The sequence below is a fragment of the Hypanus sabinus genome, chromosome 16, assembly GCF_030144855.1.
Source record: "Hypanus sabinus isolate sHypSab1 chromosome 16, sHypSab1.hap1, whole genome shotgun sequence".
Classification (NCBI taxonomy): Eukaryota; Metazoa; Chordata; class Chondrichthyes; order Myliobatiformes; family Dasyatidae; genus Hypanus; species Hypanus sabinus.
In genome coordinates, this window is record NC_082721.1 from 45418883 (window position 1) to 45557544 (window position 138662).

Sequence of the window (138662 nt, forward strand, 5' to 3'; positions counted from 1 at the left end):
ATAAAACCATTCGAAAATGGTGCCATCAGACTCCAACGGACCTCTCTATCTTTGCTGGTAAGTTATCCAGTTACGGGATACGTAACAACTCAAAATGATGCAGGAACTCAGCAGCCAAGGCAGCATCATTGGAAAAAAGTACAGTCGGCATTTTGAGCAGAGACCCTTCAGCAGGACTTCTTTAACAGTTGTTTGCTCTTTACAATTACCATCCATTTTATCCCCATTCTCAGTATCAGTCCCACCAAGACCTCACTCGATATTTCCGGTGCATTGGTGACCGTAACATCACTACCTCACACTCTTGTCCACAATGAGAACATTTCATCCCCTTTGCTTCCATTTCCCACACTGCTCTCACCATCACTTGCTCTTATTTTTCCTCCATTTCTCCATCTCCAATTCACTCTGTGAAAACTTCATTCCGTTTTCCCATCTTCTCTGTGTTACGTCCGTACCCCCCTCCTTTGTGAGAATCGCAAGATCACTGTTGGGTTGGGTAAAGGGGCCCAGGAAAGGGGAAAAGAGATGTGCAGGCTGGCTCGTTTCCCCGGCAATGTAAAGCTACGGGACATGGCCATTGTCTCTTGGAGACCAATTTGTGGATTGAGCTACAATACTACGTGAACGCCCTCAGGCAAACTGGGCTGGTTGAGGGAGAGAGTGCACACCCCCAACCTGATTGACATCTGAGACCCTGTGAGGGTCTGGGGAACAACCCCTTCAGACGCACCAGAAGAAACGTTAAGAGACCACATAACAGCAGGAAGTCACCTGAAGGAAGCCACGTGCGTTTGATTCCGTGGCTGGAATTGGTGGCTGGAACCACAGGAAAACAGCTTTTAGCTAACAATGGGGAAGCCCCCTCCCCTGACTCAATGGATCGGCATCTTAAAAGACCTGGGGCAAGTTTAAACCACATCATTTTTAAACCCAACAATGCTGGAGCTTGAACAACCTGATAGTGACTGTTATCTTTCCATCGGACTATTGTCCATTAACCCCTAGACAACAATAGAGCTATTTCTTATTGGTTATTATCATACCCGCGTTTTGATTTAGTATTGACGACGTATATTATCTGTATGTTTGCATTAATCTTATTTTTGTGCCCTTTATCAATAAATACTTTTAAAAATAGTACAATCAGACTTCAATGGACCTCTCTATCTTTGCTGGTAAGTGATCCAGTTACGGGAATTCGTAACATCTGTCATATTTCTTCACAATACACCTAGTACACCTCTTAATTTTTTTCAACCATAGTCCCTTTCTATGTCTTAGCTCTTTTTCCCAATCTCAGTAACGGGATATTTTCTCAGGTTCTCAGTCCCCTATCCACAAGGCTTCATATTCAACAGATTCCCCCTGAAACATCTCACACCATGCCTCCACGAGACAAATCTTACCCTGTCCTCCCCTTTCAGTATTACAAACATATTGCTCAGTTCAGAACCCTAGTTCCTCTCCAGAAATAACGATCTCTCTTCCCATGGCAGTTTATTGTGCAACCACAGGTCATGCAATACCTGCCCTTTCATCACTTCCTTCCTCAATATCCAGAATAACATGTATGATTTTTTTCCTAAAGTAGCTAATTCAAAATTGGTACATTGTACTCACTGCTCAGACTGTGACAATGAAGGCGTAATGAGGGACTCCTCTTTGTAGGACACCTCCATCACTCTATGGGAGAGGTCCTAAGCTGCCAGTCTGTTGTCACTTTCCAGTTTCTCTAGGATCAGCTTCCTACAGTCATCCCAACCTAACTCTGACCTTTGGAACATTATCTCATTTCCAATAGGCCACCAGGACACAAAATGTAACACTTTGCAGAGAATCAACATTTCAGATGCCTGGCATGCAACCACGTTCCTCTTGGAAGTTCCAGCTGGCATTGGAAATGGTCCAGAGGAGGTTCCCAAAAATAATCCCAGGAATGAAAGGGTTAATATATGGTGAGCATTTGATGTCTCTAGGCCTGTAATGGTGGAGCAGACTCAAAGGCCTGAACTGCTCCTGTGTCTTATGGCCATATCATTGGAGTTTAGAAGAATGAGGGGAAATTTCATTGAAACTTATCGAATATTGAAAGCCATGGATAGAGTGGACATGGAGAGGATGTTTCCAAAGGAATAGAGTCTAGGAGCAAAGTGCACCACCTCTGAATAGAAAGAGGTCTCTTTAAAACGGAAGTGAGGAAGAATTGCTTACACCAGATGGTGCTGAATCTGTTGAATTCATTGCCACATTCAGGTATGGAGGCCAAATCACTGGGTATAGTTAAAGTGGAAATTGCTGAGGCCCTCCATTGGCCAGGGTTCACTATGTATTGCGTTCCAGCGGTCTACATGATACGCAAGCCAGGGCTGAACAATATGGAGAGCAAGCTGTTACCCATGCGACAGCCTCCCCCTATCCACACAGCTGATGAATACTAGGAAATGGCAGAGACTGATAATGTTTGGTACCAAGAGGATCACAAGAGTTGCCAATTAGCATTGAACTCAACATGGGACTTTATTGTGGCTCCAGCCCTGGATTTTTCCTTGGGATTTATGCCCGAAATCTTCACCATGAGTGGGAATAGCCAGAAGGCAACCGAGGTTTGAGATCAGGGTGTTCCTGCTCCTAGATGAACTTCCAGTCATTCCTGACGAGCCCCATCTGCTCAAAATGTCTGGTCTTAAGGCACCAGTAACCCAAATTTACCCTTCTCCCGTCAGCAGAAACAGTTCTGCTGGGCTTAGCAGCTAACCCACATGTGAAGGCCAGGAGCCAGACTTGTTCGTCAGAAGCTATTTGAGACACACCACTTGGAGCATTTAACAGGTAGTGGGAGTTTATCCCCACTACCTCCCACAGCTAGGTAACCTTATGGAACCTTAAGGAGGTCGATTAGATTCTTGATTAGTAAGGGCTTCAAAGACTATGGGCAGAAGGCAGGAACATGGGATTGAAATGGATAAAAAATCAGCCATGGTTGAATGGCAGAGAAGACTCAATAAGCGATTGCCCTAATTCTACTGCTATGCCTTATGGTCCTATGTTATATTTCGCAGTTACTCTGTCCCATTCTGATCTTCATTTCAGGATAAACTGAAAACAACAAAATTGTTAACAGAAATGAAAGATGGGTAAAAGAGCAGATCACAGCAGGACATTAGTTCAAAATTAGCTTTTTGAAAACCATGAACCCTTGATCCAACAACCTCAGTCTGACTCAATTGAGGAGTTTGTCATGACTGTCTACCCTCACCTATTACACACCTTTGCTCTTAACAATTACCGTCCATTTCATCCCCATTCTTAATATCAGTAGCACCAAGTCCTCACTCGATATTTCCAGTTCATTGATGATCGTAACTGTGGTGAACTACATGTACCTGCCTGGACAAGCCCCCCCCCCCACCCCGCTGACTGCTCCTGTGGCTCCTCCCACAGAACCCTGTATAAAGGCGATTGGAGGTACTGCTCCTCCCTCAGTCTCCAGGACGTTGTGTGGGGATCTCTTGCTGCTGATAGTGCTCTCTTCCAGCGAATAAAAGTCTATATCTCGCCGCACATCTCCGAGAATTATCAATGGTGCATCAGTAACATCACTACCTCACGCTCTTGTCCACAATGAGAATATTTCATCCCCTTTGCTTCCATTTCCCACACTGCTCTCACCATCACTTGCTCTTATTTTTCCTCCATTTCTCCATCTCCAATTCACTCTGTGAAAACTCCATTCGACTTTCCCAGCTTCTCAGTTATATTTCTTCATGATACATCTAGTACACTCCCTTTTTTTTTCAAACATATTCTCCTTTCTACATCTTAGCCCTTTACCCCAATCTTAGTGACAGGGGATATTTTCCAAGATTCTCAATCCCCTATCCACTTGCCTTCATAGTCAACAGATTACCACTGAAACATCCAACAAGATGCCTCCACCAGACAAATCTTACCCTGTCCTCCCCTTTCAGTATTACAAACATATTGTTCAATTCAGAACCCTAGTTCCTCTCCACCAATAACGATTTCTTTTCCCACATTTTATTGTGCAACCACAGGCCATGCAATACCTATCCTTTCATCACTCCTTCCTCGATATCCAAAATACCACATATGATATTTTCTTCAACCAGTAACGTTCAAATTGGTCCATTGTACTCACTACTCAGACTGTGACAATGATGAGGGACTCCTCTTTGTAGGACACCTCCATCACTCTATGGGAGAGGTCCTAAGCTGCCAGTCTGGTGTCACTTTCCAGTTTCTCTAGGATCAGCTTCCTGCAGTCATCCCAACCTAACTCTGACCTTTGGAACCATACCTCATTTCCAATAGGCCACCAGGACACAAAATGTAACACTTTGCAGAGAATCAACCCTTCAGATGTCCAGCATGCAGCCACATTCTTCTATCAAGTTCCAGCTGGCATTGGAGACGGTCCAGAGGAGGTTCACAAGAATTATCACAGCAATGAAGGAGTTAATAAATGATGAGGGTTTGATAGATCTGGGCCTGTACTCACTGGAGTTTAGAAGAATGAGGGAGCATCTCATTGAAACCTATCGAATATTGAAAGACATACATAGAGTGGGCATGGAGAGGATGTTCCCTATAGTAGTGGACTCTAGGACCAGAAGGCACAGCCTCAGAATAGAAGGAAATTCCTTTAGAACAGAGAAAAGAAGGAATTACTTTAGTCAGGTGGTGGTGAAACTGAGGAACTCATTAACACATGCAGCTATGGAGCCAGGTCACTGGGGATAGTTACAGCGGAGGCTTATGAGGCTCAACATCGGTCTGGGTCAACCATGAACATTGTGTCTCAGTTGTCTACGTGATTCACAAGCCTGGGCACTACAATATACAGAGTGAACTGTTGCCCATACAGCAACCTCCCGCTCTCCACGCAGCTGATGAATCTAAAGCAACAACAGAGACTGATACAGTTTGCCACCAAGAGCATCACAGGAGATGCCAGTTAGTGTTGAACTCAATATAGGACTTCCTTAAGAGGTCCAGCTCTGGATTTTCCCTCAGGGTTCATTCCCAAAGACTTGCTCAGCAGTGGGTAGAGCTGCAAGGCAGCAGAGGTTTGAGATCAGAGTTTTCCTTGTCCTGGATGAGCTGCAAAACATTACTGAGAAACCCCAATCGGCCCAAAATGGTGGTTTTACTGCATCAGTAACTCACCTTTGCCCCTTCTCCTGTCATTACAAATGGTTCCACCGGGCTTAATAGCTACCCAAAGTAAAAAGCTAACAGCTAGTGCAAAGTCAATTCCAATATCAAAGTATTTACCCCCATGGAAGTTGACATGTTTCATTGTTTTATGACATTGAATCACAGCAGATTTATTTGGCTTTTTTGACACTGATCGACAGAAAAAGATTCTTTCATGTCAAGAGTAAACAGATCTCTACAGAATGATCTAAATTAATTACAAACATAAAACCCAAAATAATTCAGTGCGTAAGTATATATGATACACCAAATCATCACTGGTGCAGCCACTGGGTTTTAGAAGTCACCTCATTAGTTATATGGTGGCCTTTGTTTCTGGAGATATGTATGCAGTCAAAGTGTTTCAGTTGATTGAGGTAAAGATACACCTCTATCTGGAAGATCTAACTGTCATGATCCCTACTGTTGATTCCTCATATTCTCCTAATTCCCTTTTCCCCAGTTCTCCCGTACTCCTTGATTGCGGCACCTGATTCACATTTAAACATGCAGCATAAATACCTCGGCTTTGCTTCCACTCACTGCCAGATCGTTGTTTCAGCCAGTGTGGTAGTTCACGTTCCCGGCCACTTAGGATTGTGTATTCTAAGTTTTGTTTCAGCAAAAGTGCTTGCCTGTGTCAACACTGTCCCTCCGTGTCAAGAGAAGCATGGCCTGCCGCCTGCCCTTCCGTTCATCCTCCTGTTTGCCGTTCAGCTCCGGCCATGCTCACGCCCTTGTCTGCATCCCAACTCTACTTCAGTGCCAGTGTCCTGTTTTGGGTTCACCCGTTCTTTGCAACACCCACTGCTGGAGAGTCAGTATCCTGGCAAAACCTACACCATGAAGTCAAAACAACACTCCAAGCAACTCCACAAAAAGGCTGCTGAAAAGCACGAGTCAGGAGATGGATACAAGAACATACCAAGTCACTGAATATCCCTCAGTCAATCATCAAGAAATGAAAAGAATGTGCTACAGCTGTAAATCTGTCTAGAGCAGACCATCCTCAAAAACATTTTTTGATATTTTTTATTTGATTTTTTAAGATAATTACATAGAATAGAGTAGTAGAAAAATTATATATATATATATATATATATACATCAGCCCACCCCCTCCCCTTAACCCTTCCCCCCCTTGACATCCCTATCTAAAAAGTTTGCCTGGATTTCGTAAGATCCCCACATGCTCCATGGAATTCAAAATAACTTTAATATATATATTTGTTTCTTTCCCCAGATGACTAATAACTTTATCTTTGGAACACCTATATATTTAACCCTATCTTTTGTTAGTAAGGGCGCCAAATTTTCAGAAATATGTAATATTTATTTCTAAAATTATAAGTATTTTTTTAAAGTGGAATGCAGCTAAAAATTTCATTATTCCAACTATCAATACTTAAGTATGAATACGATTTCCAAATAACTGCAAGTCTTTTTGGCTACTGCCAATGCAATTTTTACAAATTCTTTCTGATATTTGTTCAATTTAGGTTTCAGTTTTAACTCTTCAATATCACCTAATAAAAATAATATTGGATTATGTGGATGTTGTGTTCTGATAATTTGTTCCATCATCCTCAAAAACTGAGTGACCATGCAAGAAGGGGACTAGTGAGGGAGGCTACTATGACAACTCTGGAGGATTTACAAGCTTCAGTGGCTGAGATGGCTAAGACTACTCGTACAACAACTGTTGCCTGGGTGCTTCACCAGTCATAGCTCTAAAGGAGAGTAGCAAAGAGAAAGCCACTGTTGAAAAAACTCAGATAAAATCTCAGCTAGAGTCAGCCAGAAGGCATGTGGGAGACTCTAAAGTCAGCTGGAAGAAGGTTCTATGGTCTGATGAAATTGAAATTGAACTTTTGGGCCATCAGACTAAATGAAATGTTTGGTGTAAGCCAAACACCAAATATCATCAAAACCACACCATCCCTACCGTGAAACATGGTGGTGGCTGCATCATGCTGTGAGGATGTTTCACCGCAACAGGCCCTGGAAAACTTGTGAAGGTGGAGGGTAAAACAAATGCAGCAAAATACTGGGAAATCCTGGCGGAAAACCTGTTGCAGTCGGCAAGAGAATTGCAACTTGGGAGAAGATCTGCTTTCCAGCAAGACAATGACACCTAGCATAAAGCCAAAGCTACACAGGAATGGCTTCAAAACAAAAAATTAATATCTTAGAATGGCCAAGTCAGAGTCCAGACCTCAACCCAACTGAGAGTTTATGGCTGGACTTGAAAAGGGCTGTTCACTCACCATCCCCATGTAATCTGACAGAGCTTAAGCAGTTTTGTAAAGAAGAATGGAGAAAAATTGGAGTGTCCAGATGTGCAAAGCTGATAGAGACCTATTCACACAGACTGAAGGCTGTAATTGCTGCCAAGTGTGCTTCTACTGAATACTGACCTGAAAGGGGTGAATACATATGCAATCAATTATGTTGTGTTGTATATTTGTAATTAATTTAGATCACTTGTAGAGATTTCTTTTCACTTTGACCCAAAAGAGTATTTTTCTGTTGATCGGTGTCCATAAAAAGTCAAATTAAATCCACTGTATTTCAATTTTGCAAAACAATAAAACAGGAAAACTTCAAGGCGGTTGGGGTAAATACTTTTTGTAGAACTGTATGTCACCAGATACAAACCTGATATTCAATAAGACAAATGAAATACAACTTGAATTTCTATCGACTGTTTTGTCAAAAGTCCTAAAATATATAGCATTCAATTAATTGTGTAACTAGAACTCCCCTTGTGCAAAACTAACTCATATATAACCACATCGCACAGTCAACAGGTAATCAGCTGTTGGGCTACTCTGCATGTTTGATCACAATACTAAATTTCCCATAAAGGACCTATTCACAGGTTTTTAAACGTTTTTATAGAGCTCTACTGGACAACTGATGATCTCCTCTACATTTCTCACTAGATTTTGTAGCCCCGTAATGTGTTAGTGAATTTAAAAATAAAATTAAACCAGTAAAGGATATTGGGGGAATCTTATGAAACACCAATATTTTAATGTATTTAAATGCATTACCTTATCCCAAGCTAAGCACTTTGGTTCAAAAGTATTTGACAAATAACTCATTTTATTCTCTGTACATACACAGTTCATTGAAAGTAACTACACAGGAGAAGAAGTAAATTCCATCAAGGAATACGGACCAATTAGTGATAAGCCACAGAGTTGAAGATAGGGGAAATCATTTGAATGGGTTCACAGAAAGCAGGTAATTCCACAGTAACCTCAGACAATTTACACTGAGAACTTGGTCTAGTGAAAGATTAGAGAAAACAGAAGTAAAAGCAAAAACAATTTGCAATGATTTCAAGAAAATCAGGATAACTTCTCCACAAGCTTCACAAGTGGAGGATAGCTCCAGACAACTATGCAGATAAAATTATCTCAGTTACTGACGACAGTGAGTCCAGTGGACTTTGTGGATGGTTGGATAACCCGACATCTCCAATGTGTCTGGGAATAGTGTTGTCAATGTAAAGCCCAAAGTCAAAGTTACAATCAAAATGGCACTTGATACACTTTTTCCATCACAGAATAGGTAGAATGATGTCCAAGGTAGAATTATTATATAAGAGTATTTAATTGTCATTTGGTTCTCGGCCTATCGATGATTAATATCATAATTCCTTATGGGCTCAAAATGAGTGACAGCAAAACTGAAACAAATAATTCAGATGCAATGACAAAGTATAATTCAAAGACAATGTGCTGGAAACTAGAATTTACTCATGATTCACAGCAATAAAAGAACACCCAAACAACATTATGTAGAAGCATTTAATGTTGCAGAAAGTCTTATATCTTTTGTTTTGCAAAGATGATAATCCCTCTGTCCTAAACCAGAGGATAAATTGCATAGTTGGCAATTGCACAGTTGTTGTTCCTGTCCTTGGCCATCTTGATGTACCCACGGTCTCCCCACCAGATTCCAAAGCTGAAGATAAAATAAATTAAAATTTGAGTCAAATCTAGTCAGATTACATTTGTTATTTACAGAACAATCGATACAAAGCTTCCTGAAATGTCCAAATCTGAGGAGTAATCACTGGGGAAGGACTTGTTCAAGTCACTCTGTCTCAGTTTGTGCCCTTCACAATGGAACTGGCTCCCATGCCACTGAACGGGTCTGTTTCAGGATCAAGGCCGCTCTCCCCTGTAGGATGGACATGGAAATACTGAGGATGAAAGGATTCACTTGGTGGAACTCCACAAGGCCGATAAGATGATAATGTTTCTTTGGTAATTACAGACACGGGGACTTTGATTCCAATTTACTTGTTATTTCACAGAATGGACATTGAACTTCACAATCCCAATTCGGGCTGAGTTCTCCAATTTAACCATGATACAAGAGTCAATGGTGTTGCTCATAGGAAATGTGAACATCAGAACGGCCAAACCCAGAGGTTCTTTGAGTATCCGGAACAAGAACAGTTTCAGAAAGGAACCTTGAAAGGGAGTTGTCCGAGAGAGAAAATACATCACAGATCACAATTAAGAACAATGTTGGGCCCTTGAAGAATGAATTGGGTGAAATTGTTATGGGAAACAGAGAAATGGCAGAAGAATTTAATGAGTACTTTAGATCTGTTTTCACTAAGGAAGGCTCAAGCAATCTCCCAGATGTATGGATGGGCCAAGGACATAGGGTAACAGAGGAAATGAAACAGATTGACATTAGGAAGGAAACGGTGATGAGAAGACTGATGGGACTGAGGGCTGACAAATCCCCAGGTCCAGATGATCTGCATCCTAGGGTACTAAAGGAGGTGGCCCTGGAAATTGCGGATGCATTGGTAATCATTTTCCAATGTTCCTTAGATTCAGGATCAGTTCCTGAGGATTGGAGAATGGTTAATGTTATCCCACTTTTTAAGAAAGGAGAGAGGGAGAAAACAGAGAACTATCGACTTGTCAGCCTGACATCGGTGGTGGGGAAGATGCCAGTGTCCATTATTAAGGATGAAATAGTGGCATATCTAGGTAGCAGTGATAGGCTTGGGCCGAGCCAGCATGGATTTACCAAGGGTAAATCATGCTTGACTAAGCTGTTGGAGTTTTTCGAGGATGTAACCAGGAAGTTAGACGGGGGAGATCCAGTGGATGTAGTGTACCTCAATTTTCAGAAGGCATTTGATAAGGTCCCACATAGGAGGTTGGTGGGTAAAATCAAAGCTCAGGGCATCGGGGGGAAGACATAGACATGGATAGAAAACTGGTTGGCAGATAGAAAGCAAAGGGTAGCGGTGAATGGGTGTTTCTCGGAATGGCAGGTGGTGATTAGTGGGGCGCCACAGGGCTCGGTATTGGGACCACAGCTGTTTACAATTTATGTCAACAATTTGGATGAAGGCATTGAAAATAACATCAGCAAATTTACAGATGATACTAAGCTGGGTGGCACTGTGACATGTGATGAGGATGTTAGGAGAATTCAGGGTGACTTGGATAGGCTGGGTGAGTGGGCAGATGACGTTTAATGTGAATAAGTGTGAGGTTATCCACTTTGGGAGTAAGAACAGGAAGGCTGATTATTATCTGAACGGTGTAGAGTTAGGTAAGGGAGAAATACAAAGAGAGCTCGGAGTCCTTGTTCATCAGTCACTGAAGGTGAATGAGCAAGTGCAGCAGGCAGTGAAGAATGCTAATGGAATGTTGGCCTTTATTACAAAGGGAATTGAGTACAAGAGCAAGGAAATCCTCTTGCATTTGTACAGAGCCCTGGTGAGACCACACCTGGAGTATTGTGTACAGTTTTGGTCTCCAGGGTTAAGGAAGGACATCCTGACCGTAGAGGAAGTGCAGCGTAGGTTCACCAAGTTAATTCCTGGGATGTCTGGACTGTCTTACGCAGAGAGGTTAGAGAGACTGGGTTTGTACACGCTGGAATTAAGGAGATTGAGAGGGGATCTGATTGAAACATATAAGATTATTAAGGGATTAGACAAGATAGAGGCAGGAAATATGTTCCAGATGCTGGGGGAGTCCAGTACCAGAGGGCATGGTTTCAGAATAAGGGGTAGGTCATTTAGGACAGAGTTAAGGAAAAACTTCTTCTCCCAGAGAGTTGTGGGGGTCTAGAACGCACTGCCTCGGAAGGTAGTGGAGGCCAATTCTCTGGATGCTTTCAAGAAGGAGCTAGATAGGTATCTTATGGATACGGGAATCAAGGGATATGGGGACAAGGCAGGGACCGGGTATTGATTGTAGTTGATCAGCCATGATCTCAAAATGGCGGTGCAGCCTCTAAGGGACGAATGGTCTACTTCTGCACCTATTATCTATTGTCTATTGTCTATTTTCTACTTCAATCTGGCAGACCGAAAGCAAACTATGGCAAAAATCAATGGCAGTGTGGATAGACTTTAACTGAATCCATTGCCACAGACGGCTATGGAGGCCCATCATTGGGTGTACTTAAGACAGAGATTTATAAGTTTTCAATTGGTAAGAGGGGGGTTAAGGAAACAACCTCTCCCTCAATGTCGCAAAAAGAAAGGAGCTGGTTGTGGATTATAGGAGAAATGGAGACGGGTTAATTCCTATTGACATCGATGGATCTGGGGTTGAGGGGGCAAAAAGCTTCAAGTTCTTTGGCATCCACATCACCGAGGACCTCACATGGTCTGTACACACCAGCTGTGTGTGCTTCTGTCACCTCAGATGGTTGAGGAAGTTTGGTATGGGCCCCCAGATGCTAAGAACTTTCTACAGGGGCACAATTGAGAGCATTCTGACTGGCTGTATCACTGCCTGGTATGGGAACTGTACCTCCCTTAATCACAGGATTCTGCAGAGAGTGGTGCGGACAGTCCAGCGCATCTGTAGTTGTGAACTTCCCATGATTCAGGACATTTACGAGGACAGGTGTGTAAAAAGGGCCCGTAGGATCATTGGGGACCCAAGTCATCCCAACCACAATCTATTCCAACTGCTACCATCCGGGAAGTGGTATCGCAGCATAAACACCAGGACCAACAGACTCCAGGACAGCTTCCTCCACCAGGCCATCAGACTGATGAACCCACGCTGATTTGACTGTACTCCATATTACATTGACTGTTCTATTTAAGAAATGTTTGAATAGTTCATCCTCTCTATGCAGTGGCTGCAAATGTTCACGTTTAGGATTTGACGTGTGCTGTTCAGATATATATATATACCTGTTTTAACAATCCAATAGTTCCGTCCATTTTCCCTTCCATATCCCACTACTAGGACTCCGTGGTTATATGCAAAATTATTGCAATTCAGCTCATAGTAAACACCTGTAGTGATAAAGAGTTTAAATCACAAGCTAATTATTCAACATCACAATCTCAGCATGTATTATGTTAGTCCTCAGTGTGTACACTGCCTTAAGAGAAAACCAATTGATCAGCAGTCAAATGCATCCCAAGGAGCAAATATTTCTTTGCTACTTTACTGGGCAGGTATTAGCATCATAGAGCATTGGCTGATTGGCAGGAGTCAAAGACTGAAAATGAAGAGATATTTTTCAGATTGGCTGCTGGTGACTAGTGCCGTTCCACAGGGGTCTGTGTTGTGACTGCTTCTTTTGCATTGTATGTCAATAATTTAGATGATGAAATCGATGGCTTTGTGGCCAAGTTTGTGGACAATTCTTAGATTGGTTGAGGGGTAGACAGTGTTGAGGAAGCACAGAGGTAGCAGAAGGACTTAGACAGATTAGAAGAATGGGCAAAGACGTGGCAGATGAAATACAGTGCCTGGAAGTATATCTTCATGCACTTTGATAGAAGGAATAAAAGCATAGTCTATTTCTCAAAGGGGAAGAATATTTTAAGAATCCAAGCTGCAAAGGGACTTGGGAGTCATCATGGAGGATTCCCTAAAGGTTCAGAGAAGGTTTACGAGATTGATACCGGAAACCAAAAAGGTTATCAAATCAGCAGCAATTGAAGGCTCTGCCTCTGTAATCATTGGAATTTAGAAGAATAATGGTGGTCTCTTTGAAACCTATTGAATGTTCAAATAAATGAGAGAGGAGCTAAAGTTGATTGGAAGGGGATACTGGCAGGGAGGGCAGCAGAGCAGCAATGGCTGGAGTTTCTGGGAGAAAAGATACATCCCAAAGTAGAGGAAGCATTCTAAAAACAGGGTTATGTATCCTGCCTGACAAGGAATGTCAAAGACAACAGAAAAGCAAACAATGGAGCATATAAAAGGTCATGTTTTGGAAGGTCAGGTTTGACAAATCTTATTGAATTTTTTGAAGAGGTTACGAGGAAAGTTGACGAGGGTAAAGCAGTGGATGTTGTCTATATGGACTTCAGTAAGGCAAGGTTCCGCACAGAAGGTTAGTTAGGAAAGTTCAATCATTAGGTATTAATATTGAAGTAGTAAAATCGATTCAACAGTGGCTGGATGGGAGATGCCAGAGAGTAGCGGTGGATAATTGTTTGTCAGGTTGGAGGCCGGTGACTAGTGGTGTGCCTCAGGGATCTATACTGGGTCCAGAGTTGTTTGTCATATACATTAATGATCTGGATGATGGGGTGGTAAATTGGATTAGTAAGTATGCGGATGATACTAAGGTAGGGGCCGTTGTAGATAATGAAGTAGGTTTTCAAAGCTTGCAGAGAGATTTAGGCCAGTTAGAAGAGTGGGCTGAATGATGGAAGATGGAGCTTAATGCTGATAAGTGTGACGTGCTACATCTTGGTAGTAATAATCCAAATTAGGACATACATGGTAAATGGTAGGGCATTGAAGAATGCAGTAGAACAGAGTGATCTAGGAATAATGGTGCATAGTTCCCTGAAAGTGGAATCTCATGTGGATAGGGTGGTGAAGAAAGCTTTTGGTATGTTGGTCTTTATAAGTCAGAGCATTGAGTATAGGAGTTGGGATGTAATGTTAAAATTGTACAAGGCATTGGTAAGGCCAAATTTGGAGTATTGTGTACAGTTCTGGTCACCGAATTATAGGAAGGATATCAACAAAATAGAGAGAGTACAAGGAAGATTTATTAGAATGTTACCTGGGTTTCAGCATCTAAGTTACAGGGAAAGGCTGAACAAGTTAGGTCTTTATTCTTTGGAGTGTAGAAGGTTGAGGGTGTCTTGGTAGAGGTATTTAAAATTATGAGGGGGATAAATCCAGTTGATCTGGATAGGCTTTTTCCATTGAGAGTAGGAGAGATTCAAACAAGGGAATATGAGTTGAGAGTTAGGGGGCAATAGTTTAAGGGTAACACGGGGGGAATTTCTTTACTCAGAGAGTGGTAGCTGTGTGGAACGAGCTTCCAGTAGAAGTGATAGAGCAGGTTCAGTATTGTCATTTAAAGTAAAATTGGATAGGTATATGGACAGGAAAGGAATGGAGGGTTATGGGCTGAGTGCAGGCCAGTGGGACTAGGTGAGTGTAAGCGTCAGTACGGACTAGAAGGGCCGCGATGGCCTGTTTCCGTGCTGTAATTGTTATATGGTTATAAAAGAGTAAAAATTGGAAAGAAGTTGAACAACTGGGGAGAGGAAATGAAATATGTAGTTAAGCTGGTGTATGATGTCAGAAGTATGCCAGAAGTTAATTCAGATTTAAAAGAATATAGAAGAGGTGAGAATAGATATCGGACTGGAGGAAAATGATGCTGGAGGGACAGTAACAGGGGCAAGAAAATGGCAGATGAACTGAATTAAGTATTTTGCTTTAGTTTTCACAGAGCAAGGCAGTGAAATTCAAGAGTATCTGGGAGCAGAAGTGAAAGCAATTGCTATTTCTAGGGAGATGGTGCTTGGGAAACTGTAAGGTCTGTAAGTCACATGGACCAGATGAATTACACCCCAGGGTTCTAAAAGAGGTAGCTGAAGAGTCTGTGGAGGTATTAGTAATTATCTTTCAAGCATCAGAAGGATTCTGGTTCCGGAAGACTGAAAATTTCCAAATGTCACTCGACTCTTCAAGGAATTGGGGAGGCAGGTCAAAAGGAAATTATAGGCCAGTTAATTTTAACTCAGTAGTTAGGAAGATGTGGAGCCAAATGTTAAGGATGTGGTTTCATGGTATTTGAAGGCACATGACAAAATAGGCCTAAGTCAGCATTGTTTCCTTAAGGTGAAGTCTTGCCTTGCAAATCTGTTGGAATTCTTTGAGGAAATAATAAACAGTATAGTCAGTGGATGCTGTGTACTTGGATTTTCAGAAGGCATTTGACAAGGTGCTGCACATGAGGCTGCAAAACAAGAGCCCAGGGTATTAAAGAACAGATACTAGCATGGATAAAAAATTGGCTTATTAGCAAGGATCCTTTTCATATTGGCTGCCAGTGACTAGTGCTGTTCCACACTGATCTGTGTTGGGTCCGCTTCTTTTTACATTCTATCTCAATGATTTGGATGATGAAATTGATGAGTTTGAGGCCAAGTTAGTGGACAATATAAAGATAGGTGGAGCAAGAGGTAGTGTGAGGGATTAGAGGCTGAAGAAGTACTTAGACAGATGAGGAGAATCGGCAAAGAGATGGCAAATGGAATACAGAGTCACAGACTTAAGGTCGTGCACTTGGGTAGACAATAAAAGCATAGACGCTTTTCTAAACTGGGAGAAACACAAAAATCTGAGGTGCAAAGGGATTTGGGAGTCCTTGTGCAGGATTCCCTAAAGATTAATTTGCAGGTGGATTTGGGGGTAAGGAAGGGAAATGCAATGTTAGCATTCATTTCAAGAGGTCTAGAATATAAAAGCAAAAATGTAGTGCTAAGACTGCATAAGGCACAAGTGAGGCCTCACTGTGAGCATTATGGATGAAAGGATGTGCTGACATTGGAGAGGGTTCAGAGGAGGCTCAGGACAGTGTTATCATATCAGCAGTGATTGAAGGTGTTGGGCCTGTACTCACTGGAATCTAGGAGAATGTGGGGAGATCTCACTGAAACTTATTAAACTTTCAAAGTTCTAGAAAAGTTTTGGAATCTTTAGTTTTGGAAGATCTATTGTTCAGGAATTTGTTTAAAAAATACAAAGTAGGGAAATGTATTAGGAAATGTATTTTCTAATGTTTTTTTAAATTTCAGATGGAACTGAAAACAACAAAATTGTTAACAGCGATGAAAGTTGGTTAATAGATCCGATCAGAGCATGAAGTTGGTTTGAAACTGGGGTTTTTTGAAAACCATGAATCTTTGATCCAATGACCTCAGTTTGACCCCATTGAGGAGTTGACCTATTAGTCATTTACACTTTACACTTACCGTCCATTTGATCCCCATTTGAGGCTCTGGGCCTGTACTCACTGGAATCTTGAAGAATGTGGGGAGATCTCACTGAAACTTATTAAATGTTCGAGGACCTAGACAAGTGGATGTTAAGAGGGTATTTTCTTTAGATGAGAGTCTGGGACCAGAGGGCACAGCCTCAAAATAGAGGCACGTCCATTTGCAACAGAGATGAGGAGAGATCTCTTTGGTGGTGGTGGGGGGGGGGGGGGTGGTGAATCTGTGAAATTCATTGCAGCTGTGCGGATCAACTCATTATGTGCAATTAAGGCAGAGGTTGATAGGTTCTTGATTACTCAGGGTATGAGATTTAATGGGGAGCAGGATGGAGAATGGGGTGGAGAGGGAAGAAGACCAACCATGACGGAACGGTGGAACAGACTCGATGCACCAAAGAGCCTAATTCTGCTCCTGTGACTTATTGTCTTATACCAGAATAACAACAGCTCTGACTACATACTTTAAATCAGTGAGGGAGTCTCATGACCGAATGCAGAAAAATAACTCAAAGAAGAGGAGAAGATAATCTTCAGTTTTGGAAGATCTTTTGTTCAGGATTTTATTTTAAGAATACAAAGTAGGGAAATTTATATTTCTTAACATTTTTTTCATTTCAGGTTACACTGAAAACAACAAAATTGTTAACAGAAATGAAAGTTGGGTAAAGGAGCAGACCAGAGCAGGACATTAGTTCAAAATTGGCTTTTTGAAAACCATGAACCCTTGATCCAACAACCTCAATTTGACTCAATTCAGGAGTTTGTCACGACTGTGTACCCTCACCTATTACACACCTTTGCTCTTTACAAATACCGTCCATTTCATCACCATTCTCAGTATCAGTCCCACCAAGACCTCTCTCGATATTTCCGGTGCATTGATGACCATAACATCATTACCTCACGCTTTTGTCCTCAATGAGAACATTTCATCCCCTTTGCTTCCATTTCCCACACTGCTCTCATCATCACTTGCTCTTATTTTTCCTCCATTTCTCAATCTCCAATTCACTCTGTGACAACTCCATTCCACTTTCCCAGCCTCTCTGTTATATTTCTTCATGATTCATCTAGTACACTCCTTATTTCTTTTTCAAACATATTCTCCTTTCTACATCTTAGCCCTTTACCCCAATCTTAGTGACAGGGGATATTTTCCAAGATTCTCAATCCCCTATCCACTTGCCTTCATAGTCAACAGATTACCACTGAAACATCCAACAAGATGCCTCTACCAGACAAACCTTACCCTGTCCTCCCCTTTCAGTATTACAAAGATATTGCTCAGTTCAGAACCCTAGTTCCTCTCCACCAATAACGATTTCTTTTCCCACATTTTATTGTGCAACCACAGGCCATGCAATTCCTATCCTTTCATCACTCCTTCCTCGATATCCAAAATACCACATATGATATTTTCTTCAACCAGTAACGTTCAAATTGGTCCATTGTACTCACTACTCAGACTGTGACAATGATGAGGGACTCCTCTTTGTAGGACACCTCCATCACTCTATGGGAGAGGTCCTAAGCTGCCAGTCTGGTGTCACTTTCCAGTTTCTCTAGGATCAGCTTCCTGCAGTCATCCCAACCTAACTCTGACCTTTGGAACCGTACCTCATTTCCAATAGGCCACCAGGACACAAAATGTAACACTTTGCAAAGAATCAACCCTTCAGATGTCCAGCATGCAGCCACATTCTTCTAACAAGTTCCAGCTGGCATTGGGGACGGTCCAGAGGAGGTTCACAAGAATTATCCCAGCAATGAAGGAGTTAATAAATGATGAGGGTTTGATAGATCTGGGCCTGTACTCACTGGAGTTTAGAAGAATGAGGGAGCATCTCATTGAAACCTATCGAATATTGAAAGACATACATAGAGTGGGCATGGAGAGGATGTTCCCTATAGTAGTGGACTCTAGGACCAGAAGGCACAGCCTCAGAATAGGAAATTCCTTTAGAACAGAGAAAAGAAGGAATTACTTTAGTCAGGTGGTGGTGAAACTGAGGAACTCATTAACACATGCAGCTATGGAGCCAGGTCACTGGGGATAGTTACAGCGGAGGCTTATGAGGCTCAACATCGGTCTGGGTCAACCATGAACATTGTGTCTCAGTTGTCTACGTGATTCACAAGCCTGGGCACTACGATATAGAGAGTGAACTGTTGCCCATACAGCAACCTCCGGCTCTCCACGCAGCTGATGAATCTAAAGCAACAACAGAGACTGATACAGTTTGCCACCAAGAGCATCACAGGAGATGCCAGTTAGTGTTGAACTCAATATAGGACTTCCTTAAGAGGTCCAGCTCTGGATTTTCCCTCAGGGTTCATTCCCAAAGACTTGCTCAGCAGTGGGTAGAGCTGCAAGGCAGCAGAGGTTTGAGATCAGAGTTTTCCTTGTCCTGGATGAGCTGCAAAACATTACTGAGAAACCCCAATCGGCCCAAAATGGTGGTTTTACTGCATCAGTAACTCACCTTTGCCCCTTCTCCTGTCATTACAAATGCTTCCACTGGGCTTAATAGCTAACCGATGTCAAGTCAAGAGAAGCATGGCCTGCCGCCTGCCCTTCCGTTCATCCTCCTGTTTGCCGTTCAGCTCCGGCCATGCTCACGCCCTCGTCTGCATCCCAACTCTACTTCAGTGCCAGTGTCCTGTTTTGGGTTCACCCGTTCTTCGCAACACCCACTGCTGGTGAGTCAGTATCCTGGCAAAACCTACACCATGAAGTCAAAACAACACTCCAAGCAACTCCACAAAAAGGCTGCTGAAAAGCACGAGTCAGGAGATGGATACAAGAACATACCAAGTCACTGAATATCCCTCAGTCAATCATCAAGAAATGAAAAGAATGTGCTACAGCTGTAAATCTGTCTAGAGCAGACCATCCTCAAAAACATTTTTTGATATTTTTTATTTGATTTTTTAAGATAATTACATAGAATAGAATAGTAGAAAAATTATATATATATATATATATATATATATATATATATATATACATCAGCCCACCCCCTCCCCTTAACCCTTCCCCCCCTTGACATCCCTATTTAAAAAGTTTGCCTGGATTTCGTAAGATCCCCACATGCTCCATGGAATTCAAAATAACTTTAATATATATATTTGTTTCTTTCCCCAGATGACTAATAACTTTATCTTTGGAACACCTATATATTTAACCCTATCTTTTGTTAGTAAGGGCGCCAAATTTTCAGAAATATGTAATATTTATTTCTAAAATTATAAGTATTTTTTTAAAGTGGAATGCAGCTAAAAATTTCATTATTCCAACTATCAATACTTAAGTATGAATACGATTTCCAAATAACTGCAAGTCTTTTTGGCTACTGCCAATGCAATTTTTACAAATTCTTTCTGATATTTGTTCAATTTAGGTTTCAGTTTTAACTCTTCAATATCACCTAATAAAAATAATATTGGATTATGTGGATGTTGTGTTCTGATAATTTGTTCCATCATCCTCAAAAACTGAGTGACCATGCAAGAAGGGGACTAGTGAGGGAGGCCACTAAGACAACTCTGGAGGATTTACAAGCTTCAGTGGCTGAGATGGCTAAGACTACTCGTACAACAACTGTTGCCTGGGTGCTTCACCAGTCATAGCTCTAAAGGAGAGTAGCAAAGAGAAAGCCACTGTTGAAAAACTCAGATAAAATCTCAGCTAGAGTCAGCCAGAAGGCATGTGGGAGACTCTAAAGTCAGCTGGAAGAAGGTTCTATGGTCTGATGAAACTGAAATTGAGCTTTTGGGCCATCAGACTAAATGCAATGTTTGGTGTAAGCCAAACACCAAATATCATCAAAAGCACACCATCCCTACCGTGAAACATGGTGGTGGCTGCATCATGCTGTGAGGATGTTTCACCGCAACAGGCCCTGGAAAACTTGTGAAGGTGGAGGGTAAAACAAATGCAGCAAAATACTGGGAAATCCTGGCGGAAAACCTGTTGCAGTCGGCAAGAGAATTGCAACTTGGGAGAAGATCTGCTTTCCAGCAAGACAATGACACCTAGCATAAAGCCAAAGCTACACAGGAATGGCTTCAAAACAAAAAATTAATATCTTAGAATGGCCAAGTCAGAGTCCAGACCTCAACCCAACTGAGAGTTTGTGGCTGGACTTGAAAAGGGCTGTTCACACACCATCCCCATGTAATCTGACAGAGCTTAAGCAGTTTTGTAAAGAAGAATGGAGAAAAATTGGAGTGTCCAGATGTGCAAAGCTGATAGAGACCTATTCACACAGACTGAAGGCTGTAATTGCTGCCAAGTGTGCTTCTACTGAATACTGACTTGAAAGGGGTGAATACATATGCAATCAATTATGTTGTGTTGTATATTTGTAAAGAATTTAGATCACTTGTAGAGATTTCTTTTCACTTTGACCCAAAAGAGTATTTTTCTGTTGATTGGTCCATAAAAAGTCAAATTAAATCCACTGTATTTCAATTTTGCAAAACAATAAAACAGGAAAACTTCAAGGCGGTTGGGGTAAATACTTTTTGTAGAACTGTATGTCACCAGATACAAACCTGATATTCAATAAGACAAATGGAATACAACTTGAATTTCTATCGACTGTTTTGTCAAAAGTCCTAAAATATATAGCATTCAATTAATTGTGTAACTAGAACTCCCCTTGTGCAAAACTAACTCATATATAACCACATCGCACAGTCAACAGGTAATCAGCTGTTGGGCTACTCTGCATGTTTGATCACAATACTAAATTTCCCATAAAGGACCTATTCACAGGTTTTTAAACGTTTTTATAGAGCTCTACTGGACAACTGATGATCTCCTCTACATTTCTCACTAGATTTTGTAGCCCCGTAATGTGTTAGTGAATTTAAAAATAAAATTAAACCAGTAAAGGATATTGGGGGAATCTTATGAAACACCAATATTTTAATGTATTTAAATGCATTACCTTATCCCAAGCTAAGCACTTTGGTTCAAAAGTATTTGACAAATAACTCATTTTATTCTCTGTACATACACAGTTCATTGAAAGTAACTACACAGGAGAAGAAGTAAATTCCATCAAGGAATACGGACCAATTAGTGATAAGCCACAGAGTTGAAGATAGGGGAAATCATTTGAATGGGTTCACAGAAAGCAGGTAATTGCACAGTAACCTCAGACAATTTACACTGAGAACTTGGTCTAGTGAAAGATTAGAGAAAACAGAAGTAAAAGCAAAAACAATTTGCAATGATTTCAAGAAAATCAGGATAACTTCTCCACAAGCTTCACAAGTGGAGGATAGCTCCAGACAACTATGCAGATAAAATTATCTCAGTTACTGATGACAGTGAGTCCAGTGGACTTTGTGGATGGTTGGATAACCCGACATCTCCAATGTGTCTGGGAATAGTGTTGTCAATGTAAAGCCCAAAGTCAAAGTTACAATCAAAATGGCACTTGATACACTTTTTCCATCACAGAATAGGTAGAATGATGTCCAAGGTAGAATTATTATATAAGAGTATTTAATTGTCATTTGGTTCTCGGCCTATCGATGATTAATATCATAATTCCTTATGGGCTCAAAATGAGTGACAGCAAAACTGAAACAAATAATTCAGATGCAATGACAAAGTATAATTCAAAGACAATGTGCTGGAAACAAGAATTTACTCATGATTCACAGCAATAAAAGAACACCCAAACAACATTATGTAGAAGCATTTAATGTTGCAGAAAGTCTTATATCTTTTGTTTTGCAAAGATGATAATCCCTCTGTCCTAAACCAGAGGATAAATTCCATAGTTGGCAATTGCACAGTTGTTGTTCCTGTCCTTGGCCATCTTGATGTACCCACGGTCTCCCCACCAGATTCCAAAGCTGAAGATAAAATAAATTAAAATTTGAGTCAAATCTAGTCAGATTACATTTGTTATTTACAGAACAATCGATACAAAGCTTCCTGAAATGTCCAAATCTGAGGAGTAATCACTGGGGAAGGACTTGTTCAAGTCACTCTGTCTCAGTTTGTGCCCTTCACAATGGAACTGGCTCCCATGCCACTGAACGGGTCTGTTTCAGGATCAAGGCCGCTCTCCCCTGTAGGATGGACATGGAAATACTGAGGATGAAAGGATTCACTTGGTGGAACTCCACAAGGCCGATAAGATGATAATGTTTCTTTGGTAATTACAGACATGGGGACTTAGATTCCAATTTACTTGTTATTTCACAGAATGGACATTGAACTTCACAATCCCAATTCGGGCTGAGTTCTCCAATTTAACCATGATACAAGAGTCAATGGTGTTGCTCATAGGAAATGTGAACATCAGAACGGCCAAACCCAGAGGTTCTTTGAGTAACCGGAACAAGAACAGTTTCAGAAAGGAACCTTGAAAGGGAGTTGTCCGAGAGAGAAAATACATCACAGATCACAATTAAGAACAATGTTGGGCCCTTGAAGAATGAATTGGGTGAAATTGTTATGGGAAACAGAGAAATGGCAGAAGAATTTAATGAGTACTTTAGATTTGTTTTCAGTAAGGAAGACACAAGCAATCTCCCAGATGTATGGATGGGCCAAGGACATAGGGTAACAGAGGAAATGAAACAGATTGACATTAGGAAGGAAACGGTGATGAGAAGACTGATGGGACTGAAGGCTGACAAATCCCCAGGTCCAGATGATCTGCATCCTAGGGTACTAAAGGAGGTGGCCCTGGAAATTGCGGATGCATTGGTAATCATTTTCCAATGTTCCTTAGATTCAGGATCAGTTCCTGAGGATTGGAGAATGGCTAATGTTATCCCACTTTTTAAGAAAGGAGAGAGGGAGAAAACAGAGAACTATCGACTTGTCAGCCTGACATCGGTGGTGGGGAAGATGCTAGAGTCCATTATTAAGGATGAAATAGTGGCATATCTAGGTAGCAGTGATAGGATTGGGCTGAGCCAGCATGGATTTACCAAGGGTAAATCATGCTTGACTAAGCTGTTGGAGTTTTTCGAGGATGTAACCAGGAAGTTAGACGGGGGAGATCCAGTGGATGTAGTGTACCTCAATTTTCAGAAGGCATTTGATAAGGTCCCACATAGGAGGTTGGTGGGTAAAATCAAAGCTCAGGGCATCGTGGGGAAGACATAGACATGGATAGAAAACTGGTTGGCAGATAGAAAGCAAAGGGTAGCGGTGAATGGGTGTTTCTCGGAATGGCAGGTGGTGATTAGTGGGGCGCCACAGGGCTCGGTATTGGGACCACAGCTGTTTACAATTTACGTCAACAATTTGGATGAAGGCATTGAAAATAACATCAGCAAATTTACAGATGATACTAAGCTGGGTAGCAGTGTGACATGTGATGAGGATGTTAGGAGAATTCAGGGTGACTTGGATAGGCTGGGTGAGTGGGCAGATGACGTTTAATGTGAATAAGTGTGAGGTTATCCACTTTGGGAGTAAGAACAGGAAGGCTGATTATTATCTGAACGGTGTAGAGTTAGGTAAGGGAGAAATACAAAGAGAGCTCGGAGTCCTTGTTCATCAGTCACTGAAGGTGAATGAGCAAGTGCAGCAGGCAGTGAAGAATGCTAATGGAATGTTGGCCTTTATTACAAAGGGAATTGAGTACAAGAGCAAGGAAATCCTCTTGCATTTGTACAGAGCCCTGGTGAGACCACACCTGGAGTATTGTGTACAGTTTTGGTCTCCAGGGTTAAGGAAGGACATCCTGACCGTAGAGGAAGTGCAGCGTAGGTTCACCAAGTTAATTCCTGGGATGTCTGGACTGTCTTACGCAGAGAGGTTAGAGAGACTGGGTTTGTACACGCTGGAATTAAGGAGATTGAGAGGGGATCTGATTGAAACATATAAGATTATTAAGGGATTAGACAAGATAGAGGCAGGAAATATGTTCCAGATGCTGGGGGAGTCCAGTACCAGAGGGCATGGTTTCAGAATAAGGGGTAGGTCATTTAGGACAGAGTTAAGGAAAAACTTCTTCTCCCATAGAGTTGTGGGGGTCTGGAATGCACTGCCTCGGAAGGTAGTGGAGGCCAATACTCTGGATGCTTTCAAGAAGGAGCTAGATAGGTATCTTATGGATAGGGGAATCAAGGGATATGGGGACAAGGCAGGGACCGGGTATTGATTGTAGTTGATCAGCCATGATCTCAAAATGGCGGTGCAGCCTCTAAGGGACAAATGGTCTACTTCTGCACCTATTATCTATTGTCTATTGTCTATTTTCTACTTCAATCTGGCAGACCGAAAGCAAACTATGGCAAAAATCAAAGGCAGTGTGGATAGACTTTAACTGAATCCATTGCCACAGACGGCTATGGAGGCCCATCATTGGGTGTACTTAAGACAGAGATTTATAAGTTTTCAATTGGTAAGAGGGGGGTTAAGGAAACAACCTCTCCCTCAATGTCGCAAAAAGAAAGGAGCTGGTTGTGGATTATAGGAGAAATGGAGACGGGTTAATTCCTATTGACATCGATGGATCTGGGGTTGAGGGGGCAAAAAGCTTCAAGTTCTTTGGCATCCACATCACCGAGGACCTCACATGGTCTGTACACACCAGCTGTGTGTGCCTCTGTCACCTCAGATGGTTGAGGACGTTTGGTATGGGCCCCCAGATGCTAAGAACTTTCTACAGGGGCACAATTGAGAGCATCCTGACTGGCTGTATCACTGCCTGGTATGGGAACTGTACCTCCCTTAATCACAGGATTCTGCAGAGAGTGGTGCGGACAGTCCAGCGCATCTGTAGTTGTGAACTTCCCATGATTCAGGACATTTACGAGGACAGGTGTGTAAAAAGGGCCCGTAGGATCATTGGGGACCCAAGTCCTCCCAACCACAATCTATTCCAACTGCTACCATCCGGGAAGCGGTATCGCAGCATAAACACCAGGACCAACAGACTCCAGGACAGCTTCCTCCACCAGGCCATCAGACTGATGAACCCACGCTGATTTGACTGTACTCCATATTACATTGACTGTTCTATTTAAGAAATGTTTGAATAGTTCATCGTCTCTATGCAGTGGCTGCAAATGTTCACGTTTAGGATTTGACGTGTGCTGTTCAGATATATATATATACCTGTTTTAACAATCCAATAGTTCCGTCCATTTTCCCTTCCATATCCCACTACTAGGACTCCGTGGTTATATGCAAAATTATTGCAATTCAGCTCATAGTAAACACCTGTAGTGATAAAGAGTTTAAATCACAAGCTAATTATTCAACATCACAATCTCAGCATGTATTATGTTAGTCCTCAGTGTGTACACTGCCTTAAGAGAAAACCAATTGATCAGCAGTCAAATGCATCCCAAGGAGCAAATATTTCTTTGCTACTTTACTGGGCAGGTATTAGCATCATAGAGCATTGGCTGATTGGCAGGAGTCAAAGACTGAAAATGAAGAGATATTTTTCAGATTGGCTGCTGGTGACTAGTGCCGTTCCACAGGGGTCTGTGTTGTGACTGCTTCTTTTGCATTGTATGTCAATAATTTAGATGATGAAATCGATGGCTTTGTGGCCAAGTTTGTGGACAATTCTTAGATTGGTTGAGGGGTAGACAGTGTTGAGGAAGCACAGAGGTAGCAGAAGGACTTAGACAGATTAGAAGAATGGGCAAAGACGTGGCAGATGAAATACAGTGCCTGGAAGTATATCTTCATGCACTTTGATAGAAGGAATAAAAGCATAGTCTATTTTTCAAAGGGGAAGAATATTTTAAGAATCCAAGCTGCAAAGGGACTTGGGAGTCATCATGGAGGATTCCCTAAAGGTTCAGAGAAAGTTTACGAGATTGATACCGGAAACCAAAAAGGTTATCAAATCAGCAGCAATTGAAGGCTCTGCCTCTGTAATCATTGGAATTTAGAAGAATAATGGTGGTCTCTTTGAAACCTATTGAATGTTCAAATAAATGAGAGAGGAGCTAAAGTTGATTGGAAGGGGATACTGGCAGGGAGGGCAGCAGAGCAGCAATGGCTGGAGTTTCTGGGAGAAAAGATACATCCCAAAGTAGAGGAAGCATTCTAAAAACAGGGTTATGTATCCTGCCTGACAAGGAATGTCAAAGACAACAGAAAAGCAAACAATGGAGCATATAAAAGGTCATGTTTTGGAAGGTCATGTTTGATAAAACTTATTGAATTTTTTGAAGAGGTTACGAGGAAAGTTGACGAGGGTAAAGCAGTGGATGTTGTCTATATGGACTTCAGTAAGGCAAGGTTCCGCACAGAAGGTTAGTTAGGAAAGTTCAATCATTAGGTATTAATATTGAAGTAGTAAAATCGATTCAACAGTGGCTGGATGGGAGATGCCAGAGAGTAGCGGTGGATAATTGTTTGTCAGGTTGGAGGCCGGTGACTAGTGGTGTGCCTCAGGGATCTATACTGGGTCCAGAGTTGTTTGTCATATACATTAATGATCTGGATGATGGGGTGGTAAATTGGATTAGTAAGTATGCGGATGATACTAAGGTAGGGGCCGTTGTAGATAATGAAGTAGGTTTTCAAAGCTTGCAGAGAGATTTAGGCCAGTTAGAAGAGTGGGCTGAATGATGGCAGATGGAGTTTAATGCTGATAAGTGTGAGGTGCTACATCTTGGTAGTAATAATCCAAATTAGGACATACATGGTAAATGGTAGGGCATTGAAGAATGCAGTAGAACAGAGTGATCTAGGAATAATGGTGCATAGTTCCCTGAAAGTGGAATCTCATGTGGATAGGGTGGTGAAGAAAGCTTTTGGTATGTTGGTCTTTATAAGTCAGAGCATTGAGTATAGAAGTTGGGATGTAATGTTAAAATTGTACAAGGCATTGGTAAGGCCAAATTTGGAGTATTGTGTACAGTTCTGGTCACCGAATTATAGGAAGGATATCAACAAAATAGAGAGAGTACAAGGAAGATTTATTAGAATGTTACCTGGATTTCAGCATCTAAGTTACAGGGAAAGGCTGAACAAGTTAGGTCTTTATTCTTTGGAGCGTAGAAGGTTGAGGGTGTCTTGGTAGAGGTATTTAAAATTATGAGGGGGATAGATCCAGTTGATCTGGATAGGCTTTTTCCATTGCGAGTAGGAGAGATTCAAACAAGGGAATATGAGTTGAGAGTTAGGGGGCAATAGTTTAAGGGTAACACGGGGGGAATTTCTTTACTCAGAGAGTGGTAGCTGTGTGGAACGAGCTTCCAGTAGAAGTGATAGAGCAGGTTCAGTATTGTCATTTAAAGTAAAATTGGATAGGTATATGGACAGGAAAGGAATGGAGGGTTATGGGCTGAGTGCAGGCCAGTGGGACTAGGTGAGTGTAAGCGTCAGTACGGACTAGAAGGGCCGCGATGGCCTGTTTCCGTGCTGTAATTGTTATATGGTTATAAAAGAGTAAAAATTGGAAAGAAGTTGAACAACTGGGGAGAGGAAATGAAATATGTAGCTAAGCTGGTGTATGATGTCAGAATTATGCCAGAAGTTAATTCAGATTTAAAAGAATATAGAAGAGGTGAGAATAGATATTGGACTGAAGGAAAATGATGCTGGAGGGACAGTAACAGGGGCAAGAAAATGGCAGATGAACTGAATTAAGTATTTTGCTTTAGTTTTCACAGAGCAAGGCAGTGAAATTCAAGAGTATCTGGGAGCAGAAGTGAAAGCAATTGCTATTTCTAGGGAGATGGTGCTTGGGAAACTGTAAGGTCTGTAAGTCACCTGGACCAGATGAATTACACCCCAGGGTTCTAAAAGAGGTAGCTGAAGAGTCTGTGGAGGTATTAGTAATTATCTTTCAAGCGTCAGTAGGATTCTGGTTCCGGAAGACTGAAAATTTCCAAATGTCACTCGACTCTTCAAGGAATTGGGGAGGCAGGTCAAAAGGAAATTATAGGCCAGTTAATTTTAACTCAGTAGTTAGGAAGATGTGGAGCCAAATGTTAAGGATGTGGTTTCATGGTATTTGAAGGCACATGACAAAATAGGCCTAAGTCAGCATTGTTTCCTTAAGGGGAAGTCTTGCCTGGCAAATCTGTTGGAATTCTTTGAGGAAATAATAAACAGTATAGACAGTGGATGCTGTGTACTTGGATTTTCAGAAGGCATTTGACAAGGTGCTGCACATGAGGCTGCAAAACAAGAGCCCAGGGTATTACAGAACAGATACTAGCATGGATAAAAAATTGGCTTATTAGCAAGGATCCTTTTCATATTGGCTGCCAGTGACTAGTGCTGTTCCACACTGATCTGTGTTGGGACCGCTTCTTTTTACATTCTATCTCAATGATTTGGATGATGAAATTGATGAGTTTGAGGCCAAGTTAGTGGACAATATAAAGATAGGTGGAGCAAGAGGTAGTGTGAGGGATTAGAGGCTGAAGAAGTACTTAGACAGATGAGGAGAATCGGCAAAGAGATGGCAAATGGAATACAGAGTCACAGACTTAAGGTCGTGCACTTGGGTAGACAATAAAAGCATAGACGCTTTTCTAAACTGGGAGAAACACAAAAATCTGAGGTGCAAAGGGATTTGGGAGTCCTTGTGCAGGATTCCCTAAAGATTAATTTGCAGGTGGATTTGGGGGTAAGGAAGGGAAATGCAATGTTAGCATTCATTTCAAGAGGTCTAGAATATAAAAGCAAAAATGTAGTGCTAAGGCTGCATAAGGCACAAGTGAGGCCTCACTGTGAGCATTATGGATGAAAGGATGTGCTGACATTGGAGAGGGTTCAGAGGAGGCTCAGGACAGTGTTATCATATCAGCAGTGATTGAAGGTGTTGGGCCTGTATTCACTGGAGTTTAGAAGAATGAGGGAGCATCTCATTGAAACCTATCGAATATTGAAAGACATACACAGAGTGGGCATGGAGAGGATGTTCCCTATAGTAGTGGACTCTAGGACCAGAGGGCACAGCCTCAGAATAGAAGGAAATTCCTTTAGAACAGAGAAAAGAAGGAATTACTTTAGTCAGGTGGTGGTGAAACTGAGGAACTCATTAACACATGCAGCTATGGAGCCAGGTCACTGGGGATAGTTACAGCGGAGGCTTATGAGGCTCAACATCGGTCTGGGTCAACCATGAACATTGTGTCTCAGTTGTCTACGTGATTCACAAGCCTGGGCACTACAATATAGAGAGTGAACTGTTGCCCATACAGCAACCTCCCGCTCTCCACGCAGCTGATGAATCTAAAGCAACAACAGAGACTGATACAGTTTGCCACCAAGAGCATCACAGGAGATGCCAGTTAGTGTTGAACTCAATATAGGACTTCCTTAAGAGGTCCAGCTCTGGATTTTCCCTCAGGGTTCATTCCCAAAGACTTGCTCAGCAGTGGGTAGAGCTGCAAGGCAGCAGAGGTTTGAGATCAGAGTTTTCCTTGTCCTGGATGAGCTGCAAAACATTACTGAGAAGCCCCAATCTGCCCAAAATGGTGGTTTTACTGCATCAGTAACTCACCTTTGCCCCTTCTCCTGTCATTACAAATGCTTCCACTGGGCTTAATAGCTAACCGATGTCAAGTCAAGAGAAGCATGGCCTGCCGCCTGCCCTTCCGTTCATCCTCCTGTTTGTCATTCAGCTCCGGCCATGCTCACGCCCTTGTCTGCATCCCAACTCTACTTCAGTGCCAGTGTCCTGTTTTGGGTTCACCCGTTCTTTGCAACACCCACTGCTGGAGAGTCAGTATCCTGGCAAAACCTACACCATGAAGTCAAAACAACACTCCAAGCAACTCCACAAAAAGGCTGCTGAAAAGCACGAGTCAGGAGATGGATACAAGAACATACCAAGTCACTGAATATCCCTCAGTCAATCATCAAGAAATGAAAAGAATGTGCTACAGCTGTAAATCTGTCTAGAGCAGACCATCCTCAAAAACTTTTTTTTATATTTTTTTTATTCGATGTTTTAGGATAGAATAGAATAGAAGAAAAATTGACTAATAGCAAATTTTTCTCCCACTGCTCAGTGGGTATAAGACAATGAAGTTCTTTTTCCCATTCCTTCTTAATTTTTTCTGATACTTCTGGCTGTATTTTCATGATCATATTATAAATGACAGCTACTAAACCCTTCTGACAAGGATTCAGAGCTAAAATTCTTCCCGTAATGTCCGATGGACATAGTTTCGGAAAAGATTGTAAGTCATTATTCAAAAAATTTCAAACTTGCAAATATCTAAAAACATTAGTTTTAGGTAAATTATATTTATTAGAAAGTTGTTCAAAGGACATATAGCTAACATCTAAAAATAGATCACGAAAACATGTTATACCTTTTGTTTTCCATAAAAACAAAGGCTTTATCCATAAAAGAGGGCCGAAAACAAAGTTAGATATTATAGGGCTTGCTAAGATGAACTTACTCAAGCCAAAAAATTTATGAAATTGAAACCAAACTCACGATGTATGTTTGTCTATAGGATTAGTTATTTGTTTATTTAATTTAGATAAAGAAAAAGGAAGTGAAAATCCTAAAATTGAGAACAATGAAAAGTCTTCTATTTGTGATAAACATGCCCTAATACAATTTAAGGTTGTACACAGAGCTCATATATCTAAGGATAAACTTACTCGATTTTATTCTTATGTTAATCCAATCTGTGACAGATGTCATTCTGATGTTGCTTCATTGACCCATATGTTTTGGTCTTGCCCTTGTTTGCAAAATTACTGGAAAGATATTTTCAGTATTATTTCAACAGTTCTGAATATCAATTTCCAACCGCATCCTATTACTGCAATTTTCGGTGTACCAATGGTGGATAATAGTCGTTTAACCCCCTCATCTCGACGAATGACTGCATTTGTTACATTAATGGCTAGAAGATGTATTTCATTGAATCGGAAAGAAATTAATCCTCCAACTATATTTCAGTGGTTTTCTCAAACTATCTCTTGTTTGAGCTTAGAAAAAATTAGAAGTGTTGTCTTTGATCCTTCAGTTAAATTTGAAGAAACTTGGAGACCATTTATTCAACATTTTCATATGAGTTAAATTGTCTTTTCCTAAAACTCACTTTTATTATCCTTAATTATTTGGATGGAGGTTCGGAGTTATTGGCACTACTGTAAATATTTGACATTATGCAATGGCCCATGTTGGTGTCTTTTTTCTCTTTTTTTTGGGGGGGGTGTTTATACCTTTTGTTCATAAATACTATGAGTTTGGGAGGTTATTATATATTGATTATCATATATTTGAATGTCTACTTAAACTATTAACTATGTACTTTCAAACTCTCTGTATTCATGTTTCATTTATGTTTGCTTAAAAATTAATAAAAAGATTCAACAAGAAAAAAAGAATAGTAGAAAAATTATATATATATATATCAGCCCACTCCCCTCCCCTTAACCCTTCCCCCCTTGACATCCTTATCTAAAAAGAAAGAAAGAAGGCCTGGATTTCGAAAGATCCCCACATGCTCCATGGAATTCAAAAATACAAAGTTAGGAAATGTATATTTCCTAATGTTTTTTTTAAATTTCAGATGGAACTGAAAACAACAAGATTGTTAACAGCGATGAAAGTTGGTTAATAGATCCGATCAGAGCATGAAGTTGGTTTGAAACTGGTTTTTTGAAAACCACGAATCTTTGATCCAATGACCTCAGTTTGACCCCATTGAGCAGTTCAGCACGACTGTGTACCCTGACCTGTTAGTCATTTACACTTTACACTTACCGTCCATTTGATCCCCATTTGAGGCTCTGGGCCTGTACTCACTGGAATCTAGAAGAATGTGGGGAGATCTCACTGAAACTTATTAAATGTTCGAGGATCTAGACAAGTGGATGTTAAGAGGGTATTTTCTTTAGATGAGGAGTCTGGGACCAGAGGGCACAGCCTCAAAATAGAGGCACGTCCATTTGCAACAGAGATGAGGAGAGATCTCTTTGGTGGTGGTGGGGGGGGGGGGTGGTGAATCTGTGAAATTCATTGCAGCTGTGCGGATCAACTCATTATGTGCAATTAAGGCAGAGGTTGATAGGTTCTTGATTACTCAGGGTATGAGATTTAATGGGGAGCAGGTTGGAGAATGGGGTGGAGAGGGAAGAAGACCAACCATGACGGAACGGTGGAACAGACTCGATGCACCAAAGAGCCTAATTCTGCTCCTGTGACTTATTGTCTTATACCAGAATAACAACAGCTCTGACTACATACTTTAAATCAGTGAGGGAGTCTCATGACCGAATGCAGAAAAATAACTCAAAGGAGAGGAGAAGATAATCTTCAGAATTGGAAGATCTTTTGTTCAGGATTTTATTTTAAGAATACAAAGTAGGGAAATTTATATTTCTTAACATTTTTTTCATTTCAGGTTACACTGAAAACAACAAAATTGTTAACAGAAATGAAAGTTGGGTAAAGGAGCAGACCAGAGCAGGACATTAGTTCAAAATTGGCTTTTTGAAAACCATGAACTCTTGATCCAACAACCTCAATTTGACTCAATTGAGGAGTTTGTCACGACTGTGTACCCTCACCTATTACACACCTTTGCTCTTTACAAATACCGTCCATTTCATCACCATTCTCAGTATCAGTCCCACCAAGACCTCTCTCGATATTTCCGGTGCATTGATGACCATAACATCACTACCTCACGCTTTTGTCCTCAATGAGAATATTTCATCCCCTTTGCTTCCATTTCCCACACTGCTCTCATCATCACTTACTCTTATTTTTCCTCCATTTCTCAATCTCCAATTCACTCTGTGACAACTCCATTCCACTTTCCCAGCCTCTCTGTTATATTTCTTCATGATTCATCTAGTACACTCCTTATTTCTTTTTCAAACGTATTCTCCTTTCTACATCTTAGCCCTTTACCCCAATCTTAGTGACAGGGGATATTTTCCAAGATTCTCAATCCCCTATCCACTTGCCTTCATAGTCAACAGATTACCACTGAAACATCCAACAAGATGCCTCCACCAGACAAATCTTACCCTGTCCTCCCCTTTCAGTATTACAAACATATTGTTCAATTCAGAACCCTAGTTCCTCTCCACCAATAACGATTTCTTTTCCCACATTTTATTGTGCAACCACAGGCCGTGCAATACCTATCCTTTCATCACTCCTTCCTCGATATCCAAAATACCACATATGATATTTTCTTCAACCAGTAACGTTCAAATTGGTCCTTTGTACTCACTACTCAGACTGTGACAATGATGAGGGACTCCTCATTGTAGGACACCTCCATCACTCTATGGGAGAGGTCCTAATCTGCCAGTCTGGTGTCACTTTCCAGTTTCTCTAGGATCAGCTTCCTACAATCATCCCAACCTAACTCTGACTTTTGGAACCATACCTCATTTCCAATAGGCCACCAGGACACAAAATGTAACACTTTGCAGAGAATCAACCCTTCAGATGTCCAGCATGCAGCCACATTCTTCTATCAAGTTCCAGTTGGCATTGGAGACGGTCCAGAGGAGGTTCACAAGAATTATCCCAGCAATGAAGGAGTTAATAAATGATGAGGGTTTGATAGATCTGGGCCTGTACTCACTGGAGTTTAGAAGAATGAGGGAGCATCTCATTGAAACCTATCGAATATTGAAAGACATACATAGAGTGGGCATGGAGAGGATGTTCCCTATAGTAGTGGACTCTAGGACCAGAAGGCACAGCCTCAGAATAGAAGGAAATTCCTTTAGAACAGAGAAAAGAAGGAATTACTTTAGTCAGGTGGTGGTGAAACTGAGGAACTCATTAACACATGCAGCTATGGAGCCAGGTCACTGGGGATAGTTACAGCGGAGGCTTATGAGGCTCAACATCGGTCTGGGTCAACCATGAACATTGTGTCTCAGTTGTCTACGTGATTCACAAGCCTGGGCACTACGATATAGAGAGTGAACTGTTGCCCATACAGCAACCTCCCGCTCTCCACGCAGCTGATGAATCTAAAGCAACAACAGAGACTGATACAGTTTGCCACCAAGAGCATCACAGGAGATGCCAGTTAGTGTTGAACTCAATATAGGACTTCCTTAAGAGGTCCAGCTCTGGATTTTCCCTCAGGGTTCATTCCCAAAGACTTGCTCAGCAGTGGGTAGAGCTGCAAGGCAGCAGAGGTTTGAGATCAGAGTTTTCCTTGTCCTGGATGAGCTGCAAAACATTACTGAGAAACCCCAATCGGCCCAAAGTGGTGGTTTTACTGCATCAGTAACTCACCTTTGCCCCTTCTCCTGTCATTACAAATGCTTCCACTGGGCTTAATAGCTAACCGATGTCAAGTCAAGAGAAGCATGGCCTGCCGCCTACCCTTCCGTTCATCCTCCTGTTTGCCGTTCAGCTCCGGCCATGCTCACGCCCTCGTCTGCATCCCAACTCTACTTCAGTGCCAGTGTCCTGTTTTGGGTTCACCCGTTCTTCGCAACACCCACTGCTGGAGAGTCAGTATCCTGGCAAAACCTACACCATGAAGTCAAAACAACACTCCAAGCAACTCCACAAAAAGGCTGCTGAAAAGCACGAGTCAGGAGATGGATACAAGAACATACCAAGTCACTGAATATCCCTCAGTCCATCATCAAGAAATGAAAAGAATGTGCTACAGCTGTAAATCTGTCTAGAGCAGACCATCCTCAAAAACATTTTTTGATATTTTTTATTTGATTTTTTAAGATAATTACATAGAATAGAATAGTAGAAAAATTATATATATATATATATATATATACATCAGCCCACCCCCTCCCCTTAACCCTTCCCCCCCCCCTTGACATCCCTATCTAAAAAGTTTGCCTGGATTTCGTAAGATCCCCACATGCTCCATGGAATTCAAAATAACTTTAATATATATATTTGTTTCTTTCCCCAGATGACTAATAACTTTATCTTTGGAACACCTATATATTTAACCCTATCTTTTGTTAGTAAGGGCGCCAAATTTTCAGAAATATGTAATATTTATTTCTAAAATTATAAGTATTTTTTTAAAGTGGAATGCAGCTAAAAATTTCATTATTCCAACTATCAATACTTAAGTATGAATACGATTTCCAAATAACTGCAAGTCTTTTTGGCTACTGCCAATGCAATTTTTACAAATTCTTTCTGATATTTGTTCAATTTAGGTTTCAGTTTTAACTCTTCAATATCACCTAATAAAAATAATATTGGATTATGTGGATGTTGTGTTCTGATAATTTGTTCCATCATCCTCAAAAACTGAGTGACCATGCAAGAAGGGGACTAGTGAGGGAGGCCACTAAGACAACTCTGGAGGATTTACAAGCTTCAGTGGCTGAGATGGCTAAGACTACTCGTACAACAACTGTTGCCTGGGTGCTTCACCAGTCATAGCTCTAAAGGAGAGTAGCAAAGAGAAAGCCACTGTTGAAAAACTCAGATAAAATCTCAGCTAGAGTCAGCCAGAAGGCATGTGGGAGACTCTAAAGTCAGCTGGAAGAAGGTTCTATGGTCTGATGAAATTGAAATTGAACTTTTGGGCCATCAGACTAAATGAAATGTTTGGTGTAAGCCAAACACCAAATATCATCAAAACCACACCATCCCTACCGTGAAACATGGTGGTGGCTGCATCATGCTGTGAGGATGTTTCACCGCAACAGGCCCTGGAAAACTTGTGAAGGTGGAGGGTAAAACAAATGCAGCAAAATACTGGGAAATCCTGGCGGAAAACCTGTTGCAGTCGGCAAGAGAATTGCAACTTGGGAGAAGATCTGCTTTCCAGCAAGACAATGACACCTAGCATAAAGCCAAAGCTACACAGGAATGGCTTCAAAGCAAAAAATTAATATCTTAGAATGGCCAAGTCAGAGTCCAGACCTCAACCCAACTGAGAGTTTATGGCTGGACTTGAAAAGGGCTGTTCACTCACCATCCCCATGTAATCTGACAGAGCTTAAGCAGTTTTGTAAAGAAGAATGGAGAAAAATTGGAGTGTCCAGATGTGCAAAGCTGATAGAGACCTATTCACACAGACTGAAGGCTGTAATTGCTGCCAAGTGTGCTTCTACTGAATACTGACCTGAAAGGGGTGAATACATATGCAATCAATTATGTTGTGTTGTATATTTGTAATTAATTTAGATCACTTGTAGAGATTTCTTTTCACTTTGACCCAAAAGAGTATTTTTCTGTTGATCAGTGTCCATAAAAAGTCAAATTAAATCCACTGTATTTCAATTTTGCAAAACAATAAAACAGGAAAACTTCAAGGCGGTTGGGGTAAATACTTTTTGTAGAACTGTATGTCACCAGATACAAACCTGATATTCAATAAGACAAATGGAATACAACTTGAATTTCTATCGACTGTTTTGTCAAAAGTCCTAAAATATATAGCATTCAATTAATTGTGTAACTAGAACTCCCCTTGTGCAAAACTAACTCATATATAACCACATCGCACAGTCAACAGGTAATCAGCTGTTGGGCTACTCTGCATGTTTGATCACAATACTAAATTTCCCATAAAGGACCTATTCACAGGTTTTTAAACGTTTTTATAGAGCTCTACTGGACAACTGATGATCTCCTCTACATTTCTCACTAGATTTTGTAGCCCCGTAATGTGTTAGTGAATTTAAAAATAAAATTAAACCAGTAAAGGATATTGGGGGAATCTTATGAAACACCAATATTTTAATGTATTTAAATGCATTACCTTATCCCAAGCTAAGCACTTTGGTTCAAAAGTATTTGACAAATAACTCATTTTATTCTCTGTACATACACAGTTCATTGAAAGTAACTACACAGGAGAAGAAGTAAATTCCATCAAGGAATACGGACCAATTAGTGATAAGCCACAGAGTTGAAGATAGGGGAAATCATTTGAATGGGTTCACAGAAAGCAGGTAATTGCACAGTAACCTCAGACAATTTACACTGAGAACTTGGTCTAGTGAAAGATTAGAGAAAACAGAAGTAAAAGCAAAAACAATTTGCAATGATTTCAAGAAAATCAGGATAACTTCTCCACAAGCTTCACAAGTGGAGGATAGCTCCAGACAACTATGCAGATAAAATTATCTCAGTTACTGATGACAGTGAGTCCAGTGGACTTTGTGGATGGTTGGATAACCCGACATCTCCAATGTGTCTGGGAATAGTGTTGTCAATGTAAAGCCCGAAGTCAAAGTTACAATCAAAATGGCACTTGATACACTTTTTCCATCACAGAATAGGTAGAATGATGTCCAAGGTAGAATTATTATATAAGAGTATTTAATTGTCATTTGGTTCTCGGCCTATCGATGATTAATATCATAATTCCTTATGGGCTCAAAATGAGTGACAGCAAAACTGAAACAAATAATTCAGATGCAATGACAAAGTATAATTCAAAGACAATGTGCTGGAAACAAGAATTTACTCATGATTCACAGCAATAAAAGAACACCCAAACAACATTATGTAGAAGCATTTAATGTTGCAGAAAGTCTTATATCTTTTGTTTTGCAAAGATGATAATCCCTCTGTCCTAAACCAGAGGATAAATTCCATAGTTGGCAATTGCACAGTTGTTGTTCCTGTCCTTGGCCATCTTGATGTACCCACGGTCTCCCCACCAGATTCCAAAGCTGAAGATAAAATAAATTAAAATTTGAGTCAAATCTAGTCAGATTACATTTGTTATTTACAGAACAATCGATACAAAGCTTCCTGAAATGTCCAAATCTGAGGAGTAATCACTGGGGAAGGACTTGTTCAAGTCACTCTGTCTCAGTTTGTGCCCTTCACAATGGAACTGGCTCCCATGCCACTGAACGGGTCTGTTTCAGGATCAAGGCCACTCTCCCCTGTAGGATGGACATGGAAATACTGAGGATGAAAGGATTCACTTGGTGGAACTCCACAAGGCCGATAAGATGATAATGTTTCTTTGGTAATTACAGACACGGGGACTTTGATTCCAATTTACTTGTTATTTCACAGAATGGACATTGAACTTCACAATCCCAATTCGGGCTGAGTTCTCCAATTTAACCATGATACAAGAGTCAATGGTGTTGCTCATAGGAAATGTGAACATCAGAACGGCCAAACCCAGAGGTTCTTTGAGTAACCGGAACAAGCACAGTTTCAGAAAGGAACCTTGAAAGGGAGTTGTCCGAGAGAGAAAATACATCACAGATCACAATTAAGAACAATGTTGGGCCCTTGAAGAATGAATTGGGTGAAATTGTTATGGGAAACAGAGAAATGGCAGAAGAATTTAATGAGTACTTTAGATCTGTTTTCACTAAGGAAGGCTCAAGCAATCTCCCAGATGTATGGATGGGCCAAGGACATAGGGTAACAGAGGAAATGAAACAGATTGACATTAGGAAGGAAACGGTGATGAGAAGACTGATGGGACTGAGGGCTGACAAATCCCCAGGTCCAGATGATCTGCATCCTAGGGTACTAAAGGAGGTGGCCCTGGAAATTGCGGATGCATTGGTAATCATTTTCCAATGTTCCTTAGATTCAGGATCAGTTCCTGAGGATTGGAGAATGGTTAATGTTATCCCACTTTTTAAGAAAGGAGAGAGGGAGAAAACAGAGAACTATCGACTTGTCAGCCTGACATCGGTGGTGGGGAAGATGCTAGAGTCCATTATTAAGGATGAAATAGTGGCATATCTAGGTAGCAGTGATAGGATTGGGCTGAGCCAGCATGGATTTACCAAGGGTAAATCATGCTTGACTAAGCTGTTGGAGTTTTTCGAGGATGTAACCAGGAAGTTAGACGGGGGAGATCCAGTGGATGTAGTGTACCTCAATTTTCAGAAGGCATTTGATAAGGTCCCACATAGGAGGTTGGTGGGTAAAATCAAAGCTCAGGGCATCGTGGGGAAGACATAGACATGGATAGAAAACTGGTTGGCAGATAGAAAGCAAAGGGTAGCGGTGAATGGGTGTTTCTCGGAATGGCAGGTGGTGATTAGTGGGGCGCCACAGGGCTCGGTATTGGGACCACAGCTGTTTACAATTTACGTCAACAATTTGGATGAAGGCATTGAAAATAACATCAGCAAATTTACAGATGATACTAAGCTGGGTAGCAGTGTGACATGTGATGAGGATGTTAGGAGAATTCAGGGTGACTTGGATAGGCTGGGTGAGTGGGCAGATGACGTTTAATGTGAATAAGTGTGAGGTTATCCACTTTGGGAGTAAGAACAGGAAGGCTGATTATTATCTGAACGGTGTAGAGTTAGGTAAGGAAGAAACACAAAGAGAGCTCGGAGTCCTTGTTCATCAGTCACTGAAGGTGAATGAGCAAGTGCAGCAGGCAGTGAAGAATGCTAATGGAATGTTGGCCTTTATTACAAAGGGAATTGAGGTCAAGAGCAAGGAAATCCTCTTGCATTTGTACAGAGCCCTGGTGAGACCACACCTGGAGTATTGTGTACAGTTTTGGTCTCCAGGGTTAAGGAAGGACATCCTGACCGTAGAGGAAGTGCAGCGTAGGTTCACCAAGTTAATTCCTGGGATGTCTGGACTGTCTTACGCAGAGAGGTTAGAGAGACTGGGTTTGTACACGCTGGAATTAAGGAGATTGAGAGGGGATCTGATTGAAACATATAAGATTATTAAGGGATTAGACAAGATAGAGGCAGGAAATATGTTCCAGATGCTGGGGGAGTCCAGTACCAGAGAGCATGGTTTCAGAATAAGGGGTAGGTCATTTAGAACAGAGTTAAGGAAAAACTTCTTCTCCCAGAGAGTTGTGGGGGTCTGGAATGCACTGCCTCGGAAGGTAGTGGAGGCCAATTCTCTGGATGCTTTCAAGAAGGAGCTAGATAGGTATCTTATGGATACGGGAATCAAGGGATATGGGGACAAGGCAGGGACCGGGTATTGATTGTAGTTGATCAGCCATGATCTCAAAATGGCGGTGCAGCCTCTAAGGGACGAATGGTCTACTTCTGCACCTATTATCTATTGTCTATTGTCTATTTTCTACTTCAATCTGGCAGACCGAAAGCAAACTCTGGCAAAAATCAAAGGCAGTGTGGATAGACTTTAACTGAATCCATTGCCACAGACGGCTATGGAGGCCCATCATTGGGTGTACTTAAGACAGAGATTTATAAGTTTTCAATTGGTAAGAGGGGGGTTAAGGAAACAACCTCTCCCTCAATGTCGCAAAAAGAAAGGAGCTGGTTGTGGATTATAGGAGAAATGGAGACGGGTTAATTCCTATTGACATCGATGGATCTGGGGTTGAGGGGGCAAAAAGCTTCAAGTTCTTTGGCATCCACATCACCGAGGACCTCACATGGTCTGTACACACCAGCTGTGTGTGCCTCTGTCACCTCAGATGGTTGAGGAAGTTTGGTATGGGCCCCCAGATGCTAAGAACTTTCTACAGGGGCACAATTGAGAGCATCCTGACTGGCTGTATCACTGCCTGGTATGGGAACTGTACCTCCCTTAATCACAGGATTCTGCAGAGAGTGGTGCGGACAGTCCAGCGCATCTGTAGTTGTGAACTTCCCATGATTCAGGAGATTTACGAGGACAGGTGTGTAAAAAGGGCCCGTAGGATCATTGGGGACCCAAGTCATCCCAACCACAATCTATTCCAGCTGCTACCATCCGGGAAGCGGTATCGCAGCATAAACACCAGGACCAACAGACTCCAGGACAGCTTCCTCCACCAGGCCATCAGACTGATGAACCCACGCTGATTTGACTGTACTCCATATTACATTGACTGTTCTATTTAAGAAATGTTTGAATAGTTCATCCTCTCTATGCAGTGGCTGCAAATGTTCACGTTTAGGATTTGACGTGTGCTGTTCAGATATATATATACCTGTTTTTAACAATCCAATAGTTCCGTCCATTTTCCCTTCCATATCCCACTACTAGGACTCCGTGGATATATGCAAAATTATTGCAATTCAGCTCATAGTAAACACCTGTAGTGATAAAGAGTTTAAATCACAAGCTAATTATTCAACATCACAATCTCAGCATGTATTATGTTAGTCCTCAGTGTGTACACTGCCTTAAGAGAAAACCAATTGATCAGCAGTCAAATGCATCCCAAGGAGCAAATATTTCTTTGCTACTTTACTGGGCAGGTATTAGCATCATAGAGCATTGGCTGATTGGCAGGAGTCAAAGACTGAAAATGAAGAGATATTTTTCAGATTGGCTGCTGGTGACTAGTGCCGTTCCACAGGGGTCTGTGTTGTGACTGCTTCTTTTGCATTGTATGTCAATAATTTAGATGATGAAATCGATGGCTTTGTGGCCAAGTTTGTGGACAATTCTTAGATTGGTTGAGGGGTAGACAGTGTTGAGGAAGCACAGAGGTAGCAGAAGGACTTAGACAGATTAGAAGAATGGGCAAAGACGTGGCAGATGAAATACAGTGCCTGGAAGTATATCTTCATGCACTTTGATAGAAGGAATAAAAGCATAGTCTATTTCTCAAAGGGGAAGAATATTTTAAGAATCCAAGCTGCAAAGGGACTTGGGAGTCATCATGGAGGATTCCCTAAAGGTTCAGAGAAGGTTTACGAGATTGATACCGGAAACCAAAAAGGTTATCAAATCAGCAGCAATTGAAGGCTCTGCCTCTGTAATCATTGGAATTTAGAAGAATAATGGTGGTCTCTTTGAAACCTATTGAATGTTCAAATAAATGAGAGAGGAGCTAAAGTTGATTGGAAGGGGATACTGGCAGGGAGGGCAGCAGAGCAGCAATGGCTGGAGTTTCTGGGAGAAAAGATACATCCCAAAGTAGAGGAAGCATTCTAAAAACAGGGTTATGTATCCTGCCTGACAAGGAATGTCAAAGACAACAGAAAAGCAAACAATGGAGCATATAAAAGGTCATGTTTTGGAAGGTCATGTTTGATAAAACTTATTGAATTTTTTGAAGAGGTTACGAGGAAAGTTGACGAGGGTAAAGCAGTGGATGTTGTCTATATGGACTTCAGTAAGGCAAGGTTATGATGTTGTCTATATGGACTTCAGAAGGTTAGTTAGCAAAGTTCAATCATTAGGTATTAATATTGAAGTAGTAAAATCGATTCAACAGTGGCTGGATGGGAGATGCCAGAGAGTAGCGGTGGATAATTGTTTGTCAGGTTGGAGGCCGGTGACTAGTGGTGTGCCTCAGGGATCTATACTGGGTCCAATGTTGTTTGTCATATACATTAATGATCTAGATGATGGGGTGGTAAATTGGATTTGTAAGTATGCGGATGATACTAAGGTAGGGGCCGTTGTAGATAATGAAGTAGGTTTTCAAAGCTTGCAGAGAGATTTAGGCCAGTTAGAAGAGTGGGCTGAATGATGGCAGATGGAGTTTAATGCTGATAAGTGTGAGGTGCTACATCTTGGTAGTAATAATCCAAATTAGGACATACATGGTAAATGGTAGGGCATTGAAGAATGCAGTAGAACAGAGTGATCTAGGAATAATGGTGCATAGTTCCCTGAAAGTGGAATCTCATGTGGATAGGGTGGTGAAGAAAGCTTTTGGTATGTTGGTCTTTATAAGTCAGAGCATTGAGTATAGAAGTTGGGATGTAATGTTAAAATTGTACAAGGCATTGGTAAGGCCAAATTTGGAGTATTGTGTACACTTCTGGTCACCGAATTATAGGAAGGATATCAACAAAATAGAGAGAGTACAAGGAAGATTTATTAGAATGTTACCTGGGTTTCAGCATCTAAGTTACAGGGAAAGGCTGAACAAGTTAGGTCTTTATTCTTTGGAGCGTAGAAGGTTGAGGGTGTCTTGGTAGAGGTATTTAAAATTATGAGGGGGATAAATCCAGTTGATCTGGATAGGCTTTTTCCATTGAGAGTAGGAGAGATTCAAACAAGGGAATATGAGTTGAGAGTTAGGGGGCAATAGTTTAAGGGTAACACGGGGGGAATTTCTTTACTCAGAGAGTGGTAGCTGTGTGGAACGAGCTTCCAGTAGAAGTGATAGAGCAGGTTCAGTATTGTCATTTAAAGTAAAATTGGATAGGTATATGGACAGGAAAGGAATGGAGGGTTATGGGCTGAGTGCAGGCCAGTGGGACTAGGTGAGTGTAAGCGTCAGTACGGACTAGAAGGGCCGCGATGGCCTGTTTCCGTGCTGTAATTGTTATATGGTTATAAAACAGTAAAAATTGGAAAGAAGTTGAACAACTGGGGAGAGGAAATGAAATATGTAGCTAAGCTGGTGTATGATGTCAGAATTATGCCAGAAGTTAATTCAGATTTAAAAGAATATAGAAGAGGTGAGAATAGATATCGGACTGGAGGAAAATGATGCTGGAGGGACAGTAACAGGGGCAAGAAAATGGCAGATGAACTGAATTAAGTATTTTGCTTTAATTTTCACAGAGCAAGGCAGTGAAATTCAAGAGTATCTGGGAGCAGAAGTGAAAGCAATTGCTATTTCTAGGGAGATGGTGCTTGGGAAACTGTAAGGTCTGTAAGTCACCTGGACCAGATGAATTACACCCCAGGGTTCTAAAAGAGGTAGCTGAAGAGTCTGTGGGGGTATTAGTAATTATCTTTCAAGCGTCAGTAGGATTCTGGTTCCGGAAGACTGAAAATTTCCAAATGTCACTCGACTCTTCAAGGAATTGGGGAGGCAGGTCAAAAGGAAATTATAGGCCAGTTAATTTTAACTCAGTAGTTAGGAAGATGTGGAGCCAAATGTTAAGGATGTGGTTTCATGGTATTCGAAGGCACATGACAAAATAGGCCTAAGTCAGCATTGTTTCCTTAAGGGGAAGTCTTGCCTGGCAAATCTGTTGGAATTCTTTGAGGAAATAATAAACAGTATAGACAGTGGATGCTGTGTACTTGGATTTTCAGAAGGCATTTGACAAGGTGCTGCACATGTGGCTGCAAAACAAGAGCCCAGGGTATTACAGAACAGATACTAGCATGGATAAAAAATTGGCTTATTAGCAAGGATCCTTTTCATATTGGCTGCCAGTGACTAGTGCTGTTCCACACTGATCTGTGTTGGGACCGCTTCTTTTTACATTCTATCTCAATGATTTGGATGATGAAATTGATGAGTTTGAGGCCAAGTTAGTGGACAATATAAAGATAGGTGGAGCAAGAGGTAGTGTGAGGGATTAGAGGCTGAAGAAGTACTTAGACAGATGAGGAGAATCGGCAAAGAGATGGCAAATGGAATACAGAGTCACAGACTTAAGGTCGTGCACTTGGGTAGACAATAAAAGCATAGACGCTTTTCTAAACTGGGAGAAACACAAAAATCTGAGGTGCAAAGGGATTTGGGAGTCCTTGTGCAGGATTCCCTAAAGATTAATTTGCAGGTGGATTTGGGGGTAAGGAAGGGAAATGCAATGTTAGCATTCATTTCAAGAGGTCTAGAATATAAAAGCAAAAATGTAGTGCTAAGGCTGCATAAGGCACAAGTGAGGCCTCACTGTGAGCATTATGGATGAAAGGATGTGCTGACATTGGAGAGGGTTCAGAGGAGGCTCAGGACAGTGTTATCATATCAGCAGTGATTGAAAGTGTTGGGCCTGTACTCACTGGAATCTAGGAGAATGTGGGGAGATCTCACTGAAACTTATTAAACTTTCAAAGTTCTAGAAAAGTTTTGGAATCTTTAGTTTTGGAAGATCTATTGTTCAGGAATTTGTTTAAAAAATACAAAGTAGGGAAATGTATTAGGAAATGTATTTCCTAATGTTTTTTTAAATTTCAGATGGAACTGAAAACGACAAAATTGTTAACAGCGATGAAAGTTGGTTAATAGATCCGATTAGAGCATGAAGTTGGTTTGAAACTGGTTTTTTGAAAACCATGAATCTTTGATCCAATGACCTCAGTTTGACCCCATTGAGGAGTTCAGCACGACTGTGTACCCTGACCTATTAGTCATTTACACTTTACACTTACCGTCCATTTGATCCCCTTTTGAGGCTCTGGGCCTGTACTCACTGGAATCTTGAAGAATGTGGGGAGATCTCACTGAAACTTATTAAATGTTCGAGGACCTAGACAAGTGGATGTTAAGAGGGTATTTTCTTTAGATGAGAGTCTGGGACCAGAGGGCACAGCCTCAAAATAGAGGCACGTCCATTTGCAACAGAGATGAGGAGAGATCTCTTTGGTGGTGGTGGTGGGGGGGGGGGGGGGTGGTGAATCTGTGAAATTCATTGCAGCTGTGCGGATCAACTCATTATGTGCAATTAAGGCAGAGGTTGATAGGTTCTTGATTACTCAGGGTATGAGATTTAATGGGGAGCAGGATGGAGAATGGGGTGGAGAGGGAAGAAGACCAACCATGACGGAACGGTGGAACAGACTCGATGCACCAAAGAGCCTAATTCTGCTCCTGTGACTTATTGTCTTATACCAGAATAACAACAGCTCTGACTACATACTTTAAATCAGTGAGGGAGTCTCATAACTGGTATATTGTCCGAGATTCTCAATCCCATTTCACTAGACATCTTATTTGACAGATTACCCCCGAAACATCTGACATGGTAGCTCCACCAGACAACTCATACCCTGTCCTCCCCTTTCAGTATTACAAAGATATTGTTCAATTCAGAACCCTAGTTCCTCTCCACCAATAATGATTTCTTTTCCCATGTTTTATTGTGCAACCATACGCCATGCAATACCTATCCTTTCATCACTCCTTCCTCGATATCCAAAATACCACATATGATATTTTCTTCAACCAGTAACGTTCAAATTGGTCCATTGTACTCACTACTCAGACTGTGACAATGATGAGGGACTCCTCTTTGTAGGACACCTCCATCACACTATGGGAGAGGTCCTAAGCTGCCAGTCTGGTGTCACTTTCCAGTTTCTCTAGGATCAGCTTCCTACAGTCATCCCAACCTAACTCTGACCTTTGGAAACGTACCTCATTTCCAATAGGCCACCAGGACACAAAATGTAACACTTTGCAGAGAATCAACCCTTCAGATGTCCAGCATGAAGCCACATTCTTCTATCAAGTTCCAGCTGGCATTGGAGACGGTCCAGAGGAGGTTCACAAGAATTATCACAGCAATGAAGGAGTTAATAAATGATGAGGGTTTGATAGATCTGGGCCTGTACTCACTGGAGTTTAGAAGAATGAGGGAGCATCTCATTGAAACCTATCGAATATTGAAAGACATACATGGAGTGGGCATGGAGAGGATGTTCCCTATAGTAGTGGACTCTAGGACCAGAGGGCACAGCCTCAGAATAGAAGGAAATTCCTTTAGAACAGAGAAAAGAAGGAATTACTTTAGTCAGGTGGTGATGAAACTGAGGAACTCATTAACACATGCAGCTATGGAGCCAGGTCACTGGGGATAGTTACAGCGGAGGTTAATGAGGCTCAACATCGGTCTGGGTCAACCATGAACATTGTGTCTCAGTTGTCTACGTGATTCACAAGCCTGGGCACTACGATATAGAGAGTGAACTGTTGCCCATACAGCAACCTCCCGCTCTCCACGCAGCTGATGAATCTAAAGCAACAACAGAGACTGATACAGTTTGCCACCAAGAGCATCACAGGAGATGCCAGTTAGTGTTGAACTCAATATAGGACTTCCTTAAGAGGTCCAGCTCTGGATTTTCCCTCAGGGTTCATTCCCAAAGACTTGCTCAGCAGTGGGTAGAGCTGCAAGGCAGCAGAGGTTTGAGATCAGAGTTTTCCTTGTCCTGGATGAGCTGCAAAACATTACTGAGAAACCCCAATCGGCCCAAAATGGTGGTTTTACTGCATCAGTAACTCACCTTTGCCCCTTCTCCTGTCATTACAAATGGTTCCACCGGGCTTAATAGCTACCCAAAGTAAAAAGCTAACAGCTAGTGCAAAGTCAATTCCAATATCAAAGTATTTACCCCCATGGAAGTTGACATGTTTCATTGTTTTATGACATTGAATCACAGCAGATTTATTTGGCTTTTTTGACACTGATCGACAGAAAAAGATTCTTTCATGTCAAGAGTAAACAGATCTCTACAGAATGATCTAAATTAATTACAAACATAAAACCCAAAATAATTCAGTGCGTAAGTATATATGATACACCAAATCATCACTGGTGCAGCCACTGGGTTTTAGAAGTCACCTCATTAGTTATATGGTGGCCTTTGTTTCTGGAGATATGTATGCAGTCAAAGTGTTTCAGTTGATTGAGGTAAAGATACACCTCTATCTGGAAGATCTAACTGTCACGGTCCCTACTGTTGATTCCTCATATTCTCCTAATTCCCTTTTCCCCAGTTCTCCCGTACTCCTTGATTGCGGCACCTGATTCACATTTAAACATGCAGCATAAATACCTCGGCTTTGCTTCCACTCACTGCCAGATCGTTGTTTCAGCCAGTGTGGTAGTTCACGTTCCCGGCCACTTAGGATTGTGTATTCTAAGTTTTGTTTCAGCAAAAGTGCTTGCCTGTGTCAACACTGTCCCTCCGTGTCAAGAGAAGCATGGCCTGCCGCCTGCCCTTCCGTTCATCCTCCTGTTTGCCGTTCAGCTCCGGCCATGCTCACGCCCTCGTCTGCATCCCAACTCTACTTCAGTGCCAGTGTCCTGTTTTGGGTTCACCCGTTCTTCGCAACACCCACTGCTGGTGAGTCAGTATCCTGGCAAAACCTACACCATGAAGTCAAAACAACACTCCAAGCAACTCCACAAAAAGGCTGCTGAAAAGCACGAGTCAGGAGATGGATACAAGAACATACCAAGTCACTGAATATCCCTCAGTCAATCATCAAGAAATGAAAAGAATGTGCTACCGCTGTAAATCTGTCTAGAGCAGACCATCCTCAAAAACTTTTTTTTATATTTTTTATTTGATTTTTTAAGATCATTACATAGAATAGAATAGTAGAAAAATTATATATATATATATATACATCAGCCCACCCCCTCCCCTTAACCCTTCCCCCGCCCCTTGACATCCCTATCTAAAAAGTTTGCCTGGATTTCGTAAGATCCCCACATGCTCCATGGAATTCAAAATAACTTTAATATATATATTTGTTGCTTTCCCCAGATGACTAATAACTTTATCTTTGGAACACCTATATATTTAACCCTATCTTTTGTTAGTAAGGGCGCCAAATTTTCAGAAGTATGTAATATTTATTTCTTAAATTATAAGTATTTTTTTTAAGTGGAATGCAGCTAAAAATTTCATTATTCCAACTATCAATACTTAAGTATGAATACGATTTCCAAATAACTGCAAGTCCTTTTGGCTACTGCCAATGCAATTTTTACAAATTCTTTCTGATATTTGTTCAATTTAGGTTTCAGTTTTAACTCTTCAATATCACCTAATAAAAATAATATTGGATTATGTGGATGTTGTGTTCTGATAATTTGTTCCATCATCCTCAAAAACTGAGTGACCATGCAAGAAGGGGACTAGTGAGGGAGGCCACTATGACAACTCTGGAGGATTTACAAGCTTCAGTGGCTGAGATGGCTAAGACTACTCGTACAACAACTGTTGCCTGGGTGCTTCACCAGTCATAGCTCTAAAGGAGAGTAGCAAAGAGAAAGCCACTGTTGAAAAACTCAGATAAAATCTCAGCTAGAGTCAGCCAGAAGGCATGTGGGAGACTCTAAAGTCAGCTGGAAGAAGGTTCTATGGTCTGATGAAACTGAAATTGAGCTTTTGGGCCATCAGACTAAATGCAATGTTTGGTGTAAGCCAAACACCAAATATCATCAAAAGCACACCATCCCTACCGTGAAACATGGTGGTGGCTGCATCATGCTGTGAGGATGTTTCACCGCAACAGGCCCTGGAAAACTTGTGAAGGTGGAGGGTAAAACAAATGCAGCAAAATACTGGGAAATCCTGGCGGAAAACCTGTTGCAGTCGGCAAGAGAATTGCAACTTGGGAGAAGATCTGCTTTCCAGCAAGACAATGACACCTAGCATAAAGCCAAAGCTACACAGGAATGGCTTCAAAACAAAAAATTAATATCTTAGAATGGCCAAGTCAGAGTCCAGACCTCAACCCAACTGAGAGTTTGTGGCTGGACTTGAAAAGGGCTGTTCACACACCATCCCCATGTAATCTGACAGAGCTTAAGCAGTTTTGTAAAGAAGAATGGAGAAAAATTGGAGTGTCCAGATGTGCAAAGCTGATAGAGACCTATTCACACAGACTGAAGGCTGTAATTGCTGCCAAGTGTGCTTCTACTGAATACTGACTTGAAAGGGGTGAATACATATGCAATCAATTATGTTGTGTTGTATATTTGTAAAGAATTTAGATCACTTGTAGAGATTTCTTTTCACTTTGACCCAAAAGAGTATTTTTCTGTTGATTGGTCCATAAAAAGTCAAATTAAATCCACTGTATTTCAATTTTGCAAAACAATAAAACAGGAAAACTTCAAGGCGGTTGGGGTAAATACTTTTTGTAGAACTGTATGTCACCAGATACAAACCTGATATTCAATAAGACAAATGGAATACAACTTGAATTTCTATCGACTGTTTTGTCAAAAGTCCTAAAATATATAGCATTCAATTAATTGTGTAACTAGAACTCCCCTTGTGCAAAACTAACTCATATATAACCACATCGCACAGTCAACAGGTAATCAGCTGTTGGGCTACTCTGCATGTTTGATCACAATACTAAATTTCCCATAAAGGACCTATTCACAGGTTTTTAAACGTTTTTATAGAGCTCTACTGGACAACTGATGATCTCCTCTACATTTCTCACTAGATTTTGTAGCCCCGTAATGTGTTAGTGAATTTAAAAATAAAATTAAACCAGTAAAGGATATTGGGGGAATCTTATGAAACACCAATATTTTAATGTATTTAAATGCATTACCTTATCCCAAGCTAAGCACTTTGGTTCAAAAGTATTTGACAAATAACTCATTTTATTCTCTGTACATACACAGTTCATTGAAAGTAACTACACAGGAGAAGAAGTAAATTCCATCAAGGAATACGGACCAATTAGTGATAAGCCACAGAGTTGAAGATAGAGGAAATCATTTGAATGGGTTCACAGAAAGCAGGTAATTGCACAGTAACCTCAGACAATTTACACTGAGAACTTGGTCTAGTGAAAGATTAGAGAAAACAGAAGTAAAAGCAAAAACAATTTGCAATGATTTCAAGAAAATCAGGATAACTTCTCCACAAGCTTCACAAGTGGAGGATAGCTCCAGACAACTATGCAGATAAAATTATCTCAGTTACTGATGACAGTGAGTCCAGTGGACTTTGTGGATGGTTGGATAACCCGACATCTCCAATGTGTCTGGGAATAGTGTTGTCAATGTAAAGCCCAAAGTCAAAGTTACAATCAAAATGGCACTTGATACACTTTTTCCATCACAGAATAGGTAGAATGATGTCCAAGGTAGAATTATTATATAAGAGTATTTAATTGTCATTTGGTTCTCGGCCTATCGATGATTAATATCATAATTCCTTATGGGCTCAAAATGAGTGACAGCAAAACTGAAACAAATAATTCAGATGCAATGACAAAGTATAATTCAAAGACAATGTGCTGGAAACAAGAATTTACTCATGATTCACAGCAATAAAAGAACACCCAAACAACATTATGTAGAAGCATTTAATGTTGCAGAAAGTCTTATATCTTTTGTTTTGCAAAGATGATAATCCCTCTGTCCTAAACCAGAGGATAAATTGCATAGTTGGCAATTGCACAGTTGTTGTTCCTGTCCTTGGCCATCTTGATGTACCCACGGTCTCCCCACCAGATTCCAAAGCTGAAGATAAAATAAATTAAAATTTGAGTCAAATCTAGTCAGATTACATTTGTTATTTACAGAACAATCGATACAAAGCTTCCTGAAATGTCCAAATCTGAGGAGTAATCACTGGGGAAGGACTTGTTCAAGTCACTCTGTCTCAGTTTGTGCCCTTCACAATGGAACTGGCTCCCATGCCACTGAACGGGTCTGTTTCAGGATCAAGGCCGCTCTCCCCTGTAGGATGGACATGGAAATACTGAGGATGAAAGGATTCACTTGGTGGAACTCCACAAGGCCGATAAGATGATAATGTTTCTTTGGTAATTACAGACACGGGGACTTTGATTCCAATTTACTTGTTATTTCACAGAATGGACATTGAACTTCACAATCCCAATTCGGGCTGAGTTCTCCAATTTAACCATGATACAAGAGTCAATGGTGTTGCTCATAGGAAATGTGAACATCAGAACGGCCAAACCCAGAGGTTCTTTGAGTAACCGGAACAAGCACAGTTTCAGAAAGGAACCTTGAAAGGGAGTTGTCCGAGAGAGAAAATACATCACAGATCACAATTAAGAACAATGTTGGGCCCTTGAAGAATGAATTGGGTGAAATTGTTATGGGAAACAGAGAAATGGCAGAAGAATTTAATGAGTACTTTAGATCTGTTTTCAGTAAGGAAGACACAAGCAATCTCCCAGATGTATGGATGGGCCAAGGACATAGGGTAACAGAGGAAATGAAACAGATTGACATTAGGAAGGAAACGGTGATGAGAAGACTGATGGGACTGAAGGCTGACAAATCCCCAGGTCCAGATGATCTGCATCCTAGGGTACTAAAGGAGGTGGCCCTGGAAATTGCGGATGCATTGGTAATCATTTTCCAATGTTCCTTAGATTCAGGATCAGTTGCTGAGGATTGGAGAATGGCTAATGTTATCCCACTTTTTAAGAAAGGAGAGAGGGAGAAAACAGAGAACTATCGACTTGTCAGCCTGACATCGGTGGTGGGGAAGATGCTAGAGTCCATTATTAAGGATGAAATAGTGGCATATCTAGGTAGCAGTGATAGGATTGGGCTGAGCCAGCATGGATTTACCAAGGGTAAATCATGCTTGACTAAGCTGTTGGAGTTTTTCGAGGATGTAACCAGGAAGTTAGACGGGGGAGATCCAGTGGATGTAGTGTACCTCAATTTTCAGAAGGCATTTGATAAGGTCCCACATAGGAGGTTGGTGGGTAAAATCAAAGCTCAGGGCATCGTGGGGAAGACATAGACATGGATAGAAAACTGGTTGGCAGATAGAAAGCAAAGGGTAGCGGTGAATGGGTGTTTCTCGGAATGGCAGGTGGTGATTAGTGGGGCGCCACAGGGCTCGGTATTGGGACCACAGCTGTTTACAATTTACGTCAACAATTTGGATGAAGGCATTGAAAATAACATCAGCAAATTTACAGATGATACTAAGCTGGGTAGCAGTGTGACATGTGATGAGGATGTTAGGAGAATTCAGGGTGACTTGGATAGGCTGGGTGAGTGGGCAGATGACGTTTAATGTGAATAAGTGTGAGGTTATCCACTTTGGGAGTAAGAACAGGAAGGCTGATTATTATCTGAACGGTGTAGAGTTAGGTAAGGGAGAAATACAAAGAGAGCTCGGAGTCCTTGTTCATCAGTCACTGAAGGTGAATGAGCAAGTGCAGCAGGCAGTGAAGAATGCTAATGGAATGTTGGCCTTTATTACAAAGGGAATTGAGTACAAGAGCAAGGAAATCCTCTTGCATTTGTACAGAGCCCTGGTGAGACCACACCTGGAGTATTGTGTACAGTTTTGGTCTCCAGGGTTAAGGAAGGACATCCTGACCGTAGAGGAAGTGCAGCGTAGGTTCACCAAGTTAATTCCTGGGATGTCTGGACTGTCTTACGCAGAGAGGTTAGAGAGACTGGGTTTGTACACGCTGGAATTAAGGAGATTGAGAGGGGATCTGATTGAAACATATAAGATTATTAAGGGATTAGACAAGATAGAGGCAGGAAATATGTTCCAGATGCTGGGGGAGTCCAGTACCAGAGGGCATGGTTTCAGAATAAGGGGTAGGTCATTTAGGACAGAGTTAAGGAAAAACTTCTTCTCCCATAGAGTTGTGGGGGTCTGGAATGCACTGCCTCGGAAGGTAGTGGAGGCCAATACTCTGGATGCTTTCAAGAAGGAGCTAGATAGGTATCTTATGGATAGGGGAATCAAGGGATATGGGGACAAGGCAGGGACCGGGTATTGATTGTAGTTGATCAGCCATGATCTCAAAATGGCGGTGCAGCCTCTAAGGGACGAATGGTCTACTTCTGCACCTATTATCTATTGTCTATTGTCTATTTTCTACTTCAATCTGGCAGACCGAAAGCAAACTGGCAAAAATCAAAGGCAGTGTGGATAGACTTTAACTGAATCCATTGCCACAGACGGCTATGGAGGCCCATCATTGGGTGTACTTAAGACAGAGATTTATAAGTTTTCAATTGGTAAGAGGGGGGTTAAGGAAACAACCTCTCCCTCAATGTCGCAAAAAGAAAGGAGCTGGTTGTGGATTATAGGAGAAATGGAGACGGGTTAATTCCTATTGACATCGATGGATCTGGGATTGAGGGGGCAAAAAGCTTCAAGTTCTTTGGCATCCACATCACCGAGGACCTCACATGGTCTGTACACACCAGCTGTGTGTGCCTCTGTCACCTCAGATGGTTGAGGACGTTTGGTATGGGCCCCCAGATGCTAAGAACTTTCTACAGGGGCACAATTGAGAGCATCCTGACTGGCTGTATCACTGCCTGGTATGGGAACTGTACCTCCCTTAATCACAGGATTCTGCAGAGAGTGGTGCGGACAGTCCAGCGCATCTGTAGTTGTGAACTTCCCATGATTCAGGACATTTACGAGGACAGGTGTGTAAAAAGGGCCCGTAGGATCATTGGGGACCCAAGTCCTCCCAACCACAATCTATTCCAACTGCTACCATCCGGGAAGCGGTATCGCAGCATAAACACCAGGACCAACAGACTCCAGGACAGCTTCCTCCACCAGGCCATCAGACTGATGAACCCACGCTGATTTGACTGTACTCCATATTACATTGACTGTTCTATTTAAGAAATGTTTGAATAGTTCATCGTCTCTATGCAGTGGCTGCAAATGTTCATGTTTAGGATTTGACGTGTGCTGTTCAGATATATATATATACCTGTTTTAACAATCCAATAGTTCCGTCCATTTTCCCTTCCATATCCCACTACTAGGACTCCGTGGATATATGCAAAATTATTGCAATTCAGCTCATAGTAAACACCTGTAGTGATAAAGAGTTTAAATCACAAGCTAATTATTCAACATCACAATCTCAGCATGTATTATGTTAGTCCTCAGTGTGTACACTGCCTTAAGAGAAAACCAATTGATCAGCAGTCAAATGCATCCCAAGGAGCAAATATTTCTTTGCTACTTTACTGGGCAGGTATTAGCATCATAGAGCATTGGCTGATTGGCAGGAGTCAAAGACTGAAAATGAAGAGATATTTTTCAGATTGGCTGCTGGTGACTAGTGCCGTTCCACAGGGGGTCTGTGTTGTGACTGCTTCTTTTGCATTGTATGTCAATAATTTAGATGATGAAATCGATGGCTTTGTGGCCAAGTTTGTGGACAATTCTTAGATTGGTTGAGGGGTAGACAGTGTTGAGGAAGCACAGAGGTAGCAGAAGGACTTAGACAGATTAGAAGAATGGGCAAAGACGTGGCAGATGAAATACAGTGCCTGGAAGTATATCTTCATGCACTTTGATAGAAGGAATAAAAGCATAGTCTATTTTTCAAAGGGGAAGAATATTTTAAGAATCCAAGCTGCAAAGGGACTTGGGAGTCATCATGGAGGATTCCCTAAAGGTTCAGAGAAGGTTTACGAGATTGATACCGGAAACCAAAAAGGTTATCAAATCAGCAGCAATTGAAGGCTCTGCCTCTGTAATCATTGGAATTTAGAAGAATAATGGTGGTCTCTTTGAAACCTATTGAATGTTCAAATAAATGAGAGAGGAGCTAAAGTTGATTGGAAGGGGATACTGGCAGGGAGGGCAGCAGAGCAGCAATGGCTGGAGTTTCTGGGAGAAAAGATACATCCCAAAGTAGAGGAAGCATTCTAAAAACAGGGTTATGTATCCTGCCTGACAAGGAATGTCAAAGACAACAGAAAAGCAAACAATGGAGCATATAAAAGGTCATGTTTTGGAAGGTCAGGTTTGACAAATCTTATTGAATTTTTTGAAGAGGTTACGAGGAAAGTTGACGAGGGTAAAGCAGTGGATGTTGTCTATATGGACTTCAGTAAGGCAAGGTTATGATGTTGTCTATATGGACTTCAGAAGGTTAGTTAGCAAAGTTCAATCATTAGGTATTAATATTGAAGTAGTAAAATCGATTCAACAGTGGCTGGATGGGAGATGCCAGAGAGTAGCGGTGGATAATTGTTTGTCAGGTTGGAGGCCGGTGACTAGTGGTGTGCCTCAGGGATCTATACTGGGTCCAGAGTTGTTTGTCATATACATTAATGATCTGGATGATGGGGTGGTAAATTGGATTAGTAAGTATGCGGATGATACTAAGGTAGGGGCCGTTGTAGATAATGAAGTAGGTTTTCAAAGCTTGCAGAGAGATTTAGGCCAGTTAGAAGAGTGGGCTGAATGATGGCAGATGGAGTTTAATGCTGATAAGTGTGAGGTGCTACATCTTGGTAGTAATAATCCAAATTAGGACATACATGGTAAATGGTAGGGCATTGAAGAATGCAGTAGAACAGAGTGATCTAGGAATAATGGTGCATAGTTCCCTGAAAGTGGAATCTCATGTGGATAGGGTGGTGAAGAAAGCTTTTGGTATGTTGGTCTTTATAAGTCAGAGCATTGAGTATAGGAGTTGGGATGTAATGTTAAAATTGTACAAGGCATTGGTAAGGCCAAATTTGGAGTATTGTGTACAGTTCTGGTCACCGAATTATAGGAAGGATATCAACAAAATAGAGAGAGTACAAGGAAGATTTATTAGAATGTTACCTGGGTTTCAGCATCTAAGTTACAGGGAAAGGCTGAACAAGTTAGGTCTTTATTCTTTGGAGTGTAGAAGGTTGAGGGTGTCTTGGTAGAGGTATTTAAAATTATGAGGGGGATAGATCCAGTTGATCTGGATAGGCTTTTTCCATTGAGAGTAGGAGAGATTCAAACAAGGGAACATGAGTTGAGAGTTAGGGGGCAATAGTTTAAGGGTAACACGGGGGGAATTTCTTTACTCAGAGAGTGGTAGCTGTGTGGAACGAGCTTCCAGTAGAAGTGATAGAGCAGGTTCAGTATTGTCATTTAAAGTAAAATTGGATAGGTATATGGACAGGAAAGGAATGGAGGGTTATGGGCTGAGTGCAGGCCAGTGGGACTAGGTGAGTGTAAGTGTCAGTACGGACTAGAAGGGCCGCGATGGCCTGTTTCCGTGCTGTAATTGTTATATGGTTATAAAAGAGTAAAAATTGGAAAGAAGTTGAACAACTGGGGAGAGGAAATGAAATATGTAGTTAAGCTGGTGTATGATGTCAGAAGTATGCCAGAAGTTAATTCAGATTTAAAAGAATATAGAAGAGGTGAGAATAGATATCGGACTGGAGGAAAATGATGCTGGAGGGACAGTAACAGGGGCAAAAAAAGGCAGATGAACTGAATTAAGTATTTTGCTTTAGTTTTCACAGAGCAAGGCAGTGAAATTCAAGAGTATCTGGGAGCAGAAGTGAAAGCAATTGCTATTTCTAGGGAGATGGTGCTTGGGAAACTGTAAGGTCTGTAAGTCACATGGACCAGATGAATTACACCCCAGGGTTCTAAAAGAGGTAGCTGAAGAGTCTGTGGAGGTATTAGTAATTATCTTTCAAGCATCAGAAGGATTCTGGTTCCGGAAGACTGAAAATTTCCAAATGTCACTCGACTCTTCAAGGAATTGGGGAGGCAGGTCAAAAGGAAATTATAGGCCAGTTAATTTTAACTCAGTAGTTAGGAAGATGTGGAGCCAAATGTTAAGGATGTGGTTTCATGGTATTTGAAGGCACATGACAAAATAGGCCTAAGTCAGCATTGTTTCCTTAAGGTGAAGTCTTGCCTTGCAAATCTGTTGGAATTCTTTGAGGAAATAATAAACAGTATAGTCAGTGGATGCTGTGTACTTGGATTTTCAGAAGGCATTTGACAAGGTGCTGCACATGAGGCTGCAAAACAAGAGCCCAGGGTATTACAGAACAGATACTAGCATGGATAAAAAATTGGCTTATTAGCAAGGATCCTTTTCATATTGGCTGCCAGTGACTAGTGCTGTTCCACACTGATCTGTGTTGGGTCCGCTTCTTTTTACATTCTATCTCAATGATTTGGATGATGAAATTGATGAGTTTGAGGCCAAGTTAGTGGACAATATAAAGATAGGTGGAGCAAGAGGTAGTGTGAGGGATTAGAGGCTGAAGAAGTACTTAGACAGATGAGGAGAATCGGCAAAGAGATGGCAAATGGAATACAGAGTCACAGACTTAAGGTCGTGCACTTGGGTAGACAATAAAAGCATAGACGCTTTTCTAAACTGGGAGAAACACAAAAATCTGAGGTGCAAAGGGATTTGGGAGTCCTTGTGCAGGATTCCCTAAAGATTAATTTGCAGGTGGATTTGGGGGTAAGGAAGGGAAATGCAATGTTAGCATTCATTTCAAGAGGTCTAGAATATAAAAGCAAAAATGTAGTGCTAAGACTGCATAAGGCACAAGTGAGGCCTCACTGTGAGCATTATGGATGAAAGGATGTGCTGACATTGGAGAGGGTTCAGAGGAGGCTCAGGACTGTGTTATCATATCAGCAGTGATTGAAAGTGTTGGGCCTGTACTCACTGGAATCTAGGAGAATGTGGGGAGATCTCACTGAAACTTATTAAACTTTCAAAGTTCTAGAAAAGTTTTGGAATCTTTAGTTTTGGAAGATCTATTGTTCAGGAATTTGTTTAAAAAATACAAAGTAGGGAAATGTATTAGGAAATGTATTTTCTAATGTTTTTTTAAATTTCAGATGGAACTGAAAACAACAAAATTGTTAACAGCGATGAAAGTTGGTTAATAGATCCGATCAGAGCATGAAGTTGGTTTGAAACTGGGGTTTTTTGAAAACCATGAATCTTTGATCCAATGACCTCAGTTTGACCCCATTGAGGAGTTGACCTATTAGTCATTTACACTTTACACTTACCGTCCATTTGATCCCCATTTGAGGCTCTGGGCCTGTACTCACTGGAATCTTGAAGAATGTGGGGAGATCTCACTGAAACTTATTAAATGTTCGAGGACCTAGACAAGTGGATGTTAAGAGGGTATTTTCTTTAGATGAGAGTCTGGGACCAGAGGGCACAGCCTCAAAATAGAGGCACGTCCATTTGCAACAGAGATGAGGAGAGATCTCTTTGGTGGTGGTGGGGGGGGGGGTGGTCCAAATTGGTCCATTGTACTCACTACTCAGACTGTGACAATGATGAGGGACTCCTCTTTGTAGGACACCTCCATCACTCTATGGGAGAGTTCCTAAGCTGCCAGTCTGGTGTCACTTTCCAGTTTCTCTAGGATCAGCTTCCTGCAGTCATCCCAACCTAACTCTGACCTTTGGAACCGTACCTCATTTCCAATAGGCCACCAGGACACAAAATGTAACACTTTGCAAAGAATCAACCCTTCAGATGTCCAGCATGCAGCCACATTCTTCTAACAAGTTCCAGCTGGCATTGGGGACGGTCCAGAGGAGGTTCACAAGAATTATCCCAGCAATGAAGGAGTTAATAAATGATGAGGGTTTGATAGATCTGGGCCTGTACTCACTGGAGTTTAGAAGAATGAGGGAGCATCTCATTGAAACCTATCGAATATTGAAAGACATACATAGAGTGGGCATGGAGAGGATGTTCCCTATAGTAGTGGACTCTAGGACCAGAAGGCACAGCCTCAGAATAGAAGGAAATTCCTTTAGAACAGAGAAAAGAAGGAATTACTTTAGTCAGGTGGTGGTGAAACTGAGGAACTCATTAACACATGCAGCTATGGAGCCAGGTCACTGGGGATAGTTACAGCGGAGGCTTATGAGGCTCAACATCGGTCTGGGTCAACCATGAACATTGTGTCTCAGTTGTCTACGTGATTCACAAGCCTGGGCACTACGATATAGAGAGTGAACTGTTGCCCATACAGCAACCTCCCGCTCTCCACGCAGCTGATGAATCTAAAGCAACAACAGAGACTGATACAGTTTGCCACCAAGAGCATCACAGGAGATGCCAGTTAGTGTTGAACTCAATATAGGACTTCCTTAAGAGGTCCAGCTCTGGATTTTCCCTCAGGGTTCATTCCCAAAGACTTGCTCAGCAGTGGGTAGAGCTGCAAGGCAGCAGAGGTTTGAGATCAGAGTTTTCCTTGTCCTGGATGAGCTGCAAAACATTACTGAGAAACCCCAATCGGCCCAAAATGGTGGTTTTACTGCATCAGTAACTCACCTTTGCCCCTTCTCCTGTCATTACAAATGGTTCCACCGGGCTTAATAGCTAACCAAAGTAAAAAGCTAACAGCTAGTGCAAAGTCAATTCCAATATCAAAGTATTTACCCCCATGGAAGTTGACATGTTTTATTGTTTTATGACATTGAATCACAGCAGATTTATTTGGCTTTTTTGACACTGATCGACAGAAAAAGATTCTTTCATGTCAAGAGTAAACAGATCTCTACAGAATGATCTAAATTAATTACAAACATAAAACCCAAAATAATTCAGTGCGTAAGTATATATGATACACCAAATCATCACTGGTGCAGCCACTGGGTTTTAGAAGTCACCTCATTAGTTATATGGTGGCCTTTGTTTCTGGAGATATGTATGCAGTCAAAGTGTTTCAGTTGATTGAGGTAAAGATACACCTCTATCTGGAAGATCTAACTGTCATGATCCCTACTGTTGATTCCTCATATTCTCCTAATTCCCTTTTCCCCAGTTCTCCCGTACTCCTTGATTGCGGCACCTGATTCACATTTAAACATGCAGCATAAATACCTCGGCTTTGCTTCCACTCATTGCCAGATCGTTGTTTCAGCCAGTGTGTAGTTCACGTTCCCGGCCACTTAGGATTGTGTATTCTAAGTTTTGTTTCAGCACTGTTGTTTGCCTGTGTCAACTCTGTCCCTCCGTGTCAAGAGAAGCATGGCCTGCCGCCTGCCCTTCCGTTCATCCTCCTGTTTGCCGTTCAGCTCCGGCCATGCTCACGCCCTCGTCTGCATCCCAACTCTACTTCAGTGCCAGTGTCCTGTTTTGGGTTCACCCGTTCTTCGCAACACCCACTGCTGGTGAGTCAGTATCCTGGCAAAACCTACACCATGAAGTCAAAACAACACTCCAAGCAACTCCACAAAAAGGCTGCTGAAAAGCACGAGTCAGGAGATGGATACAAGAACATACCAAGTCACTGAATATCCCTCAGTCAATCATCAAGAAATGAAAAGAATGTGCTAGTTGTAAATCTGTCTAGAGCAGACCATCCTCAAAAACATTTTTTTATATTTTTTATTTGATTTTTTAAGATAATTACATAGAATAGCAGAAAAATTATATATATATATATATATATATACATCAGCCCACCCCCTCCCCTTAACCCTTCCCCCCCTTGACATCCCTATCTAAAAAGTTTGCCTGGATTTCGTAAGATCCCCACATGCTCCATGGAATTCAAAATAACTTTAATATATATATTTGTTTCTTTCCCCAGATGACTAATAACTTTATCTTTGGAACACCTATATATTTAACCCTATCTTTTGTTAGTAAGGGTGCCAAATTTTCAGAAGTATGTAATATTTATTTCTTAAATTATAAGTATTTTTTTAAGTGGAATGCAGCTAAAAATTTCATTATTCCAACTATCAATACTTAAGTATGAATACGATTTCCAAATAACTGCAAGTCTTTTTGGCTACTGCCAATGCAATTTTTACAAATTCTTTCTGATATTTGTTCAATTTAGGTTTCAGTTTTAACTCTTCAATATCACCTAATAAAAATAATATTGGATTATGTGGATGTTGTGTTCTGATAATTTGTTCCATCATCCTCAAAAACTGAGTGACCATGCAAGAAGGGGACTAGTGAGGGAGGCTACTATGACAACTCTGGAGGATTTACAAGCTTCAGTGGCTGAGATGGCTAAGACTACTCGTACAACAACTGTTGCCTGGGTGCTTCACCAGTCATAGCTCTAAAGGAGAGTAGCAAAGAGAAAGCCACTGTTGAAAAAATTCAGATAAAATCTCAGCTAGAGTCAGCCAGAAGGCATGTGGGAGACTCTAAAGTCAGCTGGAAGAAGGTTCTATAGTCTGATGAAACTGAAATTGAGCTTTTGGGCCATCAGACTAAATGCAATGTTTGGTGTAAGCCAAACACCAAATATCATCAAAACCACACCATCCCTACCGTGAAACATGGTGGTGGCTGCATCATGCTGTGAGGATGTTTCACCGCAACAGGCCCTGGAAAACTTGTGAAGGTGGAGGGTAAAACAAATGCAGCAAAATACTGGGAAATCCTGGCGGAAAACCTGTTGCAGTCGGCAAGAGAATTGCAACTTGGGAGAAGATCTGCTTTCCAGCAAGACAATGACACCTAGCATAAAGCCAAAGCTACACAGGAATGGCTTCAAAACAAAAAATTAATATCTTAGAATGGCCAAGTCAGAGTCCAGACCTCAACCCAACTGAGAGTTTGTGGCTGGACTTGAAAAGGGCTGTTCACTCACCATCCCCATGTAATCTGACAGAGCTTAAGCAGTTTTGTAAAGAAGAATGGAGAAAAATTGGAGTGTCCAGATGTGCAAAGTTGATAGAGACCTATTCACACAGACTGAAGGCTGTAATTGCTGCCAACTGTGCTTCTACTGAATACTGACTTGAAAGGGGTGAATACATATGCAATCAATTATGTTGTGTTGTATATTTGTAATTAATTTAGATCACTTGTAGAGATTTCTTTTCACTTTGACCCAAAAGAGTATTTTTCTGTTGATTGGTATCCATAAAAAGTCAAATTAAATCCACTGTATTTCAATTTTGCAAAACAATAAAACAGGAAAACTTCAAGGCGGTTGGGGTAAATACTTTTTGTAGAACTGTATGTCACCAGATACAAACCTGATATTCAATAAGACAAATGGAATACAACTTGAATTTCTATCGACTGTTTTGTCAAAAGTCCTAAAATATATAGCATTCAATTAATTGTGTAACTAGAACTCCCCTTGTGCAAAACTAACTCATATATAACCACATCGCACAGTCAACAGGTAATCAGCTGTTGGGCTACTCTGCATGTTTGATCACAATATTAAATTTCCCATAAAGGACCTATTCACAGGTTTTTAAACGTTTTTATAGAGCTCTACTGGACAACTGATGATCTCCTCTACATTTCTCACTAGATTTTGTAGCCCCGTAATATGTTAGTGAATTTAAAAATAAAATTAAACCAGTAAAGGATATTGGGGGAATCTTATGAAACACCAATATTTTAATGTATTTAAATGCATTCCCTTATCCCAAGCTAAGCACTTTGGTCCAAAAGTATTTGACAAATAACTCATTTTATTCTCTGTACATACAAAGTTCATTGAAAGTAACTACACAGGAGAAGAGGTAAATTCCATCAAGGAATACAGACCAATTAGTGATAAGCCACAGAGTTGAAGATAGAGGAAATCATTTGAATGGGTTCACAGAAAGCAGATAATTGCACAGTAACCTCAGACAATTTACACTGAGAACTTGGTCTAGTGAAAGATTAGAGAAAACAGAAGTAAAAGCAAAAACAATTTGCAATGATTTCAAGAAAATCAGGATAACTTCTCCACGAGCTTCACAAGTGCAGGATAGCTCCAGACAACTATGCAGATAAAATTATCTCAGCTACTGACGACAGTGAGTCCAGTGGACTTTGTGGATGGTTGGATAACCCGACATCTCCAATGTGTCTGGGAATAGTGTTGTCGATGTAAAACCCAAAGTCAAAGTTACAATCAAAATGGCACCTGATACACTTTTTCCATCACAGAATAGGTAGAATGGTGTCCAAGGTAGAATTATTATATAAGAGTATTTAATTGTCATTTGGTTCTCGGCCTATCGATGATTAATATCATAATTCCTTATGGGCTCAAAATGAGTGACAGCAAAACTGAAACAAATAATTCAGATGCAATGACAAAGTATAATTTAAAGACTATGTGCTGGCAACTAGAATTTACTCATGATTCACAGCAATAAAAGAACACCCAAACAACATTATGTAGAAGCATTTAATGTTGCAGAAAGTCTTATATCTTTTGTTTTGCAAAGATGATAATCCCTCTGTCCTAAACCAGAGGATAAATTGCATAGTCGGCAATTGCACAGTTGTTGTTCCTGTCCTTGGCCATCTTGATGTACCCACGGTCTCCCCACCAGATTCCAAAGCTGGGGATAAAATAAATTAAAATTTGAGTCAAATCTAGTCAGATTACATTTGTTATTTACAGAACAATCGATACAAAGCTTCCTGAAATGTCCAAATCTGAGGAGTAATCACTGGGGAAGGACTTGTTCAAGTCACTCTGTCTCAGTTTGTGCCCTTCACAATGGAACTGGCTCCCATGCCACTGAACAGGTCTGCTTCAGGATCAAGGCCGCTCTCCCCTGTAGGATGGACATGGAAATACTGAGGATGAAAGGATTCACTTGGTGGAACTCCACAAGGCCGATAAGATGATAATGTTTCTTTGGTAATTACAGACACGGGGACTTTGATTCCAATTTACTTGTTATTTCACAGAATGGACATTGAACTTCACAATCCCAATTCGGGCTGAGTTCTCCAATTTAACCATGATGCAAGGGTCAATGGTGATATGCAGTAGCTGTTGCTCATACGACGGTGTCTGAGAGAGAAAATACATCACAGATCATTTTCTACTTCAAACTGGCAGATCAAAACCAAACTGTGGCAAAAATCAATGGCAGTGTGGATAGACTTTAACTGAATCCATTGCCACAGTCGGCTATGGAGGCCAATCATTGGGTGTACTTCAGACAGAGATTTATAAGTTTTTGATAGGTAAGAGATTAGGAGAGATTTCTTTGGTGGGGGTGTGAGTCTGTGAAATTCATTGCACCTGCTTTAAAATTAACCTCATCCTTTTCCAAATGGACTTCATTTTGTAATTAATTAACATTTATTTTGCAATCTGTGTAATAAGGAGAAAATATACATTGGAGATTTTGAAATATTTCTTTTTGCTCTGAAACATTGAAGTACATTTGACAAATCTAAGAACTGTTTGAATAGTTCATCCTCACTATGCAGTGGCTGCAATTGTTCACATGTTTAGGATTTGACGTGTGCTGTTCAGATATATATATACCTGTTTTTAACAATCCAATAGTTCTCTCCATTTTCCCTTCCGTATCCCACTACTAGGACTCCATGGTTAGGCAGAAAATCATTGCAATTCGGCTCATAGTAAACACCTGTAGTGATAAAGAGTTTAAATCACAAGGTAATTAATAGACATCACAATCTCAGCATGTATTGTTAGTCCTCAGTGTGTACACTGCCTTAAGGGAAAACTAATGGATCAGAAGTCAAATGCATCCCAAGGAGCAAATATTTCTTTGCTGCTTTACTGGGCAGATATTAGCATCATAAAGCATTGGCTGATTGGCAGGCTGCTGGTGACTAGTGCTGTTCCACACAGATCTGTGTTGGGACCGCTTCTTTTTACATTCTATCTCAATGATTTGGATGATGAAATTGATGGCACTGGGGCCACGTTAGTGGATAATATGAAGATAGGTGGAGCAAGAGGTACTGTGAGGGAGCAGAGGCCGTAGAAGTACTTAGACAGACAAGGAGAATCGGCAAAGAGATGGCAAATGGAATACAGTGTCACAGATTTATGGTCGTGCACTTGGGTAGACTGAATAAAAGTAGACTGACACTTTTCTAAACTGAGAAACTCAAAAATCTGAGGTGCAAAGGGATTTGGGAGTCCTTTTGCAGGATTCCCTAAAGATTAATTTGCAGGTTGATTTTGGGGTAAGGAAGGGAAATGCAATGTTAGCATTCATTTCAAGAGGTCTAGAATATAAAAGCAAAGACATAATGCTGAGACTGTATAAGGCACTGGTGAAGCCTCACTTGGAGTATTGTGGGCAGGTCTTGACCCCTTATTTAAGAAAAGATGTGCTGATATTGAAGAGGGTGCAGAAAGGTTCATGGGAATGATACAGGAAATGAAAAAGTTCTCAAGTGAGCAGCGATTGAAGACTATGAGCCTGCACTCACTCGAATCTCGAAGACCATGAAACCCATCGAATATTCAAAGGCCGAGATAGGATGGACGTGTAGAGGTGCTTTTCTTTAGCTGGGGAATTTAGTACCAGAGGGCCCAGCCTCAAAATCAAGGGACATCAATTGAGAACAAAGATGAGGAGGAATTTCTTTAGCCAGAGGATAGGTAACCTGTGGAAATTGTTGTGGCCATGCATGCCACGTAACAGGGTGCATTTAAACTAGAGGTTGAAAGGTTCTTGACTAGTCAGGGTATGAAAGAAAATGGGGAGAAGGCAGGAGAATGGAGCTGAGAGGCAAATGGATCAATCATGCTGAAATAGCCTAATTCTGCTCCTATGACTTATCGTCTTTTGGTCTGTACCACTTAATGTTTTTTGGATCTGTTGCTGGTGACTAGTGGAGTTTCTCAGGGGTCTGTGTTGGAACCACTTCCTTTTATGTTGTAAGACAACAATTTGGATATTGAAATTGATGGCTTTGTGGCCACGTTTGCTGAGGATACTATGATAAGTGGAGGAGCAGGTAATATTGAGGAAGCAGAGAGGCTGCAGAAGGACTTAGACAGATTAGGAGAATGGTCAATGAAGTAGCAGATGAAAAACAATATCTGGAAGTGTATTGTCATGCATTTTGGTAGAAGAAATAAAAGCATAGACTCTTTCCTGAATGGGAAGAAATTTAAAAATCTGAGCTGCGAAGGGACTTGGGTGTCATCCTGCAAGATTCCCTAAAGGTTAATTTGTAGGTGGAATTGTTGTTAAGGAAAGCAAAAGCAACATTAGCATTCATTTCAAGAGGACTAGAATATGAAAGCAAAGACATAATGCCGAGACTGTATAAGGCACTGGTGAAGCCTCTCTTGGAGTACTGTGGGCATTTCTGGGCCACTTATTTAAGAAGGGATGTGCTGATATTGAAGAGGGTTCAGAAGAGGTTCACGGGAATGATACAGGAAATGAAAAAGTTCTCAAATGAGCAGCGATTGAAAGCTATGAGCCTGCACTCACTGGAATCTAAAAGACCGTGAAACACATCAAATATTCGAAGGCTGAGATAGGGTGGACGTGTAGAGGTTGTTTTCTTTAGCTGGGAAATCTAGGGCCGGGGACACAGCCTCCAAATCGAGGGACATCGATTTAAAACAGAGATGACGAGATAAGAGGATGGGGAACCTGTGGAAATTGTTGTGGCCGTGCGAGCCAAATCACAGGGTGGAATCACAGGCAGGGATGACAGCAGTGCAGCAAGGCAGGAGTTTCTGGGAGCAGTGCATAAGGTTTTGGACAGAAACATGCCAAAGTAGAGGAAGCATTCTGAAAACAGGATTATGTACCCTGGCTGACAAGGGATGTCAAAGACAACAGAACAGCAAACAAGGGAGCATGTAATAGAGCAAAAAATTAGAAAGAAGTTCAAGGGCTGGGGGGACAATAATATCAAAAATGATACCAAAAGTTAATTCAGATTTATAATGAATAAAAGACAGGCAAAAGTAGATATTGTTCTGCAGGAACACTGGAGAGATATTAGTGGGGGACAGGCAAATAGCAGACAAACTGAATAAGTATCTCACATCAGTGTTCACAACGCCTGAAGTTCAAGAGTGTCGGGGACAGAAGCGATTGCAGTTGGTATTACTAGGGAGATGGTGCTTAGGAAACTGTAAGGTCTGAAGGTAGATAAGTCATCTGGACTTGATGAACTACACCCCAGTTTTCTAAAAGAAGTAGCTGAAGAAACTGTGGAGGCATTGGTAATGATCCTTCAAGCCCCAGTAGATTCTGCTATCTTTCCAGAGGATTGAAAAATTGCAAATACCATTTCATTCTTCAAACAGGGAGGGGGGCAGAAGAAAGGAAACTATAGGCCAGTTAGTCTGACCTCAGTGGTTGAGAATATGTTGGAATCGATTGTTAAGGATGTAGTCCTTAACAACATCCTATTTTTAGGCGCATGACAAAATAGGCCTAAGTCAGCATGGTTTCCTTAAGGGAAAGTCTTGCCTGACAAATCTGTTGGAATTCTTTGGTGAAATAGCAAGCCGGATAGACAAAGGAGGATCAGTGGATGCTGTCTACTTGGATTTTCGGAAGGCTTTTGACAAGGTGCTGCACATGAAGCTGCAAAACAAGAGCCCAGGGTATTACAGAACAGGTACTCACATGGATAGAGCATTGGCTGATTGGCAGGGATCCTTTTCACATTGGCTGCCGGTGACTAGTGGTGTTCCACACTGATCTGTGATGGGACCGCTTCTTTTTACATTCTAAGTTAATGATTTGGTTGATGAAATTGATGGCTTTGTGGAAAAAATTAAGATAGGTGGAGGGTCAGGTAGTGTGAGGAAGCAGAAAACTGTAGAAGGATCTCTCTGAAACTTATTGAATGTTCAAAGACCTAGATAGAGTACATGTGAAGAGGATGTTTTCTTTAGTGGGGAATCTAGGACCAGAGGGCAGAGTCATGTCAATTTAGAACAGACATGAAGAGGAATTTCTTTAGTCATAGGGTGGTGATTCTGAGAAATTTGTTGCAACTGTGGAGACCAGCTTACTGGGTGTGCTTAAGGCAGAGGTTGATAGATTCTTCATCAGGCAGGGAATGACAGTTTATGGGGAGAAGGTTGGAGAATGTGGTTGAGAGGGATGTGGATCAGCCCTGATGGAATGGTGGAGCAGACTTGATGGGTCATGTGGCCTAATTCAGCTCCTATGTCTTATTGTCTTATACCAAAATAGCAGCAGCTCAGACTACGAACTTTAAATCAGTGAGGGAGTCTCATTACCGAATGCAGAAAAATAACTCAAAGGAGGGGAGAAGATAATCTTCAGTTTTGGAAGATCTTTTGTTCAGGATTTTGTTTAAAAATTCTAAGTATGAAATTTATATTCCTTGATGTTTTTTTAATTTCAGATTACACTGAAAACAACAAAATCATTAACAAAGATGAAAGTTGGGTAAAAGAGCAGACCAGAGCAGACATTAGTTCAAAATTGGCTTCTTGAAAACCATGAACCCTTGATCCAACAACCTCAGTTTGACTCAATTGAGAAGTTTGACACGACTGTGTACCCTCAGCCATGACACTCCTTTGCTCTTTACAATTATCATTCATTTCATCCCCATTCTCAATACCATTACCTCCAGGTCCTCACTCGATATTTCCAGTGCATTGATGACCATAACATTACTACCTCACACTCTTGTCCACAATGAGAACATTTCATCCCCTTTGCTTCCATTTCCCACACTGCTCTCATCATCACTTGCTCTTATTTTTCCTCCATTTCTCCATCTCCAATTCACTCTGTGACAACTCCATTCCACTTTCCCAGCTTCTTTGTTATATTTCTTCAAGATACATCTAGTACACCTCTTACTGGTTTTCAACCATAGTCTCATTTCTATCTCATAGCTCTATTCTCCAATCCCAGTAACTGGTATATTGTCCAAGATTCTCAATCCCATTTCACTAGACTTCTTATTTGACAGATTACCCCCGAAACATCTGACATGGTAGCTCCACCAGACAAATCTTACCCTGTCCTCCCCTTTCAGTATTACAAACATATTGCTCAGTTCAGAACCCTAGTTCCTCTCCAGAAATAACGATCTCTTTTCCCACATTTTATTGTGCAACCACAGGCCATGCAATACCTATCCTTTCATCACTCCTTCCTCGATATCCAAAATACCACATATGATATTTTCTTCAACCAGTAACGTTCAAATTGGTCCATTGTACTCACTACTCAGACTGTGACAATGATGAGGGACTCCTCTTTGTAGGACACCTCCATCACTCTATGGGAGAGGTCCTAAGCTGCCAGTCTGGTGTCACTTTCCAGTTTCTCTAGGATCAGCTTCCTACAATCATCCCAACCTAACTCTGACCTTTGGAACCGTACCTCATTTCCAATAGGCCACCAGGACACAAAATGTAACACTTTGCAGAGAATCAACCCTTCAGATGTCCAGCATGCAGCCACATTCTTCTATCAAGTTCCAGCTGGCATTGGAGACGGTCCAGAGGAGGTTCACAAGAATTATCCCAGCAATGAAGGAGTTAATAAATGATGAGGGTTTGATAGATCTGGGCCTGTACTCACTGGAGTTTAGAAGAATGAGGGAGCATCTCATTGAAACCTATCGAATATTGAAAGACATACATAGAGTGGGCATGGAGAGGATGTTCCCTATAGTAGTGGACTCTAGGACCAGAGGGCACAGCCTCAGAATAGAAGGAAATTCCTTTAGAACAGAGAAAAGAAGGAATTACTTTAGTCAGGTGGTGGTGAAACTGAGGAACTCATTAACACATGCAGCTATGGAGCCAGGTCACTGGGGATAGTTACAGCGGAGGCTTATGAGGCTCAACATCGGTCTGGGTCAACCATGAACATTGTGTCTCAGTTGTCTACGTGATTCACAAGCCTGGGCACTACAATATAGAGAGTGAACTGTTGCCCATACAGCAACCTCCTGCTCTCCACGCAGCTGATGAATCTAAAGCAACAACAGAGACTGATACAGTTTGCCACCAAGAGCATCACAGGAGATGCCAGTTAGTGTTGAACTCAATATAGGACTTCCTTAAGAGGTCCAGCTCTGGATTTTCCCTCAGGGTTCATTCCCAAAGACTTGCTCAGCAGTGGGTAGAGCTGCAAGGCAGCAGAGGTTTGAGATCAGAGTTTTCCTTGTCCTGGATGAGCTGCAAAACATTACTGAGAAGCCCCAATCGGCCCAAAATGGTGGTTTTACTGCATCAGTAACTCATATTTGCCCCCTTCTCCTGTCATTAGTAACTCATATTGTATATAACCCGATCCCACAGTCAGCAGTGGGATAGTCAAGCAATTGGCAGTCAGGCTACTCTGCATGTTGCAAATCAATACTAAATTTCTCATAAAGGACCTAATTCACAGGTTTTCAAACATTTTTTTACAGAGCTCTACTGGACAACTGACAATCTTCTCGACATTTCTCATCAGTTTATGCAGCCCCATAATGTATTGATAAATTTAAACCAGTGAAGAATATTAGTGGAATCTTATGAAACACCAGTATTTTAATGTATTTAAATGCATTACCGAATCCCTAGCTAAGCACTTTGGTTCGAAAGTATTTGACAAATAACCCATTTTATTCTCTGTACATACACAGCTTATTGAAAGTAACGACACAGGACAAGAGGTAAATTCCATCAAGGAATACAAGGGGTTGAATATGGATCAATTAGTATCAGCCACGGAGTCGGAGATAGGGCAAGTTTTTCAAATGGGTTCACAGAAAGCAGATAATTGCACAGTAACCTCAGACAATTTGCACTGAGAACTTGGTCTAGTGAAAGATTAGAGAAAACAGAAGAAAAAGCAAAAACAATTTGCAAAGATTTCAAGAAAATCAGGATAACTTCTCCACAAGCTTCACAAGTGGAGGATAGCTCCAGACAACTATGCAGATAAAATTATCTCAGTTACTGACGACAGTGAGTCCAGTGGACTTTGTGGATGGTTGGATAACCCGACATCTCCAATGTGTCTGGGAATAGTGTTGTCAATGTAAAGCCCAAAGTCAAAGTTACAATCAAAATGGCACTTGATACACTTTTTCCATCACAGAATAGGTAGAATGGTGTCCAAGGTAGAATTATTATATAAGAGTATTTAATTGTCATTTGGTTCTCGGCCTATCGATGATTAATATCATAATTCCTTATGGGCTCAAAATGAGTGACAGCAAATCTGAAACAAATAATTCAGATGCAATGACAAACTATAATTCAAAGACTATGTGCTGGAAACTAGAATTTACTCATGATTCACAGCAATAAAAGAACACCCAAACAACATTGTGTAGAAGCATTTAATGTTGCAGAAAGTCTTATATTGTTTGTTTTGCAAAGATGATAATCCCTCTGTCCTAAACCAGAGGATAAACTGCATAGTTAGCAATTGCACAGTTGTTGTTCCTGTCCTTGGCCATCTTGATGTACCCACGGTCTCCCCACCAGATTCCAAAGCTGAAGATAAAATAAATTAAAATTTGAGTCAAATCTAGTCAGATTACATTTGTTATTTACAGAACAATCGATATAAAGCTTCCTGAAATGTCCAAATCTGAGGAGTAATCACTGGGGAAGGACTTGTTCAAGTCACTCTGTCTCAGTTTGTGCCCTTCACAATGGAACTGGCTCCCATGCCACTGAACGGGTCTGTTTCAGGATCAAGGCCGCTCTCCCCTGTAGGATGGACATGGAAATACTGAGGATGAAAGGATTTACTTGGTGGGACTCCACAAGACTGATAGGCTGATGATGTTTCTTTGGTAATCATGGACATGGAGACTTTGATTCCAATTTATTTGTTATTTCACAGAATGGACATTGAACTTCACAATCCCAATTCGGGCTGAGTTCTCCAATTTAACCATGATACAAGAGTCAATGGTGTTGCTCATAGGAAATGTGAACATCAGAACGGCCAAACCCAGAGGTTCTTTGAGTATCCGGAACAAGAACAGTTTCAGAAAGGAACCTTGAAAGGGAGTTGGCTGAGAGAGAAAATGCATCACAGATCATTTTCTACTTCAATCTGGAAGATTGAAACCAAACTCTGGCAAAAATCAATGGCAGTGTGGATAGACCTCAACTGAATCCATTGCCACAGACGGCTATGGAGGCCGATCATTGGGTGTACTTAGGACAGAGATTTATAAGTTTTTGATTGGTAAGAGGGGGTTAAGGTTCATGGAGTGAAGCCAGAGGAATTAAACTGAAACAAATTCAGCCATCGCTGTATGCTAGAGTGACTCAGTGGGCTGAATAGGCTGATTTTGGTACGAGATTTTATATTTGTATAATTCACTGTTGCCCATCTCCACCTGCCTGAAAAGTAACCTCATCCTTTTCCAAATGGGCTTCATTTTGTAATTACACCAGCCTGGAACAAGGCTGCTCAGTCTCAGAGATGCAGGAGATATGTCAGCAGGAGGAGGTGGCAAGGTGCCCGAAGGCCATCGCTCAGGCAAAGGTAATGGATGAGCTGGGAGGGAGTGGAGAAAAGAGAGATCTCCTGGAGAGAGCTGTGGGAAATGGAGACATTCAGAGCGAGCTTCACCATCAGGGCTGCCTACAATGTCTTGCCGTCTCCCATGAACCTCAGCCAGTGGTATGGAGAGGACCCCACGTGCTCCCTCTGCCCCACTTCAGCAACACTAGAACACAATCTGATGGGCTGCAAGACCGGCCTCACTCAAGGCCGATACACTTGGTGCCACAACCAGGTGCTACGGTGTCTTGCAGCAGTGCTGGAAAGTCGGCAGATGAGCGACAATGCTCTCCCTCCCCCCTCATACTGCTAGCCGTTAATATTTGTCTGGGAAGGTGAGGCTCAAGCCAGACTCACCACATCAAGACCAGACACCGGGCAGCTAGGCGGACATGTGATTGGAAGATGGTGGCAAACGTAGGCCAGAGGCTCTGCTTCCCAACTGAAATTGCGGAAACCAACCTCAGACCAGACCTAGTGCTACGGTCGGCCTCACTCCATCTTGTTTACATCATCGAGCTTACAGTGCCCTGGGAGGACGCAGTGGAGGAGGCTGAGGTACGCTGAGCCTGCGGCCGACGTGCAGTAACGAGGCTGGAAAGCAAGGCTGCAACCGGTCAAAGCAGGCTGCAGAGGATTTGTAGCCACATCAACATCAAGGCTACTCTGGGAGTTGGGAGTGCGAGGGAAGACGCATCGACAAGCAGTCAAAGACCTCTCTAGAGCTGCTGAAAAGGGTAGTCAGTGGCTCTGGATGAAGAGAAAGGATTCTATCTGGGCCTCCAAGTGAGTGAATGGCATCTAAGGGGTGAGCCCGGGGTGCCAGGATTCACTGCTTAACCCTCTGGAAGTGTCATGGGCCTATCAGCAAAACACTAAGGAAAGAGGACGCCCACTTGATAACCCAGAAGGCCGCCCCGTAGAGTCTTGGCAGCATGTCTCAGGAGTGCAGGTAAGGGATATTTACATCAAGTCTGACATAATGAGAGTTTTAAGGAGGAAATATACATTGGAGATATTGAAATATTTCTTTTCACTCTGGAACATTGAAGTACATTTGACAAATCTAAGAAATGTTTGAATAGTTCATCCTCTCTATGCAGTGGCTGCAATTGTTCACATGTTTAGGATTTGACGTGTGCTGTTCAGATATATATACCTGTTTTTAACAATCCAATAGTTCTGTCCATTTTCCCTTCCATATCCCACTATTAGGACTCCGTGGTTATACGCAAAACTATTGCACTTCGGCTCATAGTAAACACCTGTAGTGATAAAGAGTTTAAATCACAAGGTAATTATTCGACGTCTCAATCTCAGCATGTGTTATGTTAGTCCTCAGTGTTTAGTTCAGCTCAGTTTCAGTTTATTGTCATTTAGAAACCACAAATGTAATGTAGTTAAAAAATGAGACAACATTCTCCAGAATGATATCACAAAAGCACACGATAAAGCAGACTACACCAGAAAATCCACATAGCGTTTGTCAATCCCCAATCCAGAGTCCGGAGAGGCTGCAGCGTGTTAATATCGCGCTACCATCTTAGCGCATTCCCTGAAAAGAAGCTCCAAATCTACCAGACAAAACAAGACTACCCAGACACATCAAGTCAGGAGACCAACTCTACCACCCAACAAACCAAAAACTAAAGCTACAAGATCTACACAAAACCACATAGTTACATATAGTTATAGTTAACATATACAAATATTTGTAGTTACAACAGTGCAGACAATACCAAACAAAAAACGAACTATGGGCACAGTAAAAATAGTCCAAAGATGTTAACAGACTATAAGTTCAAAAGAAACGACCACAAGTCCTCAGGGTCCCGATAGACTCGTCATCTCACGCAGGCGGCAGTGTGTACACTGCCTTAAGAGAAAACCAATTGATCAGCAGTCAAATGCACCCCAAGGAGCAAATACATCTTTGATGCTTTGCAGGGTATTGCAGGAAAGATACTCGCTCTGGGTCTGTACTCGCTGAAATTTAGAAGAATGTGAGGAGATCTCATTGAAACTTGTGGGAAGTTTTAGATAGAGAGGATGAAAGGAATGTTTCCTTTGGTGGGGGAGTCTCAAACCAGAGGCACAACCTCAAAATAGAAGGACAGAGATGAGGGGGAATTTCTTTATCCAGAGAGTGCTGAATCTGTGGAGTTCGTTGTGGAGGCCAGGTCACTGGATGCTTTAATGGTGGTGCAGGTGATTAGTCACATCATGAAAGTTTATGGAGAGAAGGCATGAGAATGGGGTTAAAAGAGAAATAGATCAGCCATGATGAAATGACAGAGCAGACTCGATGGGCCGAATGGCCTAATTTACACCTATGTCTTATTGTCTCATGGCCTAAGTATTTTAACAGCAGAACCAAGTCTAAACTCAAATAAATGTTCTTAAATGCAAGACTTGCATTGAGTGGCAGATGGAATAAAGGCTGTGACAGCCGAGTTAGTTGGTGTATTTACAACAGAGGTTGATCATCGCTGTACAACTGATCCTCATCAGGAGACCAGCACAAATGCGGATAAAAAAAAACACCTCCTCCTTCTGAGAATGAACACTGTTGCACCTTCAGCTTGTGTGTTCAGCCGGCCACTCTACCCTCTCTACACCCACGACTGTGCGGCTCAAATGGGTGCAGGGTGCTGATGGGGGGAGGGGGATGGTTGGTGCTTGTGTGTGGGAGGGGGTCTGGGGTTCTAGTGTTTGTACTGTCACTCATCCCTTGGGGTACGCTTCTGTTTTTTGTGGATGTCTCAAAGAGCAGGAATTTCAGGATGTGCGTTGTATACATTCTCCGATATTAAATGAAACTATTGGCTGATAATTACTGATCGGTAAATTCACTGATGACACAACAGTTGTTGGCAGAATGTCAGATGGTGGTAAGGGGGCATAAAGGAGTCAGATAGATCAGCTAGTTGAATGGTGTCACAGCAACAACTTTGCACTCAATGTTAGTAAGACCAAGGGATTGATTGTAGACTCCAGGAAGGGGAAGTCAAGACAACATACACCAGTCCTTATCGATGGGTCAGCAGTGGAAAGGTGAGCAGCTCCAAGTTCCTCAAGTTCTAGTACAAGTTTGTTGTCATCTGACCACACATACACAGTCAAGCGGAACAACATTCCTCCGGACCACAGTGCACCCACAGAACATATATCACACGCCGCACATAAATCAAAATATGACACGGTAGCATAGCCGTTAGCACAACACTAATATAGCTTGGAGCATTCCAGGGTTCGAAGTTCATTTCCAGCGCCACTCTGTAAGCAGTCCTGCCCAGGTTTTCCTGGGTGTTCCAGTTTCCTCCCACAGTCGAAAGACAGCCCAGGTCACTGTAAATTGTTCTGTGATTGGGTTAGTTCATCCTGACGCACCTGATGCCCATCGGCTGGCAGTGTATATAGGGGGCTCTGGGACTGAGTGGAGTTGTGGGTTGTCCTGGTTTGGAGTGTTCCTCGTTAAAGATGAGTTCTTTGAGGAAGTCTGGCAGTCACCCTGGACCTAGTTCCCTTCCTATCCCTTGCCTCTGTTGGGCAAGCCTGGCTGGACTGCTGTTGCCTAGTGGGGGACTCTGCCCCATTCCATCCCTCGCTGCTGATGGGTTGTGCCCTGCAACCTACCCAGGTGCCCTGTGACCTCAGGCCCCTGTGTTCCTGCCTGGGAGGTCTGGGCCCTGCCAAGGAGTTATGTGGCCCGCCCAGTGAACTGTGGGATCCTGCCTTACCTGAACTCTCCCAGAACCCCAGAATCACCTTGAATGTCACATCCCTCATGCACACCATGGTCACCACATCTTGCTCCTGTCCTGTACCTAGTACTTTAGTGCCTGCATCCTGTCCCCATATGACACAGGTTTTACTGACCTCTGTAGGGTCTTGCGGTCCAATGTCTTGCAGCTTCCACAGTCACACAATGATGCGACTGGACAGAGCACTCTCGATGGTGCTCCTGTTGTTACAATGGGGACACGATCCTTGCACATCTCCATCTCCTCAAAAAGTGCAGACGCTGCTTTGCTTTCTTGACTAGTGAGGTGATGTTGTGGAACCAGATTAGATCAGCCATGATCTACACACCAAGGAACTCTCTCCATGGCAGAGCCACTGATGTGCAAAGGACAGTGGTTGACCTGCACCTTCCACAATCATCTCTTTTGTCTTGCTACACTGACAGTCAGATTGTTGTCTCACATCATTTGACAAGCCTCTACACGGTCTCTCTGTATGTTGACTCACTGCCGATGAGGCCATCCACTGTTGTATTATCAGCAAGTTTGACGATGCGGTTCGAGCTGGATCTGACAGTGCAGTCGCGAGTCAGCAGCAGGCTGACCACACAGCCCTGATTGGGGGGGGGGGGGGGGGGCACCAGTGCTGAGAGTGATGGAGTTGAGAAATTGCTGCCAACTTGCACTTTCTATCAAGAAGTCGGGTTACAGAGTGGGTTGTTGAGTCCCAACAAGCTCAGTTTACCCTCCAGCCTCTGAGAGATGATTATGTTAAATGCCAAGCTGAAGTCGATAAACAACACCCTGGCATGTGAGGCATTGTTTTCGAGGTGGGACAGGACAGAGTGGAGGGCCAAGGCTGTGGCAAATCAGTGACCGGTTTGAATAGGTGAACTGGAAAGGGTTCAATGTAGCTGGAAGGTGGGGTTTTACATGATCCATTACCAGCTGCTCAAAACAATTCATGATTGTTGAAGTCAGAGCCACTGGGCAGTAATAGTTTGGGCCAGTTACTGCTGTTCTCTTGGACACCGGAATGATGGTGACTACCTTGAAGCCTGCAGGGACAGTGGACTGTTTAAGAGAGATATTAAAGATGTCTGTGATGTGTCACAGTCCTTCAGTACCTGGCCCTGCAGTTCTGGTGGACTTACCCAGGCTAGGATCTTCCTCACCTCAGCTGCATCCAGACAGGGGAAATCTACCAAAGCTGCAGGAGAAGGGGGGGGGGCTTTCCTCGATGTCACATTATCCATCGCATCAAATCATGCATAAGAGGAATTTTGCCTATCAGGAATGGAGGTGATGCGCAGGGTGTACTTGTTATCAATTATGAATTGTACACCTTGCCGCATGCACTGCGTGTCCCTGGTGCGACAAAGGTGTCTGTGGGTTTCTGTGAGGAACGCTTTACTTTCCTGATGGCGTGGGAGAGCACGGCTCTTGCTGACCTTAGAGTTGTCCTGTTTCCCCCCACCCCCCCCCCCCATCAGAAGGCAGTGCCCCGATCCCCAAGAGATGCATGAATTTGCAGTCAGCCATGGTTTCTGGTTTCCCTGGCAGTAACATCCTCAATGCATTCTCCTAAGCAGCCAGTCACCAATTCCACAGTTAACCTAATGATCGCACAGACCTCCTTTGTGGACCTCGTCCTGTCCACCTGAAAGGAGATTAACCCCACTACCTGGATGGCCAAGTCTGGAACGATATCCTGGAGCTATGTTTCTGTCAGGACAAGTGTGCAGCAGTCCTCATCTCCCGCTGGTTCAGACGCAAATACAGGTAATCTGAGGAAATTTGGTATGTCACTAAAGATTTCAGCAGATTTCTATAGATGTATCAAGGGCAGCATTCTAACTGGTTGGATCACAAGTGGTATGGAGGGGCTACTGCACTGGATTGGAAAAAGCTGCTCATGGGCACTAGCCTCCACACCATCAAGGACATCTTCAAAAGGAAATGCCTCAAAAAGCAGCCTCCACCACCCAGGACAAGCCCTCTCCTCACCCTTTCCATCAGAGCGAGGTACAGGAGGGTGAAGACACATACAGCATTTTAGAAACAGCTTCATCCCATCCACCGTCAGATTTCTGAATGGATAATGAACCCATGAACTACTACCTCACTATTTCTGCACTACATGTTTCTTATTACAAGTTATAGTATCTTTTCTCTTTCAGTCTTTTTTTTAATAAATTTAAAAGAATAAGGATAAATACAAATCAGAGGAGAGATTTCCTCAAATACATATTTCAATAATAGTATAAACAAAGAAAGGAATATACACTGTCAAAATCATATATAGTATTAAACTAATATAAAGAAAAAAACCACGTCTCCTCTTAACAGTTCATAGAAAAAAAAGACTCAACATTTCTGTTACTGAGAAAAAAAAACACTAAACCAACCTAAAACAAAAAAGGGACTGGGCAGTCCATTTTGAGGATACAGTAAAAAAAAGGAAAAAACCCTTCTGGTCAAATCTAAAACTTCATGGAGAAGAAAAAAAAATTAACTGAAAAAGTAAAAAGAATTAGATCATATGAAAATATTGAATAAAAGGTCGCCAAGTTTGCTCAAATTTAAAAGATGAATCAAATGTCTGACTTCTAATCTTCTCCAAACTTAAACACGACATAATGGAGGAGAGCCAGAAAAACAGTCAGTGGATTGGGATCCTTCCAGTATAATAGAATAGCTCTCCTAGCCAATAAAGTTGAGAAATAATACCTCCTTCCGTTGAAATAATCCCAAAGATTGCCGTAAATGAATTAGGTTGTAGGTCCAAACCTATGACTTTTGATAATGTTCTAAAAACACCTCTCCAAAAATTATTTAACTTTATGTAAGACCAAAACATATGAGTTAAGGTAGCCACCTCAGTGTTGCATCTGTCACAGGTGGGATTTATATTAGAAAAAATATGAGCTAGTTTATCTTTTGACATATGCACCCTGTGCATTACCTTGAACTGAATCAAGGAGTGATAGGCACAGATAGATGAATTGTTATCTAAATGACAAATTTTATTCCATTGATCATCTGAAAGTCACTCTTGAAGTTCCATTTCCCAAGCACGTTTAACCATAATGTTAGACATCATTCGTAAATTCAATATATAATGGCTATAAATCCTTTTTGAAATGGATTAAGCTGAAAGGTGACATCTATCATATTTGGTAAATAAGCAAATGGACAATTCAGTAACAAATCACGTACAAAATTCCTGAATCTAAAAAATTGTGCATTAGATAAATCGTATTTGTCCACTAGCTGCAAAAAAGACAATAAACAATCTTCTAAAAACAAATATAGAAAAATTTTTATTCCCTTAGTTTTCCATGTTAAAAAGGCCTTATCTAAAATTGATGGTTTAAAAAAAATAGTTAAGATGGATATTACTAGAAAGAACAAAGTTACTTAAGTCAAAAAATCTGTGAAACTGAAACCAAATTTTTAATGTATGTCTAACAATGGGACTAAGATCTTGTCTACCAATCCTAGAAAACAAAAAGGGAAGAGGAGCTCCCAGTAAAGAAGCCAAAGAGAACCCCCATACCGAGTTCTCCTTCAAGTCCAACCATGAAGGACAGTCCTGGTTATCTATACAGTGAATCTAAAAAGTAATATAATGAATATTAATTGCCCAGTAATAGAATCTAAAGTTTGGTAAAGCCAAGCCTCCATCTTTTTTTAATTTTTGCAGTAAAGGTTCACTCACTCTAGAACCCTTATTATTCCAGATATATGACAAGATCATGGAATCTATTCTATCAAAAACCTTTTTCGAGACAATGGAACAGCTTGAAACATATATAAAAATTTTGCTAAAATTGTCATTTTTATAGCATTTATTTGACCAATTAATAACATTGTCATAGGCGACCATTTGGAAAGCGTTTGTTGTGTATATTCAATTAAAGGAAGAAAATTATATTTATATAAATCTTTTAAAAATTTAGTAATTTTAATACCAAAATAAGCAAAATAATTTTAGCAATATTAAAAGGTATTTGATCATATTGATCAAAATAATTATTAATAGGAAATAATTCACTTTTATGTAAATGTAACTTAGAGAAAGTACTAAATTCAGTAAATATGGATAACACCGAGAGAATAGATTTCCTAGGGTCTGAAATGTATACTAATAAATCATCTGCATATAACAAAACCTTATGTACTTTATCCCCTCTCTTAATACCCTGAACAGAGTTGGAATCTCTAAGAGCGATAGCAAGTGGTTCTAAAACCAAATTAAATAACAAAGGACTAAAAGGACAACCCTGACGGGTTCCTCTATATAGTCTAAAATAAGGAGATTTTAAGGAGAGAGGGAAAATAAATCAGTCATGATAGAATGGTGGAGCAGACTCTATGGTCTGGATGGCTTAATTCTGCTCCTAGTCTTATGGAAACAGCACAGAAGGAACCCACTCAGCACACCATGCCTGTGTTGGTTCTTCAGAGGAATTATCCAATTATTTCATTCTGGTACTTTCTGTCAGCCCTGCAGATGCAGGCACTTCCCAGCCTCCACTCAGCTAACAGGAGTCACCTGCCATTCATTTCCAACTCATCACCTGCAGCCTATTTAAACCCAGCTGTTATCTACAGTCCTTATTCACCCATTTAACCTTGCAGCATCAACCAGACCAGTTACCTTGTTAAGTTAAGTATCGGTTTTGTGCCCCCTTGTGGCTTTCTATTTTGCAGTTTACTATTAATTCTTGCTCACCATTAAGTCATCTCCACTGCTTTTGGTTCAAGCCTCCACTATGTTTCCTTATGGGATGGATGAACCCACAATTGACCCAGCAGGGTTTGCTTGCCTAAAGGAAGTCATCCATCAACAGGAGCACGTGATCCAGGAGCAGCAGGAAGCTATTGACCACCTGTTCACTGCTCTCAGTCTCCATACAGCAACCCTGCATCTTATCCTTTAAGCCCTGGATTTCAGTTCCTGAATGTTTTGACAGGTACCCAGCCCAACGCTGCAGCTTCCTGTTCCAGTGAGTCTTACACTTCGAGCTCCAGCTATCTCTGTATGTTATGGGCTGAGCCAATACTGCCTTCATCAGTTCTCTCTTGACTGGGCAGGCTCTGACCCGGGCTGCCACTAACTGGGACAATAAAACCCCCCAGTTGCAACCAACATGAAGATTTTACCTCCAAGGTGCATTGGGTTTTTGACCACCGGGAAGTGGAAGGGAGGAAAGTTTGCCTCAGTCAAGGCTCAGTGTTGGATTAGCGCATGGAATTCAGGACCCTCACAGCAGAGTGCAGCTGCAATGCTGTCCCACTACCATCATGGCCTGTCAGAGACTTGGAAGTGCTGCTGTCCCACTACCATCTCAGAGGCTTCAAAGAAGAGCTATGTCCACAGATGTCCAATTACCTCGAAAGCCTCATCACGCTTGACAAGCATCTTAAAGAGCGACACTCCAGGTCATCAGCCAGTTCCATTTCCAGCTGCAGGACTCTCATCATCAAATCCTCCGTGGATCTATGGGGAGCTACCTTAAGTCTCCAAAAGTGTGAGCATCAGTGAGAAACAACTTGTGTGTTCACTGCGGAGTCGCTGATCACCGACTCATCAAATATTTCCCCACTGCATCCGGGCAGAGATGAAGAGCCTTCTTGGTAAAGAGCCTTCTTCCCTCCAGCCCTTTATTCCAGCACCACAGTTAACTCACTCTCCATCCTCCTCCACACCCTGTGGATCCAGTGGATTCTGGTGCAGCAGGCAACTTCTTGGACCGGACTCTGTGTGCTGCTTGGACTCCCTACTGAGCCTGTCTTTCACTATTTCTGCATCATAACCATTGACAGACATCCCTTGGGGTCTAGGATGGTCAAAGCGTGCACACAGTTTGTGTGTACGAGCATCAGAGAGCACCAGGAGTCCATCCATTTCCTCCTTATTGACTCACCCAATGCTCTTCTAATTTTGGGTTACCTCTGGCTCTCCACTGAAGATCCTCATTTCATCTGGCCATCAGTTCACTGCTGAGCTGAGGACCCAGCTGCCTGCAAACTCAGTTGATATCACAGCATGAATCTGAGGAGATGGAGGAAACCCTCGACCTCACCGAACTCCCACGAGGAGTTGCCTTCAGCACCTCGTCATGTCACAGACCCCATAAACTGCGTGATTGACCTTATCCCAGGCACCCCACTTCCCTGAGGTCATCTGATCTCCCCCTCTGCTCCTGTGACCCAAGCCATGAATGACTACATCACTGAAGCAGTGCAGCACAGCTTCAATTGGCCATCCCAGCCCTGTTGGTGCCAAAAATAAAGTTGGGGTCCTTCATCCCTGCATTGATGACTGTCAACTCAACAAAATCACCATTAAGAACTGCTACCTCATTTCCTTGGTGGATAGTGCAATCAAAACACTCTGCAGAGCCCAGATCTTCACCAAGCTGAATCCATAGAGTGGGTACAATCTGATCTGCATCTGCCAGGGGGATGAGTGGAGGATGGGATTCACAACCCACATTGGCTTCTACAGGTACTTGGTGATGGCTTTTGGACTTTTCAACAGTCTAGCTGTTTCCCAAACCTTCATTGACAAGATCCTCCAAGACATGCTACACAGGGATGTGTTCGTCTACCTCAATGACATCCACATCTTCTCCAAGAACCCTCAAGATCACATCCATCATGTCCACTCAACCCTGCAATGTCTACTCGAAAATCAATTCTTCTGCAAGCTGGAGAAATGCTAGTTCCACACACCCCAACCATGCTCTGTCAAACAGATACAGACTTTCCTGGGTTTTCCAACTTCCATCAGAGAAACTACAGCTAAATCACAACTCCTCTCATTTCACCTACCTCTTGGATAATCTAGCCTGCTGCCAAAGACCACACGTTGCAGGGCCTCAAAATGCTTCACCACCACTCCCGTGCTCTGCCATCTAAAGTCCTCCAGTGGTTGATGCATCAGAAGTGGGCACCATCCAGCGAGGACCAGATGAAGAGACACACCCTTGTGTCTTTTTCTCATGCAAGTTCAACTGTATACAGGGCCATTCTGGAGAAGAGACTGAGAGCCACACACCATTAATGGGCCTTGGAGGAATGGTGACATTGGCTGATGAAGAGCACTGAGGCCCTCCTAATCTAGACTGACCACCAGAACTTCATATCCATACAACAGACCCACAACTCAACCCACTTCAGGCTCGCTGGGCCATCGTCTTCGAGCAATTCAACTTCATCATCTCCTATCGACCTGGCTCAAGAACTTTAAGGAGGATGCCCTGCCACAACAGTTTGACCCAGATGAAACGGAGATCGAACCTCAGCCCATCATTCCATCCTCCCAGATCCCCGTCCGAATCTCCTGGGATCTTGAGAACCAGATCTGCCAGGCACTACAACACAAGCCTGCATCGGTCAACAAACCTAAAAACCGCAAGTCCGTGCCAGCGACCATGCACTCTGAGGCACTCCAGTGGGCCCACTCCTCACCCTTGTCTGGCAATCCAGATGCATGACAGGCTCCGGATTCTCTGTGATGCCAGTTCTGGCAGTCCACAATGATCGCAGGTGTACATCAGTTCATTACTGCCTACCCTCAATGTGCCCAGTCCAATTCCTCAAACCAGCAGCCATCTAGGCTCCTGAGGCTGCTACCAGTTTCTTGACACCGATGGTCCCACATCGCCATGGATTTCATCACAGGCTTCCCACCTTCAGCTTGGGCTACAGTGATCATGACAGTGCAGGACCAGTTCTCCAAGGATGCCCACTTGACTGCCCTCCCCAAACTTCCAGCAGCTGCTGAGACGGCAGGCCTGGTTCTCCAACATATACTTGACCTCCATGACTTCGCTCAGGACATTGTTGGACCCGGGTCCACAATTCATCTCCCACTTCTGCCTCTCTCCTCTGCAGTGAGTTTGTCCTCTAGCTACTGTCCAGAGAGAAATGGTCAATCAGAAAGAGCCATTCAGCAAGCAGGGACGTTCCTGTCATGCTTTGCCATCTCTGACCCTTCCACACAGAAGAAGTATCTGTTCTGGGCCAAACTGTCCCACAATCTACACCTGTCCTCTGCTACAGGTACGTCACCCTTCAAAGTGCTTCATGGCTAAACTACTCCCATTGTTCCCCACGGAGGAGCCAACAATGGAAGTGCCATCCACCAGGGTCCTGGTTCACCAATGCCAGAATGTTTGGAAGAGGGCATGGAGGACCATCCCTCGCAACCAACTACACCTACTGTCACCGGTCTTACCACCACTGGTGTCCAGCCAGACTATTCTGGCCTGGGGTCCATGTCTGGCTATCCACCCAAGATCTGACCCTGAGCACCAACTTTCGCAAGCTCTCACCCCTGTTCATTAGTCCATGTAAGATTACCCATCACATCAACCCAGTCACTTTCCAGATGCCACCATCCCTCAGGATCTCACCTACCTTCCAGGTGCCCTGCCTTAAGCTCATTGTCCATGGGCCATTCAACCCACCTGAACCTGCACCTCTGGAACCACGATGGTGGAAGGTGGTCCAGTGTATACAGTTCACCAGTTGGTGGATTCACAATGTCATGGATGGGGTGTGCAGTACCTCTTCAAGTGGGGGGGGAAGGCCCAAAGGAGAGGCCTTGGGTGCCATCCATTTTCATCTTGGATCTATTCTTCATCGAAGAGTTCCATTGGACCAATCCAGATTGTGATGGGCCATCAGGTGCCAGACATTAAGGGTCCTGTCAGGCCTGCACAGGGAGGCACATTCCAGTCTCCATCCACTTAACAGGAATCACCCGCTGCTCATCGGCAGCCCATCTAAACCCAGCTCTCATTCACAGTCCTTGTTCACCCATCGAACTAGTCAGCCTGTGGTGAACTACATATACCTGTCTGGACACACCCCACCCCCGCTGACTGCTTCTGTGGCTCCTCCCACAGACCCCTGTATAAAGGCGATTGGAGGCACTGCTCCCCCCTCAGTCTGCAGGATGTTGTGTGGTGGTCTCTTGCTGCTAATCGTGGTCTCTTGCATCTAATAAAAGCCTATCGTTCACCTCCCGTCTCCGAGAGTTATTGATGGTGCATCAATTTTATTAGCTGCAATTTTAAAACATGGAGAGCATTTCACGACCAGACAAATTGGACATTGATCCTCAAACTCCCGAAGCAGCCATTGCCTTTGAACTCTGGCTCGCATGCTTCCAATCGTACCTGGAAGAGATTCCCGTGACTGAGCCTGCTATCATGCACAGAGTTCTCCTCTCCAGAGTCAGTCTGCGGGTCTACTCCCTAATCAGGGAACTGCCAACCTACCAAAGGGCACTGGACGCCCTCAAAAGACAGTACCTGCGGCCAGTGAACACCGTCTATGCAAGATATTGCTTAGCGACATGGCGGCAGCAGGCCGGAGAGTCGAGCGCTGAGTTTGTCCAGGCCCTACAGACACTCGTGCGGGCCTGCGACTGCAAGGGACTGACGGCGGAACAGCATGCGGAGCTCCTGGTATGAGACGCCTTCGTTACGGGGATCAGGTCAGTGTACGTGCGCCAGCGGCTGCTGGAAAACGCCGATCTTACCTTACAGTCAGCGATCGAGCTGGCCAACACGTTGGAGGCTGCTCTGCACAACGCTGACGCTGTCCAGCCGCGCGATCTCCCACCGGTCCCATGGACGCTGCAGACCCCGCCACCCACCAGCGAATCGACCACAGCTGCTGCCACTCGCGAGTCCGTGAACTCCCCGTAACCCTCCGGCAAATCGACCATGGCTGCTGCCAGTTGCAAGTCTGCACAGTGTTACTTCTGCAGACTCGAAAAGCACCCCAGAAAACGATGCCCGGCCCGAGAAGCTACCTACTCCAGCTGCGGAAAGTAGGGCCACTTCACCAAGGCCTGTAAGTCTAAACCATGAGCGGGGTCGAACAGCGCCGCATGCGAGGTATGGGGGTCGCCAGCTTGCCTGCCCGCCTCGTGCAAGGCATGGGGGCAGCCATCTTTGTCGGCACCACCTCGCCCCCCGCCTCTGACCCATGGGTGCTTACTGGGCACCAAGACAGCGATTCAACTCTGGCCTCCGTAACCCTCGACAAAAGCACCCCACACCAGCTTGCAAGGTCAATGACGGACATCCTGGTGGAGGGGCACAGGACTAGCTGCCTATTTGACAAGGGCAGCACTGAGAGTTTTATTCACCCGACATGGTGCAACGCTGCGGACTCGTGACACAGCCGGTAAGCCAGAGGGTCACCATGGCTTCTGGGTTGCATTCCACAGTCATCCGGGTGGGGGGGGGTTGTGTAGCGACATTGGTGGTGCAGGGTACAGAATATCGGAACTTTGCGTTACTGGTCATGCCTCAACTGTGTGCCCCTTTGCTATTGGGGCTCGACTTCCAGAGCCACCTGAAAAGTGACAATGGAGTATGACGGGCCCCTCCCACCAATCACTGTCAGAAATCCTCAGTTTTGGGACTTCCGGTAAGATGGCGATTGTTTAGTTGCACTGAACTTTTGTTCCGTTATTCTTCTTACCTTTGCACTATATGTCTTCCTTCTTAAACCTTAGTTAGGTATTTTATTAGTTCTCTGTTATCTGCCTACGAACATGCCTGCGAACACATCTATCCTATAATGGCTACCAAAAGTACTAAAACCGGGAAAAAGGAAACTTCTACAGCTTTGTTGGCTGACATTCTCGCTGTTCTGGAACAACATCAACAAGATACTTTAATGGATTTTAGAACTGAATTTAGAACTTCTTTCAACCAGCTGAATGTCAAATTGGATCAGATTAATGCTAGGGTGGACGAACATGCTGAACATTTATCTCGCATTGACGTAACTTCTGAAGATTTAGAACGCCGTGTTCAATATCTTGAAACTCTCTGCTCCAGCCTCGCGGAGAAGAATAGTAAACTTTTTTCCAAAATGGTGGATCTTGAAAATCAGAGCAGACGTTGCAATCCACGAATTCTTGGTTTGCCAGAGGCCACCAAAAAGGGCTCTCCTGTTGAATTTTTCCCAAGTTTCTCTGTGAGACCTTCGGGGAAGAATTCCTTCCGACTCCACCTGAGCTTGAAAGGGCACACAGGATCTATGTTCCTCGAGCAACTCTGGGTTCCCGCCCACGGCCGATTATTTTATGCTTTCATCAATCTATTTGATGATGGAGGCACGCCGCAGAGGTACTTTTGCTTTTCAAAATACGGTCATTCGTTTTGTGGAGGATTTTGCCCCCCAGTTTCTGAAGATGCGTGCTGACTTTAAAGGTGTAATGAAAGTGCTTTTTGATCACGGATTCAGACCCTCCCTCCGAAATCCAGCCGATCTTCGAATTACACTTACTACTGGAGATTATAAGTGGTTTAAATCAGTGAAGGAGGTTGAGGCGTTTGTTGGAAGTCTTCCAGCCACCTCATCTTCTTCGGAACCGGCCTGACCTTCTAAAATGGTTGATAAGTACTTCCCAGAGTAAAACTATTTTTTCCAAACTCAGACTTTACCTGAATAATTCAGTCATTATCTATTGAAACTCTAAGGGCTGTAGTCAATCTCTCCCTGGACTTGGTGCATTTTTTCTAAATAGATAATTTAAGTTTAATGTTTCCCTGCAATCTTTTAGATTTTACTTGTGTAATCTATTTTATTCTTGTATAACTTTATCTATAGAGAACTACAATTGACTCTAACTTGTTTTGGAGGTTTGGAGTTTTTATTGAAGGCCTCCCTGTTGGTTGATTCATAGTTTAAGTTTTGCTTTTTTTTCCTGTAAATGGTTGATAAGGACTCTCTTTGAATTTTATAATTTCCCCCTTTTCTCCCTCTTTTTTTTTCTCTTTTAATCTTTTATAATTTTTTGCGGGTAGGTTAGTTTTAGTTTCCTTCTGATTTTCTTTGTATTAAGTTTTATACTTCTGTTGAAGTTGTTCCTATTTGTAATTCTGTTTTCTAGTACATAAATTAGTTATTATTTGCTATATTATTTATACTGAACTTTTGTTAACGACACAGAACTGGAAGTCATACTTGAGTTAACTTTTTTGGTAGAGCTAGCTGCTTTTCTAGGTAGCCGTCTAATTTTGGGTTGCGAGGGGGGTTTGGGTTCTCCAGTTCCAACACTACTCACTGTTTCTTTTGTTTTCCTTTATTATTCAGGGCATGTCTCTGTTTTGATTCTACGGATCTATGTTTACATTTTTGCTCCCAGACTGCTATTGTACTGCTTAATTTTTTATATGCCTGCTACCTTATATGCACTAACAATTGATAATGGTTAATTCACTTAAATTTGTGAGCTGGAATGTAAAGGGATTGAATCATCCTGTTAAAAGAAGGAAGGTCTTCTCACTTATTAAACAACTCAAAGCTGACATTGCTTTCCTTCAAGAAACTCATATTCGTAGTTTTGATAACTCCCGGCTTCTGTCAAAGTGGGCGGGTCAGCATTTTCATTCATCCTTTGCTGCCAAAGCTAGGGGGGGGTCTCCATCCTTATTAATTCAAATATTCCTTTTGAACTCCATAATAAGATATCTGATACAAATGGCTGTTTTATTATTGTTTCTGGTAAATTATATAATACTAAAGTTGTACTAGCAAACCTGTATGCTCCCAATTTTGATGATGTTAATTTTTTGAACGTTTGTTTCTCCTCACTACCAGATTTAAACTCCTACTCTCTTATACTGGGTGGCGATTTCAATTGTTGGTTGGATCCTAATTTGGATCAATCGTCCTCTGTTACTAGACTACCTACTAAATCTGCCTTAGCTATTCACTCTTTTCTCTCTAATTATGGTATCTCTGATATATGGCGTTTCCTTCATCCTACTGAGAGAGACTATTCTTTTTTTTCACATGTTCACCATACCTTTACTAGAATTGACTACTTTTTACTCAATAATCAACTTATTCCATTTGTCTATTCTTGTGACTATCAGAGTATACTGATTTCTGACCATGCCCCAATGGCGTTTTGACTCGACTTTGCTATCGGATGATGATTTTCTAAAATTTATTAAAGATCAGATAAACTTTTATTTTAACACCAATACATCATCTGAAATGTCATCCCAGATTGTCTCGGATGCTATGAAAGCATATTTGAGGGGTCAAATAATCTCCTATACAGCAAATCTTAATAGAAAGTCCTGTGCAGATCGATTAGACCTCATTAATCAAATTAAAGAATTGGATCAACTGTATGCTCAAACTAAGAATCCTGAATTATACAAGAAGTGTGTAGAACTTCAAACTAAATTTAATCTTCTGTCTACTCAACCTGCCAAACGCCAACTTCTTGAAAGTAAGAGTCGCTTCTATATTCATGGTGACAAATCTGGTAGATTTCTAGCCAATCAGCTGAGGCGTTCCAAAGTCAAACAACATATTACAAAGATCCGGAAGGAGAATGGAGACTTTACATCGGATCACTTAGAAATCAATGACGCATTTAAAAATTTCTATTCTCCACTTTATTCCTCTGAATCTTTGGATGACAATATCTCTGTTGATCATTTTTTAAATAATCTGAATATTCCTTTGCTTTCATCTGATTTTAAAGCCAAACTTAACGCACCTATATCATCAGAAGAAATATCTTTTGTAATTTCTGCATTGTCCTCAGGGAAATCTCCTGGACCTGATGGGTTCCCCGTAGAATTTTATAAATCATTCTCTTCACTTCTTTCTCCTCAGTTATTCTCAGTATTGTCTGACTCATTTAATTACGGTAAATTGCCACCCTCTTTTAATGAGGCATCTATTATTCTCCTATTAAAAAAGGGTAAAGACCCAACAGAGTGTTCCTCATATAGGCCGATTTCTTTGCTTAATGTTGATGTTAAAATCTTGGCCAAAGCTTTGTCCTATAGATTAGAAACTGTTATTCTCTCTATTATTTCTGATGATCAAACTGGTTTTATTAAAAACCATCTTCCTTTTTTTAAACATTCGGCGTTTATTTAACATTTTATATTCACCTCCAACTGGGATTCCTGAATGTGTTATTTCCCTCGATGCGGAGAAAGCATTTGATCGTATAGAGTGGAACTACCTTTTTGCAGTTTGAGAAAAATTTGACTTTGGTCAAAGTTTTATCTCTTGGATCAAATTGCTGTATTTGTGTCCTACTGCCCCTGTTTTGACTAATTTTCAGAAATCCCAGTTATTTAACCTCAAACGTGGCACCCATCAGGGATGCCCTTTAAGACCCTTTCTCTTTGACTTGGCTATGGAACCTTTGGCAATAGCATTTTGAAATTGTCCTGAATTGACCGGGATTTGGAGAGGGGCTGTTAAGCACAAAGTTTCTCTTTATGCTGATGACTTATTACTTTTTCTTTCAAATCCGTCTACATCCTTAGCTCCAATGTTTTCACTTCTTGATCAGTTTAGCCAGTTCTCTGGCTATAAACTTAATTTACATAAGAGCGAACTTTTCCCAATTAATAAAGAAGCACGACAATTAACATTTCGTGATCTCCCTTTTAAAGTAGTTCAAAATCAATTTACTTATCTTGGGATTACAGTCACAAGGAAAATTAAAGATCTCTTTCATGAAAATTTTGCCAGTCTTTCATATACTATAAAACAGAGTCTGGTACAATGGTCACCTCTATCTATGTCGTTGGTAGGTCATATTAATGTTGTTAAAATGTATGTTCTCCCTAAACTTTTATATTTATTTCAATCAATCCCAATTTTTATTCCTAAATCTTTTTTTGATTCCTTAGACTCTATTATTTTATCATATCTGTGGAAGAATAAGCGCTCTAGAATTAATAAAGTTTATCTCCAAAAATCTAAAAAAGAGGGTGGCATGGCTTTACCTAACTTTCGTTTATATTATTGGGCAGCCAATATACGTTGTGCTACCTTTTGGTCTTTTTTCCATGGCCAACCCGAGTGCCCTAATTGGGTGGCGATGGAGCTGAGCTCCACTAAAGATTTATCTATCTCTGCACTTCTTGGCTCTGTACTCCCTAGTAGCTTGTCCAGATTAATTGTTAATCCTCTTGTTAGACACACTTTGCGTATATGGGCTCAGTTTAGGAAATTTTATGGTTTCCATGGTTTTTCCTTTTCTAGCCCTATCTTACATAATCACCTTTTTTACCTACTACGTATGATTCAGCATTCCATGATTGGTATAGGAAGGGCATTAGACATTTTGAAGATCTTTTTATTGATAATCGCTTCGCATCTTTTCAACAGCTCTCTGCTAAATTCAATCTGCCCAATGCTCATTTTTTTAGATATCTCCAAATTAGACACTTTATTAATCCTTTAATTCCTAACTTCCCTGAAATGCCTGAGAAAAATGTTATGGATTTATTTCTTTCTATTAATCCACTAGGTAAAGGTTTAATATCATTTATTCGTGATAAATTAGCATCCTTACGACGTGCCCCTGTGGATAAAATTAGAATGGCTTGGGAGCATGATTTAAATATCTCCTTATCTGATGAGACTTGGGACTCGATCATATGGATAGTCAGAGGCTTTATCCCGGAGCTGAAATGGCTAGAATGAGAGGGCAAAGTTTTAAGGTGCTTGGAAATAAGTACAGAGGAGATGTCAAGGGTAAGATTTTTATGCAGAATGGTGAGTACGTGGAATGGGCTGCTGGCAACAGTGGTGGAGGCAGATATGATAGGGTCTTTTAAGAGACTTTTGGATAGGTACATAAAGCTTAGAAAAACTAGAGGGCTATAGGTAAGCCTAGTAACTTCTAGGGCAGGGACGTGTTCGGCACAACTTTGTGGGTCGAAGGGCCTGTATTGTGCTGTCGGTTTTCTATGTTTCTATGAACTGCTAAGTTCTCCACTTTTTTGTGTGCGCTGCTCTTTGCTTATATATAGTTTTTCAAGAATTTTATTGACATTTCTTTATTTTCCTGTAATTACCTGCAAGAAAATGAATCTCATTTTAAATGGTAATAAATTTACTTTGACTTTTAACCTTTCAAAATGTGAGATGAAGCTAGCAGAGGGTGATTTCTGCAGCACTGAGCTGCTGATATGTTCATTCAGTGAGTGTCTCTGTGGTAACACAGGTAACAATAATCTATCACTAGAGAGTGTAATGGGGAAGTGACTGCAAGAAATCGCAGAAAGTTGTGGACACAACTCCCAGAGAGCAGCCTCCTCTCATGGACTTTGTCTGTACTTCTCACAGTCAACATCGTCAAAAGCTCCAGCCACCCTGGACATTCTCTTTCCTCCCCTCTCCCACTGGGCAGCAGATACAAAAACTCTGAAACACATACCACCATGAAGGCCAGCTTCTATCCAGTCTAATGAATGGTTCCCTGCAATGATTAATATGATCTCTTGACCTCACAATCTACCTCATTATTTCCTTGCATCTTATTGTCTGCCTGTATTGCATTTTATTCTGCATTCTGTTATTGCTTTACCTTGTTCTACCTCAATGCATTGTGTAATGATCTGATCTGTATGAACACTCTGCTTTTCACTCATTCTCAATGCATGTGACAGTAATAACCCAAATCCAGTTCCACACTTCATCTAAGTGGCTCACGCAGATTGTTGTCACTTCTCTTAATGTGCATCTCCCCTAAGCACTGCACTCACAGACAGATTTCCATCCCATTCAATTTCATTGAAAGAGCATCCTGCACCTTGTGCATTGCTGGTCCCCATAGATACAGGCAACCATCGGCTGTGCTCATGTACATAATGGCTCCTAATCAATCTTTCCATTAACAGGGAGTGTTTCATCCCCTTAGTTTGTGGATAAGCATGAGACTTGTGCCATGCTCAATTCTTCCTGCTCAAGAAGTCTACACTACTGTGACTGGCATTGCCTGAAGACGATACTTGGGGACATGGGCTGCTTGCAACTTCCCCAGCTCCACAGTTCAGGGTCCACCCACACCTCTCCACTGAGAGCCAGGCAACAACAATAAACAGTTAGTTGTGGAAGTCTTTCACAGCTATCCTTTTACAGTAGGAGCAGATTTTGTCCATCTGGCGCTGACATTCTATCATGATTTGTAATCCCTCTCAAATCCACTCTCCTCCCTCCTCACCAAAAACTTTGATGTCCTTACTAATCAAGAAACCTCCAACCTCCGCTTTAAATACATCCAGTGTCATTTATATTATTGGGCAGCCAATATACGTTGTGCTACCTTTTGGTCTTTTTTCCATGGCCAACCCGAGTGCCCTAATTGGGTGGCAATGGAGTTGAGCTCCACTAAAGATTTATCTATTTCTGCACTTCTTGGCTCTGTACTCCCTAGTAGTTTGTCTAGATTAATAGTTAATCCTCTTGTTAGACACACTTTGCATAAATGGACTCAGTTTAGGAAATTTTATGGTTTCCATGGTTTTTCCTTTTCTAGCCCTATCTTACATAATCACCTTTTTTTTACCTACTACGTATGATTCAGCATTCCATGATTGGTATAGGAAGGGCTTTAGACGTTTTGAAGATCTTTTTATTGATAATCGCTTCGCGTCTTTTCAACAGCTCTCTGCTAAGTTCAATCTGCCCAATGCTCATTTTTTTAGATATCTCCAAATTAGACACTTTATTAATCCTTTAATTCCTAACTTCCCTGAAATGCCTGAGAAAAATGTTATGGATTTATTTCTTTCTATTAATCCACTAGGTAAAGGTTTAATATCATTTATTCGTGATAAATTAGCATCCTTACGACGTGCCCCTGTGGATAAAATTAGAATGGCTTGGGAGCATGATTTAAATATCTCCTTATCTGATGAGACTTGGGACTCGATTCTCAAATCGGTTAATTCAACCTCTCTTTGTGCTTGCCATTGCCTTTTACAGTTTAAGATTGTTCATAGAGCCCATATGTCTAAATCTAAACTATCTCGATTTTACCCTAATATTAGTCCTCTTTGTGATAAATGCAAAAGGGGCAAGGCCTCTCTCATTCATATGTACTGGTTTTGTCCTAGCTTGGAGAAATTTTGGAAAGATGTCTTCACGTTATCTTATATTCTGAATCACCACCTAGAACCTAACCCTTTAATTGCTTTGTTCGGTTTCTGGGGCGAGACAGATTTACGTCTGAGTTCGACCAAGTGTCGAATATTATCTTTTGCCTCTCTCCTGGCTAGACGTTTAATCCTCCTTAGATGGAGAGATGTTGCCCCACCCATGCATGCTCAATAGCTGAACGATATTATGTCCTGCTTAGAACTTGAAAAAATTCATTATTCAGTTCTTAATTCGGATACAAAGTTCCATAAGGTCTGGGGACCTTTTATTGAGTACTTTCATAACCTTCCTCTTTACTAAGGTTTTTTTTTTGGTCCCTTGCTTTCAGCTCCTTTTTTTTGGTAGTAGGCATCAATATCTTCTGTTGCTAAGTGTATTTACAGCTTTGGGGGTTTGAATGCCCTGATTTATACTCTCTATATTGTGTTGTGGTTGGTCTGGAGTTCTTTTTTGTTGCGGGGCTTGGGGAGGATACTAATTTTACATATCTTCAATTTGGGTGCTTTTTCAATTATCTTCTTTTGTATTATATTATTATTGTATGTTTATTTTTGCACTGTATCAATGTTCTTCATTTCGATCTGGGTTTTTTTATCTGTAGCGATGTAGAAAATGTATAAAAAAACTAATTAAAAAAAAGAAAGAAATCCTCAGTTTTGTGGGGCTTCGTCATATACCCCGCTACTGACCACACACACACACACCGACCCGCACATCCCACCCAGCACCATGCCAACAGCTGCGCTACTGACACCACTCGCAGCCTCTCCACCCTCAAGATCCCTCCCCCATCGCTGTTCGCCAACCTGACCCCCGACTGTAAACCTGTGGCAACTAAAAGCAGAAGGTACAGCACGGGGGACAGGGCCTTCATTCAGTCAGAGGTGCAGCAGCTGCTCAGGGAGGGGATCATTGAGCCAAGCACAAGTCCTTGGAGGGCCCAGGTGGTTGTTGTTCGGACCAGGCAGAAAAATAGGATGGTCATGGACTATAGCCAGACCATCAATAGGTTCACGCAGCTTGACGCGTACCCCCTACCCCGCATCGCGGATATGGTCAATCAGAGAGCTCAGTACAAGGTGTACTCGACCATAGACCTGAAATCCGCTTACCATCAGCTCCCCATCCGCCCAAAGGACCATCCCTACACCGCCGTCAAGGCGGGCGGCAGGATCTATCACTTCCTGCGCGTCCCCTTTGGTGTCACGAATGGTGTCTCTGTCTTCCAGAGGGAAATGGACCGGATGGTGGACCAGTGCCAACTGAAGGCCACGTTCCCATATCTGGATAACATCACCATCTGCGGTCACGACTGGCAGGATCACGACACCAACCTTAAACGATTTTTCCAAGCGGCCAAAGCTCTTAACCTTACCTATAACAGGGACAAGTGTGTGTTCGGAACCACCTGTCTTGCTATTCTTGGGTATGTTGTGGAGAACGGGGTCATTGGCCCTGACCCCGACCGTATGCACCCCCTACTGGAACTCCCCACCACCCTCAGAGCCCTCAAACGGTGCCTGAGCTTTTTTTCTATTACGCCCAATGGGTCCCTCACTACGCAGACAAGGCCCGCCCCCTGGTCAAGTCTACCACTTTTCCCCTCTCAGTCGAGGCCTGTGCGGCCTTCAACCGCATTAAAGGGGACATTGCCAAAGCAACGATGCATGCGGTGGACGAGACCATTCCCTTCCAAGTAGAGAGTGACGCCTCCGATTTCGCGCTGGCTTCTACTCTCAATCAGGCAGGCCAGTAGCATTCTTCTCTCGTACCCTTCAAGGCCCTGAAATTTGGCACTCCGCGGTGGAGAAAGAAGCCCAGGCCATAGTGGAAGCTATTAGGCACTGGAGGCACTATCTCACCGGCAAAAGGTTCACCTTGCTGACTGACCAGTGCTCAGTTGCGTTCATGTTTAGCAACCAACAGTGGGGCAAAATCAAAAATGATAAAACTTTGCGGTGGAGAATGGAACTCTCCACCTACAACTATGATATCCTGTACCAGCCTGGAAGGCTCAATGAGCCCCCTGATGCCCTATCCCGGGGAGCGTGTGCCAGCGCACAGCTCGACTGGCTATACACCCTCCATGCAGATCTTTGCCACCCGGGGGTCACCCAATTTTACCAGTTTGTGAAAGCCCGGAACCTGCCTTACTCCCTTGAGGACATCAGGACGATGACAAGGGACTGCCAAGTCTGCGCTGAGTGCAAACCGCACTTCTACCGTCCTGAAAAAGCACAACTCATCAAGGCCACCCGCCCCTTTGAGCGACTGAGTGTTGACTTTAAGGGCCCCTTCCCTCCACCGATCGCAATGTCTACTTTCTCAACATAATCGACGAGTACTTGCGGTTCCCCTTTGCCATCCCCTGCCCCGACACCACTGCCACGTCCGTCATAAAAGCCCTGCGTCAGCTCTTCACTCTGTTCGGATATCCCTGCTATATCCACAGTGATAGAGGGTCCTCCTTTATGAGTGACGAGCTGCACCAGTACCTGCTGGCTAGGGGCATTGCTACTAGTAGGACCACGAGCTATAATCCCTGGGGAAATGGACAGGTGGAGAGGGAGAATGCCACTGTGTGGAAGGTCACCCTCTTAGCCCTTAAGTCAAAGGGATTGCCGGTCTCTCACTGGCAGGAGATCCTCCCCGAGGCACTCCACTCCATCCGCTCCCTGTTATGCACGTCCACAAATGCCACCCCTCATGAGCGCCTCTTTTCTTTTCCCAGGAAGTCTGCCACTGGGACCACCCTACCGGCTTGTCTGACATCCCCAGGGCCAGTGCTGCTCCGGAAACATGCGAGGAGCAATAAATACTCCCCGATGGTCGAGAGGGTTCACCTACTACATGCGAACCCCCAGTATGCCTACGTGGTCTTACCTGATGGGCAGGAGGACACGGTCTCCGTCCGTGACCTGGCACCCACAGAAGCACCAGAATCTGACCTCGAACACTCCACGGTGACTATGAACCCCGTACCCACCGATGTATATACTCACGAGACACCGCGCACACCAAGCCCTACAGAGACTCCTCACAACACTCCCATACCGGGTGCCTCGCACACGCATGAGGGATTACTGACGCCTAATGGGCTGGCACCTCAAGTCATGATAGGGAGGGGTGTGTGGAGAGGGGGGAGCAGCTCAGTGAGTCACAGAGAGAGCGGCCCCTGCCGAGAGCAGAAAGGAGAGGAAGGAGTGACAAGTGATGGGATTCTACTGCAGTTCACAAAATTGTTGAAGGTCCATTCCCATCCCGAGGCAGGAAGCCTGAGCCATTCCTCACAAACAAATAAAGAGCAAGAGTAAGGCCCTCAACCCTTAAAGCATGCTCAGATTGTAACCTCATCTCCACAGTCCTGCCTTCACTCTTCACACATCATGAATCTCTCTACCTCTGCCTTAAACATAGTCATTCCACTTCCGCTGTCGTTAAAGAGAGATATAAAAACTGAACACTTGGCGGGAATAAACTTTGCCTCTTCTCAGTCTTATTTTAAATGATGACCTCTATTCTCCAGTTCTATCTTTGCCAGACATGTGAACCAGACTCCTTGTCTTTGGATAATATTGCCAGGGGTAATGCAGCCGGGAAGTAAGAGATTGACAGATGTAAGATGGCAGATCATTGATCGTCGTTTTTTACCTGATCTATAAAACTGGAACGATGAATGTTTTGCATCAATAGCAACAGAAATTGGTCCGACTGTGGCCACAGCCTCTGCCAGTGCTGTCTCGTTACCATGGCTTACAAATCTATAACCAGAGCAAGTGGTCCCACGACATTTGGCATCATATTTACAGGTGCTTTCCTATAAGGGAGGAAATTATAAAGAAAACATTTAACTCTGTAGCCATGATTTTTGAATCACAGAACTTTGGCTTATGGTAACAAGACTGTTAAAGCCACTGATCACTGAGGGCAGATTACAGCTGTCAACTGAAGACTGATGCCACGTTTAAATGCATTATTAATTTTAAAAATAACAAAACAAGTAAAAATGACAGCTAATTATGCTACACACTAGTCTACACCAATTCCTTTTCCTTTCCCCATCAATTCCACCCAGGTTCTACTGCACAGAGCGGCCATTTAAGTTACTAAAACTCCTGTCATTGGGAAATGGGAGGGAACTGGAGAACTAAGGATCTAAGGAGACAGTGGCGCCTAATGGCGTCTCCTTTTCTTGCATCTTCGGATACAGCTCTACTTCTATCTTTAATATTTCTGTTTTTCCCTTTCAGGGTTCTTTTGAGGACCCTGACCTGGAGTTACATGCTGACTTCGGTTCTTTGCGGGAATGGGACCCGTTCTTGGAGTCTCAGGAGTGGCCGTTATTCGATATACCAAGGATGCGGGCTAGAGATTAGCTCGCCTTTGGCGTTCTGGGATTTTGTGGCTCTGGAGGCTGGCGGTCTCGAGATCAGTGCCTCCGCAGAAAATCGGTGTATCGTGGGAGACAGAAGATCGAAAGCAGTGAGCCAGCTGCTGGCCGTGTGCCCACAGACCCGAGTTCTTTGGGCACAGAGCTCGGAAAAAGCGGCACAACAGACTTTTAACATGGTAAGTTGGTGAGTTGTTTGTTATGTCTCCCCTCTCGCAGTGAAACGGGGACACCTTATTAGAGAGAGAGAGAGAGAGGGCCTGTGGTATGTCGAATACCGGGTGAACGAGTAGACTTTGGGGTGGTGCAAGTCTGTGTCATTATTGATGTTTTGCTGCATGCTGGAGTACTCGGTGGGGGCGCCGTTGCTTTTATGCCGTTGGGGGAGGGGGGTAATTACTTTGCTGCTGCTGCTTATGCATAGGTGGGGGAGCTGGAGGGGCTTTGGGGTTCCAACATTTAACTGTCGCTCATTCTTTGGAGCACTCCTCTATTTTCATGCAGGTTGGGAAGAAAAAGCATTTCAGGATGTATATTGTGTACATTTCTCTGACATTAAATGTACCTAATGAAACTGAGAGGAATGGCTACTTGACTCAACTCCACAGAGCAACTCTCTCCCTCCTTGTGTTCTCAATTTACCAGCTTTGATGCTGCCCTCACCCATATCTCTTCCTATTCCCACATATCTGCCTCGCCCCATCCTCCTGCCACCATAACAGGGATAGTGTTCCCCTTGTCCTTACCCACCACCTCGCCAACCTCCATGATTCTCTGTTACTGCCACCTTCTAAAGCAGGATCTTATCACTAAGCACATCTTCTCTTCCCCCTACTCTCCACTTTCCTCAGGGATTGCTCTCTACGTGACTCCCTTGCCCACTCAGCTCCCTCCTGCCACTTATCTCTGCAAGCGTGACAAGTGGTACACCAACACCTCCTCCCGCATCATCATTCAGGGCCCGAAAGAGGCCTTCCAAGTGACTGTTGGGTCATCTGTTGTATCCAGTGCTCCTGGTCCAGCCTCCTCTACAGTGCTGTGTTGTGAGGTAGATTGTTTCATTGAGTGCCTGCAATCTATCCACTGCAAAAGGCAGGATCTCCCATTATCTTCCCCCTCCTAAACTAACTTGTCTGTCCATGACCTCCTCTACTCCCATGACGAGGCCAGACTCAGTTTGAAGGAGCAACACCTCATATTCCTTCTGAACAGCCTCCAACCTGATGGCATGAACATCGATTTCTCTAACTTCCGGTAATTTCTCTCCCCTCTCCTCTCTTTTTCCATTCCCCATTCTAGTTCTCTTCTCTTCCCCTCATCTGCCCTTTAGCTCCCTCTGGTGCCCTTTTCCTTCCTTTTCTTGCATCGTCTACAGTTCTCTTCTATTAGATTCCTTTTTTCAGCCCCTTCACTCTTCCACCTATTACCTCTCAGCTTCTTACATCATACCTCCTCCCTCACCCGTGTCTCACCTATCACCTGCCACCTTGTACACCTTCCCTTCTACCCACCTCTTTCTAGATTCTGCATTTTCCTTTCTACTCCTGATGAAGGCTCTACTCTCAGCCCAGAACATTGACAGTTTACTCCCCTCCATAAAGGCTGCCTCACCTGCTGAGTTCCTTCAGCATTTTGTGGGTTTTGCCTATGTTCTCAGTTTCTGGGCAACATTATCTACTATGCAGCCTGACACAACAAATGGGACTCTCTATTTGGGCAAGGAGGTTGGCGTGGACTTTGTGAACCACAGGGCACATTTCTGTGCTGTATAATTCTATGACAATGACACTGCTTCAGTTAAAACTTTTCCTGTAAAACCATAAATCCTAGCATATGAACTCTGAGTGAGGATTTTTGTGGGATTTCTTTGCTCTACTATTTTGGAGGAGTTGGGGATTTTAAAGTCAGTAAACCATTGAATCATGTCATGTGTTACTGATTCACACAGACCCATACTGATCTATTAGGACCTTTGCTCATATTGTTTTTCCTTGGCCAAGCTGGCAAAATGATGGATTCTGCTACTGCCACCCACTTTATCTGGGCTACTGAAAGTAAAGCAGCCATAAATCCTCGCTTGACTCTAATTCAAGGAACAATCTTGACTCTGCTGCCTTTTGGTTTGAATGGGCTTAGAGATGAAGAACTAATAGGGCCAACCAAATGCTATTGCTATCTGGAATTACTACACTAACGGTCAGCTAACTGGACTTTAACATGAAGAAATATTTTCAATAAAAGAGAGTATTGTGAGAAATTAAACTTACATAAGCAGTATATGGATAACATTCCTCAGTGTCAATCCCATTGTTAGATTGTACATAATTGAAAGCAAAATGCATCAGTCCACCATTGCATCCATGGTTCCCTTCTGAGTTGGAGCAATCAACCAAGTTCTGCTCACTCAACGAGATTAGTTTTCCTGTCTTCTTGAATGTTTGTCCTTCAAGGGAACCAACAGCACTGAAAGCCCAGCAAGAGCCACAATGTCCCTAGGAGTGATAACAACCCGTGTTAGTAGAGTAACACTTCCACCACACGTCCAACTTGAAGGTGATTTACAGCAATTATATAGTTTGAAATGATAAGGTATTGAAAGAGTCTAAGATAATGGATACAAGAACTGACATGCAGTTCAGCTGATGTTTGTTTTAGCCAGGATCTCAGGCATATTGGGACAAAGATGCTCCTAGAGAAAGTTAGGGGCTGAAGGGCAGAGAAAAACTACAAACGTTTGTAATTACAGAGCTGCTGCTGAGTCATTGGATTGGTGACGGGTTGATCTGTGGATGAGTGTGTGGATGTGCGTAAGTACATAAACAGAATGGTTTAGAGTGATGCACACCAAAAGGTGAGAAAATGGGACTAGCTTAAATGAGCAATTTGGTCAGCATGGGTGAGTTGGGCCAAATGGCCTGTCTCCATGCTATATTATTCTATGTCTTTATGGCTTTGGGGGTTGTGATGGTTTATATTCAGGGGAGACCCAGTTTGAAGAGGAGGAATCAGTAACTTCAGAGCTGAGTTCCAGTCCTCACAAGGAAAAGCAAACCATCAACAAAATGCTGTTTCAGATCCCTGGTTTACTACACCATTGATGGTTTCTTCGGATACCTTAACCACTATTCTCATCACCTTGACTGAAAAGAGGAGCATTTTTAGTAACAGACTAAGTCAACTGCACTGCTCCAAAGAGCGTGAAATGAGCTCATTCTTACCCTCGGCCATTAGGCTCCGTAATGAGTCAACCTATAGCTCCTCCTGTTAACTACTTGAGGTAACTTATTTTTTGTATTTTCCTACTTCTCTTCTAATATCTGTATATCTGTGCACTGGTAATGCTACTGTGACACTGTAATTTCCTTTGGGATCAATAAAGTATCAATCTATCACCTTACCTGATCTTTTACTTTTGTCACGTAACCTTTGGTCCTCCAGTCAACACTCTGAGGGAGTTTGAAAAGTTTGGGTGCTCCTGAAGCCGGCTCTTTCCCAGATGAGTTCTTCATTTCAAATGTGCTGAATTGTTTCCAAAGTTCACTGAACTCCTCGGCTGTCTTTAATAAGCGGCAGGTAATTAATATTAGGACCAACCACTTCACCCACACCACCCTTCCCAGAAGAGTCCTTACACCTACAAACCAAATCAGAAAATTAAAAACAGAAAAATCTCTTATGGTTTCTCAGCTTGTGATTGGTCAGCCCACAAATAGCAACAGGACCTGGAACAGGAATATCAGGCTAAATAAAACCTAGAACCACTTCATCCACATTCAGCTGTTGAAATGAGGAAGGAAGCTGTAATTCCACCCAGCACTAGATTTCCTACTTTTGTTCTATTTCGAAGTTCATTCCTGACACTGAAATCTCAGCTGCAGTCAGAGAAGGGCAGAAGTTTATCTTTACTCCCTTGAGTTTCTGAGCACGTTTTAAAACTTCTCTGAGTTTCACTTCAGTGACTGACTGTTCCACTTCACTCGCCAACTCCTTCCTGTATCAGCCACCTGTCCTGTCACAGAATAGCACCTCACTCCCACCGCAGTCAAACTCTGTATCCACCAGCACGCCAGCTATATCTAAGTACAGTCAAACCACGAGGTCAGTCAACATCATCACCAAGCAGATCAACACTCAGGTGGGTGCCAAACATGAGCACTCTTTAGAGAGATGACTGGCCAGTGGATCAGTTGGATTTCTACCTTGCTGAGCCCAAGGACTCTGAGGTCAATTACACCAGGGCCATAACCTCCCTAACAAGCTGATCTTCCCAGTTTAGGTTGGGGTTTGGTCCTTGCACCTTACTCTGATAGCGCTGCAGCCCTGGGACTTTTGACTGGACTATCGACATCATCCCTACTTGTACCCAACACACATTTCATTCACTTTTTTAAAGATGATATGCAGGAATGCATTAAGTTATTCAGTGACCCTAGCGAGGTTAAACAGAGTGAAGGTGTCCCGTGGGGGGCGTGGCTTATTCTGTTTGTCGAAAGCTGCCTCTCTTGTCATTGGTTAGTTTAGAAATTGCAGCTGCTTTTCCCATAGGTTAGCTGCCTGGTGTCCAGTTTCAAATATTCGGGTATAAAATCGCACAAAGAATCTCTCTCTCTCCATTTTGTCTAAGGCACAATGCACCTACCCATTGGGAAGGTCTACTCTGCATATCTTGTTGAACATTTGACTTTGTAGTTTCTGTAACTTGGGCACATGAATCTCTGGTCAAATTTTTACTGCTTATAAATAAATGATTAATATACTTATTCGCAGTCAGTGTTTTCTGTCTCACTCACCAGACCTGTGAACCTGCCTCAACGCTGTAGATGGAAGAGCAATTTATTGAGTTTGAAGGAATGAAAAATGGGGCCCTGCTGGGATTATAAGGAGCAATGGTGAATTTATACGAACATTGGAAACTGGGACTCCTGGGTTTATAAGGAATATGGGCATCAGACTCTGGTTAACATAAGGAGATTGGCATTTATTTCAACAAGAATAGAATATAAAAGCAAGGAGATAATGCTGAGGCTTTATAAAGACACTAGTCAGGCCGCACTTGGGAGTATTGTCAACAGTTTTGGGCCCCATATCTCAGAAAGGATGCGTTGTCATTGGAGACAGTCCAGAGGATGAGTCTGGGAATGAAGGGGTTAACATATGAGGAGTATTTGGCGGCTTTGGACCTGTACTCACTGGGATTTAGAAGAATGCAGGGGAATCGCATTGAAATGTACTGAATGTTGAAAGGACTAAATAAGGTGGATATAGAGAGGATGTTTCCGATGGTGAGGGTATCCAGAACTAGAGGGCACAGACTCAAAACTGAGGGTGACCCTTTAGAACAGAGGTAAGGAGGATTCTTTTTTAGCCTGAGAGTAGTGAATCTGTGGAATGCTCTGCCATAGACTGCAGTGGAGGCCAAGTCCATGGGTACATTTAAGGTGGAAGTTGATCGTTTCCTAATTGTTCAAGGCATCAAAGGATATGGTGAGAATGTAGGTGTAAGGGGTTGAGTGGGATCCGGGATCAGCCATGATGGAATGGCACAGCAGACTTGATGGGCTGAATGGCCTAATTCTGCTCCTATGTCTTATGGTCTTATGGAGCATGGGAAAAAGACTCTGGTGAATTTAAACCAGGGTTTCCAAATGATCCGATAGAAGATGATTGTTAGTTTAGTCTAACATGGAGCTTGCACACAGAGTGGGAACAGGCCCTTCAGCCCACTGAATCTATAATGATCATCAGGTACCCACAACAGAGCACGATTTGAACTGTAAGCAACACTTCATCCCACTCACAAGGTCCCCAAAGTGATTCATTCCCATCTGAAATGAGTGCTTTCCCATGGAGTATTCCAGGTTGTGGAGCTCGATTAATTTCAAGTTTTTCTCCCACACCATCCTCCTGTAATTGCCTTCATCCTTAGAATGAGAAAAAGAACATAAATTAGACAGATATTACATGTCACATGTAAACTTACCTTGAAAATTATCATTACCGTTCTTGGAACAGCCACTGTTTATGAAAGGAGAGAAATTGACAGAAGACTGTAAAATCCTGAGATGGGGTGGGTGGGGCGCTTCCTTGGGTGAGACGACACCGAGGCAGATGCCACTCTATTTAGGACAGAAATGTGGCAACATTTCTTCTTTCTGAGGGTGGAGAATCTCTGGGCAGTGGAAAAGTCTGTGAATATCTTTAAAGTGGAGGTTCTTATTGAGCAAGGTGTGGGTCGGATCACATAAGATCTCATTGCACGCTGGAGGGATGGGTTGGCTCAGTCCTGCTCCTAGTTTTTATATGAGCCTAATGGACAGTGGCATTAGACTTCTCCCAAGGCCAAGAACAACCTGGATTCCTGGTTCCAGATACCACAACCCAAACATCTGGAATATCAACCCAGAAATCTGATCAATCTGGAGCAAGTTTCAGACATGGCATCCTGTGCAGACATACAAACACTGCTGCTACATCAAAGGATTTGCTCATAAACTCTGATTAAAAGCAACTATTGAACACAATCACAATTATTGACTGCAGTCATTCTATCATTGAGGAAGGATTGGCTGATACCACCCTCAGGACTGGCAGGGTGAGGTGCCAACTTCCTGCTTGGCACTGCACTGTGACATGTTATTTGAACTTTTTAATATCTTCCTTTTACATCCCATTTCTTTTCACATCCCCTATTGACATGCAATACGCACTGCTCTGGAAGCTAGAACAGGGTGAGCACACATAACTGGCACACTCTCCTGAAAACACAGGTCTAACTTGCCCTCGTTATATGCTCATCACTGTCAACATTCAGATCCCAGCCTGAGGCACTGGGAGGCTTCACCAGCAGCGGAGGGAAAAAAGCAACAATTCACTTTACTCTGAACACAAACAGTATTCTTTTTGGCAACGCCCCTGTTGTGGGGAGCTTGAAACATACATCAGGGGTTCTGTGGCACAAACCCAGTGGGGACAGGGAAGTGAAACCGTTCAGAAGATGACGTGACTATGCTGGTCACTTGTTATCGACTGTGGGCAAACAGGAACAAGCAGTGATTCACACAAAAACACTCCGACACCTTTTAGTTCCGGTACTGTCCATAGGAGTAGTGCAAGGACTTGTTTCTCAGTTGCTTTGCTGAGAAGCCAGCATTCAATGTCTTTACCGTCATCCCGAAGCACAGGCCAGAGATGCAGTATGAAGACAGGCCTACCGGCCCACAGAGTCCTCACCGACCATTAACCACCCACCTGCATTAATGTTATCATATTCTGTCCTCCCCGCCACCCCCCACGTTGCTCTACAACTTGCAGGCGATTTACAGTGGCCAATTAACCTACCAAACCACACGTCCCTGGGATGAGGAAGCAGGTAACTCTGAGGTAACTCCACAGGAAAGATGAGCAAGCTGCACACAGACAGCGCTGGAGGTCAGGACTGAACTGAGCAGTGCCACTGTGGAGAGCCAGCTCCAGGGTGAGGTACCAACAGCAACGATTTCTGAATCAGAATACTGTCCGCCGGGGAGGCAAAGATTCAGCGGTGTTATCTGCACGGACCTGATACCCTCACCTTGGTCGCAAAGATCATGGATCTGGGATGAGGCATTGCTGGGCTCCTGGGTGCACCCTCCATGTCACACTGATGAAGAGAGAAGGGGGATGGGATATTCAAGTACTTGTTGAAGGACAGCCCAGGGCAACTGGCAGGACAGCCCAGGGCAACTACCAGGAACAGCTCAGGGCAACTGGCGGGACAGCAAACCCAGATAACAATTCTCTCTCAACTTACCCAAAATCCAATACCTGAGGAGGAACATCCCCTCCCCATCACCCCTCGTGTTTCCTCAGACATTTAATGAATAAGTAAGCAAATAGGTGGATGCAATGTATTAATTTCAGAAGATTATTGGTGTATTATATATTGACACAGGTACAGTAGTTTTGTGGTAGTTTACTAGACACTGGATTCAATAAATGGCTGTGAGAATGTGAGTTTAACTCTTCACATGGTATTTTAAGAACTTGAGTTCCATTTTGGATTGGACTGCAGTAAAAACCACTCTTAAGGAACAGAAATAACTGGCCTGTATGACATTAGTCTCCCAAGAAGCTGGGGGGTACAGGGTTGGTCTTTAACCACTGTAGAACTGGGGAGTAATTCAGCTGGTCAACTAGGAACGGCCAGTAAATACTTGTGTTCTCAGTGCATCCTGAGAATTAACAGACAATAATGAACTGGCACTGGCATTGCAAAGGACAAGCTTGTATCCTGTAGGTCACAAGTATTAATGCGACATGAAGCTTACTTACTCCAAGATCATGGCTCTAACTAGAGAAGTTGCTTTATGAGTTTCTTGGCCAACAAGGATTTATTCCTTCTCCTGCAGTCTTGTGAAACAACTAAGTTCAGGGTTTTCCAGAGTTACTCAAAGGTCTATTGGCATAAATTTTCTTGCCAGAAACAACAAATTTTAGAACCCGATCACTTACAGGCAACAGATGACCTGAGCTGGGACAGGCCGTTGATTCTATTCCAAACTGTACAGTCCCGTATCACTTGAGCAGCAGTTATGCAATTTAGAGAAATAGTGTTCAGTATTTGCTTAAATCTCCCACAGGAATCAATAAATTTCGAAAAGCGAGTTCAAATGAGTGGATGAGATCTGTGAGATCCATAAAGCAACCTAAATTTAAAATCACATTGCTTTAAAAAAAACAATGTGTACAACATGTCAACTAGATGAACTAACTTAAATCTTGCAGATATGTGCTGAAACAATTCCCATTATCCAAGATAAATGAATTTTTATTAATATCATTGTGGGGAGTTTTGGTCACCAAATTACAGGAAGGATATTAATAAGGTTGAAAGAGTGCAGAGAAGGTTTACAAGGATGTTGCCGGAACTTGAGAAACTGAGTTACAGAGAAAGGTTGAATAGGTTGGGACTTTATTCCCTGGAGCGTAGAAGAATGAGGGGAGATTTGATAGAGGCATATAAAATTATGTTGGATATAGATAGGGTGAATGCAAACAGGCTTTTCCACTGAGGCTAGGGAAGAAAAAACCAGAAGACATGGGTTAAGGGTGAAGGCGGGGAAGTTTAAAGGGAACATTGGGGGTGGGGGGCTTCTTCACAGAGAGTGGTGGGAGTGTGGAATGAGCTGTCAGATGAAGTGGTAAATGTGGGCTCACTTTTAACATTTAAGAAAAACTTGGACAGGTACATGGATGAGAGGTGTATGGAGGGATATGGTCCAGGTGCAGATCAGTTGGACTAGGCAGAAAAATGGTTCAGCAAGAAGGGCCAAAAGGCCTTTTTCTATGATGTGATGTTCTATGGTTCTGTCAATTGTCACAGCAAAATTTGATAACGTGCCATGGTAAGGTTGCATTCTCTTTAAAGAGCTGAGAATTAAAGACTGCTATGGCAAAGTTTGAATTCCTTATATTATTGTCCAGATCAAGAGAAAGACTAAAACTATAAATTTCTAGAGAGTAACACACACAAAATGCTGGTGGAACTCAGCAGGTCAGGCAGCATCTATGGAAAAGAGTACAGTCACGAGTCCCCGAGTTACGAACGTCCGACTTACGGACAACTCGTACTTACAAACTGAGGAAGGAGTACACCGTCTGCCATTTTAAGCCGTTGCTATTGTCACTGTGTTGAGTGTTTAACTTTGTATTTGGCTTAAATTTTTCTTAGTAAGATTCACCGTGACCCCGCCTTCCCCCCCCCCCCACCCATTCCAGTCAGCTGGTGGCATAGTCAGATCAGTACTGGGTTAGAGAACAGAGGTTCCCAAGTTCGATTTAGTAACAGTCCACTCCTGTGCCAGGTTGATGTCGATCCAGTGACTCCCGTACCATCCATGCTGGGTTGATGTCGAGCTCACAACTCGACCTCGTAAAAACACACTGCCACCTCCAGTCTAAATTCCACGTGGAATATTGTGGAGGATCAAATACCCAAACCCAGCACAGCCCCTACTTGTCCCATTTAACCTGTCTCAGTGCGGTGCAGTTTAGTACTCGGGGAATTCAGCGCTGTGGTCCTTAGGACCCAGCGGACCTTGGGAGCTGGCGGAGCTCAGGACCCGCCACCCGCAGTGTTTCTGTTCCATTGACGGAAAGCGATCGTGATTGAAAATAAAGTGGAAATAATAAAGCGTTTGGAAAGAGGTGAAGCGCCATCAGTCATTGGAAAAGCGTTAGGCTACAGTTGGTCAATGATCGGAACAATTTTAAAGGATAACGGATAAAGTGAGAATAATGGAGCATGTGAAAGCTACCCCGATTAAAGCTACAATTATTACTAAGCAACACAGTGGTTTAGTTATTGGAATACATACGTTTCTTAAGTGTTTTATATGCATTGAAAGGTAAAATATATACTATCTACTAAGACTAACGTTTGACTAACTGACTCTAAATAATACCAGATGTACTTGTTCAGACTTACGTACAAATCCGACTTAAAAACGGACTCAGGAACAGAACTCATACGTAACCCGGGGACTGCCTGTACAGTCAACGTTTCAGGCCGAGACCCTTCATAAGAACTCATTTTGTGTGTGTTGCTTGGATTTCGAGTATCTGCAAATTTTCTCGTTTGTGACTTGTACAGAATGTTAAGGTGATAATTCTCCTTCCATGTGTATTAACTGACTGATAGTAGAGTGGGCCACACAAACCCTAGCTGTGTGGGAAGCTTATCAAATGTACGATGGCACACCAATTCTCTGAACGAGAGCAATGAAATTGGATTCCCACAGTGAGAACCAGCCATGTTGGGAACTGGTTTGGCCCAAAGAATATTGTATCCACACGGATACTCTCTCAGCCATAGGAAACTTGGACATATCTAAAATAATAATCTAAAACAACATAAGCGGAATATACAGGTTTATATAAAAGCTTCAATAATCTGACACCATCAATGGCCATATAAGAAACAATGGGAGCTGTACACAGTTAATGGTTACAAGTGGTGATACTTCCTGACTTGAGTTTGCTTGCTTGAACAACTTACCCCCACATACTCCTTCTTGTGAAACGACCTCCAATTGAGCCAGGCCTCATCCAATGCAGGATTGTGCATGTGCGCAAAGACAGCAGCCAGAAAGGGCGCCAGCACGCAGATGGAAACGAACGAAAACGTCATCATGTGGCACCCAACGAATAAACAACCTAGGGTCAATGAAGGATGATGAACAACTCACTGGAATTACATACTTGAGATGTTTCTGAACAGGTGAGACCACACACACTTCTTCATGTTTGCAGAGGAGAGGTCAGAGACCTGTCTTCAGCATTTGTAGTAAAGGGTGCCACTCTCATGTACTGGTTTACAGTGCCAGCTGCAAGGTCAGAGTTTGATTCCTGACACTGCCTGTACCATGCTCATGCATATGACAATAAACTCAACTTGACATAAAATGTGTTCTTAAACGAAAAAAGATTAGAAATAATGATGCACCCAAACAACATCTTTTTAACAAAAATCCTTATACATCCACATAAATTTTCATATAAATGTTTCCATACCATACACCAATAACCAAAATCCTTACATATAAATGTTCTGTCTGTTATAGCATGCAAGGCAGTCAGATAAATTAACACTTTCAAAAGTGGTGACAATTCTTAAACAATTAAGCAGCCATTACACTGAGTGGTTAGCTTCGGTTTAACCACAGGAGTCATTAAAAGCCATGTCTATTTTTACCACTGGTGATTTCTTTCAAAGGTGATTTTAATACAAGATAACAAGGAAAGAAACCTCTCAGATACTCATTTCCTCTACAAAGATTTGAACAATTTACACTGGAGGCTGACTCACTGTAGGATATCTCAGCTCTCACTTATCGTAAGAGTTATCTCACTGTGGTGTAACACTGCCCAAACACCATACATCCATTGTTACAGCAGAAAACCAGATTGTCTTGTGATTGAGGGACACTCAAGCTTAGTTTACAACAGTTTAAGTGTTTCCTGCAGCTTGAATTTGCCTTTTATCGCTCCCAGGCACTTCACAGGACTATGTTTAAATAAAAACTGAGACGACTAAATTCAACCAAACTCTTCATCAAGAGGTTTCTAAGCAGCAATTTAGAGGAAGACAGGATGAGAGGCTTGAAGGCATGGCTGCCAGTGGTGCAGAAGTGTGGGGCTGCACAATTTGAGTGCAGCAGCAGCTGCTGAGAAGATCAAACAGAACCAGAGTAGGAAAGTCATAGACCCAAGGGTTAGGATTTCTTACATGTTGGTGGACAGAAATAATAGGGCTGATGGGACAGGGAAGGGGGAGGGCTGAAAGGAACAAAGGGTGTGTCTTAGAATGGGAGAACAAGAGCTAGTTGCTTCACCCTAAATGAGACACTTTCATTTGCTCTCACTAAACTCCCTTCACCCTGGAACAGGGTCGCCTAGAAATCTCTCCTCTGCTTCCCACAAACTGTGCATGGTCATACCTCGAAGAGTGGGTTCAGATTGTGCATCAGGACAGAGGCCTGATTCAGAGGCCAATACAAAATGTCAACAGACTCCTTTTGTCTCTAGAGATGTTGCCTGACAACGCTGAGGTTTCCCAGCATTGTTCTCTGTATGAAAACAGGTTGAATGTGGACAGAGGAAATGATGAGATACAGTCACTAAAGAACTGAAAGAAAAAGAGAATGTGGGAAATTCCCAGTAGGTCAGATAGAGAGAGAAACTAACTTTACTTTACAGGCTGACAACACGTTTCTGACACAAAAGGCAACTTTTCTGAAATTGTTAAATTCCCAAGGATGTCGGTCTGGGACGGGGTGGGGGGGATCTCGGTCTGGGACGGGGGGCGGGGGATGTCATCTGGGACGGGGGTGGGGGGATGTCGGTCTGGGACGGGGGAGGGATGTCGGTCTGTGATGGAGGAGGGATGTCGATCTGGGATGGGGGAGGGGTGTCGGTCTGGGACGGCGGCGGGGGATGTCGGTCTGGGACGGGGGTGGGGGGGGGATGTGGTCTGGGACGGGGGAGGGGTGTCGATCTGGGATGGGGGAGGGGTGTCGGTCTGGGACGGGGGATCAGCTGCTGAAGCTACTGTGTCTCCAGTGTGCTTACTTTGGAACAGGATAAGTGGGATGAAGCTGACTGAAAGCTTAGGAGCGGCACTGTGAGCTAGACAGAGGTGTCCGGCAAAGTGGTGGTCTATTCCACATATGGTTTCTACACAGGGGACCACAGTTCAAGCACTGAATGGTGTGTACTCCATCAGAAGAATTACAGGTGAACCACTGTTTTACCTGGGGAAGGGGTGCGAGTGGCCCTGGGTGGTAAGAAAGATCTTCTCCTGTGGTTATGTTGGAAGGAGTTCTGTGAAGAGCAGCGGCTGTTCACAGAGATGTAAGATTAAAGCAGGGAGTCACAGCAGATAAAGTCCCTTCAGAACAACAGACAGACAGACATAATTTATTGATCCCGAGGGAAATTGGGTTTCATTACAGTCGCACCAGCCAAGAATAGTGTAGAAATATGGCAATATAAAACCATAGATAATTAAATAATAATAAGTAAATAATGCCAAGTGGAAACCAGTCCAGGACCAGCCTATTGGCTCAAGGTGTCTGACACTCCGAGGGAGGAGTTGTAAAGTTTGATGGCCACAGGCAGGAATGACTTCCTATGACACTCAGTGTTGCATCTCGGTGGAATGATTCTCTAGCTGAATGTACTCCTGTGCCTAACCAGTACATTATGGAGTGGATGGGACACATTGTCCAAGATGGCATGAAACTTGGACAGCATCCTCTTTTCAGACACCTCCGTCAGAAAGTCCAGTTCCACCTCCACAACGTCACTGGCCTTACGAATGAGTTTGTTGATTCTGATGGTGTCTGCTATCCTCAGCCTTCTGCCTCAGCACACAATAGCAAACATGATAGCACGGGCCACCACAGACTCATAGAACATCCTCAGTATCGTCTGGCAGATGTTAAAGGACCTCAGTCTCCTCAGGAAATAGAGACGGCTCTGACTCTTCTTGTAGACAGCCTCAGTGTTCTTTGACCAGTCCAGTTTATTGTCAATTCGTATCCCCAGGTATTTGTAATCCTCCACCATGTCCACACTGACCCCTTGGATGGAAACAGGGGTCACCGGTGCCTTAGCCCTCCTCAGGTCCACCACCAGCTCCTTAGTCTCTTTCACAGCAAAAGGAGAGCAAAGGGGAAACTATATCTGGTGATGTTATCACATTGAACATGTTGGTAATTACAAAGAACAGGAACAGGTCCGTCAGCCCACAATGCCCATGACAGCCATGATGCTAAATTAAACTAATCCCATCTGCCTGCAAATTGTCTACATCCCTCCGCTCTCTGCCCATTCCTGTACCTGGTTAAAGAAGATGGTCCATCTGACATGGAGACTGGTGGGTGGGCGTGAGGACAAAGGGAACCTTGTCTTTCCTCTGGGGTAGAAGCAGAGGGGGTAAGAGCAGAAATTAAGTTATCTTATCATTCAGAAGAATGTACAGTTAGGGGAAAAGGAAAACTTATCAAAAGTACAGGTGTGGAAGGTTGCATTATCAAAACACCAGCAAAGAGAATCGGGGGGAATGGAATAGAGTCAAGGGTGGGAGAAGATGTAGTCAACACCACTGTGGGAGTCTGTAGAGTTTTAATGGATCTTGGTCACTAATCTACCTCTTGAGATGGAGGCAGAGATAGAGAAGCTGAGTAAGAAGAGAAGTATCAGAGATAGAAGAACAAACAGAAGAAAAGGTGGCAGAAATTTGTTCTGAGTGAGATCTCTATAAAGTCATCAATACCTCACTGCAGTCTACAGCTTTCCTCACTACCAAACTCATGCTTAATATCTATATTATCTGCAACCTTATCTGCTCCCATGTTAAGGTTTAAGTCATTCATTTATACAGTGGCTTCCCAAGATAGAAATGGTATAACCTACAGAAATCTGACATTATTCAAATTCTCCATAGATGTTTAAAGCTTTCCTCAATCTAGTAACAATAATAATAATAATATGTTGAAAATCTGGATGATGAAATTGATGGTTTTGAGGCCAAGTTTGCGGATGATACAAGGATAGTTGGAGGGGCAGGTAGAGTTGAGGAAGCAGGGGTCTGCAGAAGGACTTGGACAGATTGGAGAAATGGGGAAATAATTGACAGATGGAATATAGTGTGGGTTGTATGGTCATACACTTTGGTAAGACTAAAGGCATAAACTATTTTCTAAATTGAGAGTGATTTCAGAAACCAGAGGTGCAAAGGGAATTGGGAGTCCTATTATGGGATTCTCTAAATGTTAATTTGCAGTTTGAGTCAGTAGTAAGGAATGCAAATGCAATATTAACATTCATTTCAAGAAGACTAGAATATAAAAGCAAGAACATAATGCTGAGGCTTTATAAGGCATTGGCCAGACCACATTTGGAGTATTGTAAGCACTGTTGGGCCTATATAAGACCATAAGACCATAAAATTTAGGAGCAAAATTAGGCCATTCGCCATCAAGTCTGCTCTGACATTTCATCATAGCTGATCCATTTTTACTACCGGAAGTTAGGAAGGAAGTTGAGAAGCAGGACCTCAAAGGTAGTAATCTCAGGATTACTGCCTGTGCCACGTGATAGCGAGTATAAGAATAGAATGATCTGGAGGATGAATACGTGGCTGAGAGATTGGAGCAGAGTCTGGAGGCAGACATGACCTGTCCAAAAAGGACGGGTTGCACCTGAATCCCAGGGGTACCAATATCCTGATGGGGAGGTTTGCAAAGGCTATTGGGGAGAGTTTAAACTAGAATTGCTGGGAGTGGAAACCAAACTGAAGAGATGAAGGGAGAGACAGTTAACTCACAAATAGGGAAAGCTTGTAGACAGTGCGAGAGGAAGGATAGGCAGGTGATAGAGAAGGGACACGCTCACATCGATGGTTTGAGATGTGTCTACTTTAATGCAAGGAGTATTATGAACAAAATGGATGAGCTTAGAGCGTGGATCAGTACTTGGAGATATGATGTTGTGGCCATTACAGAGACTTGGATGACTCAGGGGCAGAAATGGTTACTTCGAATGCCAAGCTTTAGATGTTTCAGGAAGGACAGAAAGGGAGGCAAAAGAGGTGGGGGCGTGGCATTGCTGATCAGAGATGGTGTCACGGTTGCAAAAAAAGGACGTCATGGAGGGATTATCTACCGAGTATCTGTGGGTGGAAGTTAGGAACAAGAAGGGGTCTATAACTCTACTGCGTGTTTTTTTATAGACCACCCAATAGTAGCAGGGACATCAAGGAGCAGATGGGGAGATAGATTCTGGAAAGGAGTAATAATAACAGGGTTGTTGTGGAAGGAGATTTTAATTTCCCAAATATCAATCAGCATATTCCTAGAGCGAGGGGTTTAGATGGGGTGGAGTTTGTTAGGTGTGTTCAGGAAGGTTTCCTGACACAATATGTAGGTAAGCCTACAAGAGGAGAGGCTGCACTTGATCTGGTATTGGGAAATGAACCTGGTCAGGTGTCAGATCTCTCAGTGGGAGAGCATTTTGGAGATGGCGATCACAATTCTATCTCGTTTACCATAGCATTGCAGAGGGATAGGAACAGATAAGTTAGGAAAGCGTTTAATTGGAGTAAGGGGAAATATGAGGCTATCAGGCAGGAACTTGGAAGCATAAATTAGAAACAGATGTTCTCAGGGAAACATATGGAAGAAATGTGGCAAATGTTCAGGGAATATTTGCGAAGACTTCTGCATAGGTACATTCCAATGAGACAGGAAAAGGATGGTAAGGTACAGGAACTGTGGTATACAAAGGCTGTTGTAAATCTAGTCATGAACAAAAGAACTTACAAAAGGTTCAAAAAACTAGGTAATGATAGAGATCTAGAAGATTATAAGGGTAGCAGGAAGAAGCTTAAGAATGAAATTAGGAGAGCCAGAAGGGACCATGAGAAGGCCTTGGCGGACAGGATTAAGAAAAATCCCAAAGCATTCTACAAGTATGTGAAGAGGAAGAGGATAAGATGTGAGAGAATAGGACCGATAAAGCGTGACAGTGGAAAAGTGTTTATGGAACTGGAGCAGATAGCAGAGGTACTTAATGAGTACTTTGCTTCAGTATTCACTACAGAAAAGCATTTTGGCAATTGTAGGGATGACTTACAGTGGACTAAAGACCTTGAGCATGTAGATGTTAAGGAAGAGCATGTACTGGAGCTTTTGGAAAGCGTCAAGTTGGATAAGTCATCGGGACCAGACAGGATGTACCCCAGGCTACCGTGGGAAGTGAGGGAGGAGACTGCTGAGCCTCTGGCGATGATCTTTGCATCATCAATGGGGATGGGAGAGGTTCCAGAGGATTAGAGGGTTGCAAATGTTGTTCCCTTATTCAAGAAAGGGAGTAGAGATAGCCCAGGAAATTATTGACCAGTGATCATTACTTCAGTGGTTGGTAAGTTGATGGAGAAGTTCCTGAGAGGTAGGATTTATGAACATTTGAAGAGGCATAATATGATAAGGAATAGTCAGCATGGCTTTGTCAATGGCAGGTCGTGCCTTACAAGCCTGATTGAGTTTTTTGAGGACATGACTAAACTCATTGATGAAGATAGAGCAGTAGATGTAGTGTATATGGATTTCAGCAGATGGGTCATATTCTGCATGGTGACCACAGGTGTTCCTCAGGGATCTGTTCTGGGACCCCTACTCTTCATGATTTTTATAAATGACCTGGATGAAGAAGTGGAGAGATAGGTCAGTTAATTTGCTGATGAGATGTTGTGGATAGTGTGGAGAGCTGTCAGAGGTTACAGCGGGATATTGATAGGATGCAAAACTGGGCTGAGAAGTGGCAGATGGAGTTCAACCCAGATAAGTGTGAGGTGGTTCATTTTGATATGTCAAATATGATGGCAGAATACAGTATTAATGGTAAGACTCTTGACAGTGTGGAGGATCAGAGGGATCTTGGGGCATAGGACATAGGACACTCAAAGCTGCTGCGCAGGTTGACTCTGTGATTAAGAAAGCATACGGTGCATTGGCCTTCATCAATCATAGGATTGAATTTAAGAGCCAAAAAGGTAATGTTAAAGCTATATAGGACCTTAGTTAGACCCCACTTGGAGTACTGTGTTCAGTTCTGGTTGCTTCACTACAGGAAGGATGTGGAGACCATAGAAAGGGTGCAGAGGAGATTTACAAAGATATTGACTAGATTAGGGAGCATGTCTTATGAGAATAGATTGAGTGAACTCAGCCTTTTCTCCTTGGAACAATGGAGGATGACCTGATAGATGTGTACAAAATGATGAGAGACATTGATCATGTGAACAGTCAGAGACTTTTTCCCCATTGCTGAAATGGCTAGCACGAGAGAGCAGTTTTAAGGTGCTTGGAAGTAGGTACCAAGGAGATGTCAGGGATAAGATTTTACACAGAGAATGATGAGTGCGTGGAATGGGCTGCCGACGACGATGGTGGAGGCAGATATTATAGAGTCTTTTAAGAGACTCCTGGATAGGTACATGGAGTTGAGAAAAATAGAGGGCTATGAGTAACCCTCAGAAATTTCTCAGGTAAGGACATGTTCGGCACAGCTTTCTGGGCCGAAAGGCCTGTATTATGCTGTAGGTTTTCTATGTTTCTATGTTACTCTCAGCCCCAATATTCTGCCTTTTCCCTTCATGCCCTGACCAATCAAGAATCTATCAACCTCTGTCTTAAATATTCATAAAGACTTGGCCTCCACAGATGCCTGTGGCAAAGAATTCCATGGATTGACCACTTTCTGGCTAAAGAAATTCCTCCTCATCTCCATTCTAAAAGGACACCCATCTATTCTGAGGTTGTTTCCTCTGGTTTTAGTACTCCCACCATAGGAAATATCCTTTCCACATCCACTTTATCAAGGCTTTTCACTATTTGACAGGTTTCAATTAGGTCACTCCTCATTCTTTTGAAGTCCAATGAATACAGGCCCAGAGCCATCAAACGGTCTTTATATGACAAGCTGTTTAATCCTGGAATTATTTTTGTGAACCTCCCTTAACCTTCTCCAGTTTCAGCACATCCTTTCTCAGATAAGAGACCCAAAACTGCTACAATACCTCAAATGAAGCCTCACCAGTGCTTTATAAAGTCTCAACATTACATCCTTGCTTTTATATTCTAGTCCTCTTGAAATGAATGCTAACATCGCATTTGCTTTCCTCACCACAAACTCAACCTGCAAAGTAATCTTTAAGAAATCCTGAACAAGGACTCCCATAACCCTTTGCACCTCAGATTTCTGTATTTCATCTCCACTTAGAAAATAGTCAACCCTTACACTTCTACCAAAGTGCATTATCGTACATTTCCCGACACTGTATTCCATCTTTGTCCATTCTCCTAATCTGTACATCCTTTTGTAGCCTCTTTATTTCCTCAAAATAAAGTGCCCCACCACTTTTCTTCATATCGTCTGCAAACTTTACAACAAAGCCATCAATTCCATCAACTACATCAGTGACATATAACATAGAAAGAATCAGTCCCAGCACAGACATCTGGGGAACATCATTAGTCACCGGCAGCCAACCAGAAAAACATCCCTTTATTCCCACTCTTTGCCTCCTGTTAATCAGCCACTGCTTCATGCATGCTAAAATCTTTCCTGTTATGCCATGAGCTCATAGCTTGTTAAGCAGCCTCATGTGTGGCACCTTGTCAAAGGCCTTCTGAAAATCCAAGTGCACAACATCAACTGAATCTCCTTTGTATATCCTGCTTGTTACTTCGTCAAAGAATTCCAAAAGATTTGTTAGGCAAGGTTCTTCCTTGAAGAAACCTGTCATAAGGGGGGCATTGGGATCAGACCCAAACGCAAGGCACAGACACTGAACTACCAGAAACAGGACTAGGCGTGAGAAGGAAGCAAGGAAAGAGGGGAAGAAAGGATGCTGGACATGACACAGTCCCAGGATGAGACAAGGATTCCGGGCCTGGGCTAGGACTTGACTAGGATAGCGGTACCAGGACGTGGAACTGGGAACTAGGAGCCTGGGCTTGGACTCCGAGCCAGAGACTGGACAAGGACCCAGAACCCGGGTCTTGACTCGGGCTCAGACTCCAGAACTAGGCGAGGACATGACGAGGCTATAGGATGAGGAGAGGCAACAGGACTGGACACGAGACTCCTGGACAGGACAAGGGAACCCCAGCACTGGGCTGGGCAAGGCACATGGACAAGACGAGAACACAAAGCCGTGGCTTGGACAGGACAAGGTTCTTGGACGTGGCTAGAACTGGACGAGACCCTGAAGCCTTGACTTGGTCGAGAAAGTGACAGGAACATGGAACACAGAGCCAGGACCCCTCCTTGGAAACAGGTCATAGGGCTGGGACTCATACACAGAACACAGAGCCGGGACCCTTCCTTGGTACAGGATGTAAGGCCGGGACTCATTACACAGAATGCAGAATACGACGAGGCGGTTCCCAACACTAGGTAGCGCCAGATAGCCGGACCTACCTAGCGAAGGTGTGGACACAGACAGTTCCCAACACTGGGTAGCAGCAAATGGCCAGATCTACCTAGTGAAGGTGAGGACACAGACAGTTCAAAACAATGAAAGACAGTTCCTTATCTTGCTCTGGTGGTATAACTAGACAGCGGTGAAGGCAAGGCTCCAGGCCAGGCGAGGCGAGGCTCCAGGAGGAAGGGGAAGGGAAGGGATACAGACAGGGGGTTTGGACAAGACAATCCAGCCACCCAAGGCTGAATCCTGAAGCTATTCATGAAGCCAGCCCAAATGAGAATCAGCTGCCTCAACAGAAACTGGGGGAAACTGGAAAACTTGGAATAAGGAACATGAACCGGCCCATGAACCAGAATGCAGAGTTCACGGACCAGACCATGACAAACCTATGCTGACGACAACTATTTTATCATGTGCTTACAAGTATCCTGAAACCACATCCTTAACAATTGACTCCAACATCTTCTCAACCACTGAGGTCAGACTAACTGGCCTATAATTTCCTTTCTTCTGTCTCCCTTCTTGAAATTTGCAACTTTCCAGTCCTCCATAACCATTCCAGAATCTAGTGATTCTTGAAAGATCATTACTAATGCTTCCACAATCTCTTCAGCCACATCATCTGGTCCAGGTGACTTATCTACCTTCTGACCTTCCCGTTTCCCAAGCACCTTCTCTTTAGTAATGGTAACCTCACACACTTAATGACCCCTGACACCTGGAACTTCCACCATACTGCTGGCGTCTTCCACAATGAAGACTGACGCAAAATACGTATTCAGTTCATCCACCATTTCCTTGTCCCCCATTACTACTCCTCCAGCATCAGTCTGATCCAATATCCAAAGAATATCTCGGAAAGGATGTGCTGGCATTGGTGAAGGTCCAGAGAAGGTTTATGAGAATGATCCTGGGAATGAAAGAGTTAATGTATGAGGATGTGTTTTTTTTTTGGCTCTGAGCCTGTACCTGCTGGAATTTAGAAGAATGAGGGGGGATCTCATTGAAACCTACCAACTATTGAAAGGCCTAGATAGAATGAGCATGTATAAGATGTTTCCAATGGTGGGAGAGTGTAGTACCAGAGGTTACCACCTGAGAAGAGAAGGGTGTCCCTTTACAGGCCTGGGGATGTCCCGTTACGGGGGGTCCGAGGTGTTAAATTACCTGCTCCTGCTCCAGTTTCCCTATGTTCTTGCGCCACCCGCTGAGTGAATGGAGCTGTGATTAACTGGAGCACAATATCCGGTTAACATGATGCAAAGTAGAACCAACAGCCTAAAATGAGATCATCTACACTCCCTTAGTGATCAGAACAGCGGTTGTAAATCAGATAAGGATGTACTGCAAGGCAGCCAGGTCGGAAAAAACAACCGGTGAATCTGAGAGTACAGATACTAGTGATTAGTCTGGACTGTAAAAGCCTATAGTGATCCAGCCCAGGCAGTAGATACCAGCGAACAGCGCAGGTTTTAGATGCCCCATTGAGGTTTCACTATTCACCCCTCTCTCCACCCTAAAGCGCCCAGAGTTGAGAGGAGGTGTCCAACCCCATTGCAGGGGCCAATACACGGAGACGACCGTGGATTCAAGGGGGTCCGATTGCAAGCAAGAACTTGAATTAGTGATTTACATTTCGATCATATTAAACTGAAACTTAACAGCTCCTGCCTCCCGGAACCGCATCGCTGAACCATCCCGCTCGGCTTATCGACTCGAAATTCAGCAGCTCCGCTCACCTCCCGAACTCCGAGTTCCTTAAAGTGCAGGCAGGTTCCCCTCGTCTTCCAGGTGGATCTCAGATCCGATGCCCAGCCCCAACTCTTCAAAGAGTAATTGGAGCTGGATCCTTCGTTCCTCGCCCTTTACTCGGTCTGGCCAGCTGCAAGGATAAGGCGGTGTTGCACCCCTCTGGGGGAGTATTACCGGCCTGACTCCTCCCCCTCTCACTTCATGTGAAGGCTGTCAGCTTTCTCTTTCATGAAACGTTCTCAACAAATACCTGTTGAACTTCCTCCCCCATGCCCGGACGAGTTCCCATTGGCTAACCTCGGGCAAGGACTCATTAAACCAGTGCAGGAGTTGCCAGGAACCGCTTAGCGAATATAAAACAATAATAGAAAATGTCGTGAGTTCTCAGCAAGACAGTCCGCATCTGCGGGGGTAGAAACAGCTCTCTCCCTGTTATATCCACGGTAGTATTTATGTTGGTGTTTCTGTTGATTCTCCAATAATTTGTGTTGTTGTTTGATCAACTAACCTGCAGACAACCCACCCATGAGTTTTTACCCAAACACTGAATTATCTAGCTCCTGATCCCACCAAACAGACAAGGAATCATTAGCGTGAGTGACGGGGAACTTCCCTCACCCAGTCATGGGTTCAGTGTATTTCTCATTAAAAAACAGGCTTCTCAACAGCACTTTCTAGTTCCTGGGCTATTGCACCTACAGAGAAAAGAGCAGAGGCCCCAGTAAAATATACCAAAAGCCCATCTTCACCCATAGCTTCCAACATCCTCGCCATAAGACAGAGCTGAAGCAAACAAAATTCAGCAAACACAGCATTCCAGATGAAAATTCCTCCACACCTCCCCCCCCCACCCTTTTCTGATTAAGTCCACAAGCCTCCATAGTATTTTGCTTCCTTTGAGAAGATAGTCCTGGCCACATGCATGGACTCCAACAGTCTTTGCCCCCACAGAGGATATGTTGCAGGGGATTGGGAAGGAGTGGCATCTGATATTGATAGAAATATAGAAACATAGAAAACATAAAGCACAATACAGGCCCTTTGGCCCACAATGCTGTGCCAAACACGCAGTTACTTTAGAAATTACCTAGGGCTACCCATAGCCCTCTATTTTTCTGAGCTCCATGTACCTGTCCAAGATTCTCTTCAAAGACCCTATCGTATCCACAATGTTATTTGACTTAGAAGGGAAATTGTGAATAACAATTGGAATTGAACTTTATGCATTAATTATTGAGCAATTTCATGTTTAAACTTGTGAAGGAGGGTACCGAATAGCCGGCTCTTGGAACGCTGATGACACCACTGCTGTTGTCTGAATCAAAGGTGGTAACAAATCAGCATATAGGATAGAGATTGAAAATCCGGCTGAGTGGAGCCACAACAACAACAACCTCTTACTCAGCATCAGCAAAACCAAAGAGCTGATTATTGATTACAGGTGAAGGAAGCTGGTCCTCATGAGCCAGTCCTCATCGGTGGAGAGTATATTGACTGGTTGCATCATGGCCTTGTATGGAAACACCAATGCCCTTGGACAGAAAATACGACAAAATGTAATGGATACATCCCAGTTCATCACAGGAAAAGCCTTTCCCATCATTGAGTACATCAACAAGGAGTGTTGTCCACTATGGACCTATGGACTCACTTTCAATATCTCTACAACTCATGCTCTCAATAATAACAATCTATTTATTTATTTATTTGTTTGTTTGTTTGTTTATTTATTTATTTATTTATTTGCATGATTTGTTGTTTTTGCACATTGGTTGTCTTTGTTCTATGCAGTTTTTCATTGATTTTATTGTGCTTCTCTGTATTTACAGTGAATGCTGACAAGAGAATGAATTTCAGGGTACTGTATCATGACATTGGTTTTAGAGAAACAGGCCCTTCCAGTCAATGAGCTCATGGCACCCAATTACCCCATGTGACCAATTAACCTACTAACCCGAACAGGAGGTAACCGGAGCAACTGGAGGAAATCCATGTGGTCCTGAGGAGAATGTGCAGACTCCTTACAGGCAGAGGTGGGAATTGAACTGCCATTATCACTGGCAATGGCAACTGTCATTGCCATTGTAAAGCTAACCACTACACTACCATGTCATCCCTATGCTACCCTGCCACCACTACGGGTGGCATATATGTACTTTGTTAATAAATTTACTTTGTACTTTGAACCTACAGTGTCATCTAGGCTACAACAACCCAAAAATCATTACAAGTCATTCAAATCCTTTGTTCGTTTTCTTCCTTTTTGTTGTATATGTACCTCAAAGATTCTCTGAAAGGTCGCTGTCAAGTTCCTTTCCGTGAGAGTCAGTAGAAATAAGTGTTGTTCTCTAAGTCAACCACCAATACACTGGCAATTTTTCTGACCATTATTGATATTAGATTTGAGCCAGTCTCTTGGATCTTTATATTAGCTGAATACAAATCACTAATATCTCCTGATATTGACTGGTATCTCCTTAGAGCAAGGGGTTTAGATTGGGTAGAGTTTGTTAAGTGTTTTCAGGAAGGTTTCCTGACTGAATATGTAGATAAGGCAACTAGAGGAGAGGCTGTACTTGATCTGGTATTGGGAAATGAACCTGGTCAGGTGTCAGATCTCTCAGTGGGAGAGCATTTTGGAGGTAGTGACCACAATTCTATCTCCTTTACTATAGCGCTGGAGAGGAATAGAAGCAGACAATTTGTGAAAACATTTAATTGGGGTGGGGGAAATATGATCCTATTAGGCAGGAACTTGGAAATATAAATTAGGAGCAGATGTCCTCAGGCAATTGCATGTCAGAAGTGTGGCAAATGTTCAGGGAACATATGCATAGGTATGTTCCATTTAGGCAGGGAAAGGATGGTAGGGTAAAGGAACCAGGTGTAAAAAGGATGTAGAAAATCTGGTTATGAAGAAAAGAAAAGTTATGAAAGGATCAAGAATCCAGGTACTGTCAGAGTTCCAGAAAATTACAGGTGCCAGGAAGGAGCTCAAGAATGAAATTAGGAGAGCTAGAAGGGAACATGAGAAAGAATTGGCGAGCAAGATTAAAGAAAACCCCAAGGAATTCTACAAGCATGTGAAGAGCAAGAGGATGAGTCGCCTGAGAATAGGACCCATCAGGTGTGATAGTGGAAATGTGCATGGAGTCAGAGGAGGTAGCGGAGGTACTTAATGAATACTTTGCTTCAGTATTCACCAGAAAAAAGGACCTTGGCAATTGTGGGGATGACTTACAGCAGACTGAAATACTTCAGAGTATAAACATTAAGAAACAGGATGTGCTGGAGCTCTTGAAAGGTACTACGTTAGGTAAGTCGCCAGGACTGGGTGAGATATACCCCAAGCTATTTTGGGGGGGGTCAAGGGAGGAGATTGCTGAGCCTCTGGCGATAATCTTTGTATCATCAATAGGGATGGGAGAGGTACCAGAGGATTGGAAGGTTGAAAATGTTGTTCCCTTGTTCAAAGAAAGGGAGTACAAATAACCCTGGAAATTATAGAACAGTCAGTCTTAGTTCAGTGGTGGGCAAGTTGTTGGAAAAGGTCCTAAGAGGCAAGATTTATGAGCATTCGGCAAGACATAATCTGATTAGGGATAGTCAGCATGGCTTTGTCAGGGGCTGGTCATGCCTAATGACCTGACTGAATTCTTTGAGGAGGTAACAAAATACATTGATGAAGGTAGAACAGTGGATGTAGTGTATATGGATTTCAGTAAGGCATTTGATAATGTTCTCCGTGCAAGGCTTATTCGGAAAGTAAGGAGGCATGGGATCCAAGGAGACCCTGTTTTGTGGATCCAGGATTGGCTTGCCCACAGAAGGTAAAGGGTGGTTGTAGATTATTTGTATTCTGCCTAGAGGAGGTGATGAGTGGTGTTCTACAGGGATCTATTCTGGGACCCCTCCTCTTTGTAATTTTTATAAATGACCTGGATGAGGAAGTAGAAGAGTGGACTGGTAAGTTTGCTGATGATACAAAGGTTAGGGCTGTTGTGGATAGTCTAGAGGGTTGTCAAAGGTTACAGCAGGACATTGATAGGATGCAGAACTGGGCTGAGAAGTGAAAAATGGAATTCAACCCAGATAAGTGTGAAGTGGTTCATTTCGGTAGGTCAAATTTGAAGACAGAATATAATATTAATGGTAAGAGTCTTGGCAGTGTGGTGGATCAGCGAGATCTTGGGTCCTGTGTCCATAGGACATTCAAAGCTGCTGCACAGGCTGACTGTGTTGTTCAGAGGGCATATGGTGTGATGGTCTTCATCAACCCTGGGATTGAGTTCAAGAGCCATAGATAATGTTAAAGCTATATAAGACCTTAGTTAGACCCCACTTGGAGTACTGTGCTCAGTTCTGGCTCACTCCCTATACAGGGAGTGCAGAGGAGATTTACAAGGAAGTTGCCTGGATTGTAGAGGATGCCTTATGAGAATAGGTTGAGTGAATTTGGCCTTTTCTCCTTGGAGCAATGGAGGATGAGAGATGATCAGATAGAGGTGTATAAGATGATGAGAGGCATTGATCGTGTGGATAATCAGAGGCTTTTTCCCAGGGTTGAAATGGCTAGCACAAGGGGGCACAGTTTTAAGGTGCTTGGAAGTAGATGCAGAGGGGATGTCAGAGGTAAATTTTTCACAGAGAGAGTGGTGGGTGTGTAGGATGCACTGCCAGCGACGGTGGTGGAAGCAGATACAACAGGGTCTTTTAAGAGACTCCTAGATAGGTACATGGAGCTTAGAAAAATAGAGGGCTATGTGGTAGGGAAATTCTAAACAGTTTGTAGAGTAGGTTACATGGTCAGCACCACATTGTGGGCTGAAGGGCCTGAAATATGCTGTAGATTTCTATTATTCTAATCAAATTGAACAGATTTTCTCTTGTTTGTTAAATTGATTGACTGTGCTTGCACAGTCCTTCCTCTTGCAACTATCTTGCCTAAAGCTCTACCAATGGTAGACATTTCCTGTTATTTGACTCTTGCACTTCTCCTATATATTTCAAGCTAACAGAGAAGCAATCTTAGGTCTTGGGCGAGTCTTGCTTAAAATGAGAGGAACTTGAAAATAACAAATCAAGATAGTTTACGCCCTTTGCTTATTTGCTACCTCACCAAATCCAAGAATTTTGTCACCTATCAGTTTTTATTGCTGATTCAAACTATCAGTTCCTGTTCCAAAGTCAGTTTTGTGACAGAAATGAAACCACTTCTCCAGCCTTGGATCATGTGAGGAGGCCCCACTTGTTGAGTCATCAGGGCACAAAATAAGACCAGATCATGACAGCTCTCTATGAGCAATCCCATCAGCCCTTTTCTCCTGCTCCATCACAGTTACAGGTTCGACTCTTTAAGGTGGTTGATGTTCTTCATCAAACCTCTCTGCATCTCTTTGCCCAAAACTCTCTGTCTGGGTGCTTCTATGGCACAGCTCTTCTCTGTCTGCTTCACCTAAATCTATCATCTATCAAATCTCCCCTCCATCTCCTTTGCTCCTCTAGTGTAACCCTATACTTGATATCACTCACCTCTGGAACCATTCCAGTAGATTTCCTCTGCACCTTTCAAAGACCTTCACATCTTTCCACAAGTGTGGAGACCAAAACTTGTCACAATATACTCTTTGTGCTCTACCAGGCCTTTATGAAGATTCACAATAACTTACCTTATTTGTATTCAATGGAGTAATGTTAAACTCCATTAATCTGGCAGAATTGAGACTTTCCAGTGATGGACTAGTGGATTTCCTAGGTTATCAAATGGTATTTTATTAAATCTGCAACATACTTCTAATGAAAAATGGAGGATTCCTTCATCAAGCACCTCCACTCCATCCACCAAAAGTGGAACTTCCTGGTGGCTAAAGATTTTAATTCCAACTCCCTTTTTAGTTCCAACATGTTGGTTCATGGCCTCCTCTAGTGCCACAATGAGGAGCAACACCTTGTATTCTGTCTGGGTAACCTGATTGGCATGAATATCAGTTTCTCCTTCATTTAAAAAAGAATTTCCCTCACCCTCCCTACTTCTATTCCACACTCTGGCCTCTTACCTCTTCTCACCTGCCTATCACCTCCCCCTAGTTCCCCTCCCATTTCCCTTTCTCATCTGTTCCACTCTCCTCTCCAATCATATTCCTTCCTCTCCAGCCTTTTGCCTTTCCTACCCACCTGGCTTCACCTATCACCTTCTAGCTATGCCTCCTTCTCCTCCCTTTTTATTCTGTCACCTTCCCCCTTCCTTTCCAGTGCCAAAGAAGGGTTTTGACCCAAAATGTCAACTTTTTTCCATAGATGCTGCATGACCTGCTGAGTTTCTCCACCTTTTGTGTGTGTTGCTTTGAATTTTCATCATCTGCAGAATATCTCGTGTTTATGCTTTCAATGATGTTACACATATTTAATTATGTTTAAGGAGGTTTCACAGTAATGTTTCAGTGAAGCCGTTAAGATTAAGGACAATGTGGAAACAGTGCCAGGGAAGTTTCAAAGGAAATTTGGGGCCCTGGGAAGTGGACAGGAGGTGTGGGATTCAAGGTGGCCTGTGAACAAATGGTGGAAAAGGATTACATAAACATTACCTGTTGAGCCAGTGGCCCAGCCATCAAGCCTTCCAAATGGTCAGATGGCAGGTTTCTTTCTATGAAGCCAAACTGGTTTACTAATAAGTCTCAATATGCCCTGTGTCATCCAAGGTCCATATAGATGAACTCAAGTTCTCGACACCAATATTCTCAGCTGTAGATAATACTCACCAGGGAAAATCGGGGTCTACTGTTCTCCATCTGAAAGCAAAATTAGATACAACTTTTAACTGGTTACATTGGCAGATATTTAAAGCTTTTACTAATATAATGCAAGTAAATTTGAAGGGGACATGTAACTAGTTTGATGGTTAATTCCCCATTTCTGCTTGAACTAGTCACCCAAGCTAATCAAATCTTAAATGTTTGGCAACTTCCATATTCCAGTGTCCTTCGCTGAAAACCCTGGCTTCTGCTGCCACCATGCTAGAATCTCATAACTTCTTCCCTCTTCCTCAAGTCACTTCTAGAAAGTGGAAATTAAAACCGAACATGGCAGAAGCATTCGGGTTGAGGTGGCATCTGTGGTGAGAGAAAAAAAAAGTTAATCTTTCAGGTTATAGAACAGAGAACAGCACGGAAACAGGTTCTTCAGCCTGTCACGTCTGAACAGAGCACGGTGAATTCCCTCTGCCTGTGCATGTTCTTTATCCCTCTATTCCTTGTTGATTCATGTGCCTCTCAAACATTCCTGTTGCAGCTTTTCCCTTGTAGCATATTGCAGGCACCCACCACACTCTGTGTAAAAACTTCACTCACAATTCTTATTTAGTCTTTACCCTTCTCATTTCAAAGCTCTGGGCTCTCTAGTATTTGACATTTCCTCACTGGGAAAAAGACTGATCATAGAAACATCGAAACAAAGAAAACCTACAGCACAATACAGGCCCTTAAGCCCACAAAGCTGTGCCTAACAGGTCCTTACCTTAGAAATTTCTTAGGGTTACCCATAGCCTTCTATTTTTCATGTAGCTATCCAGAAGTGTCTTAAACGATCTTACTGTATCCGTCTCCACCACTGTTGCCGGCAGCCCATTCCATGCACTCACCACTCTCTGCATAAAAAATTTACCCATGACATCTCCTCTGTACATACTTCCATTCACCTTAAAACTGTGCCCTCTCATGCTAGCCATTTCAGCCCCAGGAAAAAACCTCTGACTATCCACACGATCAATGCCACTCATCATCTTATACACCTTATCAGTTCACCTCTCATCCTCCGTCGCTCCAAAGAGAAAAGGCCAAGTTCACTCAACCTATTCTCATAAGGCATGCTCCTCAATCCAGGCAACATCCTTGTAAATCTCCTCTGCAACCTTTCTATGGTTTCCACCTCCTTCCTGTAGTGAGGCAACCAGAAATGAGCACAGTACTCCGTGGGGTCTGACCAGGGTCCTATATAGCTGCAACATTACCTCTTGGCTCCTAAACTCAATCCCACGATTAATGAAGACTAATGTACTGTATGCTTTCTTAACCACAGAGTCAACCTGCGCAGCAGCCTTGAGTGTCCTATGGACTCGGACCCCAAGATCCCTCTGATCCTCCACACTGTCAAGAGTCTTACCATTAATACTATATTCTGTCATCATATTTGACCTATCAAAATGAATCACCTCACACTTATCTGAGTTAAACTCCATCTGCCACTTCTCAGCCCAGTTTTGCATCCTCTGACAGCCCTCCACACTATCCACAACACCCCCATCCTTTGTGTCATCAGCAAACTTACTAACCCATCCCTCCACTTCCTCATCTAGGTCGTTTATAAAAATCACAAAGAGTAGGGGTCCCAGAACAGATCCCTGAGGCACACTACTGGTCACCGACCTCCATGCAGAATATGACCCGTCTACAACTACTCTTTGTCTTCTGTGGGCAAGCCAGTTCTGGATCCACAAAGCAATGACCCCTTGGATCCCATGCCTCCTTATTTAATCAATAAGCCTTGCATGTGGTACGTTGTCAAATGCCTTGCAGAACTCTATATACATTATACATACTGCTCTACCATCATCAATATATTAAGTCACATCCTCAAAAAATTCAGTCAATCTCATAAGGCATGATCTGCCTTCGACAAAGCCATGGTAACTAGTCCTAACCACATTATGCCTCTCCAAATGTTCATAAATTCTGCCTCTCAGGATCTTCTCCATCAACTTACCAACCACTGAAGTAACAATCACTGGTCATCCGCTTTGTTCATAACACTCCTTGCATTAAAATAGACACATCTCATCCATCGGTCTGAGCACGTCCCTTCTCGATCACTTGCCTATCCTCCCTTTTGCCCTGTCTCCAAGCTTTCTTTATTTGTGAGCCAACCACCTCTTCCTCCATCTTTTCAGTTCAGTTTCCACCCCCCAGCAATCCTAGTTTAAACTCTCCCTGATAGCCTTAGCAAACCTCTCTCCCTGATAGCCTTAGCAAACCTCCCTACCAGGATATTGGTCCCTCTGGGATTGAAGCACAACCCGTCCTTTTTGTACAGGTCACACCTGCCCCAAAAGAGACCCAATGATCCGGAAAACTGAATCCCTGCCCCCTGCTCCAATCCCTCAGCCACGCATTTATCCTCCACCTCATTATATTCCTATTCTCACTGTCACGTGGCACAGGCAGTAATCCCGAGATTACTACCTTTGAGGTCCTGCTTCTCAACTTCCTTCCTAACCCCCTGTAGTCTGTTTTCAGGACCTCCTCCCTTTTCCTACCTATGTCATTGGTACCAATACATAGCATGACCTCTGGCTGTTCTCCCTCCCACTTCAGGATATTGTGGACTTGATCAGAAACATCCCGGACCCTGGCACCTGGGAGGCAAACTACCATTCATGCTTCTTTCCTGTGTCCACAGAATCGCCTGTCTGACCCCCTAACTATAGAGTCCACTATCACTGCTGCCATCCTCTTCCTTTCCCTACCCTTCTGAGCTACAGGGCCAACTCTGTGTCAGAGGCACAGCCACTGTTGCTTCCCCCAGGTAGGCCGTCTCCCCCAACGGTTCTCAAAGAGGAGTACTTATTGTCGAGGGGTACAGCCACAGGGGTACTCTCTAGCCTCTGACTCTTGCCCTTCCCTCTCCTGACTGTTACCCACTTATCTGTCTCCTGAGGCCCCAGTGTGACTACCTGCCTATTGCTCCTCTCTGTTACCTCCTCACTCTCCCTGACCAGACGAAGGTCTTCGAGCTGCATCTCCAGTTCCCTAGCGTAGTCCCTAAGGAGCTGCAGCTCGACACACCTGGTGCAGATGTGGCCGTCTGGGAGGCCAGGAGTCCCCTGGACATCCCACATCCGACACCGAGCACAGAAAACCGGCCTCACACGCATACTTTCTGTCTGTAATCTACACAGATAACCTACCTCACCTTGACTCCTTATAGCCAAAGCCCTGTTCAGCCAAAGCCTTCCTACTCTGCTCCCGTTCCTCTGACACCATTCTATAAAGCTTTTAAACTCTTCTTGCTGCTCTCACTGGCTGATGTCCACGCGCTTGCGCAGTCGTACCCCGATCATCTACCCTAATGACGCCTTACATAATTGCATATACTCAGTCTTCAACAGGGGTCAGAGTTCGAGCTCATAGGACGAGATTTTCAATCCCTTTGACAAACAGATCCTAACTCAGGTCATAGCATAGAGATCTTGAAATGGGGCTTGGTGGGTGGCAGATGCTTCCCAGGGGTCATCAGATGGGCAACTCCCCCCTTAGATGTTTCATCAGTTTAAGCCCACCACATCTGCCGGGGGCTCAACAGCGCGACTCAGTGTCCCAGGTGCACTCCCCTCCACATCTGGCCACCCATGGGTCATTTTAGGGTCTGGCTGCTGTCACTCCTCTTCATCCATAACCAGTAGCTGCTTTGCTCAGCTGCCTCCGAGAGTTCTTTTATAGCTTGCCACTGGCCCTGGCCTGAACTCCTAATCCCTTCAGCAATCTGACCAATCCAAGTTTGTCCAATGTCTCCTAATAGCTAATAATCTCCAAACCAGACAACATCCTAGTGAATTTCTCCTCTCCAAAGCCCGCATCCTTCCTATGATCTGGTGATCAGAACTGTACCACAAAGTTATTATACAGCTGCAACATGAGTTCCCAACTTTTATACTCAGTGTCCCAATCAACGAAGGCAAGCATGACACAGGCTTTCCTTACTGCCCTGTTCACTGGTGTTGCCACTTTTAGCGAGCTCTGGACTTGCACCCCAATACCTCCTTATACATCAATGCTGCAACAGGTCCTGCCATGTTCTACATACTTTCCTCTTGCATTTCACCTCCCAAATGCAATACCTCGCACATGTTTGGGTTCAATTCCATCCACTATTTTCTGCCCGAATTTCCAACTGAACCAGATCCTGCTGTGTCTTTGGCAAACACCCTCTTATCCACAACTCGGCCAATTTTGGGCCATCTGCAAATTTACTTATCAGACCCCTACAGTACATTTTCATCAGATCATTTATATACATCACAAATAACAGAGATCACAGCACTGATCCCTGTAGACATCCAGTCAGAGAAACGTCTCCATTGCTACACAATACACACAAAATGCTGGAGGAACTCAGCAGGCCAAGCAGCATAGGGTTCATTCCTGTTACCCTTTCCAATAGTTTCACTACCGCGGACATAGGGTTCATTCCTGTTACCCTTTCCAATAGTTTCACTACCGCAGACATAGGGTTCATTCCTGTTACCCTTTCCAATAGTTTCCCTACTGCGGACATAGGGTTCATTCCTGTTACCCTTTCCAATAGTTTCATTACCGCGGACATAGGGTTCATCCCTGTTACCCTTTCCAATAGTTTCCCTACTGCGGACATAGGGTTCATTCCTGATACCCTTTCCAACAGTTTCCCTACCGTGGACATAGGGTTCATTCCTGTTACCCTTTCCAATAGTTTCATTACCGCGGACATAGGGTTCATCCCTGTTACCCTTTCCAATAGTTTCCCTACCGCGGACATAGGGTTCATTCCTGATACCCTTTCCAACAGTTTCCCTACCGTGGACATAGGGTTCATTCCTGTTACCCTTTCCAATAGTTTCATTACCGCGGACATAGGGTTCATTCCTGTTACCCTTTCCAATAGTTTCCCTACCGTGGACATAGGGTTCATTCCTGTTACCCTTTCCAATAGTTTCCCTACCGCGGACATAGGGTTCATTCCTGTTACCCTTTCCAATAGTTTCCCTACCGCGGACATAGGGTTCATTCCTGTTACCCTTTCCAATAGTTTCCCTACCGCGGACATAGGGTTCATTCCTGATACCCTTTCCAACAGTTTCCCTACCGTGGACATAGGGTTCATTCCTGTTACCCTTTCCAATAGTTTCATTACCGCAGACATAGGGTTCATTCCTGTTACCCTTTCCAATAGTTTCCCTACCGTGGACATAGGGTTCATTCCTGTTACCCTTTCCAATAGTTTCCCTACCGCGGACATAGGGTTCATTCCTGTTACCCTTTCCAATAGTTTCACTACCGCGGACATAGGGTTCATTCCTGTTACCCTTTCCAATAGTTTCATTACCGCGGACATAGGGTTCATCCCTGTTACCCTTTCCAATAGTTTCCCTACCGCGGACATAGGGTTCATTCCTGATACCCTTTCCAACAGTTTCCCTACCGTGGACATAGGGTTCATTCCTGTTACCCTTTCCAATAGTTTCATTACCGCGGACATAGGGTTCATTCCTGTTACCCTTTCCAATAGTTTCCCTACCGTGGACATAGGGTTCATTCCTGTTACCCTTTCCAATAGTTTCCCTACCGCGGACATAGGGTTCATTCCTGTTACCCTTTCCAATAGTTTCCCTACCGCGGACATAGGGTTCATTCCTGTTACCCTTTCCAATAGTTTCCCTACCGCGGACATAGGGTTCATTCCTGATACCCTTTCCAACAGTTTCCCTACCGTGGACATAGGGTTCATTCCTGTTACCCTTTCCAATAGTTTCATTACCGCGGACATAGGGTTCATTCCTGTTACCCTTTCCAATAGTTTCCCTACCGTGGACATAGGGTTCATTCCTGTTACCCTTTCCAATAGTTTCCCTACCGCGGACATAGGGTTCATTCCTGTTACCCTTTCCAATAGTTTCCCTACCGCGGACATAGGGTTCATTCCTGTTACCCTTTCCAATAGTTTCACTACCGCGGACATAGGGTTCATTCCTGTTACCCTTTCCAATAGTTTCCCTACCGCGGACATAGGGCTCACTGGCTGAAAGTTTCATCCTGTTGCTCTTCTTCAACATATTAGTTTTTCTCCTGTCTTCTGCGACTGTACTTGTAAGTAAAGAGGAAACAGCATTCTCTCTCAAGGCCCCATTGATCTCTTCCCTTGCCCCCCTTAGTATCCAAAGATAGAAACCCTTTTCCCCTGTGGTCTTTCCCATCTTAATGCTTTTCAAGAGATCCAGCATGTCCTCCTTCTCAATATTGACATGCCCAAGAATATCAGTATGTGCCTCACTGATCTCACCATCATCCATGTCCTTATCCTTGAGGAATGCCAATGCAAGTTACTCATTTCGGATCATCCGCACTCCCTGTCGTATCAGACATAAGTCCCATCTTTTGCCCTTGAGAGGACCTAAGTTTCCATAGTTACCCTATGTTCTTTATATATGCACATATAAAATGACTTGTGCTTCTCCTTAATTCTATTTGTCAAGAACATTCCCTGGCCCCTTTTAACCCTCCTAATTTCTTGTTTTAAATTCTTTACAACTACCTTATATTCCTCAAGGGATTGCATGATTTCACCCTCTTGAACATTGCTCACAAGAAAACTAATCTGAAGCTTGTATATGATGGCATATACATACTTTGATAATAAATTTACTGTAAACTTTGAACTTTGTCTGTTTGAGAAAGCTTACAATATCCCAGGTTCCCAAACATTGCCATCCTGACTTTTCCTCCTCACAATAACATTCTTTCTTTTTCAATATTTCCTTCTTCAATATTGTTATTAATTTTCACATAGAAGAATACAGAGTACATGAGGATATATATTATGAAGCAAAAAAAGATAGAATAGTACCAAATACATTATATTTAAATCACAATTGCAATCATAGTACCCTACATTCATAATCAAACACAATTAATTAATTAATAATTAATTAAATTGTAAATTGAATTGTAATAATTTTATTATAAAAAATGAATCTAAACTCCCTACCAAGATTGAAGCTGTGCGGTAACGAAAGAAGGATGGAAAAATATCCTTATCACATAGTGATTTATGTTATTAGCCAACATCTGTACTTTAACACCAAATCAAAGGTTTTGAAAGTAGTTCAAGAATGGTGCCCACAATGTTTGAAAGTCTTGGTTAGAATCAGAAATTGAACAATGGATCTTCTCTAAATTTAAGCATGGCATAACATCACATAATCATTGAATGTGAGTAGACGGAGCAGCATCTTTCCATTGAAGCAACACCACCCTCCTAGCTATAAGAGAAACAACAGCCAATATATACAAATCAGATGTCTTCAAATTTATGCCTTTTCCTCCAGCAATGCCAAACAAGGCAGTCAAAGGGTTAGGCTTAAAATTTACTTTAAAAAGTACAGAAAAAGTTTGGAATACTTCCTTCCAGTATTTTTCAAGAATTGGTCACGTCCAAAACATATGGATTAGTGAAGCCTCTCTATTGTTACATCTATCGCAATAGGGAGATATATCCGGATAAAAATGAGATAGCTTGCCTTTGGACATGTGGGCCCTGTGGACCACTTTAAATTGTAGGAGGGAGTGGTGAGCACGTAGTGATGAAGGGTTAACCAATTTAAAAATTTCATTCCAAGTCTCCTCAGAAATTGAAATCTGTAAATCTTGTTCCCAAGCATTTTTAATTTCATCTAAAGGAGCCTCTTTTATTCCTAACAACATACCATAAATATTGGATATTGAGCCATTATGAAAAGGTTTCAAATTAGAAATTACATCTAATAAGTTCTTATCAGGACTCATAGGAAATGTATGTAATTGGAATCGCAGGAAGTCTTTAATTTGTAGATATCAGAAAAAGTGGGGTTTTGGTAAGCTATTTTTAGCTGACAGCAGCTCAAACGAAAAGAGACTTCCTCCAACAAACAGATCCTGGAAGCATTTAATACCCAATCTATCCATTCTTTAAAAACTACATGGGTCATAGAAGGCTTAAAAAAATAGTTAGAAAAAATGGGACTAGAAAGAGAAAATCTCGATAAACCAAAGTATTTTCTAAATTGTAACCAGATCCTCAAAGTATGTTTAACTACCAAATTGTCAGTTAGTTTATTTAAAGATAAAGGAAGTGAGGATCCAAGAAGAAAAATAATAGAATAATTTTAACAGGCTTAGCTCATAAGAGATCCAAACTGGATAGTCCTCACAGTTAATGTAATATGACCAAACTGTAAGATTTTATATATTGACCGCCCAGTAATAAAATCTAAAATTTAGTAAAGTTAAACCTCCATTCTTTTTAACTTTCTGAAAGTAAACCTTATTTAATCAAGAATGTTTGTTTTTCCATATATATGAAGATAGAATTGAATCAAGAGAATCAAAAAAGGACTTAGGAATAACAACGGGTAAGGCCTGAAAAAGGTACATAAATTTAGGCAGAATATTCATTTTAATAGAATTCATTCGACCAGTCAACGATAGAGAGAGGGGCAACCAGTTTGTTAGTGCCCTTTTCACATAATTCAATAGAGTAAGAAAATTTTCTTTAAGTAGGTGTTTATAATTCTTAGTAATTATTACTCCCAAATAGGTAAATTGATTTCTTATAATTTTAAAAGGAAGGTTAGTATTTATTGATACCAGATTATTCAAGGGGGAAAGTTCACTCTTATGTAAATTCGATTTATATCCTGAAAACTGGCTAAAACAGGAGAGTAAAGAAAGCAAGGTCACCTTCCCTGGAGGTGACGAGGTCTCAATGTTAGAAATAAAAAGCAATGGATCATCAGCATAGAGCGAAACTTTGTGGGTAGTGCCTCTCCTTAAAATACCAGTAATATCACTAGGTTTTCAAAAAGCAATAGCTAAGGGTTCTAAAGCCAGATCGAAGAGCAAAGGGCTCAAAGGACATTCTTGTCTGGTTTTATGTTGGAGTTTAAAAGGTTTAGAATTCTGAAAATTAGTAAGAACCCGAACAGAAGGAGATAAATAAAGTAATTTAATTCATTGAATGAAATCGGGCCCAAAGTTAAATTTTTCTAAGGTTTTAAATAAATAATTCCATTCAACCCGATCAAAAGCCTTATCAGCATCCAGAGATATCACACATTCCGATAACTCCTTAGAAGGAGAATACATAACACACATTCTGACTCTGAACTCTAACCAGCTGGCCCCCACACGTCAGAAGTGGATTTACTTTCAAACAGCCACACCCATCTACTCCCTCCATTTCGATACCTATTGCTGTTATTATTAGTATTTCTCCAATTTAACACTTTCACCTGAGGACCAGATTTTTGCTTATCTTTATCTATCTTAAATCATGCAGAGTTTTGATCACTGTTCCTAAAATGCTCCCCCACAAAACTTCAACCATGTGACCAGGCATATTTCCCAGCATAAGGACCAGTACAGCCTCTTCCTTCGATGGACTATCAACATACTATTTCAAAAAACCTCCTGGACGCTCTTAACAAATTCTGACCCCCCCCCCCCAAAGCTCATGGGAGTCCCAGTCAATATTGAGGATTAATTAGCACTAGCAAACCTCCCTGCAAGGGAATTGGTACCCCTCCAGTTTAGGCACACCTTGTCCCTCTTACACAGGTCCCACCTTCCCTGGAGGAGAGCCCACTGACCCAGTAATCTGAAGCCCTCTGTCATACACCAGCATTTTAGCCACATATTTAACTCTCTTTCTATTTCTAGCCTCACTTGCGTGCACACAGAGAGTAATCTAAAGGTCACAAGCCTAGGGATCCTGCTTTGCAACTTTCCAACTAGCTCCTAAATTCACCTTGTAGGATCTTGCCCCTCTTCCTGCCCATGTCCTTCGTACCGATACAGACTATGACCTCCACTTCTCACCCTCCCCTTTCAGAATATCCTGCGCTCATTCAGAGCCATACTTGACCCTGTTAGCAGAGAGAGAACCCACCATCCTCAGGCTTTGCTCCTGAAAATTGCAAACGTCATTTTAAGAAACTTGGGTATACGTAGAGCAGAGATTGATAGGTCTTGATTAGAAAGGGCATCAGAAGTTGTGAGGAGATGGCAGGAGAATGGGGTTGAGAGGGAGAATAAATTAGCTATGATGGAATGGCAGAGCAAATTTGATGGGATAAATGTCCTCGGTCTTCTCCAATGTCTTATTGCCTATCTGTGGCCCTGACAATTAGACCCCATCACTGTCACTCACTTACACTTTGACCTGCCCTGCCATGCCGTACAATGGAACAGATGCAGTGGCTCTGATATGGCTCCTGCTGCTTTCCCTGACAGGCCATTCTGACCCCCCACCCCACACACAAAATGGTATCCAAACTGGATAACCTTTCATCAGAACAGAGCAAAGTTGGAGATGTAGAAAGCTTCGTATTACATTTGGAGGGTGGGTTAGAGAACAAAAAAGGACATGTCATCCTCACCTCTCTCATTCTGAACCTCAGCAGCGGGGTGAAAGAGGAATGACGCAGGAGCACAATTGCTAGTGCAACTGTTTGAAAGTGATTGCAGAGGTGTGAACAACACCCTCCGCCACTCACACTTCCCCTTCACCCAGCACTGGCCTTTCTTTGACCTAAAATGTGACCTGTTTCTCTTCCCAATGATGTTGCTTCATCCACTGATTTTCCAATCTGATTCCAGATGTGCAGTTATTTTCTGATTGTCACGGACTTTTGCTCTCCCTGTCTCTTCCCTTTTCTCTGCAGCTTTTCATGTTTTTATG

At 42.6% G+C, this 138662-nt stretch overlaps 1 protein-coding gene across 3 annotated transcripts; it reads right to left on the bottom strand.

Moving 5' to 3' along the window:
- Positions 1-62938: 62938 nt before the first annotated feature.
- LOC132406264 (procathepsin L-like) lies at positions 62939-121316 on the bottom strand. Of its 3 annotated transcripts, none has more exons than XM_059991663.1 (8): positions 121130-121315; positions 109893-110050; positions 104656-104778; positions 102256-102414; positions 101125-101349; positions 98119-98284; positions 64768-64873; positions 62939-63823 (listed from the first exon to the last, which is right to left on the bottom strand). In XM_059991663.1, the coding sequence occupies exons 2-8, from the start codon at positions 110025-110027 to the stop codon at positions 63724-63726; spliced, it is 1014 nt and encodes a 337-aa protein (XP_059847646.1). In that variant the 5' UTR covers positions 110028-110050; positions 121130-121315; the 3' UTR covers positions 62939-63723. The 3 variants fall into 3 exon arrangements, with proteins under 3 accessions (XP_059847646.1, XP_059847647.1, XP_059847645.1); XM_059991664.1 differs by lacking the exon at positions 62939-63823 and adding an exon at positions 63842-64284 and having other exon boundaries at positions 121130-121316; XM_059991662.1 differs by lacking the exons at positions 62939-63823; positions 64768-64873 and adding exons at positions 70845-71721; positions 73908-74013 and having other exon boundaries at positions 121130-121314.
- Positions 121317-138662: the final 17346 nt, after the last annotated feature.

What these genes read in the sequence shown, in the direction of transcription:
- LOC132406264 (XM_059991663.1), bottom strand. Translation starts at nt 110,027, where the DNA reads ATGATGACGTTTTCGTTCGTTTCCATCTGCGTGCTGGCGCCCTTTCTG. An exon ending in TGACAAAAGTAAAAGATCAG is followed by an intron (nt 101,350 to 102,255) that starts GTAAGGTGATAG and finishes TATCACTCCTAG; the next exon opens with GGACATTGTGGCTCTTGCTG. An exon ending in TATTGGATTGTTAAAAACAG is followed by an intron (nt 63,824 to 64,767) that starts GTATATATATAT and finishes TTTTATCCCCAG; the next exon opens with CTTTGGAATCTGGTGGGGAG.